The following is a 144,179-nucleotide window of genomic DNA, read 5'->3' on the forward strand; positions in this document are numbered from 1 at the left end:
CGCAAAGCTTTCCTGTAAATGCCAGCCATCGTGAGTCACAATCACAAACGACGATAACAAGAAAGTAAGAATCCAATTTTCTAAAATCTTTCTTTCAAGTAACTAATGAAGTTGATAATTGGATGAACAATCGCTAATTGAATGCAAATAAGCCGCGGCACGGTATTACGTCTGTCTGATTGCACCCCGGAGGCGGAGGACCGACAGCCATCTCACTTTCGTTCCGCTCGTCTATTCTTAGAGAATTCCCACAATTTGCTCGATTCGATCGCCGAGATAAATAACTGTTTCTGTTTTAGTGGCTCACACACATTGAATATAATTAGTTTAGAATATCACCCGGTTCTTGTTGAGTCGTTTATAAAACGCTGACTCGGTAACACGTTTTCCTGCTGAAGTATTTGTCTTGCGCAACCAGCCTAACCTACTAGCCAGTTATTTTTTGTCCTTCTCCTCTTTTTTGACGACTGACGTTAATGTTTTGTGTTATATTTACAGCGTATTGATGCACGCGACTATCAAAAACTATGATTGTTCATGTCAGTTGCAACACGCGCGCAGTTGTTGTCGATTATTTAACGAGAAACAATGCAGAGTCGCACGCGCACCGCGCCGATGCTTCTCACGGCTGCCGAAGGTCGCGGATAACTCTGTTCTTACAACACGCTTTAAATTATTTGATTTCATAATTTTTGGCGCACCAGTGTGTGCCCCCAAACGATGGGCCATAGTGTAAACATTTGCGGTATGACCAATTCGATACATTTACCCAGATCGTAACGCGTATCGAATCGATTGGTCATATGCATTAATATCTTTCGAAACTTTTGCAAACTTGTTCGTAGGCTGTGCAAGAATCTAGATAAATAATTGCTGAAATTCTAGCGTAAACTCAGACGTGCCAACATGTTATGGAATGAAGTCAATTGTGAGGAATGTCGTCCTAGATTTCTTAACTAATAACCTCTTCCTGTTAAATCACCGTACACGCATGGGTGCAATCGATTCTGCAAGAGAGATGTATGCTCCTTAGCCTCCTCCGTGTCCTTAGCTAAAAAAACTACTCTGCTCATTTTGTATTGATAATAAGCTTAATTTCAAGCCTATTGCAAACCGACCGTATAAGCAAAAAAAAAACTACCAACTGCAAATTATATTGGTGTAATCAAATGAAGAACTTTAAAATAGCCTTAAGCATTCAAACTGAAAATAGCTTGATATCGTGCGAGTAATAATGGCAGTAGCTCATTGTAGGCGTATTGTATTGTCTAACTACCTGTAAATATGATAGATAGTGCTGAGTGAACCACGCATGTTACGCCCCGATGATTAAATACCCCTTTAGGCAATTTGAAAAGGTTATGATATCTCACAGCCAGGATCTGAAAAACAAATAATATTTATAAAACGACAAAATACTTATGTATATATTTTTAAAAGAAATGTCTCCACAGTAATTGAGATTCAGATCAAAAGTCAAACTAATATTATCTAGACTTCGATTATGTCGCGACCAACCTATTAAACTTAATCTAATAGTGCTCATCAGTTATATTACATAACCCATATTTGTATTACTATGTAGGAAAGGCCTTAATTGCCTGCTTATCTAATATCCTCGTAGCATATTACAACACTTCTAACAACTAACATGTCGATTAGTATTAATTACATCTGCTGATTAGCTTCATTCAATGTTGTCAATATTGTGATCTATTGTGAAAGATAATTAGACTGTGATTGATTGATCTGTTATTGGCTACCTTACACTTTGATGAATGATCCTTAAAAACAGAGGATCCGTTTTCTATTCACATATTTTCAGTACCTACCCATAGGATACTATTTAGTCTAACCTTACTATAGAATTGCAAAGGTCGATCTTATCCTCAAAGGTAAAGTACAGCATACTTCCACAAATGTTCCCGGCAGACCCTAAAGGAGAGGTTAGATAACCGAACTGTTGCGCTTTCACCTACGGTATATCACGAGCTAGCGACCTCCTCCCCTCTCCGCCGCCCCGTGTCGCCCGCTTCCGTGACGCTCAGACCTCGAGCCATGAGGGCGCATCGCGACCCGCACCTGACCTCTTGTTAGGGCTGTCCGAAGGAGAATAGACAAATAAGGAATTTTCATTATCACATTATGGTTTGCTTTCAAGTCTTTTCGTTAAAAGCAAACAGTATGAAATACCTATTGTGACCTTTTTACATTGTTTGTATATGACTGTTTCAGGATAGATATTTTTTTTCTGACTACATACTACCTTTAAATAGTTTTTAAGGAGTTTCCAATTCAGTAAGTGAATTGCTTGCAAAAAAATATGAGGTAAAACTTTCAGGATGCAGCCCTACCCGTGGTTAAAGAGGTGTATCATGTTCTGGCGCCACGCGAAACGAATGTTAGCTAATTCAATTTCCTTGAGTTCCATTTATACTAGATCAATCGATGCATTTAATAAATATAATCACATATAATATATTTATATAATACATTTTTCCAAAAACGCAATACCAGATACTTAATAGATTGTTTTTAATGTTTAACAGATTTATTTTAAGCTTTGAACGCAAACATAGTAAGCAAGTTTTATCAGTGTGTAGGTATATATTATTAGGTCAGTTTTCCATTCAGTTTATCAATGTTGGTTCACAATAAATCTGTTTGTGAGCAGACGTCAAAATAATATTTCTAATGAAGATTTATTATAAACCGAACACCTGGTATTTGATGATATTTCGATGACTAAAAGGGCAGTCTAAATGTAGAATATTTCTAACATCTCCATATAAAGACGACTGCAGCTGCGAATTCTGTATCAAAGCGAGCAAATCCGTAAACATGTTTTATGGCATCTGTAAAGAGCAATCTCTCTGTTTGTAGTATATTTGGTAGGACTAAGTCCTTTAAGGGAGTTGTAAACTTTTGAGCATGATGGTATTTTAATTTTCATGACGAAATTGCACGAAGTTTAAAGTTAGTGCAGATCATTCTGAAATCAAGAGTGCAGTGATGATAACAATCAGCAAAGTAATCTGAAAACAAAAAACATGATGATCCACGCTGAAATTTCACCATCAAGATCCGATCATCATAAATGTAATATCGATATTAGAGGTCAAAAGGTTGAAGATGGTATCTCTCAAAATGTCAAGAGTAGTACCCGACACGCAAATTCTAATGTCGATAATGCGTTCAATTTCAACAATGTTGTAATAGACGTTGTTGTATGTACTACAATTGAGGTCGACATTTTTATTGGTACAACGCAATGATATGAGGCTTCGGAGGCAAAATACGCCGTGTGAAATATTAACGGCTGTGACATTATCGGAACACTCGGGTGACGCTAATTCAGGTTATGAAGCTAAGCTGCAATTTAGTGCAAGTGACTTGTCAAGTGATCTTAATTAAGAAATAGTTAGTAGAAAATTCTCACTAGTGATATGTGGTGGTTTTGGATTCAGTATTAGATAAAATGGCGTACTTAAGCCACCGAAAGTTATCTTCTTTTAATTTATACAAACTGCGTTACACGATATAAAGCACGATAGCCTATCTGCCGCCAATCAAATATATGATCTTAAATATTTGATATAAAAACATAAATATTTTATAACACCATATCCCTCGTATGTTTATTACTTATTATTATTACTTGTACAAAAATAGATACCACTTCAATGGGCAATAAATTTATCAGTTGCCGTGAAGTATCTTTAATTTCCTGCGATGATAAAAAGATAATAATTTCTTGGATAGTTGCATCGGGGACTTGGCGTGTTAGTGACGCGCACGCTACATTGGTATGCATTACATTACATGTACTGAAGACGACTTCCCTTTAAAAATAAATAATACGAAAGCATGTTGTTTCAAAGGCAGTGATCTCAAAAACATGTTATTTACTTTTCCGATAACCTACGATTCAAGAAGACAACAAACATTTTTATCGTGAAATTAATGCTCCATAGAAATAGCCTAAAATAGAAAATCTCCGTTTCGACTATAATTTCTAAGTTTTATTATTTCCTATATTACTTCACCATGACCCAACGGACCACCATTACATTTTACAACGCCCATGTGCAATGAAACGAATCAAATTGAAGCTACAGAATTTAGCAATACACAAAGATTGAGTAACATCCACAAACTTAGTTCCCAATTATATACGGCGATCTTAACGAAACTCTTCGTTTCCGTTACATCCATATTTGCATGAACCGCGTCAATTTACGACTGACGGAATGCAATCCACTATATCCACTCTATATTTGAGTAAAACTCTTCTACTCTAATTACCACGTAAGCTGGCTACCAAGATACAACTTCTAATGAGACATTGTTATAATTTTTATACTGAAACATATCGCGATTTCCGGAAAATGAATAAGAAAATTCAATAGTTTGATAGCTGTGCCTAAACATTTTCTTTTGTAAGTTACGAGGGATCTGTAAATCAGCAACAGGTATCGATTGATAGAAAAATAATGAAATAATGTGCTATACCAACTTTCAGCTCGAACTGACATCCATAAAGAGCATCTTACTCAAACATTTTAATTCATTGCCATGCAGAAGAGAACCAAAGTGTTAGTAACATTCGATATCGCTAGTGGAACACGAACACCGCATTCTCACAGACTTATGATGACTCCGTTGAGTTATAAACGGTTGTTGCGTAATGAGGATCGAATGTGAATGGATACTTTAATTCAATAACGTAGATAGAGCGTCAGCCAGGATTGTTACTCATGAAGTCGTGCCTTATTTAGAAGTAACGGTTTTACCATGAAGGTAAGTGATTTCAATTATTTTGGAGTTCCGAAATATGCTCATCTGATATAATACCGTTCAAATCTTGGTATTAGGACATTGCATTGTCTTGAGACAATAAATAGGAAGGTACTAAAACATATTGCTAAATTGAATGCAATATATTCTGAGTTATTAAAATCGAAAGTTTTATGATGCCAAGTTGTAAGAGTTAGCAAGGTTTATAATGTGACCTACGACCATAAATTAAGAACTTGGCGTAAGAGGTCATCCAAAGGGTTTTATTAACGTTGATTGGATTACTTAATAGACACCCACAATAGTTTCTAATGAACAAATATGGCGTTGCGTAGTAAAAGGTTGCGTTATTGGTATTGCTTTTAGCATCACTTTCTCATACTCCTACGTGTTCTTTGGATTAATTAATCAGTTAAATGAAGACAGGTGGCGTAAGGATCTCCTCGGTATTAATGGTGAAATAAGTTAACATATAGAAGGTTTGTTTACCTACGGGTACCTACCTAAGTATCATGAAGAAACTCAAAATGATATTGAATTAGAATGCCAAAAAGGCCATCGTACAGTTTAGATAATAAACAAATATAGCTCACCAAACGAAATTCACGGAAATATCAGCGACCATTTACAGCGCCATAATCCCATAGATTAAAGTAACAGCTTCACTTCGATTGCTATCGTCAAGAGTTATTTTATGGCGTTTAATTGCTAAAGTTGGAAGAACAATAGCATCTATGATACGGCAACTTATCATCTATCTTGCAAATCAATCAGAGTCACAATAGAATTGCGCGAGCGCTTTCACTGCGCCCGAGCCTCACCTATTGAACATCATTTGTCTGTGATTTTGACCCCATCAATTTAACCGTGCGAGACTGGTATTGTGAAGAACCACGGTGCGGATCGCCATATCGAAACTATTTTGTTAGAACATCTTGAATAAAGCGGATGAACAGATATTCTCATAGCCTTTTGAACTGTCAGTCACCCGATTTCAGATATGTAAGTCGGTAATGACAAACAAACGGTAATGAAAAACAAACATAGAACAAACAGACAGCTGCAAACCCTATTTCCAAAAACACAAAATACTCACATTACCATGCATCTACATATTAGAAATATGTAAATTCGTTAGGAGATACTCAAAGTTCTTTACCAAACGCGGAGACAAACACACCAATAGATCACTGAGACACAAAAATATGCTGATGCTACCTACCTCCAACATGACACTACACTCCAACAGCCCCTACGTGATGTGCATCAAAATATACAATAAATTGCCCAACAAAATCAAGGACGAAACAAGTGACACAAAATTCCTTAACATCCTAAAACAAATTTTAATAAAAAAAGCATACTATACAATCAACGAGTATATTACCGATAAAGAAATAACTGAAAATTAAATAAAAGCAACATATAAAGAAAAATAACCATAAAATGTAGTTGTGCTACACAAAAATATACGCAATATTATAATATAAATAAATACTTGAATAATATACTACATACTACCTAATTTATTACATTAAACGCCTTCCTCTCTTCTAACTCTTTGCTGTGCCCATCAGGGTCCATAATTGTGACTACCTCTATTATTTATATTTTCCACCAAATGTACATTATGGAATGCAATAAATGATATGATATGATATGATAATGATCTAGTGTAGGTAATGACATCAGTGGAATAGGTCATCAATGGCTTTAACAATAAGATATCGTGAATTGTTTCGAAGCTTAGCAACATCCACGAGGGTGGAATGACTAATGATGCAACGGTTAACGTGATATAGTCTACAAATAGGCAACCATTTCAATCGCAACATTGCGTATCAGGAAATAATGAGCTTTCCCATAACGATCGGATCAGAGAAAACGGTAGATATTCTAGTTCATTTCATATCCGGTTTAACTGAAATCCAGTACAGCTATTTTTTTCTCACGATGGTCTTCGCATAAATAGGTATAGGTACTTACCTACTAGGTAAAAGTTTGAAAGAGCTTTTCTGTTATTGCCCAGTTTATTGCTCCAATAGAAACTGTCAAGAAATCAATTTTCCCATTATTGTACCGTGGCAAGTTCCGCATACCTCGCCGCTGGCATTTATTTGACCTCTGCAGTCAAAACGGGCTGGGAAATAAGTACCATTTGAAAGATGACACAATCCCATGGGTACTACTAACTGTTAGAACAGGTTATATTACCAAACAAAATATTCAATGGAAAAAGTCACCTGCCAATAACTATGTACCTACATATAGTCTTACAAAAGATAACGGAATTATCACCTAAAGGTTGTTCACATAAGTTTGATGTTTTGATGCTTGTATTGTATGATTCATATTTATTTTGGAGAAGCGTGAGAAAAGCGGGCCATTCACACTTATATTTTCTTTCTTATTAAACCGGAAACATAATTATATCCTACTCTATAGGTAATTTGTTAACGTAATCAGTTTATTCAAACCAAACATATTATGCAAACTTTCAGCCAGGTTTATATAAACTAATCTAAATAAAAACAATTAGCCTATTAGGGGCAAGGTCCGAAATGAGACTATGAGACTGTTCTGTTATTCTTTTAAATTGTTTCTGAATGCAGTCGCATTTTCCCGTGTTTATTGCACAGAAGGTCAACGGCTCAAATGATTATCGTCTTAAAATGTGATGTGAAAATAGTGTCAATGTTAAAATATCCTAAAAGCACGCTCACAATGCGTTGTGTTAATGTCGTTGCCACGGCAACACATTTTTGAAGATAATTAAGAATAGTGATAAAATTGATAAAATTAACAGTAGGTGTAAGTAACCATTAGGTACATAGATACCATAGCTGAGGAAGCTACAATAATTTAGTTCCAAGGAATACCTACCTATAATATAAAAGTTAACATAGATTTTTTTACCTAGAGATTCGTTAAAATATTAATGTTAGCATGCATATTGCTTTCAGGATTTCAGAGGACATAGGTATAAGGCTCATAGGTACCAAGCATGTATCGTTAAAAGGGCACCACACATAATTCAAGCAAATAAATATTTTAATGAATGATCAAAATTACCTATGCATCATCCTATTAAAACTACGATGCAGTCATAGGTGCGAGAAACATGTTTATCTATTCACATTTGTGCACTTTAGTTAGCCCTATGACAATGTCTGTACACTATTTCAAGGACTAAAGCGACTAGCTGGCATCCTCGGCACATCCTTTCACGACCTCTAAGGCATTTATGAATGGGCGCAAACAAGCGATTGCCTACTCACCACGCAGGTAAGGATTTTATTGAATACTCGTTAGACTTGTGTTTGATTAGGTACTTGCAAGATCAGTTACGTGTAATTGGATACGTAGGTATCTAGTTAATATGTAGGTAGTTGAGACCCACTACACAAATTCCTAGGTTGTTATTTATTCTCACAACCCAGGCAGATCAGTATCTTACATATGGAAATGATTAAAAATTATATTATATATATCCAGTGATATAGAGATCACCACAAAATAAGATACATAAATGTACTACATTCATAATCACTACTAGTGAAGGATATGAAGCATTCAACATTGCCAGGCGGTATTCGACAGTGACGTGGAAGACAGAGCCAAATGGAGAATAAAAATCCGGAAAGCTTACCCACAGCACTATGTGGGATACATAGCAGAGAAGAGAGAATACGCTGTCCAGGCTTCTGTGAAATGGCACGATGGTTAATATTTCCCTAAATATACAATTATAATTGAAGTAAACACTTATAGTGAGACTAGCAGCATAATTGGTATAGGAATGGGTTAGTGTGAGAATGGTAAATGCATCTATCAAGAACCATAAGAGCTTCACATTAAAGACTGTTAGGAAGTTTGATTCGATTAACCTATAAAAAATGCACCTTGAACTTTATGAACTGACAATGAGAAAAACGATAATGACCATCTTCGGCAACCCTTCACTTCGTTTGTAATGAAGTGTTGATGACACCATTCCTCCGTACGCAACGCTTACCAACAACTTTGACGCATTGTAAATGCTCATTTAACGCATTGGTACATAGGTAGTATTCGTAATAGACATGTATTTAGAACCCTTTCATGATAGGTATGTCAAATAGAAATAGCGACCACACAATTGATAAGCATGAACCCAGAACCTGTCCCCTTATTTTTCACATTACGATTTTCCGCTCTAATGTAGGTGACACAGGTACCTAGACTAAGTACCTGGTCGGGTAGGCAACCACTTATCGGAACTGGTGTCATCGATTACTTAAGTATTTCCAAGCCTCTTCTAGAAACCCGATCAAACCGCCGTATTAAGCGATGTTTAACATTCTTTTACAGAGTGTAGAAACATACTGCAGGAACATCGGTTAGGAAATGTTACTTGAGTAACGAAATCAATATTGTCCTTATACCTACCTGCTTAATGTTGTAACGTACAATCTATGTAATAAATTCGTAGATGGCGACAACGAGTAGCAAAAGGTCAGTACATACATCCTACATTGTAGGTAGGTACTTAGGGTGAACAGGTGCTGTGGGACAGGTGATTTTACCTACCGTGAGGAATAGAGTAGGACGCAGGCATAGGCGGTTCATATCGTTAATCTTGAAACTCATTAGCGAAACTGCAGGAAAAATTAGTACAGATAAGCAAATTATTAAATAGGTAGGTACAAAATTAACCTCAACCGAAGGAACCTGTTCAAATAAACCCAGTGCTCCAATTAACTGGCACCTGATATGGCGGAAGGCGCCGCGACCGTTGAGGCAACGCACCGGGCACTTCCGCGCATTGTGGCTGCGAATCGGGTCGCGGGTGCGCGGGCGCATGGGCCCCATGCTTACGACCACAGATATAGAATAGGAAATAGATTTACCCGAGTGATTTTAGTGAAGCCAAAACTAAAGTGTAGGTACATCATTTGTATTTTTTTTATGTGTGAACTAGGTGTAGTGTTTCTTGATTTTGATCACAGAAAATTCAAAGCATGGTCGACTTTAGTGTTTACTGCGTTTGTTTCTGGACTCATACCACATACACCTACCTACATAGTTATCTGTCACTCATTGACAATCTATCAAATGGTATTGGGATAAGAAACCTTTACCCACAAATATCAACACCGAAGTTGAGGAAAGTAGCACATCATCAAGCCACTCAACTGACGTATTTCAGTTGTCTTCACTAAAATCACCCTAGATTGCCGATCTATCTATACTATTGTATATCTATGCCTACTACACAAGTTTTTCACACCATACAGGCACCCATGAGCGAGCTCTCGGGACAGTAATTGCTTGACGTTGAGTAGTTAGGCGAGCGATTACGTGTTCAGTCTAGTACAGTTTGTATTATGTAAAATGTTTAACCAACTGAGGTAATGTTTATCTCATTCATGCGCCTTGTATAAAGTAGAAATACTTTGCTTACCACCTAGGTTTGTGAAAATTTGTTACAGTGGTAAGTTTAACCCTAACATAGGGTTAATTGTGTAGAAGATAAGGCACCAAATTGGGCACGTCTGTTTGGACAAAAATTTATATGTACAATTAGATTTCCATTGAGATAACTTACATAAAGAAAATGTAATAATAGTTGTAATAATAGGTTTAAAAAATGAAGAACATAATACACATTACTTTGACTTTTTATTTACAATATATTAATATTCTCTTTAATTTTTTTCAGTTTTTTACGTTATTTTTCATTTCAGGCACTAAACATACATCCTTTCATTTTATTTAAGCGTAAACACACGTTTTAACAGTAATATGTAAGACCTCACTTTTCAAAATACAAGTGCAACATAAGTGGACACAAACTATTACAGTTAAATTAAATACTTTTAGCAAAATCCGCCTTTGGCGTGAAGAGATCACCTGCGCAATAATCTCATTACAATATGGCTTAAGTAAGCTTTAACCTAAACTACGAACTACAACGGCATTCCATCAAGTTATAACAGTTATTGCACAACTAAATAACATTAAGTGAACAAACAATTTAGCGCAGAAGTAAATAGTGAAATATTCGCATCATTTACCAAACGTATATAAAACGTCGGTCCAATATACAAATGATGCACTAACAACAATCCAAAATAGAAGTACAGAAAATCATGCGTTTGTTTACCTAATAATACCTAAATACTAAAGTAATTTACATTCATTACAAATAAGTTACAAAAAGTGAGGTCCGTCAGAGGTGTTGAGATGGGAAAAGAGATTATCAAGAAGTAGGTACACAACACGGTGAAGTGTGTACAAGCAGTGTCCCTTTATAATTTCCAAACCATGCAGCAATTTGTTCGCATCCCATAACATTCTTCTTTTTATAAATTCCAATCAATGGCTTTAAAGTTTCAACGATATTACACAAACATTTTTTTTAATGTATAATAATCGCCATAATAACTTGTACTTTACATCTAACAACTAAAATAATAAGAAATTCGAACATACCCAAAACCATTCAAACAAATATTGCAAGCTAGTTACTTGTCACAGTCAGGAACGCATTTGTCCGTCGATCGAACCAGTGAGAAGCGTGGGCGCAGACGACCAGTGCAATCACAATTTCTGCTGATCGATAATATCATGCACCACAATGCAACAAAAAAAAGAAAATCAAAACTAAAAATGATAATATAATCGGTTCCCTCTTGGCAAGAACTCTATTATAATTTGGTTTTATAGCGATATTTTTTATAAAAATATTATCTTTTTATTGCCACGTTAAAATTTGAGATCTACTAATTATTACTCTAAATACAAATTCACTGTACATCATACACCATGAAAGACAAATCAAACAGGTACTATTTAACATCCTTGATATATTTTTGTTTTGTCATCGCATGAACTCCTTGCTTATTCAATATCATAAATATGTCTATGGTAATATTAGCTCTAATAGAAGTATGTGACTGAATATCATATAAGAAAATTTACTAAAATAATTGGTCTCTCAACATACGCATTCAAACACATATTTCGTATAAAGCTCTAATTGCATTACTATTTAGAGGAGTATATAGAAAACTACTCGTAACAACCATATATACGAACAAATAAATAGCAACATTAAGTATTCCAAAGCCAATTTTGTTCGGAGCATATGCTTAACACAAAACGAACATAAATTATTTCTAGGGTGTTTAATTTTGACAGGAAAAGGGGGAGTGTAACACGCGATAAGTACAGTTCAAGTCTTACAACTTTGCCGCTCTGAAGTTAGGTGTTTTTTCTAGGGCATGCGCAGTTGGTACATTTGGATTTTGTTCGTACGTTTTGAGTGCGCAGTGACTAGTGGCTAGCTTCGGGACGGCAAAGTGGTTTGGGGTGAGGTGTATGGGGGTTGTAGAGTGACATCAGGTGAGGCGGCAGGAGGGCAGGCGACCGCACGACGAGTGCCAGCGCCGCTTGCGCCGGCTCGACTCCGCGTCCGACAGCTCGGCAGTCGATAACGTACGCGAACCGCCGTCGCCCAGCTCTGGAACACGACCTTAACTTGGATACCAGTCTTTTGACAGATCGCAGATTATACATTACCTACTTAGATACTTCGTTACTTCTCGAATAAGCCCTTTCGCAGACGGTAGCTTATCGTACTACAAGAAAGGATGAGACCAGATTGCAGAGTTTAGGATGTACGAAGGGGCTTAATAACTTGAACCTTTAACAAACCCATTCACAAAAATAATATAAATAAATCAATCTGAAGCGAAGTATCTAAATAGCATGTATTAAGGGTATTTCTACAAATTGTCACTCCCATGTAAATTATTATTCATCAAATTAGTCAAAGAACGCAAACATACAGTATGTATATAGAAATATATATTTTATACTGTACTTATTACGGTTTTTAATCGCATCATAATTATTTATTTTTTTTGGTAGGTATATAAATTAGTGTTTGTATTATAAGCCTGATATTGTTATAGCGAGTATATTGCTATAGATAGATAAGGTCTGGGTAAAGGCTGGAAGCTCGTTAGATGGGGTGTCGGTCACTCTCATGCCACGAACCTAACTCAAGGAACAAATGCGAGCTCGCACGTGACCCGCTATGCGCACATCATCAGGCTCTGAAAATTGTACACTATATTTTACCCATGTGTATTTGCCGCCGAAGAAAAAAAGAAGAGCAGAGATGTCATAATGCAGTTAGGTAGGGCGCCTTCTTCTTGCGCAAGTCAAATAGGCACAATCCGTTACGTGTGAACTTAAGAGGCATTCGGGTTATTTGACACATCTGAAGATCTTTAGTTTTACAAAAATTGGGCGGTTTCTGAAGTAGGAGTATGGTAAAATTCCGTTCAGTAAAATTCCTCGTCCCCCGAACTACATTTTGGTGACGCTAGTTTCTTAGGAGAATTTGCGTTATAACATCTCCGCTAGTCATTTTGTTCTCTATGGTATTTACAGAGATCAAGTATAATAAACGTGAAACTACAATGTCTGACAGTGCATGCCGTGAATAATGAAAACATTCGATACTGTTAACAGTTGCAACATAATTAAAAACTGTTGTAACAAAATATTATGATAAAGTGAACAATGTACTCGTGAGTGATAACTCAGACAGTATAACTATGGCCTATATATTATTACGTAGAGAGACATAAAGATAATGGCGATTGTTTAAAAGTGCACGTAATGCAGTCATTTATTCGAATACAAATCGGTTGCAGTTACAAAATCAGCAGGACGCACGTATAAAGTGCAGCTTATCGATCATTGAGTTATCTACACTTATTTCAACACCGCAGTTGTCTCCGATATTTCCCTAGCTACAGTGCAAAATATGCTGCATTTCGAAAAAATCTGAATATAGCAACTAGGAGTCAATGGAATTGGGAAGCAGAGCCTTTTTACAATTAAAACATTAGAGAGTTAAACAAGAACATTGACGTAAAATAAAAAATAACAGCGGGATTTTATTCTCTGATATATTATTTACAGATAGACAAGAAAATTCTGTCTATAAAGTGAAGCCTTTTTGAGCGATACAGGAATTATTTCCAATACGGTTAACCCGCGAGAAAAGTGCGAAATGAATGCTTAGCCCTAATTACAAAGTGATACTATATACATACTATTCACAGCCTGTAACAGACCATAAAAGCCCAAATTCACCGATAACATAAACAGTTGCTTTTTAAAAGATCGTTTATGTTGTCAGTGAATTGGGGGCTAAACAATGACAACTAATCTACCCTTCAATTACTCAAATGTACAGCAAGAAAAGAACCATAATATTAACTTTTTTTATTTATAACTCACCATGCCTATAATCCCGTTCAGTAAAATACTCCTGCGCGGAGGGGTAGTGTCGTTCCACCAGGTACGGGATGACGGTAGAGGTGTGAAGTTCGTCCGAGCGACGCGACCGCGGCGTCACCAGCCGCTCCCCGGCTTCTAGCGGCGGACGAGCTTGCACCCAACTGGAACATGAAAAAAAAACCTTAAAATACAATATATGCGCTAAACTAAAAACTCTTCTTGGCTGACGGGCAAAAAACTGAAAAGGAAACAGTGATTTTTTTTAAACATAATTTTATACTAGTTGTTCTACACGATTTCACCAGCGTCAAGGGGAAACTTCTTCCCGTACCCGGATAAAATACAGCTTATTTTACTCGGGGATAGTGTAGAAACCAGTGAAATTTTAAAAAATTCAGAGCAAAAAAAAATTTGCCCATATATTATGTTATACTACGCGCGGCGAATCATGATCCCTATGACGTTTCAACTGACAGTTGTAATAGTGATGCGAAACTGCTACAAAATACTGTTAGGCAAAGATCATATCAGTCAGCCAGGTCATTCAACGGCCAATTATATTGTATTTTACTATACATTGTTTTTTATTAAAATTGCATAATTTAAAGAGTTTAGAATTGTTTTTGAATTTCATTTTAAAGAATTCATAATTTCCAGCTTAATGGAAAAATATTGGCTAAAAATACTGGCAACAGACCTACCGTATTTTTTTGATTCAGTCATGTCAGATTCAGATTGATTAAATAAAATACAAATATACTGTGTTTTATTTTTACTCAAAGCATTATATTGTTAATTTTTTCCTACAAATTATCGATATTTTGTTTATAATGTGTCCTTTTTTTTCGATAACAGCTTGACGACGTAACTGTTGCAGCACGTATCATGTACATTTGCACTAAGTTTTTTTCCATTATTTCCGAACATTACGTAATAATTTCTTAATATTCATTTTTATAATTTAAAAATGTACACCTTTATGAGTTTTTCGAATTTTTAATGGGCCTGTAAAGGATTTGTTGTGACAGGCCGTCACTACAATGTTAAGCGCTAACGAACTGTCATAGGGATCATCATTCGCCGCGCGTAGTATAGTATGGAGTATAAAGCGGAGCAGTGTTTAAAAAAAATCTTTATCCTAATCCGGGATCGCGTTGGAAAATCCAATACCTAAAATCAATCTGACGAAGTTGCTGGCAAAATGCCAGTTACCTACTTACTTCGCAAGATGGAATTCCCATACTGCATAATTTATTAATCACTCATAAAGGATACAAAACTTAAATAAAAATAATAATAAAAAAAAACATTATTACAAAGTTACGGAGGAAAAGAAACCTTCGTTGACGAGGTTATCGTAATAAGTAACATGTTAGGCCCGACGTCGGATATATCGATAAATTGTTTCATTGTTTACTTTTCTGTAAGGAAACGGCCTGTGTAATTAGTAGCCAAATACATTTATAAACAGCCAAAGATACTGAATCTACACATAAATACATATTCATACGATCAAGGAATGACAGGAATGGAAGAATCTAGGTTCCCCTTTTTAGCACAGGAATCTAGGCCATTTAAATATAACTAAATAAGGCCAATTCTCTACCTGGCCCTTCAGGGCACAGAGTCGTGATGAGTTATAAATAAACGTTCAGATAAGAGGGCTATCAGCAACTTATTATATTATTGAACAAACAAAGTACTTACTTTGTTAGTAACAATAATACAAGGCCATTTTCCCGCTGTAAGTGACTACTCATACCTACTTATATTTATGTCAGTGAATCACTGGGATACATGTTTTACCTCCTTGGAATGTTCCAATGAGGTTGAACCAAAAAGGATGCATGTGCACTTATTGCAATCAGCCGGTCAGAAATTATGAATATTTATGATAGAAGAATATCTAGACAGTTTTCAAGGGGTGAGGATATTATGGTATCTGAGCAGGAATATTTTCGTAACTGGACCAATGAGCTAGTACCTATATTCATAAATGACTGTATGCATATCCTGACAATAGCACGATAAGGATTTTGAAGATGCAAAACAATCTATTATATCGTACCTACTTGAAATTTAGTGAAAACAATTTAATTCAATGAGCCATTATTTAAAGCGACAAGTACCAAAAGTGCACTCAGGTCATATTATCATTATTTACAGTTTCGCGCATTATCCTTGATGCGAACATTTTCTTTACCTAAGCGCAAAGTCGAATGAATGGTTATTTATGCGTAAACAACATAATCTCGACAATCGCTAAGTGGAAACTATTAAAACGTTCACCTTTAACATAACCTCCTTAACAGACGTTTTACATGTTATTTTGTAAACAACCTAGGTATATAAAATCCTATTTTATTATTTGCTAAAACGCATGAAGTGAAGTTCAAATATATTATGCTTGTAGCAGCAAAATACTATTCTACTCAAGTGTCATAGATATTTCCTGTACATAGTAATGTGAGCAAGCAGTATTTGTAAAACAAATAAATGGCATTAAAAATATCCTACCAATGCAGTTTTCTTTTTGTCAATATCAAGGTCAATGTAAATGTCTCAATCAAAAACAACTTGCTTATAGAAGTTTAACTTATACCTACGTACGAGTGTTGAGAAACTTGTTTGAATCCTAATCTGCATCACCGAATCGTCATAATGTTATGTAAAAAAGCAAAAAACTTCAGGTTTGTCCAAAAACACGTGCAATGACAAGGTTGAAATCCTCTAAAATAACTTTACAAATAAATATAAACTAAACAATACATTGTAAGGTAAGAATAACTCAAAAACGGCTGAGCTTATTTACGTCCGAAGCTAAAGGGTACCTGACAGGTATTCGGATGTACGAAGCATCTACAAATGGGAAACCAAATAAAGCTGACATACTTAAATTATATTCAGAACCTCACCTCGTGTTATAAAGAGAATCTTAGGCATGAATCAATGAAAAGCTTTGGAAAATCTTTCAGTACTTATTGGCAAGCTAGACTATCCCCGAGTAACATACGCCGCATTTTACCCAGATAAGGGAATGATTCTCATGGTACGCGAGAGAAACCGCGAGAAAACAACAAAATCAGGTTACAACTTTTTTAAAGCAGACTACTCCCAAATCAAACTCTATCTTAAGAACACAAACTGGCAGGATGCTTTTCATGGATGTATGGATGCTAACGAAAGGGTTAATGCTTTCTACAGTATACTACGCAGCGCTATCGACAATTTTGTACCCAAATATGTAAAAAAAAAAATCAAAATATCCCTTTTGGTATTCGGACTCACTTATTAGAACCCTCTCTGAAAAGGAGAAATTCAGGCAAAAATTCCGTAAATATAATAATCCCCGAGATAAACTTACCTTTGACTTACTACGTAGTCGTTGTCACACTCTAATTAACGATTGTTATAATAAATATAAAAGTAAAATTGAAAACGATATTCCCAAAAACCCTAAAGCTTTTTGGCGATTCATTAAAGATAAACGTCGTGGAGAGTCCTGCATACCGGCTCAAATGTTTATGAATGATAAGGTGGCTAACAATGGGCCAGATATTGCTAACCTCTTTGCTGATCAATTTGTCTCTGTTTTTAATCGGAATCCAGCCACTTCTCATGACGCTACCAATGGATCTTCTTGTACTGACTCAATCTTATGCACTATCAAATTGACTGAAAAACAAATTTTGAACAAGCTCAAACTCATAGATGCTTCCAAAGGTGCTGGCCCTGATTGTATACCACCTCTGTTTATAAAACGCTGCTACCAAGAACTCGCCCTACCGTTGCACATTATTTTTAATTCTTCTCTTGCTGAGGGCATATTTCCTGATATCTGGAAAAATGCAAGAATTGTCCCGGTTTTTAAAAAGGGGGACCCTGCCAATGTTCAAAACTATCGCCCTATTTCAATATTGTCATGTTTCTCTAAGATATTCGAGTCTCTTGTTTGTCCAGTAATTACTCGCCACATTGACAGAATTATTTCACCAAGTCAGCATGGATTCAAAGCTGGTCGCAGCGTAGAAACAAACCTCGTTGAGTTTGTGTCGGATGTCACTCAAGCTCTTGACAAAAGACTAGAAGTAGATGCCGTGTACACGGACTTCAGCAGTGCGTTTGACAAAGTTGACCATTCTCTGTTACTGTCCAAGTTAGAGTATAATGGCATACATGGTTCACTTCTCAACTGGTTCAAATCTTATTTGTCACAAAGGTCGCAAACTCTTGTAGTTAATGGTTACGAATCTTATGCATATTACGCCGACTCAGGGGTTCCCCAGGGCTCCCACCTTGCACCGGTTTTGTTTTTATTGTTTATCAACGACATAGGTGCCGAAATCCGTCACTGCAAATATCTAATGTTTGCTGATGACCTCAAAATATATAAAGTTGTTACTTCAAATGAAGACACTACCCTAATTCAGGAGGATTTAAATAGAATAGAACACTGGTGCAAACTCAATCACATGAAACTTAACGTACATAAATGTAGCCATATACGGTTCACAAGGAAAAAGCAGTCTAATATTGTATCATATAATATAAATGGAGCCCTATTAGAAACTGTAAATGAGGTTCGCGATCTCGGAATCACTATGGACAGAAAAGTCAACTTTATAAGCCATATCGACAATATCGTTACGAAATCGGCACGGCTACTAGGATTTCTTAAAAGAAGCACTAAAGGATTCAAGCTAGTAAGAACGAAAATTGTGTTGTATAACGCCTTAGTCCGCAGCCAACTTGAATTTGCCAGCGTAGTGTGGAATCCGCACTACGCAGTACATTCGCAAAGACTAGAGAGTATTCAAAGGGCCTTCACAAAACACCTGGCGTATACCTTCGGTGGTGTATCTCCACGGTGTCCATACGAACAACGAATACGTCACTACAAAATGATCACACTGCGCGACCGTCGACTAGTACAGGATCTTATGTTTTTCTACAAATTAATCAACAATAAATTAGATTGCATAAAGTTAATTGAACGAATAGGATTAAATGTCCCCTATAGAATACCCAGATATCCCATTACCAATTTATTCCACACTAAAACTTCCAACACAAATTTAGGAGAAAATTCACCTCTCAATAGGCTCAGTAAAGTGATGAATAGCTATGCAAAATCAAACCCGGATGTTGACATATACCAGAACTCTATGACAATCTTTAAAGCCCAGATTATAAATCATAAAACCCCAAAAGATTAATTGTATCTGTACTGTGTTACACATATATACCATTTAACCACTTTGTCTGTAATTTTGCTAGTTTTTAAGATTAAGTAAAAAATGTTGATCTCATATTATTTTTTTTTTTTTTTTGCCATGTTTATTAGTTTTTTTTTCTCATATTTAAGATTGATTCTGTTTTATTTTTGTATTTTTTAAGTTTGATTCTGTTTTATTTATAGTTTGTTTCACTCAATTTAAGTAGATTTATCTAGTTTAAGTTACCACATATGTTCGTGAATGTTGGTTCACCTGTAATTGGCGACTGTGTAAGCCCTTTACTACCTAAAACCTCTTATTTTGTTAATTTGTACACATAAGCTGTTGGTGTTCCTTTCTTAAATAAATAAATAAATAAAAAAAACGACTAATAATTAATAAATATACGGGTGAAAAATACATACGAGTGCCTCCTAATTTCGTGCACAGTGGGCCTGAGATCTGGGTCCCTCTTGAGCATGTTGGTTAGAAGCAAGCCGAGCGTGGGGCCCAGCGAGGGAGGCGGCGGCGCCGGCTCGCCGCGACCGATCGACTCCAGCAATCGGTATACGTTGTCACCCTCGAACGGGTACCGGCCCGTCGTCATGTTGTACCTGAGAAAAAATATAGGTGTAAGTATGTTATGATACATACATTTTGGAATAAAACATGTCTGATTACAGTTTTCGCAACACTCGAAGGCGGTAAGTAGGTAACTAAATTAGTAGTCGGTACGCGCATGTCACCGAGAAGTATAGTAGAACACTGATGATTCTATCAACTGTGCCCATATTGTGATATCTGTACATGTTATGATTTATGTTATATCTAGGAGATAAAAAAAATATATCTATCTATGTAAAAACAATTAACTTGTGGGACAACCAATAAACATTACAGCTTAACGACTGGTTATTTACGATGCTGAGAAAATACTATGCTAATAAAGTATTATTAAAATAAAAAGTTGCAATTTATTACTGTGAGAATATTAAGCAATAAATTGATATTACTTATTATTTTGCTAGTCAAAACAGGTAAATCTGAGATTATTTGTTCTCACCAAACAATGCAGTGTATTTGCCCAGAAGCTATAATACTTAGGCACTTAATAAATCAATGACTTAATGAAAATAATTTATTTATGTATACAGAGTGACAAACAAGTGAACACATATAGTAGTTAGCATGATTAATAGTTTTTAATTAATCATGAGTCACAATGTTTACTAACAAAATAATGTGCAATAGGTGTGTAATTGAACTTTGAAGTATTACACCCTAATTTTTCGCAATTGTCACCCTTGGCAGCAATGAAAGTTTTAATATTTTTGTAATTTCATATTTTAGGAAAAAAGTATAATTAAATTAGAGACCCAAAATTAAAAAGTATTTACATAATGTATTTAAAACTTAACATAAACTGTCATCTGAAATCATAATGAGACCCACACAATCCTGAGTCACGCAGATAATGCGCCCTTTGTGAAAGGAAACAATGCTGAAGCAAAAGGTCAGTGTTACTGGGTAATGTTCTATTTTCGTGGACTTACAATGTAACTCCACTGCTCCAGATATCAACTTTGACGCCGGAGAATTGTTCGGCGCCGTTTGCGATCTCTGGCGGCTGAAATGCTGGCGACCCCTGACCCGTGTAACATGTGTCCTCGGGCGAAAACATGTCTAAAGCCTGGAATATCAAAAATTCGCTTACAAGACATTGTATAGGGAACAAAATGTTTTTGTGTAAAAGAGTACTATGTATGTATCTTGAGATTACAATTTAAATTGATAATTTTATATGAAGCAGGATGTGGCAAGGCCAGAATTGTGTTCTTGGTTATTTTTTATTTGAATTATACTTTGTTTGGAAAAGCCTCAGGAAGATTAAATCTATGCTTATTTGACTTTATTCTTTGATATCCTATTTAAATTAAAATAACGTCACATGGTATCAGTAGGTACTCTGAAACATTGAAAATCATATATAATCTGCCAACAGCTACATAAGCATTTAATTGAGTGGGAAAATGCCATATGGTATCTGCAAGCACGTCAATTTACAATACTGAGGGGCTTAACATTACAGTAGTAAATGATTGCTTGCTTTATTTACAACAGTAACAAAGCCACATTCAACTCTCTTGTAAAGTGTATAAGCACTTGTATACTGCTATCAATTGAATTATCTAGCCAGATTAACAGTAGGCCGTTAATTAGATGACAGAGTACATACTACATACTCTGCACTTTATATGCCTCTCTTGATACTATAGGTAGGTACCTACTCTTGATATTTACTGACATGACATTTTCTATTGCTTTAATATTTTCAGATACCTTTACAACTAATTTGGTCTTAATCATATCATGCTTTCAATGAGAGATACTGTGGAATTTCATGAGAATTTATACAGCTGTTACAAATATATTTACTTTGGAAAATTCTGCTGTTAGAAGTTTATTTACTTTGAAAAATAAGTAAAAGATGGATATTAGACTAATTTACCTCAGCAACCCCAAAATCAGTGATTTTCAGTGTATGGTCTAGAGTCAGCAACAGGTTTCCTGGCTTGATATCCTTGTGAACAACCCCCTGACCATGCAAGTACTCTAAGCCGTCCAGGAGCTGTGTGAAGTAGTCATGGGCTTGCCGCTGAGGAAACTTTTTGCCTGGACTTCCTTCCAACATATCCTAGACAAGAGGATTAAAATTATTGGTAAATATGATGATGATAAATTGATTGGTTGAAAATTAAATTGATTTGTAGGTAATTTATTAATAAAAGATATAGTTCATAAAGAAATAATATGCCAAATTGATTGTTAAATACAATGTTCATTGTTACAAATGGTTGCAACAACAAAATAAGCAACAATATGAATAACCTGAGCGGTCTAGACCTTGAGGGGTCACACTCAGTAATCTTGCTAAATTATCTAGTTGAGTAAAGTTTACGGTCCAATAAAATGAGATAGTGCAAGTATATTTCTGTGTAATTCTGAGTATCCTGGCTTGATAGAAATGGAAAAGTAATCTCCGCAAGTAAAAATTGAAAGTACATATTAATGATTTACTTCATAGGTGTTAGGATAACTACAATTTATTGTACTATAAAATAAAACATATACATACCTGGAGTACACCAACACAGAATTCCATCACAAGGTACATTTTCTGCTTCTCATCATTATACATAACATCGACTAGTTCTATCACATTTTTGTGTCTAAGTATTCTCAGCAGTTGTATTTCTCTCTGTACATTCTGTTCACCATTCGGTATTCTTCTCAGTTTCCTCTTTTTCAATATTTTAACAGCTCGTCTACACAACGTCTCAGAGTCCAGCATCTCTTTAACTTTGCCATACGAACCCTCCCCCAACACATCTCCCATTACATACTTTCCTACCATTTTGCATTTTTTCTTCTTGCTTCTATAAATTATATCTGCGCTATCAACTCTATGAAAACATAAATTAGTTTGGTCTAAATTAAGATCTAATTCATCTATTTGATCGTTGTCTAGCCATGTCACAGAGTGAGGCTCGGGACTTCCATCCAGCATGAAATTGTCGTCGCTCTCTTGCGGTGCAATGATGTTTGATACCTCATATTCCACATTGTCCGCATCTGGAAGACTTTCGCTACTACTGATTTTTCTACACATTCTTGGATCCATTATCTACCAAAACAACACATTTGTAAATCTATGCGTACTGCAAGGCCTTTTGTCATGAGATCATGAAGGCTATATCAAAATAAATTTACTTAGTTAAATTACACATATCTCAAAATTTACACCATTGATGTGGACGAATAACCATATAAAAATTATACTCTTTTTAGTTGTGTGTAATAAAATATGATGGTAAATAAAATTATGAACGATCGCGCAAATGCTCCATTAGACAAGAACCACAGATAACAAAAATATTTATCTGAAATTGTTTTTGGATTTTGAAGTTCTTCTGTCAATGTTGCTCATAGATATAATATTACTAAACAAGATTGCGCACGCTCAAAATATATATTTACGAAAATGAACTCTATTCTAACGCAATAAGGTACTAAATTGGTTGCATAATACACAGAGGCAAATCCGAGCCGAGAGGGATAGTTCGAACGGAGGCTGTTTGTCTCTTTCTAACACCTTGCCAGCATAAAAAAATGTTGTGATCAAAAGTTTTGTCTTTCCAAAAACAATTGAATCACTTATATTTTTATCTTATTTTAACAATTGTAAGTCAACAAATTAATAACAATCGCATTATAATTTATTCGTATTTATTATTAAAACATAAACAACATAAATTTTTATTTTGCTTTTTTTATTTTCTAGCGGTAACCCTGAACATTCTTGGCGCGTAATCAGCATTTAAAATTTTGTTTATATTTTTTTGTATTAAATCAATTTAAACTATTAAAATGGTGAAAAAGTGTTGCGTTTCTACTTGCAAAAGTGAATCCTATGGTGGTTGCAATATATCGTTCCACAGGTTAGCTAATAATAACATTTTCGTAAACCAAACAACTAGGGTGCCCATGAATTCTTGTAACGAGTCAAAATATGGGTGATGGATTTTAAAACTGTTGTACTATTGTTATAGCTTCCCAAAAAATGAAGAAAGGCGACATAAATGGCTCAGCAGTCTATATATGAAGTAGAAATACAAAAAAAAACAGTCTTCACTTCGAATCTTCCTGCTTTTATACTGCTAATTTCCGTTAATTATTAAAAGCCTTTATTAGTATCTTAAGGTCACAAACTGCGTAAGTTAAAACTTCAATACTAATCCGTGTTTAATAATCTTAGCAAATTCGGATTTGTCTCACATAGCTTAATCTCATAGTCACCCTATTAGAAAGGGACAGACAGCCTCCGTACTAACTGTTTCACTCGGCTCGTTTTTTGGGTTTATATGCGCAGTCCTGTTTACTAATATTATGTCTATGATGTTGCTACTGTAAAATCGTCTAAATGACTACATTTAGTCGATTCTTTCAAATTCTAGTAAAAAAGAAAAAGTAAATTAGATATAATTTAATCAATGGTTCAATAATGTAAGCTATAATTCGGTCATTAGAATCTTTTACTAAAGTTTTTATCTCTATTTCATTTTATAAATATAAAGTTCTTTGCTGAGAGTTTTTAATCAGGAACTTGTAAAAGTACCAGGCGGTATTTCACTTTCTTGTCACTCGTCCAAAGTGACGGTGAGGTGAACAGGGACGTTACGCATCGGATCAATACTGGATGGATGAAGTGGCGACAGGTAACTAGCGCTATTTGTGACCCGCGGATGCCCCTCAAACTGAAGGGCAAAATTTACAAATCCGTCATTAGACCTGTCGTCCTGTATGGATCGGAGTGTTGGGCATTGAAAAAGAGGGACGAGAAGAGAGTGCATGTAACAGAAATGAGAATGCTGAGATGGATGTGTGGTGTTACAAGAATGGATAAAGTGAGGAATGATTACATTAGAGGAAGTCTGAAAGTAGCGCCAGTTACAGAAAAGATGAGAAGTAGAAGATTGTCGTGGTATGGACATGTAATGAGGAGGGATGATACGCATGCAACAAAGTGTGTGCTAAGTATGAATGTAGATGGATGGAGAGGAAGAGGAAGACCTAAGAAAAGATGGATGGATTGCCTGAAAGATGATATGAATAGGAAGGGAGTGAGTGTCAGTATGACGAGTGACAGGGGAAAATGGAAGAAAATGACATATTGCGCCGACCCCAAGTAATATTTGGGAACAGGGCAGGAGAAAGAAGAAAAAGAAGAAGAATGTTGACGACCCTCTTTCTCAAATTCTCTTTATATTCTAGCAGCTAAGCAGCCTTAACATAGGTAACTCAGTTTTAAGGCCTGGAGCGGGTAGCACAGGCGTGTTTTATACGACGACCGACGGAAACCATTCCATAGTTTTAGTAAACTATGTCCAAGCTCTTGGTCATGAATGTATTTTAGTTATAAGGTAGGCATTGGGTTGAAAAGAAAGCATTACAAGTTTAGATAACATGTAATATATTCATATGTAAAATATAAACTCTTTTACAATACAAGTTACAAACTGTAAAAGATTAACAAAATATGTATTTTAGTAGGTGTCCCTACGTAATAAACATAACCGATCACACATTCTTGTGGTCAAAATTTAATTGACCTTATGTACATTTTGTTTAAATATTTTAGGCTTTAAAATCAGATACTTTAGTTATATTTATGTTTGAGTGTGTTCATCTCGTTCTTGAGAACAGCCAGGCGTGTGAGGCAGGCATCACGCCATGCGCGCCTCTCCTGCAGTTTGTCCAAAGGTACCATGCGGTTCAGCTGTTCACAAATCGTGGCGGCACTTGGGCTGGTGGTCATTCGTGGAATCTCTCCCATTGTCTGGCTGACGCTATGGATTGTGTCTCCGTATCTGAAACACAAATATGAGTTAATTTTATTTTTAAATTTTGATATCTTGTGCCGGTAAAGGATACCATGTTTGTGCATACTTGAATTACCTTCGTAAAATCGTAACATAGGTCTACAAATAACTAGCCCTAGTAGGTAGCAAGTAAGTAGGAACAATTACTGTGCCGTCTGGAAATTGAATCCGGGACAGGACTAACATCAACTCTCACACCGGCCGCTGCTTCACATATACTGAATCCTGATTCGCTAGGAAGTTCAGTTTGGTATAAATGGTCATCTACTTTAAAGTTTAACGAACCTTTCAATGTAAGACTTCATGCCCTCCGCGTTCAAATGTGCAGTTTCCAGAGATCCGAGGAAAGCGTATCTCATTCCAAGGCCTTCAGAGATTACTTTATCGATGTCTTCTACGTTGACGATCTTAGCGTCGACCAATCTCCACACCTCATCCAAAATAGCGTACCTAGAAGAAAAAAACATGTTAAAGATTATTCTTTAATTTTTTTACCTATTTAGTTTGTGGACGAAAAAATCTTTAGTAGGTACTCAAACAAAGTCGTTTTAATCTGATATCACCTTAACCTACTTAGGCTCATGCCTTCGCGTAACTGTCCTTGTTGGACCTTGCTTTCAGAACAGACTGTTTTGAAAGCAAGTTCGCATTCTTGTTTTGTGATTTTGATAGATAACAATTCAAAAAACAAGACTTCCCCTGAAGGCTCTAAGCATTGTCAGCAAAAGCCTTCCTGCCCCTTAACCTCGATAGTTACGCATTGAAATGTTTTTCGATATTTGGGGTTCTAGGCATGTTTTGCTCATCATATAGGATTCTGATTCTGACGTCTCGAGGAATTCTGACGTCGGTCGTGGAAGTAATATCGAATACTTACTGAATACGGTTGAGCACGAATCCATCAATCTCGCGAGTTAGAACAACTGGTTCTTGACCAATCTCAAGCATGATAGCCTTTGTCTTCTCGCAGACTTCTTTTTTAGTCCACGGTGCGGGGACGATCTCCACAAGGGGAACGTAGTACGGTGGGTTCACTGGGTGAGACACGATAACCTGGAAATAGTTGTTTGCCATTTATATTATTTGAAGAGGAAATACCTATGTGATTTTTTTTTTCGAAATTCCTTTTATGGAGTACCTAAGTAAATCTACGGTACCTAAGAGTACGATATAGGTAAGTACATATATTTATAATACCTCAGTACCTATATGTAGGTATTTCCAACATAAGGAAAACACCGTCGTCTCAACATTTTGCTAGGAATGCAGTGCAAGTATGTATCTATAAGTACATAAAGTTTGTAGGTACTATGTGGGAGTTGTATGCACTTGTTTACGAATAATCCAGTCTACTTTCCTTCTTATGGGAAAATTATGGTAACCGCAGTTTGTATGTAAATTGTTTAAAACTGTAGGTAGTGAATGGCTGATTTTAAATTCAATCGTATTGTTTTTTGGAATTAGTTTATAAATGCCTAATTACCTAGTTCCTTATTTATAAGGTAGATAGGTACCTACTTAGATAGTTATACTTTAGTTATTTACCTGTGCCTTATGTTTCAAGTTCTCAGAGAACTTGGATGGTAAAGTAGTGCTGGTAGAACTGGACAGGATAGTCTTGTCATCGACAACTTTGTCCAGATCTGCGAAAACCTTCTTCTTCAATTCGAGACTTTCGGGAACACATTCCTGGATGAAGATAGCCCCTTTGGCTAGAGACGCCAAATCCGAAGTTCCTGAAATTGTGAATAAAAAATAAGGATTAGAAATCCACCAATACAAAATGAAATAGGTCCTACTACCATTTCTGTTTTAAAACACGCTTAAGATTTTTGAGTACCTAAGTCTTACTTTAAAATAATATTAAATGAAAAAGTACCCAACAGAACAGGATTCTTAAAACCTTTTTTCTATCATTACTTAGCTTATTTGTTCTATCTTCCCACTTGCTAAGTAAAAACCACTGAAAAATATTATCCCTTGCTATACTAATGTTTAAGTACCTGCCTAGGTTAGTGTCTGTTGCGAATATTATATAAAATATTAGGTAAATGTACAATCAAATCAAAATGATAGGAACAATACATAAGTACTTATTTATGGATCGATAACTGCACTTATTGCGCTATCAGATACTTCATGAACCATAAACGTACAACACTCATTATTATCGATTGTCTTACTGTTACTGTTACAGCCTTTTTATCGTCCCACTGCTGGGCACAGGCCTCCTCTCACATGGAGAAGGATTGAGCATTAATCACCACGCTTGCTCAATGCGGGTTGGTGATTTCAGACTTTATAGTCCAGGTTTCCTCAAGATGTTTTCCTTCACCTTTTTATCAGCCATTGGTGTCTAAGTATACTTAGAAAGTACATACAAACTTAGAAAAGTTGCATTGGTACTTGCCTGACCCTGGAATCGAACCCACACCCTCATACTCGAAAGGTTGGTTGTTTACCCACTAGGCCACCACGACTTACATCGATTGTCTTAATTAGGGAAAATATTCATTATCATTTCCGCATACTTAAGGACAAATAGAACAGAGTCCCATAGATGTTTTAACAAAGCTTCCAAAGAAATGTTATCAGTCTTCTGTTACATAATTTGTCTGCGTATCTGCATTGTTTGTCGGCTAAACAAACAAGGCTGGTATTTGTCTATTTGATTCGTGTGTAAACTAGATACCTATCACACTGTTGTTTGTGTTAAAATATGAAATAGCGCAAGCAGTATTTATTTCAATTAGGTACCTAAGTATTTATTTTCAGGCGATGAAGATGTGGAAGAATTTTTCGTCTACCCAGTTCATATCTCTACTTATAAGTAATTAATTTAACAGTGTTGTTAAGTAATTATATCTACCCAATATAATACCATCAAATATAGGTAGGTATCAGCACTGATAAACGCTTCTTAAACAAAACATAATTTACATAATAAATCACGCCACTGGTAATTTTTATTATCTTATAACATAAAATTTTATCAAGTCGCTGTTACTCGAAAGTACTGGTCTAAAGCTTGTAAATGAGTAAATTAATCAATTCATAAACAATTGACAGCTAGTACCTATAGCTGATGTAAATAGATGTCCCTAAAAGCATCAGCCATGAGCCTGAATTCTCTTCGGAGATCATTATTTAAGATTATTTCTTAGTCAGAAGTTGTGTATGTGTTTCTTAGTCTCCTGCCTCATTATAAAACGAAACTCTTGAAAAAATATCGGCTGAAGCACTAGGTTTAAACTGTCGTCTCAAACAAAGTTAATTCTCTAAACCTAGCATTAAAGCAGAAATTTTTCACGCTATGTCAAGCTAGACAATGTCTTAAATGATTCGTAAATAATAATAAATGATTTTATCAACAATCTCACCTTTAATACACTTGAACTGTGCATCAGCATCCAATTTGCCGCGGAGGAGACCGTCTCTCTCTAAGGTCTTCAACTGGATCTTAATATCGGCTAGGGCATCGGTGACCTGCTGCGGGATGATGTCGAAGATCGTCACCTGGTAGCCCACGGACGCGAACAGCATCGCCCAGGAACGACCGATGAGGCCACTGGAAATGATAAATGGGAGACATTAAGCAAAACTTTCATATGTACTTAATTGCTATGGTAACCAACATCATAATCTACCTAAGTTTTTCATTATGTTGTGGTCGTCTTTGAGACTATTTGATCAGATGCACCTGGGATCCAGTCTTTTACACAAAGCGACCGCTTAAAGTGATCTCCTTAAACCTGGTCAACCTGATAAGTACATCTCTGTAAGACATAAACACTAGTAACCGTGAAGCTTCTTGGAAAAGAAAAGGTCAATGTCAGTAGGTCATTGCTCCCAAATACTGCAGGAATGTGTGCAGTCACTGCAGTCACGGCATTTAAGGCACCTAATTGAGATGGATTTCGGCATCACTGTCTTTAATATAGGTAGGTATTGGAGTCATATAATTGTGTGAACTGATTTCAATGCGATTCGATTCATGACGGTGGGAAATAATGCAGTATCACGATATTTCAATTAGCCGAAACCCAAGAAAGAACATAACGTAGAATAGGTACGACACACGAACATAACGTAGAATTCCACGTTCTGTGGAAACTACTCGACGAATTCAGATAAAAAATAGGTATATATAGCCTTCCCTTATAAATAAGCTATTTAACACTGATAGATTTTTAAAATCGGGACCTCTAGTTCCTGAGATCAGTGTGTAAAAACGAACAAGCACATTAGGCTTGAAATATTTTCTTATTTTTCAGTTACAGTTTATCTACAGTTCGTCTTTTTTTTGTACAACAACCAGAATTTTAATTATTGGCTTTATTCAATATCATCTGAAACAACAAATTAACCCCTTATGAACTTTACGATAACGTTTCTTATCATTCATAAACCTATCGTAATTGAGAATCAGAGCTTGAAGTTTATACGTCGAATCGTCGATATTATTAATGTACAATAATAAATAATAACAATTTACAACTGACGTTGGCCTTTCAGAATAGATAAATTCTGTAGCATTGAAATTATATTAGGTACTAACCTATTATAAGTGTTTGGTATTAATTAGTGTTCTTTTTGTAAATTTTTATTGTTTGATTATTATTCTATTGTTATTATGGTAATTAAGTTATTATTATTTAAATTAAGGCTATTTGAGAAGGCAATTATTTAATAGTCAACCAAACAGTCCTAAACCTTTTTTCTGTGTCCTTCTTCCTAAAAACGTGTAAATGTTTTAAAAATGTTATGTTTTGTTTTTGGAAAATAGGGAAGGAAAATACAGCATTAGGTACTTACATTACAGTTTTAAAAACGTTAACCGGCTTCGCCTAAAGTGCAACTTAATAAGCCGAACAACTAAAATGTAAATATACCTACCGGCAACATACATGAACTACTTACCTATGTATGATTGTAGATACCAAAATGAAAAAAAGACTACTTATAGATATTACATAGCATGAAAAACTATTTACAATTTAACAAAGACCTCCCATAAATTAACTAAGTAAGTAATTTAGATTTTAGAAAAAGGAAACTTGTAAATTAGTCTCGGAAAACTGCTATTCTTAATTACATCCTGCCTATTACAAACACTTAGTAGCTACTTTAACCAATACAGGGTCACTCATTAAAGAAAAAAATCATTCAGAAATGACCGAACGAATATAAGAATAATTGATCGATTCTTACCTGCCAACGATGCCGACTTTTTCAGTTTTGACGGAGGCCATGGCGAGTTCGTTGCAACACGACCGAGTCTCGACTAGCAAATGACAGGGACAAGCGGCGCGCGCCGATTAATACCCCCCCAGCTAAACAAACTAGCTATCGCCAGCTGATACAAGGTTGACTCTCAATTTCGCGACACGAGAAGAATGTACACAACATGACATAGTAAAATAAATTAAAAAAAAAAAAAAAAAAAAAAAAACGAGCCTTTATTTCATTACCCTTAATTTACATTTTAAATGTTGGTGTTAGGTATGTTTTGCTTATTGATGAATTGAAGAGACTTATTGAGACATGAATTAGTACGTACTTTAAATAAATAGGTATTTTCAACTTTGAAATAAGCATGCACTAAACGTAGCTCATCCTGGATCGATTTTAGGGCTAAGTTGTCTGAATCGCAGGCGATATTGAACCTTCTTCGCTCAGCCCAGATGCTATCCTTTATTTAAGTTGGTGTGACTAATTTTAGAAATGTACTTACCTTTCTTTCAATAACCATTTCAGGAGAAAAGTCATACGAATTAAATTCCTTTAAGAAATGTTCTGAAAATCGTAACGTTTTCCGGAACTACTGGGATTTCATAATTAGGTAATTACTTGTTCCAATTTTCTTTCACATTTTTTACTTACTTGTTTTGTTGGTCGCGGGAGTTTCCTTATACGGACAAAAATATTTAAGTAATCCGTGTGAATTTGGATTTGGCTGCTATGCCTAAAACATGATATTCCCATCCCAGACAATAACTTATTGTTTAATAAATTACTAATCACAACACATACCTACCTACAAGTACACCTGCCACTTCTTCAGCTCTCGTACCTATAGGGAAAATTACTTAGGTACAACTCGCAAAAACATCTTAGGATGCCATTTAAAATAGGTAGTAAGTACCTAAGTAGGTAATAATTTCATCATCCCATCACTTGGGTATAGGTAGTATGTCTACACTCTGTTCATTTAAAATTAAGTTGAATATCTCTAATGGTCAGTGAACCCATTAGATCGATGATACACATCTGTGTGTTTATCGTTCAAGTGCCTTACGGACGCTTCCTATATTCTATCTATCTTTGGTTTTGCTTATTAGAGATAGGAATACATAGAATGTTGGGAACGAGCGTTAATAACTATTATTATTTACAGGTAAGCATATGGTTTGCTCTTTGCTAATAGCATTTCTTGCCATATTATGTTGTGTTAGATAAGGTTATGAGGCATTAGGAGTAAATCGATCATACTACTATTACCTAGTAATTACTTATGGCCTTACTACAAAAACTTTAACCACTGTTTTACACTTGTCTAAAAAAATGTGGCTCCAAAATGAACCATATGTCAACGTCATAATTTGTCATTTTTTTAGACAAGTCTTAAACTGACGTTAAAAAGTTTTTGTGGTAAGACGGCTAATGTTTACACACACATGATCGGTATTTCGAATGCATATGAAGTGCATAGACATCATTATGCAGTGCTTAATGATGTCTATGTAATATCTAGATACTTAGTAAGGCACTCACTGTAATATCAAACATGTTCCAAGTTTTATGTGTAAGTCCATAATTGAAGGAACGATTCCAATTGATTCAATTGGTAAGTAATTAAATATATCGTACTTTATTATCCCATATGAATCAGTTTACATTACCCGTAATTTAATTTGTCTATCTTCATAAAGCAGTAAATTAAACTATTGTGATTAATCAAAATACGTGACAAACTTTTGACCTGTGTTAACACTTTTTGAACCAAAATTATAGAACTGTAAATTCATTATTGAAACACTCCTTCATATATTTAATTTGTTTATTACTAATGACCTTATGAGTTACATAATTTGTACTCTTATCTTACTAGAACTAATATAAACAATACAAAAAAGATAAACATATTATATACAGCGTGTCTGTTACTAAGTCCATTCAATCGAGATACAATAATGATGACAAGGGACGGAATATTTTCTTTTCAGTGTCTTGAAATTAGTAAGATTGTAAAGGCTTCGAGAACACATAGACAGCAAAATTTGAGATAAACCAGCGAACATTTACATGGGCGTCGTAAGCTTAAAAGTTGTCAAACTTATCAGATTGCTTGTTTCCAAATAAAACACCTTGTATAACGTCTGACGTCATAATGTCAAGTTGCTAGATATTATTGTTATAAAAGTTTATATCACTTTATTAATTGGCTGCAATAGCGTTATTCTTTTGTTTATTACTGCTGAGATCAACATCAATATAAACAAGTAACCAATAGAACATTTAGATAGAACAACGTTAGTAGTAGGAGTATAGTGAATACAAATTCTTCAACCTTCTAAGTGAAAAGTGATATAAGTGCTTAAAACGATATCAGTAACAAACGTTGCAATTAGTAAAATATGAGTACATTGCAGTAAACAATAAGTAAGTACTTAGGTACTTTTACAGTACGATAACAGTCATTCTCAAAATATACTCGAAAGTAACTTGAAGGAGTTACATATAAAACAACAATCTATCAACACATACGGAGTGTACACTGCGAATAAAGATAAATAACTGTTGATTGTTCGAAGAATATCAGGCGAAGAAACTCTGTTTCCAAGACGTATCTAGAAAACGCATCTAAAAGAAGAACTTTCTTTGTAATAATTTACAGTTATACGTATCTTTTCAAAATTCAACAAAATATGAATTTCATAAAAAAGTTAATAATGTATAATTTATAAGTGCAACAACATTAATAGGATCGTAATTAGTCACTTGGGTTTGATCACAAAATATGTATATTTAAGAAATAAATAAGCCTTATACTTAGGCTACATAAACTACAAACACAAAGAGTCACAGAACTTCAAAGCTATATTGTTGTAAAGTTACTGACAAGCAGTTCCTTCGACAGCCTCAGTGGTGTTGATGCTGAATATTCTGTAGTTGATCTCGTTGGGGTCCATGGTTCTGTAGAGGAAGCGCGCCAGTTTGTCTGAGAGAACCCACAGGATACCTTCGTCGTCCACCTGAATTTCAAGAAAGAAAATAATTACTTATTAAGACTATCCGTCGTACAACAAAAACATTTGAACGTCTGTTGCACACTTGTCTAAAAAATGACAGATTATGACGTTGAAGTGTTCAACAGATGTTTAAGTTTTTGTAGTAAGGCTGTGATTTTTTTTAATTTATCAGAATTTTCTTCTTTGAATTGAATAGGTGCATCTTTTGATAATCCTGATAATGACTGGAAGCTCGTGGTTGCGAGAATTAAAACTCAAACTCAAAATCATTTGAAAGAAGCACTTTTTGAACAAATAAGTACTTTTTGAAAGTTAAAAGCTCCTATGTTGACGTTTATCAACATGATGTTTAAAAGGAAATGTTTGCTCACCTTCAAGTCGTTAGGGAACTCGAATAACTTCGGATCGTTGATGATAAGTGGATTGTTATCAGGTGTGTAAGGCTTGTTGGAGTTCCAGCACGCCACTCCATCACGGTTCACCTGATGAAAAAAAATAATAAGGCTCTATATTTACTCATTTATATTATGAAAGTTAGTCAATCATGTAGTACCTATATGCTGCTTCAGCATATGTATAGATTCCAAACTTAAATTACTTAACACACGATACTTTTATCCGAGTAAAAAAAAAAACTTTATGTCATTCGCATGGTCAAAATTGTTGGGAAACCCCAAAATTCAAAGACGGACTTTTTGAAAAAAAAAGAACCCTCACTGTGAACATTTAGACGACACAATGAACATGATCAAAATTGCACATTAGTTGAAGTTGAATACATATAGCTAGATAGATAGGTAGTGTAGTGTAATAAATCAATAAATCTATGAACACAGGTAGGTGTTACACCTATAGGCTGCGGTATTCTATAGATTTTTTTACAAACAAATTCCATTGTTAATGTGAACGTTGGGTGAAGGTTGCGGCCACCAGTCCTTATTGTATCCCAAGATAACTTAAACATTGAAAGAATGTCAACCGTGGTGAAGGTTTAACCATTCGATATTATTGTATAACGAAGGTTAGTATCGAATGCATTCTGTAATAAGCTTGTAATCTTCATAAATGTATATTGAAGCATATACATTCTCCATTTTATGTCTTATTTGGCTTGTGTAACTGTTCCATTGATATTACCTGTGTGTAGAATAGCACGTGTGTCTTCGGGTCGTAGTAACTGGCAGCTGATTGGGTACGCTCGCCTCTGTCACCCAAAAGCTGTAAAGATTAGAAAATATTGGTTAACAGAAAAAAATGAATACATATAGATCTAACATAGCTCATTCATTATTCTACTAGCGATTTAATTAGGTATCAACTTGCTTCAAGTTTTGTTATTGAATTTTACTAAACATAGATTGGTTTAAAAATAATATTTTCCAGGCAGAGAAATGTTCATGTGAACTAACCAACACGTAATCAAACAGTTGATCCAACGTGATTGAATTGTTTCGCTATCTCACTAATAAATAATTCAACGTAAGCGTGGGACGGTAATAAGTTTGCATTCAAACCTTGAAGTCGTGGAATGCCTCGATCTTGTCGATGCTCTTGTAATTGCGTAGCAACTCCGTGGAGACACAAAACTCCTTGGTACTGGAGAATGCGTGGAAGAACATTGTCCTATACCTGCGATAATTAAAACAATCCACTATTGTACAATAAAATTCGACAGAGAACGCATTAAGAATCATAATTAGACACTAGATCTATTAACAGTACAGTCATCTGACCTCGGTTTTGAGTGCTTTTATTTACTTTTTGGGTCATTGTCAAACGTCGTATGTATGAATGTGTAGTTAGATATATTGCTAAAATTATAAGCATGGCTTTTAACGATATTAAGTACTTGGGATAATTGTAGATGTTTTGCAACAAGATTGTAAAAAAAAAACTTACGCAACCAGTTAATTTTGTCTCGATCTTTTCAAAGTTCAATTAGATCGGTGCATAAAAAGCCAGTCTTTTGAATATATTAAACATACAAGGATAACATGTATAAACATGAGAAAATTACTTATAATTATAGGCCATTGTATCCACAACAGAAAAGATGCAATTCAGTGATCTTTGCCGACTTTTTAATTATTTTACGTCTAGGCCTACGCCGCTACGCAGCGTAGCAAATAATGACTACGCCAACTTATTTTTATTTTTTGCGTAACCGGTATAATTATTTGTGGTATGTTTTGATACTAACCCGTCATCTCTAGGTTCAGATAAAGCCAATCCGAACACGCCGTCGGTCCACTGGAACTCGATACCGCTTACATTGTAGGAGCCAGCCAGAGGTTCGAAATGGAAGTAGTGATGGGAAATGCGCCAAGAGTCGTCTTGTTTGAGACTGTACACCACTACTCCGTAGCCTCCCAAGTCAGGTATATACGCGTATGCGTCATCGCACGTGTCTTTGTTAACGTCCACTATCTGAAAGGAATATCAAAAAGGATGTGTAACAAACATCGCAGACTAAAATATTTTTTGAATGCAGACTCGTCCAACTAGTATTAAAATTTATATTATTTAGAAAAAAAAGCAAAATCGTTTCCTATTTAATAAATATGTATACCATCCTATTAAGTCAGAATCCAAAATGCAAAACATTAAATAACTTACGATGTTAGCGAAGAAGGAGTCTTCCTTCATGTCGCCAGCCTTGCATTGGTATCGATGAATCAGTTGATCAGTCTTCAAATCGAATATCACAATCGATGGGCCATTGATTTGGTTTCCAGCTCCTGTAGTTGCAAAAAACCGAATAAATAAGACAGCAGAATCCTTTAATATAAACCCTCAAGTATGAAAACCTGACCCAATGTTATTTGACCTGACTCAATAAAAAGGGAAAAACATCGATTATTGATCATCGCGATTTTCCGTCTGCAACTTATCCTCATGACTACACTTTATCGTGATTAATGGCAGCGAAAACTGGACTGTATTTGTATCAACTTTGAACTTCTCTTAACTCTGTACGATCCAATAGTTTTTATGGATCCCTTTGCAAGTATTTCGAAAGATATTACATTTATGTATCAACCTATATACCTACCCATAACTACGTGTAGTGAAGGCATAACAATAGCCAAGCACTAGCCAAGTGGCTATAAATAGAGTATACTTACTTATAAATTACAATTGTGAATTCATTAATTGTTTACCTTTATTAATATGTAGATAATTGAATGTTGTTTTGTAACCATGGTAATTGATCACGATTTGATCTAGATCATTGTATGGGTAATTAATTTATGAATTATTATTTGTTTATATTGTAAATTCGACATACAATACTTATGCCTAGCATGTTTCCAAGCGTAACTAAAAATGTAAATCCTTTCTTTGTGTATGACTTTAGGCGCATAGGCAGTATAAAAGTACGTCGCTGTAACCCTCACCTCACCGGTGCTTAGACAGGAACTGACTTTGTCGTTGTTTATAAATCTTACCGTGTCACAACATCCTACACTATAAAGGCTGTAGCTATATGTTTTTTATTATATCAAGACTCAACCAACAGTATATCAGTTATACATGGCAAGATAATTGGACAGAGCATGAATTTTTATTTAATCAAAATTCTAAAATGTATCTCATTTTTGCAGCAAGTTCAGATAACTAGAAAAATATCTAAATACATCTTTATATTTCAAATAAGGCCACTTTTAGTCAGCCTTTAGATCCGTGTTTATGAGTCGCGTTAATAAACATGCATGGTCCCTACCCACGCGTCTATTTTTTTTACCTTTTATTTAATACCTGACTGAATTTAAAACGGCTAAGTAATACATGTGGTTAATGTAGATGTGAAAGCTGGAAAAAATAGAGACAAAATCTACAGTTGTTAATTTAAAATCTATGCATGATTACAACACCTAAGCCTCCCAACAGCGTTGGGTCTACTAACATAACTTACATTATCGAACTCAGTATTTTAAAACTCACCAAAAATATCGGCCATTCCCGAATCGATGACCCAGAGCCTGTCACACTCGTCCACAAACACACGGAATACTGATATCAATGAGCTGTTTGAAGGCAATTCCTTTGCATCATCAGGTACAAAATTGTCTTTGAACGATGGATAAGGTTTCAGCAGTTGATCTTGTGGCCCATCGATATCAACGTAGTTAAGTGTAGAAGCAACGCCCGCCTTCCATCTTGGCACGGTAACAAAAACTTTGTTCTTCCAACGTGCTAACCCTAGAGGCAGGTTATTCTCAGGTATAAACCTTTTTTCGGCGATGGCATTTGCTCGGATTTCTGGCGACTCCCAAGTAAAATCCATCTGTTTCCATGCAAACCGCAATTGTGGTGTCGCGGCTTGACACAAAGTCACAACCGCAAGGGCTGCGACAACTACGGCTGCCCTCATGCTTTATCTGGAATTAAAACTACAACTTGTAAATAACTATCAGTATTAATATGAGCTTCATATACTAAATACTTAAATACCAAGGTACATACTAAAAGTGGCGATTGCACATTACCTCATTAAAATTCATAACTGACAATTAAAATAAATGTGATTTATTATAAACACTTGCAAAACGTATGACAGTTTGATCGGGGCTGTTAAGGGTTATTAAGCCAGGTTATACCTAGGCGCGATCGAACTTGTTTCGAAAGTTGCAATATGAAGTGAAAAACTTCCTGCGTACTTTCATACACTATTAAAATTAATTATGCGTAGGTACATACCTAAGTTATCTACTTAGCAAAAATTTCATAATGGGAAAATATTTCACTGTAGCTTTTGTAATTAAAATTCGAGCCCTGGTATTTTTGAATGGTGACAACTGTATTCATCTCAGCTAGATGTTGTAACTTGGTAATGATAGCATTGTGAAGCGGAGCATCTCAAACTCCATCATAACAGTTGGCTCACGTTTTTGCAGACGACTTGATCTTATTATTGAGAAACGACAAGTTAGCTGTATTCTTCCTTATCGACTACATCGAGCTTGTTATGCATTCGGATAGCATGGGTGGGAACTGTGACGAAGTTACGTAAAACCAAATAAAAGGAACATCGCGTTTGTTAAAGCGGTACTAAATTGTACCGGTGGTGGAGGTTTTGTTGGGAACCACGCACTGATACTATTATTATCATGAAGGAGCAACATGCATGTTCACTTCCGATACAATGATACGCGAGATACAGGAACAACTCGTAAGGTGAGAGAACGTGGCGAGTCACTCGTTTTTGCGAGCTCGTTCAAGGTTTACCGGCAGCCGTGGTCAATTAATATACCGATTTGCAGTCATAAGAAAACCATTTATGTAGAATCATCAAATGTAAACAAATCTGTGATCATGTTTGTTTTAATGGTTTCTATGTAATTGCCTGTACCTAGGTAGTAGGTAATAAATTTATGTAAACGCTATAACTGTTTTACTTTGTCGTCCATTGTTGTGAGATACTTCCTGTATGCAAGTTACGTATCTATTTGAATTTTATATGAAAAAATATCCATTCACATAATTTATATCTACGAAGAATCATTATTTTTGCAACACCATAAAGATATCTCAACCTATGAGATACCTACTCAGATATCCATGGATTGAATATTCTGATTACTGGTTGAAAATTACTGTTTTTAAAGGAATGATAAATACTGAAAAAAGGACCACATGCAACGAAGTTGGTATGAAAATAAATATCGCAATTAAAGATAATTTTCAAGTCGTGATTTACGTGGGTAGAGGTTCCCAGAAAAACCCAAGATAATACGAAACCACAAACTTAGCGGCACAATCACTTAACAAGAATAAAGGGCAAAAAACAACCAACAGTTTATTTTCTAAATCACAAAAAGCGTTGTCATCTGAGACAGGTTTATTTATAACTGTGCCTAGTTAGGTATGTTTACCTCTTTCCCTATCGATCAATTATTATGTGACTCAAAATTACGCTGACCGATTTTCCCATATAAATACAAAAAACTGATCATCTCTTAGATACCAAAACAAAATATGTATCTACATATGCTATTAGTTACAATTCATGGATGAAACAAAATTTAAAACAAAAACGATACATTTTTTAAAATCCTAATATGGATACAGAAATGTTGAAGAACTCTTTTCCTTAAGTGACGAATTATATTAAAGCATGGGATGAAATGATTTGCATTAAATTCAAGTTACCCTGTTTGGGCAGCAAAATACTGGCCACGAAAGTTTATTTTAGAAACACTAACTACCTGCTCAATAAAACCTCTTATTCATCATTTTTTTATTAGTAATAAAGCTTTTTAATTACAAATTTTTGTAATTTCACAGATCCGAAAAAAATGTCTTTGTCAACAATGGAAAAATAAAGAATGCATTCTCAAAAAGGCGTGAGACACTGCAGTCTATCAAAAACAAGCAATTAAAATAACAAAAACTGCTTTTGAATCTAGAGCATGCACTAAATAGATTATAATATGTTGATAAACTTACGTGTGATAAAGGTGAGAAGTGGTGGAGTACAGCGGCCAAAGGTAGTGGGGGTCAATCAGGCCGCGACCGGTTCAACGGGACCGCGTAGACAGACTAAACAGTTCGAGGTCTCGCAAGCCTTTATATATTCATAACAACTTCTCAATACAATGGCTTCTTTTCATTCTTTTAGCATTTCAATTTTCATACTGCAGGAAAATGAGATGCAAGCGTGATATCCGTAGCTTTAAGCTCTTTTTGGGAGGTTATTGGGCTTAATTAAATAGCAGCTTGAGTGTCAACGTAAAAAGTTTGAAGCACACATGTTTACGCTTAACGGATCGGTGTACAGCACCTATTACTATGTCATGTTTAAACACTCGGCGATTGCGAGAGCGCAATGTTGTGAATTCGACTCGGATAGGTAAATTCAAGGCCCATCCCCGTGACCAACACATCCGCTGACTATTCATACAGACCAATTACCTACATTTTTGCCTGTGATTGATACACTTGTACCTTTTTTGCAAAAAGTCACATGAGCGTTGCTGGACAATTTACCATCAAAAGCGTGAAATGTGACAAGTGCCGACAGCCAAATTACGACATTTATTTAGGGTACCTAGGGACCTATTATGTATTAAGTACTATCCAAATCAGCCTGACATAAATATAAAAGACAAAAACTATAGCGAACTTAATAAGCAAATCTGTGATTTTCATAGCAAAAAGATTCATATTTTGGACTTAGTAGTCTTTTCTGAGAGCAACCTCCTTCCAGGCAGTAATGAAAAACTATCCGAATTAGGGACCTTCTGCGAAATGGCTTGCAGACCGAAATAATAGCTCTACTGTTTTTCCAAAGCTAGTGGCAGTTGCAATAATAATTAACGATTACAGACAGACTTTTTATAATCCATTAATAAAAGAAGTTACGGTAAACAACTAGACACCAAGCCGTACCATCCCGAGAGCAAGGTTGGAAAAACCAAACAAAAAACATTGTTTTCCATCGATCAGACGGTCCATTAATAAAGTAATAGCAATTTAATAACTTGGCCAAATTATGAAGAGTAAAGACCATACCAATTCCTTTTTCGAATCATCGATTTGGCCGAAGTATATAATCAGTTTATCTACAAGGACTAATGCTAGATTGAGAGACGGGTCTAGCTAAGTTTTTAAAAGTAGGTTAGCAGTTATTTACTAGAAAGGCTTGGCTTGATGAGTAGTAATGACGTCAGTAAGGGCCGGTGGCATCATCTAACCATTACTTATCGGCAATCATCAAAAATTGCTTCCAGTATGACATTACAATAAGAAATTAACTATAGCCCACTGCGTCATCTTCATCTGATATTGACGTCTAAAAAAATTACTACACAAAGCCAGATCATTTATTTCATTTAAAGACTTTTTATAGGAACAGTTTAAACTGTTTTCAATTGTCAAGACAAATTATGTTCAGTTAATTGTAACAGTAACAGTTGCATTCATTTGCGCCTTTGAATCTAAACTATACTATAATTCGTTTTGAATTAAAGCAATTTACTATTTTCCTCTTAGCCTTAATAACAGTAGTCGATTGAATCATTGTAAGAAAATATGGGAAACCTAGTTGGATTCTGCCAAAATAATGTACCTGGAGGTACCTACAGTCACATAGCACCTATGGTAGAATACCAAGAACGACTTAACGGAGGAAAAATCTCTTTCAGAAAAAGGCAATCTGTAGTAAGTACGGCCTTCAATTTAGGTACCTATTTTTTTAATTGGCTTGTGGCAGCCATATTATATAGGAGAACATGGAAAATTACAAGACAATAATTAATCAAAATCATTTGCCTTATAATTTCAAACTTTAGTCTCAATATCGATAATGCTTAACCATAGTGATTGATTCTAAAACCTGTTAACCTAATAAGTGCAAATTGTTTAAAAACGTTACCGCGTTTATCTTTACTAGTATTTATATTAATTTGTGGCGTTACGTTATATAGTCAGTGTACTATATACAAAACATACCTATATAATAAGAACATCGATTAGGCGTCAGGGTACCACATTTTTATAATATCCGTAGACTGACTAAAAATTAACCAAAGTTAATTGAGACGATACCAAGAATAAGATGTTGTGCTTCACAAATTTCGTTAGTGTTAGTTAGCAAATGGAGAGAGTTTTTACTTCAAACATAAACTTACATAATAATATGTTTTATGTTTGTCTATAGTTACCACAAAACAGTACATATGAGATGATCATCTCGGATTATCGCAAAACGCACCTTTCGGCACCCACAAAACTTTCCCAAGTTACGTTTAAGTATGTCATACTTACCTTCCGTAATATAGCAATAATATACCCATATACCTGAATGCAACTAGGTACCTAAAATCCTATCCGTTCTTCAAGCTTCAATGCAGTTGAGAAATTGTGTTGAAATTAAATAAAAATATTGAACAATTAATTATCATTAATCAACTATTGTCTTGATTGCGAATAGATGTCATAGTTCAAAGATAATTAGGTAACATAACTTCATACCTACCATTGTTTTAAGTACATAAAAGCTTCTATGAAAGGTCCGACTTAATAACAAAAGCATAACAATACATCTGAGCTATTTATTAAAACAATTCTAGTCGTGACGACCAACCGCTGTCCCTGAAAAGTGCGGTGTTGAATGTTATTAAGAATACTTACTTTATCCAAATCAAGCTAACTTTACGTTACCTCCTACAGTAATTATGAGAGCAATTACACCTGAGCGCCATTTTATTGCCAGGAAAGGCAGCTTAAACAAATTTTCCCACACGCAAAGACTACAACTACAATAAAGGCGCAGCTTTGTACATTTTTTGCAGGCCCGCCGCTAGCTGTTTGTTCGCCCGCGTGCAAAACTGATTATGCCGCCCTACGACTACATACGTTTTGTCAAAAAATATATAAGGGGGGGGGGCGGATCCAGGTGGTCCGGACCCCCCCCGCCCATTCATATCCATCTTACTTGTCCAACAGAAAAAAATATGTACATGCACCGCTCTGATTGCAGAAAACCCACCTACTTTTGGATAAATAACTATTGCAATACATAACATACATTACACATAACTTTTTATTTACTTGAAATGTTCAGAGTAACCTAAGCCCTAAGCAGTCCTGGGTTAGCCCATAAGCAAACTAAGCAATTGCTTAGGGCATCAATGCAGTGCAATCATTACCCAAGTGGCCCCTATGTATTGAAAGATTGTGATTAACTTAAACTAACGCACTTAAATATCTATAACAATGTTTAAAGTCAGTAAAATACGTTATTTGGTGGGTTTTCCTTTGAAAAATTATAAGCCACTTTCCATATGTAAGCAAGCGCGAGCGGAGCGAGCGCGAAATTTTTATTTTTAAAGGTCACAAAACAAATAAAAATCACTGTAAATTAACAAAGCAAAGTCAAAAAGTAAGATATGCACAGAAGTGAAGTGCAAAAGCCGCGAGCGAAGCGAGCGCGATTTTTTCCTTAGAGTTTTCATGAAGTGAACATATCATAAAAAGCCATAACGGACGTGCGCGAAAAATTTTTATTCGGAATTGAATGCCTCAACAATTAAACAAAGATAAAATGCGATATCTGACATGGAGCCGCGAGCGCAGCGAGCGCGAATTTTTTTGGGGATGCAAAGGGTGAAACAGTCAAAATTGATAGGAGACGACCAAAGCTAGGGCGGCTTTTTCCGAAATTTTATTGGTTTAATTTTGCCGCCCCCTAAATAGCATTTGCCCCACGCTACGCCACTGGTTGATCTTAAATCGTTTTTAAGAATCTTTAATTTTGAAAATGTCCTTTCAACATATGTACCTAACTGAAACCGGCAGTATAAGTAATATTCTTAGCGCTATTGCTGAGTTCGGAAATATTGAAATCAAATCATTAGTAAAAAGATATTGTATTTTTTAAATATTACGTGATAACTCGCTAGATTTGCCGCCCCCTAGGACGTGCCGCCCGCGTGCTGTGCACGCGATGCACGCCCGCTTACGGCGGGCCTGATTTTTTGCTGTATATTATATAGATCTAATACTCTGTCTTTTAGGTAGGTAGGTATCTTTCTCAGAAAATAACAGGAATATGTATTCTGAAAATCTAGTTGAACCTTCAATCTTTAGGTACTTTGTTAAGCATTTAATCAAAATACTTATTGCCTCTGAATAATTTAGCGGTACTGTTTTTTTGCACCTACATAATTCTTGAATGCAAAAATTTCGTTCTGTATTTTCCAACTGTAGATATTGATCCTGGCCGATTTCGGCCACAGCGACTTGGATCTGCGCTTAATTTTGAGAGCTTCGCTGGTGTGCTCTCCAGTGACTGACAAAGCCAATTTTTGCAGTGAATGTCCGTCCACATTCACTGCAAGTCAGCACTCCTCCGATATAGGTGTATTGGATGGCCGCGGGTGGTCGGGCCTTTAGCTCATCTCGCCTAGCGTCGAGCTGTTCTCTCCGCCGGCTAATAGTCCGCCTCCATTTGGTCCTATCTGCCGCCATAGCCTCCCAGTGTGACGGATCTAAGTCACATCTCTTCATGTGGCGTTTCAGCACATCTTTGTACCGCAGACGTTGACCACCCTGCTTACGCTTGCCAGTCTCCAGTTCTGAGTAGAAGACGCGCTTTGCTACTCTGGCATCTGACATCCGGGAGACATGACCAGCCCAGCGCAGCTGTCGACGCATTAGATAGGCCTCAATACCGCTGACATTAGCGCGTCTAAGTACTTCCAACTGTAAATAGTTTGGCGAAGATTTTTTTTCATTTCGTTTCATTTCATATATTCGTCAAGACTTTTTCTTTAAATTTACCTTGTACTGGGCAAGGTCGATTGTTAATAAATTCTTTTAGTTACTTACAACAGGATATAGGTAGGTAGCTGCATTTATGTAAATAGATCGAAAGATCTCACCGTCGAAGAACAGACAAGATCAAATGTAAACACATACTCATTGCACACTCCAGTTCGCAATAAGCACGTTTATTTGTTGAGAAATGATCCGTGGAAATATTAGAACCATGGGAAGATTAATCTTTGAATTTTCACGTAGAACTCCAAGATTATATTTTATTCCAATAACATTAAATTCTCAAGAGTTTAGTGTTTGATTTCTGCTGTGTTCCTACTGCCAAAACATTCTTGATTGAAAGAAGATATGGAAAATTCTTATATTACACTCCTAAACAGATTTAAGAAATAATATTTTAGGAAATACAGTTATCCATGAGATCTCTACACATATCTAGATCTATGTATAATTTAGTTGAATTTTCGAATAAGTGCTACGGCACATAATTGGTGGTACCAAACAGTTCTGACTCATTGTTTGCGTAGTAAAAACTCATCTCCCCGGTATGCTAAATCATATTTATGTACTTCGGTAACGTTTAATTTTACCTATAGGCGCATTGGGAATCCCAGTTACTACTTGAACAACCAGTTACCAGTGGGATAACCCCATCAGCACATTTTTAAGTTTCAAAAAAAACGTTTCGTTTTTCAATTGCAACTCTATTCCTCCCTATCATTATACATTCTTGAGTCAATTCTTCATTACGCTTTCAGCTGTAACAGATATACAGATTGAGATTAAGAATGCTGAAGACGATTAAGTATATACCTGAAAATGAGGATAAAATAATATGACCCACAAGCTGCACTACTTACTGCTCCCGGATAAAAAGTGGCCTAAGTTACTCCTTGTAATATCAGTTTGCCTGTTCAGCGATGACCCGAAACAAAGGGACAAACTGTCAAAAATTGAAAACATCTTATATATCTACGCTTTTTCCAGACATGTTGCGGCATGTAATGTAGCCGGATATTGCTCAGTACTTGTGCTTCATGGCGCTAATGCTTATCTGACCTCTCCTTCTTCCTTGCAAAAACAAGTGATGCGTTTCCAGTGACTTAAAACAGTGCTAATTTACAGCCTAGTTTGTGTAACTGAATTTCAGGTAAGATAATAGAGCAATATATCATAACATAGCAATTTTCAACATAATAGATATAGATAGATAGATCTAATTGAAAGATAACAGGAAAAACCCTGCTTCAAAAAATAATTTCTACATCGAGGCAAGTGCAGTTTTTTTCGCCTCAAGAATTCGTGGTGATATCTCCGTTCAAACAGCATCCTAACTAAGTAAGTTCGCTGCCCTACTAGGATGGGAATGATTGATGAACACCCCTAGAAAGTCTTCATTAAACTTGAGTAAATTATACAGTACGTTAACGACGATAGAGGTGGTAAATATCTGATATGCGCGGACAATAAACTGTGAGCCAGGAACGTTTGCCGTCGCATTATTTCTCTTTGTGAGCGCGTAAGGCGCATTCTGCTTATCGAAGCGTTGGTAAAAGCGGGCGCCCATGCGAAACTGACTGATCTCCTCAACTAAACACGTATTCCACATAAATACATTGAAACAATTACTTCTAATTGCCGCTTGTTGAAACTATCATTATAGTATCCGTAACCATCGGTTTCTAGGAGAAGATTGTATTTGCGTTAACATCAACGCGGTCAAAAAAACAAGCATCGTTTCGAAATCCATTTACTGACTAATCGATAAATAATTAAATCTACTATACAAAAAATAAGACGAGATAACAATATTCTTAAACTACAAGTACAAACATAATAAAATAAAAAGATATAAAATTAACATATAAGAACAATTCGAAGTTTTTGGCACAGTGGCTTGAACACCAATAGAAATACTTACGCTACAAAACCTTAAATAAAGACAACTATTCAACAAGTATACACAAATTAAATACTTTGACACGATGCCCCGAACTACGGAACATGAAATGCAAAATATGAGAAACGATCTACAAATGCATTGGTTAGGGCTTAATTGTAATGATGGAGTTATGAACACGTAAGCAGTCTTTCATCACTAGTTGAGTTTGATCAACAGTTGCCTGTTCTCCTGCAATAGAGGGCATAGTCACTGTGTTCGTCCTCATCCTCAGGTTCGTAGTTATGATGCTTGTACGGCGGGGAGTAGTACTCCGAGGGCCTGGAGTGGTGTCTGTGCTCGCTGTTGGAGGAAGGCCGGCGGCGCTCGGGCCACCTCCTCCTGTTGCGTTCCTGGTAGCTGGAGCGAGACGGCCTTCGCGATCTGTTACGGGAACTGCAACAGGAAAACTTATTTTAATTTATATTTCCTTCCAAAATAGAGGCTTGCTGTTACCTGTAAAGTTGCATGAAATGGTTTTGGCAACTACATCCATGTGTGGGTGTGAATACTTGCAAATGTAGGGAATAGGAAATAACTAATAGGGAAGAACTTTGTCAGGAAGTTTTAACAATAAATTTGATTAACCGATAAAATAATGATAAAGCAAAAGAGTTCTACGCCTTGTAAAAGAACAATGTTAGCTGAAGTAATCTTCCTTGTTGTAATTATATTTAAACACTTATGTTGTATACCTACAAATAATTTGCGTCAGACACTCAATAAATTACGAATATTGTGTGAATTAAAATACCTTCGTGTAGTAATGTCATTAAAAAAAAACATTGTGCAAGCAGTTACACTCTATAAATGTGATGAATGCGATGTTTATAGCATTCAATAAAGTCTATGAACTTGAATCGCCCCTTTCGTGCATTACCGACACGCGTTACTGCATACAAGTTTGAATAATTATGTAAAATGTTATCGTTATGCGTGGTAATTTTTTTTTGGGTTTGAATTTGAACGAAATCACAAATTTTATCACACAACAGTATAAAACTGCAGTCAAAATATAACTGCAGTGTCGCATCTCTTTGGTAAGCCTTTTTATTTTAAATGGTAACTATTTATAGCAATTTTATGAACTGAAAATATACATATTCTTTTTACCCATAAGGTCTCTTCTTATACTGAGAAGGCTTCTTCACTTCAGGACGGCGCATGTAGTCATCCTCTTCTAAATTCTCAGGGTCCTCATGAACCGGCTTCGTGTGATGGAATACTGGTCGCACGTAGGGAATATGAACTGGGTAAGGCTTTTCCACCGGCACTGTCACCTAAATCACACATTTGAAGTACAATATCATTCTATTTAAACACGAAAATAACTCGCAACCAAATCACACACTCTAGTTCAAGGTGTAAAACATTCCAATTTGCTTGACTAATGCCATGTAATTTGCATGCTCTGCGCTATTATTACGTAGGAAATAATTAAACAGTATTCATGCAACAAGCTGTATGTGGGAAAATTAATATTCAGTAACCGTGTAAAGAAACAATTTTCATAGATTTCCAGCAAAGATCAGTAAGATTAATAAGTTTTACATGCAAGTTAACACAACGTAAGTAACTTGTAGGCGCCCTGCCTAATAAATAAGTTTCAAATTTACTCCACGGTCCAAATCCACGTAGTCAGTTCTGCATGTCAAAAAGTGGAAAACGGTGGCCGCGAAATGGTAGCGCGCTTTTGCGTAAACTCGCTATGTACAATCCCATTGGCACGTACTGGTCGATACGTGTATTGCCCTTACAACACCGCGGCTTACGAGGACACTAACCTCTTTTTCAACAGGCACAGGGACTAGCTTCTCTACTGGGTAGGGAACCTTTTTGTAGACGGGGTAAGGCACCGGCTTCACGATAGGGACGGTGATCTCCCGCAGCACGGGCACCGCGACCGGCCTAGACACCGGCACCCGCACCGGGAACGGACGCGGCACCGGGACTATAACCGGGTGAGGGACTTCGATCTGCAAGTTCATGTTTACTCTACAGATCCCACTAAGTATCTAATTATTCTAGATTACTTTATTTATTACAACTTAATCTAGCGCCTTGTAGGTGATCATCAAATGCCATTACTTCCATTGCCATTAGTCGACCGCGAGGAGCTTACAAGAAACTCAACTGACCGGGGTCGGGACCAATTTTGTATACAAGTCTATTAATAGAAACCTACCAGACACTGATGACCAAGTAGAAAGTAACATTACGCGTGAACACTTCAATCATATTCAATTAAAAATGTTTTCCTAGTCCCTGTCAACGTAACTATTTTATCAATGTTCCAATCAAAGAAGTGTTTATTTAGATTTATTGAACATGCGTTGCTTAGTAAAAGTAACATCATATTTAATGTATTACGGATACTAACACTTTCTTCTGTCCTTCTAACAATGCATACCAACTATCTGTTACTGCTCTACTTGCACCGAAATCGAAGGAATGGTAAAAAGTGAAACTGTGAGTACTACGCATAACGCATGCCATGCAACAGCTACAAGGTAAAGTACGATGTTTAGTGAATGACCACATGCTACGGTGTAAATAGTATACGCTTACATAAGCCGGGAACTAAGGCTTGAAGTTCAATCAATACATACCGAACTCTGTATATGTTTTGCAACCATGAAAATAGCCAAACGGTCTAGCACGCGTACAATATTTGTTATGGTTAATCTTTATCATAGAGCTGTTCTACAAAACCCTCAGCAGCAATGTGATGCGCGGTTGCTTGCCTTTTCATTAACAAGTTCAACGCAGCGTGCACGCAGATAAACCAATGTTTTGACTTTCATGTGAGATCTGATATGAGCACTTTCATGATGGCACCCCGCCTTACTTTGATACGAGTATTTACCATAATCATATTCATTTTAAAAGAAAATTCAATCATCATAATTTTGAGTTAGGATAGAACTTTACAAGGAAAGGTACCGCTTTCACTTCTTACAATAGCAACTAATGTAGCGTGACTCCAGGGAGGTCGTCGAGCTTATTACTGACGCCTAACTACTCGTTAAACCCTCGATCTAACTGCACTTGCACAATTTCCATAATAATTTTCTTTTTCTTTTACATAACTGTCACTTTCCCTGCGTATTTCTTATGTTTTAACGAACACACACAAGACCCTGCTTCTATTTTATGTTAGTTTATAATCCCGATGAAGTATTGTATTACATGATTTCTCCCGGGCGCACGAGCGCGCATCATTTTACTGGCCGAGGAAATTAGTGCGCGACGTTAGTTGTCTGCTTTTCCGATCCGCATTCCATCATATGATAGGTTTTTGCTGAATTATCAACACAAATAACCACATAGGCATTGTTAGCTACAAGATGACTTACATCAAATCTACGAAACAAAACATGTCACTTACCGGGTATGGTTTCGGTATTGGCACATGTGTAGGCTTGACTTCAGACCCGTAACTTTCATAATCACGCACAGGTACATCTTTATATTTCGTCTTCAAATATGACTGACGCCACTTTTCAACCAGGTTTTTAAATTCATTATCATTGTCATAAATACTGCTACTCGGCTTGAATGTCGGCAAATATGTCGGATGAGAGGTATCGTGCGTTCTGAGACCCAATAAATCTTCTTCGGACTTGAATCTGGTGTCCAAGTTAAGTGTCCAGTCGTTTGGTTGTTTGTTATGTTTATGAGGTCTGCTATGTTGGTGTGGCCAGTCTCCTACTTTACCCTCCGTCGGTTTTGGATAGCTTAACTTATGTGGTCTTTTTGGAATGTTAACCACAGAATCGGTATTAATATCTCCATAGTGAGTTTTTTTCGGGTGATCCCTAAGGGATGAGTAATCTGATGATTTAAATGCATTTCCCCAGTAAGATGTTGTAGTTGGAACAGTACTGAACGAGTGTTTAAATTGATTCAGGTATTCATTTGTTTTAAATTTATCTTTCAATGATACGCTGTTGTAATCATCGTCTTCATTAAATTCAGGCATTTTTTTGAAATTTGAATAATCCGATTCCGGAAATTGGTAACTTGTTAAATCAACTAAATTGCTGCCTGCTGGTTCTATTTCATCATGATTAAAAGGTTTTTTGGGCTCACTTACATCGTATCTGAAGTTCATATTACTGAAATTTGTAGAATATCCATAGCCTTTTATGGACGATGAATCCTTCCAATCTTTAAAATCATTACTGTAATTTCCAGAAGACCATGGTTTATGCTTGATTTTCTTCTTTTGTTCAGATGATTTTGTTGTATGTGCACTATTCTTATGACGTGTGTTAACATGATTATCAGTTCCACCATGTTCAAAAAATGCATTTTGTTTAACGACAGACTTATCAGCAGAGTCTTCGTTATTTTTCATATTGTAATTGTCTACCAATTTTGGTGAGGAATCGATAAATTTATTGTTGTTATTATTGTTGTAATTAAAGGAATTTGAAAAAGTATTATCCATTTGAGTGCTTCCCATGGAATTTTGAGGATTCAGAGGCTGATAAGAGTCCGCTGTCAAAATCTTAGAAGTATCTAATTCATTAGGATAGTATGGGTGTAATTTCGTAAAATCAACTACTTTTGGAAACTTAATTACATTATGGACATTGGAAGAGAATGGTTTCCGAAAGTCCTCATTTTCTGTCGGTTCATAATTTTGGACAAAACTGTTAGTATTTTGAAAACTTCCACTAGACTCAATGAACGCAGGCTTTTTATCATGTGTGGAATCTGCTTCAGGAAAGTGTAAATACTTATCGTCTGATAAATTTGAATAACCACTGTTAAAGGCATTGACTTCAGAATTATTGAACTGATTGATGGCTCTGTATTTATGTCGAGAATTTATTTTAGTGCCATAAACTGGTGCATCTGAATCATCTGTATTTTGCCCATTAGTGTCTTCAGACTCAGTATTTTTATTTTGTTCGGCGGTTGTGCCATAATTAGGGCTATTGAAAATGTTCATTGAATTAGGTGCATAGTGAAACATACCGGCTTGCCCTGCGTTGTCCTCGTTCACGCTGTAGGAGTGGCCGTCGAATGCTTGAGGACCATAATTTCCACTATATCCTGTAGAGTCTATGGAGCTGGGGAATGCAGGAGCGTATAATCTTGTTGTAGATTCTTGATTGACACCACTTAGGAAGTTGGCATAATCCGGGGACGTGGGTATAAACCCATCGTATGCACCAACATCGTTAAATCCGAAAGTTGAATAGGCGACTACATTAGGTTGTATGGTTGTTTGCTCCTCTTGATCCTTAGGCCGTTTATTTTTCTTAGATTTTTTCCCGCAGACAACATTACTTATAACTAATAATGCTATTAACGCGAAGTAAAGTTTCTTGTTAAACATATTGAGTTAATCACTATTACTGGTAACAACGTGCTACGCACTATTTACATTGTACGAGAACGTGAGCCACGCAAGGAGTTCGATTGTCGACTGAACGAGGGCGCATCACGGCACGCTGATGAAGGCGCGAGGCAGCAGGGTGCAGTCGCCACTCGCTGACCGCCGCCGCCGCCGCGCCGGTGGACGTGTCTCCCGTGTCCTAAGAAAACGAAAGCGTTTCACGCTTCAACAACTCTACAAATTTCCCCAACTAATTATTCGCTAATAATACGTTCGATGCATTCAATAATAGCTGAAGATATTAATGTAACGCAGGTAATTGGCTGCTCGTGTCATTTGAAAAGTCGTCTTCCGTCATAGTCGGTAACATAATTTTTCAGAGCCGTATGCACATTAATGTCATAATCGTCCATGGTTCCGCTACGAATAAATTTCAATAAAACCATACGTTTTATTGATCAGGGAACCAAACTGATTTTGAATGACAAAAACCACACCACAGTCAACAGATATGAGACAGTTCTAGTAGACAAAGTCTCTTACATAAACCTATAAAGTTACCAATGTAAGTAAGTATATCGTGCATTAAATCTATACTAATATTATAAAGCTGAAGAGTTTGTTTGTTTGTTTGTTTGAACGCACTAATCTCAGGAACTACTGGTCCGATTTGAAAATTTCTTTCAGTGTTAGATAGCCCATTTATCGAGGAAGGCTATAGGCTACTTCTTGTCCCGGTACGGGAAGTAGTTCGCACGGGATGCGGTTGAAACCGCTGGCAGAAGCTAGTAGTTAATATGGTATACAAGGTTTCCATCGTTAAATAGACACCATCAATATTGTATTGACATTCTGTAAGCACCACGCGCTATAGATATATAGATTTCTATGAACTACATAGTTGCATTTTCTCCACACGTTGACGAAACAGTTAAGTACCAACATATTCGACTGTTAAACAAAAGGCTCACATATGTTATTAAAATTAACTTTCAATTGGTCCAAAAATGTCACTTAGTTGCATCTGATGATGCTACCAAAATTAAGTTTAGAAGAAGAAAAATAATAACATGTGATGTGTCTGGCGCGTGCATATCTACGGACCTTTCTATCTTTTATTTTGCTTACCAGAGATAGGAATTTCACATTACTTGTACGGGGCTAATGTCAAAATGATATCCACCTTTAACAAATCAACTGGAACTGATGGATAAACTATTGAGAACAGCCATAAGTTTCTGCTAAAAGTACGTTTTATTCCGTTATTGTTTCATTGTACAGTGTGACCACAGCCTAACAGCAGTTGTTAGATAATAATGTAAAACAAAATGCAAAGCTTTGTACGCTAGCACTATTATGTCGAAAATTATTGTGCACGCAATTGGCGCCTCCGTTTAATTAGGGTGAAGTGTTACCTGATTACGATCTAATCGATTTAGTTCGATTGTTAATTGTTCATCGAATAAACGTTAATTCGATTTAGGTATTTAGATTATAATGTTTTGGCGGTTAAACGACATTGCTTTCCGTGTGTTTCTTTCATTGATTACGATTTACAATCATGTAGGTAATTATTGTATCTACGTATGTTGTTGGATACCTATATAATTTTTAAAGTCAGTGGTAATTTCTGAATTTCTGAGCCATGTCGGAGTAACAAATCCACACAGAGTCATTCACAAGTGCAAGATCGGTACCATAACGATGCAGGTACAATTTGATCCAGAATGGAATGTAATACTTTGACTTTTCATATAAGTACCTATGTAGATAGGAAAATGCTTCAGGATTGTTGCAAAGTAAACACAAATGATATTCTAAAACATTTTTATTTGACTATGCAAATTATCTTCATACATGTTCCATGTCATACTATCAATACAAAGAGTAAGTAACTTATACAGTACTTTTTCAATAATGTCGCACTTAAGATGGCCACGATGCAGCTTCGGAAGCCTATAACTAGCCCTCATGTTATGAAGGAGCCATTTTGTACTAAGTTACAATAACTTAACGATAATCTTAACAGAAAAGAAAACATTTTGACAAAGAAATTATCGCACGTGAAAGAATAACAAGTGGAATGATAGCTAATTACATTTGTTTTTGCAATTTTGGTATCTTTGTGAGAATCGTCATCCTATCATATTCTAAACTTATAACGATAAATAATTAATACTCTGAAAGGAAATAACAAGTACATATAATTAGGCACACCGAACATAATACAATCTATATAAAGTTTACGCAGCCAAATCCCAAGAATTGCCGGCGGATTGATGATAAATTGCAATAAAAATAACTAGCTGGGCAAACAATACTCAAGAGATTCATCAAAATGTATAAATAGCAAGTTTCAAATCATTCCGCAGATGGTGACGCACTACTAAGTTCTAGGCATTATTAAAATAACTCTATCTTAGCAACGAAGTAAATGTTACACGTATTATTGTTTACTGTTTAACATCTACTAGGAGTAGTGAATAATTTAATGTATCTTCGGGGTTTACTACGAATATCGATTAAACTTTGAAAACCCGCGGTCGAGCCCGCAGGCATCTCAAATATATAAAAATACTTTTCTATCACTTTGTTGAACACTTCAAATTCTAATACACTGGTCAACTATTAATTGGAGTCATTAAGAAAGGCCGATAAGGTGCAAGGATCTGTAGAAAATTAGACATTTAAATATATCGTAAAGTGCCCATAAAGCTATTTGTTAAATTCACAATTATTGGTTAACTATTCATGTAATGTATGTGAATATAATTTCCAACTTTAATATTTATGTAAGTACGGGTAATATCTATTTAGGATCCACTCTACTTTTCATAAGACTTCTACTCTGACAATAAAATATGTATTATATTTTAATATTTCTAAACCATACATCTGTAAATTGCAAACATCTATCTACTCTCTATAATAATTAATGTCATAAAATAGTTATTACAATTATTACTTTGACAGTTATCCCTAAACCATACAGCGACAGATAAGTTAAGAGTACAACGAGAACAGTAAATGCTTACGAATGAACGCTACGAATTGTTAAGATTTGTGACGTCAAAAAGTTTAGAAAAATATTTATAATCTCTTGTTTGAAGTCGACATTACCCCTATTATTATTATTACAACACACGCAGTCGATTCCTCAGTCATATAGTTGTTCGATATATTACGTATTAGCAAAATTAAATAATCGTGTGCATAAATAAAATCAAATGTTCGAATCAAACAAGTGTTCAGTTACAGTGCATTCTAACACTCGTCATAATGTTAATCATAGTACAATAACAAACAAATCGTTATTTTGTGACACTTTTAGTGACCTTTTTCGTTGAAAAAAAGTTTAAAGCATGGCTGTCCGACTTATTCAATAAAATAACCGATTAATTAATATCAATCAAGCTTTGGCAATCAAAGCGTATCACTCACACCAGCACACCACCAGCGACGCACACACGCTCAATGCTTATAATTACAGCGCACTTCCATTTCCTCAATCCCTTCATAATTATTAATTAACCCTTGAAATGTTTCACTTCAATATAGTTCCACCTAGGCCCCACACCGAGTTCCTCTACGCTGTATCCACTGCCCCGACCACTGATATCATGTTAGTAAGAGTTATCTACTAATACACAAAGATGGCGCTAATAGACAACATTCATGGACTACTTCAACTAACAAAGATTTTGAAAATTCTCATAATGTTGTTTCAGGGTACGAAGAGACATTAATATATACCAAAATATTACGCGTTTTAAACTACCCAATCTTATAGGTTGAGTACTTTAATAACATCCTACAGGCAGAACTATGCGGTTTGGAGGAACGGAGTACAATTTATGAGAACTTCGGACAAATATTGAATTTGGTATGCCTATGAGGTGAAGAGGGTACACTACTCGATCAAAACAAGAAAAAGATCGGCCTTGAACGAAGTCGATTCGACTTCGCATTTGGACGTGACGCAACTGAAGTAACTTTAGACTCATGACGTCACAATATGGCTAGGATGTCGATCCTTTTCTTATTTTGTTCGTACATGAATAGAGCTGCCGTCCATAAGTTACAATGCCGTTACATGCAAAAATCACTATTTAGCTACTGAAGAAAAAAAATTCAAAAGATCTTTAAAGATTGAATGTAAAAGATGTTCAAGATTTAAATGTGTGACAGTGATTTTTGCAACCATCCTTCTTCGGGTGGATATTCAACTCACGACATATAAATTTCCCCCTTAACACTGCTGACTTTGAGGGGAAAATATGACGTGAAATTTAGGATATAGGCATTATACCTTATGGGCGTTGAAGGGTTAGGGGTACGTTCAGTGCGCGGAGGCGGCGGACGCGGGCGCGGCGTGCCGCAGCCGCGCGCGAATCTGCTGCAGCGTGGGGTTGGCTCCCGTCTCTGGTTCCTCAGAACTCTGTTCTGCTTGCTCTAGCCTACGAGCTCGCTCTGCTATCGCGCGTTCTAATTCTGAAATGAGAAGAGGATTTTTTTTATATGCTGAATTGAAACCTCAACTTCAAAGTCCTGGCTTCAGATTTTTTTCTTTTGGTCCAAACGACTCTCATGATTAATATTTTGAAATAATATGAAATAAAAATATATTTGCAATTAATGTAGCTACAAAAATATGGTTTTATAATAAGTAAAAGTGGAATCCGATACATTCTACCGTGAGGCACGCAAAATTTGATACAGCTAATTAAACCTTACATCAAATAATTAAACCAGTCCAAAAACACACATTCAATTTTTTAATCAAAACGACAGTTTTTAGTCAATAATAAGTTAATAAAATGATTGGTCAACGAATACAATGTCAGTACCTAACTGTAATTTTTGATGGACTATGTAAGCCTATAGGCTGACAAAGGTCTAGTCTTTCTGATTTGTTAAAAAGGCTTACTTCCTTACATTACATACACGTTGTTGCCGTTTATACAAGTACGCAACCAACTTGATTTGAGCAGTCTAATCGAAGTGGTCAATTAAAATCAAATGACTGATGCTTTCGGCATTTCAAACAATATAGGAAGTCTATAACATAAGTTTATTAATACATCATCACTAGCAGTTTAATCACCCATTGATAAAAAACGATCTAACGTTCACATCGATTATTACAACTGTCTAACGTTAAGTACTCGATGTTAGATACGAATAGTAATTCTATTATCATAGTGACGACTGCTTGATAACATTCCTAGTAAAGTCAGAAATATCCAGTCATTTTATTGTGTTTGTTCTTCTAATCATTGAACACATTGAAACGCAAAAGCTAGTGTACATATTTTGATAGAATGCTAACACGTGGTACATACACATATACATATTTTTAACATTATGAAATGAGACAATTTAAAACGAGGAATATAAATTTATCAGTATTGGCAAATTCTCAGATCGGCTCTTGATGACCGCAACTATAAACACATTAATGTCACTTTAATTAAATGCGGCATAATCGGAACTTAATAGGTACATAAGGAAACCGCAGCAAAGTTGCGAACTTTTATCTATTGCAGTAATTTCTCCCACGCTCGACCAATCGGACAGACGGGAACTAACCAGATGCAGTTTCACTTTCATCCAACCTTGGTCATCGACATCCGACAAAGCCAATTACAGAAAATTGTTATAAATCTACATAAGTACGCGTTTTCATGGAGTCAGGATTCATTTACATTGTATGTTTACAAGGAATGTGTCCACAATTATTGGCTGTCGGGGTGAACGGCCGCTGAGTGCACCTGCGGTGCTCATATCGAACTGCACCGGATAAAGAGCCTGCGTCCAAATATGCGAGCAAAAAACACTAAACGCCATACGAGTTTTGTGGAATTTCAATCGTCGACGAATATTTGAGAGTAAAAGTTAACAACGCATCGCTCTGAATATTGTATCTACGTACATATTTTATTTAACTACTGTATATATGCTATACCACATAATTGTCTGTTAAGCAACGTCGATCAATCGCATTGGTTTATACAGGTAGTAAGATTTTATTAAAACGATCGAGATACGTAACCATACGGCACCGGATACAGCACGTGCTTGACGATCAGTTTAATGATAGTTCAGTTACCCAATGTTATATCAAACACTTGATAATGCTCTGATGTAATGAGTTACTTGCGCTTTTGTGCCTGACCCGTCCGGCTGACACCGTTGCCTACATAATTCATCAAACTTTTACGACGTAAACCTCCTTAGATCTTAATTACTATTAGTGCGTTGACTAATCCGCCGGTTGAACTCTGACTGTATTGGTATTTGGTATCGGCTATTAATTAGCAAACATTGGCCGGATGTTGGCGATAACAACAGTTATCACAAAGGTCTAGTAGCTTTGAACTATTGTTATAAACTGGGCTAACTAACCACATTCATAATACGCGATGGCTGAAAAAGTCACTCTGTATTGCCTTTTGTTGTAATGCGAGTAAGCCTCGAGGATTAACTTTGTTGAAAAAATATATTAGTTTATCATTATCAGAAGACACTTTATCTACCTATCTATCACATGACATGTTTGAACTCATAGTATGTACTGCCTTAACATCAGACTGATCTAAATGCAACATATTTTTGTTGAATAGGTAATAAAATAATAACCATAGTTAAAGTAGTATTTTTACCTGGCGTCTCCCTGTGTTCCTTTACTTGATTCATGATTTGCTTCTCTTTGTGCTTCGACAGGGCCTTTTCTAGTTCACTTTTTTGGTTCAAGACATTTTTTCCACTGAAACAGACAAAAGCAAAAAGTTTGAAACAATTAATCAATAATATCAATTTTTATGAGGATTAATTCTTGTTGCTAAGAAAAATTCAACGTAGCGTAGTGTGATACGATATCGTAACGTAAGTATACCGAAGATAGCATATAATCTTATCGTATATGACAAAGCCGAAGCTCAATTCATTACCATATATGGTCACATGAACGCAAAATTCGAGCCGATATGCAGTGTTACGTAGGAATTAGTGATAAGCAATCGCCTGTAAACAATAGTCGGAGGATTATACCGTATCGAAATGTATTACTACACAATACACATAATATAGGTGAACAGTTGATAAGAATTATCAAATAAATGGTTTTCCTTAGAAATACAAAATGTTTGAAATTAAGGAAAAACCTTTTACACGCCACTAATATAATTCTTGATTTGGCAATTGAATAGAAGAAATATCCGCACCAAAAGTAATAAAAATGTATCAATGATTTTAAAATCGAAATTTTTTGAGAAAATTTCGAAAACTCATGCAATTTATGCTGCACATTAAGAATGTTGAAATATCCTTGAATGCAATTTCAACATTAATTCAACAACTACGTTACATAGTAAAATAATAGACAATACAAAGTATCTTAGGCTGAATAGCTTCTGTTCTTTATTGAGACAGTTCCCTTGCGGCTTTCCCACGCACAATACCTGCATGTGTGGACTATTTTGTACGTATGACGTCACAAGTTACTGCATTGCTTTGTTTGTTTTACTGCACATCTGTGTCGAAATACACCAACTTTATTGTATTAGACTGCTCTTAGCTTGTCTGCTTACTTCTATCTAGATCGCACTTTATCAATTCAATTTTGTAAATCATTTTTGTTCATAAAAGCTATCTCAGTTTACAATCTACGATAATGCGGATAACATTTGGAAATACATTTCATCAGACTTTACTTCAGTCTATGTGCAAAATGTAAACACAGATGCAATCATCGAGCTATTTGGAGCATTAATATTTAGAATTAGTTTAAAGCTGCCGAGGCGTTACCAGGAGCTCGTCAGCTTGATTTAATCCCGACTAATTACTGGCGCCTGCATAGGATATTGACTTAAAATTGACGTGGATACTACCTCTTAGAGACCAGCAGACTGAAGTCTCCACGAATTTATCCCTGTTTGTTTTGTATCTTCAATGAAACTAGCATGATCAAGGATTTTATGAAAAAAATATATACCTATGTGAAAAAAATGCAGTTTCCTACATAGGTACATATAAAAATTAATTTGATAAGAATCAGCTGTCAAACGGCATTGATTGGGTTTTTCTGAACGATAACATTCCACGAAGGAATTGAAATTATGTGAGACAAATTATTTCTGATTACGATCGACATTGGTATAATCGATTTGAAAATCAAGTAGGTAAATATTATTTGATTTTTGCTAGAGTTATTTCAATGTTTGTATATAGCTCTAGATTCTATAACATTGTAGTTTGCAGACATAGAATTCCCGTTAGGAGCGAGCTGGGAATTGCTTCCTTCCGTCAAGCGGCACTCGCAGCCATGCACGGAAATAACAGGACGAGACTGCTCCGACAATCATATTGACGGGGAAATGGACTGAATCAACAGGTCTCAACATTTGTAAAGCTATTCTCTCTTCAACATAATGCCTTCAACATTTTGCACGCTCAATAATGTGCCGACAGTACCGACTGATTTCGTTTAGGTTTGTAATGTTTTTCGAAAACATATTCATCTTGTCTCCGGCTTTTTAAAGCACCACATAGCTGAACAATATCTTTCTCTTTTACCCTTATTCGAAATGTACACTGACAAAAACATGGACATTAGCGAATTCCCCAAAAGGTGTTTTACAAAGTTAGGTCAGTGTATTATTGAGCATGCGCTTTGTTCACTTTACAAAGATGGTATGACCCTCATTCAGCTACACAATGCGAGAAGCGAGGTTCGGGCGACAGATGTTCAATAATTATAGCGGGTGCATAACACTCGGCAGGATGCGCCGCACCTGTGCGCTGAAGACGAACCAAACTTAGACTTAGCAAAAACTAAACATGTTGCACTAAATAGTTTGCGCTCCCACTCCACGCATTCGACGCTAAATACTGTTTCTACGCATTGTAATCAATCATGATGTTGAATCTTCAAAACAATTTAGAAATATAAGAACATTACACAAAATATTCTACCACGTACAGACCAGTCGAAATGTCTTTTCTATTATACCTTGATATCTTATCTGAGAGTCTTAATAGCATAAGCATGTCAAATGTTCTATTGCGAATTAACATGCTTCAAATGGCCGCAAGATTAAAATTCTTTAGAAAAATGCTACGTAATAGTGGATTATTTTGTTATTTAGCTGATTATTATGATGTATAGGAAGGAGTACGTAGTTTCGGGAATTGGTTATCAGTTGGTTTGTTTTTCTTTGTCCATATAACATGAGTGCCGAACAAGGGTTTACAATGAATTTCACCTGAGAGGCACCTGGTAGTGTATACCTCTGCCAAAAAAAATGGTAGAAAACAGAAACTAAATTTTGATTTCGTTTTTATTATTATATTTTTAAGAAAGCAACACTATAGTACCTACTACGTCGGTATTTCATTAAAAATCACAAAAAGATCCAACCACTGACCAGCATTTGTCCCTGGCACAAAACTTATCGGAAGAGTCTCTTGTCGCTCCCACAAAGTGCTTTTAAGAGCATCCTCTATTATAATAACGAACAAAGGTTGAAGAAAGGCGATGTGACCGCAAGCTCGAGAAAAGAACACCTTACAATGAAAAGGTAATTTTCCGTACCTACAAAACAATATTTCAACATACCTCAAGCGTCTCTTTTTCTTTGAATAAAATTACCAAATACATCTGACTCAGATCCGCTATAAACATTTTTAAGAAGTGACCAATAAATCCGATTGGTTACGCAAATACACATGGGTAAATCGAGCAGCTATGACGTAGATACTTGAACTGGAATGTATTCGATATCTTGCATAGGAAACCAACCGGAACCCTGGATACGAAACCGTTGTAACTGTAGGACAATTTTATTGCTCAGATGACATGAATGTGCAAACATTCTCCAGTTGTTCAAAGTCAAAGGTTTTCATTTTATAGATGTGCATATAGGTGCGCGGTTCCAAAAGGTGGCTTTTATGGATGAAAACGGTAAGGGTGCGTCCACATCTGGCGAATGCGCCGCGAATGCGCAGCACGCGAGCCGATCGCGAGCTGTTCGCGAGCTGCGCGCGTGCATTTTTGTTCGTGCGCCGCTTCTGCGCCGCCCGCGCGCAGCTCGCGCGCGACCTAAGCGCCGCACGCGAGCGGCGCGCAGGCGGCGCGCGAGCTGCGCGCGGGCGGCGCGCGACGTCTGCCATCTTCGATAGTACTGAGCCAATATACGGAACTGTAAGGGCGAGAACTGATTGCGCGCAGATCGCGCGCCGCTCGCGCGCCGCTCGCGCGCTCTATACGAGCCTTGCGTGAGTTGCGCTAAAGAGGCGCACCGAACTATTGCAGTGACTGCACGCGCGCAGCTCGCGGACAGCTCGCGATCGGCTCGCGTGCTGCGCATTCGCGGCGCATTCGCCAGATGTGGACGCACCCTAAGAAACTCCCTTAGATACTCTTTTACCTCGATACCTATGGGTTCGAACGATTGAACATTACAGGTTATGACTGAAGGCGGTGAACACTTACATCTTTTGGTTAAAGAGGAGCTCCCGATGCAAGTCCATGCGTTGGGGGCTCTCCAGACAGGGGTTGGGCACGCGGCGCGGCGCGATGAGGCCCTCGGCCGCACCGACGCCTTCCTGCACCATTTCCACCTCCGTTCCAAGAGTACACGGAGACACCAGCGTGGGGACTGGGCCCACGCCGCCGCCCGCGCTCAACGCGCTCACTGATAACACTGCAATCAAACAACAAACCCGTCAACCTTACTATTCTATTATATTCATCGGATGTTACGTAGTAACCCTCGAGACTGACTAATTAAAATATGAATAGCATTTCCATTGACGTGAATCACGAGTACTTTGTGTCTTAGAAATACTACGTCTTATCTGGATGACCATAGTCTGTGTACATAATAAATCTATGTTTATACTATGATTTATAAAATCAATTTCGAGTGGCTGTAAACACGTCAGGTACCCACACATGTTTTTATAGGAGATAATTACCCAAGCCAAGAGTCAAGAACACATACTTGGGTACACTATACAAATCTCATGAATCACTGATGGTGATGTCATTATATTCTCATAATTATACATTAAGCATACTAATACAAAAACGTTACCATAAGCGTAATTTGTAAAAAAAAAATATTAGCATCCATCAGTGGGCAGCACATTGAAATGTTAGTTACATTGCCTAATAATTATTACAAATATGAATTAGCACGTTCGTTTATAAAATGTTTCTTTTATGAACGAGATCAAAGGTTGTTTTATATTTTTTTCGCTCCGATTGCTTCATATGTGTCATACTTTTCATTAGTTTGTCTTTTAAAGTAAGAAGCAGTCACGTTTGCAAAATTCTTAAATGTTAACAAACATGAAATATTATGCATATTCTACAACCGGGGTCATATTTGTCTAACCACGCATAAATTAGCTTCTGACAAAATATATTTCGCGACAGCAGTGATTATTGCACATATACAAACTTGTGATAAATCCTTTGAATTAATGCTAATCAGGTAACTTATTAAGAATTCTGCAAAAATATCTCGTAATGTATAAAAACCAAATGCTTGAGAATATTTTACGGATCGTTGATCCTCATTTGAGAGCCCGGCTGTTAGATTTTTTTATCTAGCTGTTAGTCAAAATATGTTTCTTATTCATTTTATTATTTCATCATAATAGAGTCGACCAAATTGGAAAAAGGCTAGAAGATATGGCATGTACGATATTGTGCGGATCTGGAACCGTATTGGTATATGGCTGTGACCTGGTTTACGTGAATCCGTCTGAGGCATGATTGCGATCCCTGAACTCAGGTTAATAAGAGCTCAGAGTGCCAAGCCGTTACTTCCTTCTCGAGGAAATAACAGAGCATTACATGATGAATTTTTCTGCGGGAGCGCAATACCGGCTCGACTTTTAAAAACGTTCCAACTCTCATTCCTGCTCGTTATCTCACGCCACGGCCTCATTTCAGGCACTTTAGACAAACGGAAACTGTATAGTTATCTTTATGACTTTATGCGTTATCCTGCTTTTTTAATTTTGCGGAGTTTTTAATTCAATAAGGATAAAAGCTGAATGGCCACGCCTTATTACCAGCGCTATTAACGAAATACATTTTCTGTTACAGCTAAAACTGTGGCTCCTTCCATTCTCTAACGACGTGGTTCAAAATAGAACACTTGTAAGAGTTATTGGGCGTATGTTTGTGTTCCAAAGACCTGGATGTGTTTATCGGCGCTGGTATTCACATAAATAACAAGAAAGCATAATGGAAAACTCACTTCCAGCGGTTCATTTCTAGGCGGAATAGTTTAGGAATTTATTGTAATTTACTGTTGTGCGTATAAATTCTGCACTTGCACTGCATTTGTAATTTAAGTACATTTCTAATTACTTGTCTAGAGATATTTATGTTTTAAGTTCTTTGCATCATTTTTGAGCGACGCTATCCTAATTAATTAAACCATAACATCACAAGGTCTCAGTCTACACTATACCTAAGCACTAATAAAAAAAACAATGAATAACTACCGTTTCATTGAATGATTTAATAAAAACATGTTTATAAAATGCTATGTTGATAACTCCGAGTGTAGAGCATTTGCTGCCTCAACGGTATTCATAAATGAAACATATTCTCGTATTGATTCACTGGTCTATGAATTGGCAATCGTCCTACATAGCATGAATGCCAAAACATCAAAATATTGATGAGCCAGCAACTCTTCGGCAAAAAACAAAAGAATAATATATGTATAAATAATGATGGATTCCAATATAAAGCAAGACAATAGCAGCTCGTTCTCGCAAAACATTACAATTAGTTATTTATACAAATTCAATATTTTCATAATAGACGTCGAATGAGCAATAAATTACTAAACATATGTGCTAGAATTGCTATCTATACACAATATTTAACACTCAACAGTGAGCATTAATAAACTGTCGATTATGATATTCAGTGTTGACTGATTACTGTTTATCAGGTACCTATAATGTTGACAATGCCAAACACAGCCAATTAAGCAGGTGACATTACAAGGTGATTTGAAAAATGTAAAACATGTTTGTTTTGAAATCTCATCCAATAATCTGTCTGTTTTAATATTTATAAATTATGATTGGTACGATTGTGAAAAACTACTGCGCAAGATTTTTATCATATTTCTCAGGTCTTTTGCCCGATAGCGTGATTTGCATTGTGAGAAATGCAATATATTGCTTAGCTGAGAACTGTGTAGCGGCAAGAATATTTTGACCGTTTTTTATGGGATATCGTCAAATGAATCCTCCCGCTGTGGGTTAGCTGCGTGAAGGAGTGTCCGACTCTTACCGATTAAAACCCATCATGTTCCTTTGTAAGCCTTTTATGCACCAGGGTCACGGTAACTCTTTCGAAAAATCCCGCAACCCCGGGGAATATTTTGACGTTAAAATGAAAAATGCGCTTCTTCTTTCATATACTACTATAATATGCATCCAGGCAATAATTACCATGCCCTTAGATACGCGTTAATGCTACCAATTAGCACTAGTAGAACAACTACGTCAAATGTGGAAAACAATTACGATAACTGTAGTAATTATTTTTTTTATTTTCTGTCGAAATAATGGTAGGAAACTGAAGCAATAACAGAGAACGTTAACCACTTATAGATAACCGTTATCGAGGTGCACGTTTAATAAAAGATCCACTAGAATTTCGGAAAGAGATAATATAACCATTGTACCTGTCGAAAACTGTTTTTTTACTTTTTGTTATCTATGAAACTGCAACCTACGAAAAATATAAAATGCAATAAATTATATCTAAAAGAAGAGAACTATATACTTATATTAAAATTTATTTATTTAATCACCGTCTTAAAAATAAATCGTAGTATCATAATCACAATAGGTACCAATATAATTTGCTATCATAATGGCCACGTGCGGTAATTTTGCGTATATTACTTTATGTATCTCCTTCCTTATTGTCGCGGAACAAATGCAGTGTCTATGCAAACTACATATTGCTACTTAACTACACATAGTATGTCTAAGAACCTGACCAGACTTACTTGCGCACTTCTACTTCCACACGTAAAAGAAAGCTGTGACATAAGTTTAGATCGCGGACACCATGAATTATGATAAGTATTTATTTTACAAAATGTCTAGATTTAATTTGTATCAAAAAATTTAACTTGAACATGACTGGAGTCCTATTGATATTATGTATTTTGACGTGACTGTCTGACCTCAGACTCAAGATGATCAATAATGATGAAGAAATTATGATCATTGCCGCATTGTAAATGTAGAGCATCAGCAAGACTATTCAGCTTCCTGTATTTATAAACAATTAACAACAAATAACTCATACATAAACATAAACAGAGTAAACCATTCGTAATTCCTAAACATCAGTTGAAAGGTCGTGACTGTTTCAAATCTTTTACAATTTACTCTATCCGGACTGTTACGTATAAGACGCGACGCCTCTAAGGTTTATGTTTTTCTCGTAGCAGGTGTCACCATGACTGGCACTATGTTGTAATTACCTACAAAGTTTATTGTAGAAGAATTATCTGTACTCACTTTTTTAAACAAAATAAAAATTAATAATGAATATTACGAAGATTAAATAGACCCTCGTCTAAAGAAATAGAGCTCTGGCAATTTCTAGAACCCACAGTTTTTTTTTGTAATGGGGGTTTGATGTCTTCAAAAAAGTAATGCACGCAGTAGCGTGCTTTCACTATGTTATAATTTAACACCTCATTAACTAGTGTGTTGCATTATAAAGTAGAAGTCGTTAGCACGCAGCGCAACGCAATAATCCGGGAAATGTCATACTGACGCGGACCCGGACGTCAGCGGATACACCAAATAACTAAATAATTATACTTAATACTCCATAGAGCAATCAAGCTAAATATTTACAGCAATAAAAGTATTTTCACTTTATAACATCTTTGCTACCACAAACTGCGGTGCGGCACGGACTAAATGTAAACAAACTGGCTTTGCACTGGTTGTTGGCTATTTGTAGCGGGAGCAATAATTACCACTAAAAGTAAGAGTGGCTAGTATAGTAAGATTAAGGTTGGGCTGTAAAATAATATCTGTAGCTATACTACCAATATACCAGCCCGGAGGGAGTGCCCTTGAAAAGGATATCTGCTGCCTACAAGTCGGAGTCGGTGTATCGAACCAACCGTCTGTGAAGGCCAAACATAGCCAAAGTTAACGCTACGAATGTTTCAAGGTTATTCATGAAACTGAAAAATCTTGGTAATATGCTCTTCTTTTTAAATCCACGAACCGGTTATCTTGTTTATATACAAAAGATAAATAAGTGGATTAACTATATTAAAATGGTAGAGGCTCTTCTGTAAAGAAATCATTATTTACAAATTAAAACATGTTTAAAACATGATGTTGTATTCATGAATAGTAAAAGCTTCGATATAATCTCGACACATGTATTTAGCATAACGTTTTGCAATGTCAAGGTGGGTTTTGATAATCGTGGAAATGTGTCCGTGTAAATCAATATTTCGTTAGCAATATCGTTCACTATGCAAAGGTCACTCGCACACCATTAACTGACCCCTGACCCAGTGGCGTAGCGTGGGTATCTGCCGCCCGGGGCAGTTGTCGATTTTGCCGCCCCTTCCCGTGTATTTTTTTTAACAAGTGTTACTGGCCGTTTGTTATTTTTTACCGACTTCAAAAAAAGGGATTTTTTTTTGTATCGACGTTAAAAATCATGAAATGACCATTCCCGCTGTGGGTTAGCAGCGGTGAGGGAGTGTCAGACTCTTACTGACTAAAAACCGTCGTGTTCCGTCGAAGGCCTTTTATGTTCCAGAGCCGCGGTAATCTTTCGAACATCCCGCAGCCCCGGCAGAAGGGCAAGTAGACTATTTTATATCTTTGTTACTTGATTTCTTGAAGGTTTTAAAATTCTTTTAGGTACGCAGGCTAGCGAAGTAGGTACCTATAAGTATATATGAAATTGAAATAATTTAAAAGCGGGGCTATTTTAAACTGTTTAACTAATTAATTTAATTTACGGACTTAAACTAGTTTCCATGGAACTATACCTAAGCGTGAAATTTGGCCTGTATCTAGGTAGGTATTGCTTACCTATAGCATTCAAGTTTATCTAAACCAGTGGTTCTTAACCTTTTAGTCATGAGGGACCACCTCATTGGTTTACCTAAATTAGCACTCTGCTAAACGCATGTCGGCAGTTGTGTAGGTAAGTGCGCGAGCGAAGCGAGCGCGAAATTTTTATCGGACTTAAACCAAATATTACGTAAAATGTAGCCCAAACGTACTTAACTTTTTGTTTGTTGACAGATGCAAAAATAAGGGCATATCGTTTTTAAATAGGCGAGCGAAGCGAGCGCGAAATTTTAATCGGACTTAAAACAAAAATTACGTAAAATTTAGCCCAAACGTACTTAACTTTTTGTTTGTTGACAAATGCAAACATAAGTGCATATCGTTTTTGAATACGCGAGCGAAGCGAGCGCGAAATTTTTATCGGACTTAAAACAAAAATTACGTAAAATTTAGCCCAAACGTACTTAACTTTTTGTTTGTTGACAGATGCAAAAATAAGCGTACACTGTTTCTGAATACGCGAGCGAAGCGAGCGCGAAATTTTAATTATTTTTTATTTAAGGCTCAAAACCAAAATTACGTAAAATGTAGTGTCACGTTTGTTTTAAGTACCAAATTTTAACAATAATTAATTTTAAGTTTAAAAAGTTTCAACTTTCTTGTTTAATGTTTTGTTATTGTTAGACAGTTTTATGTAGCGGCGCAGATACTAGTTGCGAACAATTTTTTTTTAATTGGTTAAATTTTGCCGCCCCCTAAAAGCTGCCGCCCGGGGAATTTGCCCCCCCTGCCCCCCCCACGCTACGCCACTGCCCTGACCGATGGTTATTTTTAGCCTTCCTAGCCATGCTGTACAAGGTTCTTTCAGCACTTATTTGCTGAAGCAATTGACGTCACTACGTCTGAAGGTTGCCACTGTTCATTTTACTTCGTTAAACAGATAATAAGACATTCGCGGAAACTACATTTGCTTTGAGACTAATTAATTACTAAAAATGTGTGGATAGACTGACTGAAGGTTACTCGTACATATGTGCAATATGCAGTTGAAAATATTTCCATTAGAACGCTCGACGTTCTTCAAATGTCTTTGACTACGTTTTCCCCTTTAGAGTTTAGTCCTTGCCTTCAGTTTGTCAGTTTCTACGCCGACATTTTACATAATTGCGTTTCATAGGAAAATATTCTCATTATCAGACATAGGCGATTATGATTTTCAAAATACGACCATTTTCAAAGAATTTGTTTCAGGTTTGTGTATTACGCATAAGAGTAACAAGCTATTTCCTACATGCGCAATAATTCAAGTAGGTACATATGTATGTATATTATTGCCTTACAGGAATAGGTTTAACAATATTACAACGTGTAAGTATGTGTGTTGTTGCACTACGGGAAGAGGATTAAAATTGGATCATTTGTAAGTTGTTACTCGATTTGTATGCATTTCATAAGACTTGCATTACAGCAGTGATATTTTTTTTAGAATAATGGTATAGATACGTGAGATAACAACAATGAACAATGAGTATTACGCGTACCATATGATTATGCTGAACTATTATTTACACGTCTGCTTTACAAAACATTTCACACATTTACAAACGAATAATGGCTAATAAATCGATTTGAGAAACTTGATTGATGATCTGGAAATAAAATCAAATGTGTCCTATTTACAGTAGGCACCTAGGTATCTAACTACGACGTACAAATGAGTATCGAGCATAACTGGTGCAGTACCTATTAGAGCGACGTTAATGATTCATTTGTAAGTTGCGATGTCTAATAGACGTACCTACCTACATTAGGATCCTCCTTGTAGGTCAGGTTACACTGTTAGCAAACCATATTTGCTCGTTACGAACTGAAGTTTATAACGTATAATGTGTTTTACATAGATTATTATAGTTACATGTAGCTACGGAGCTAATTAATCAAATTGCAGTGCCACCAGCTCGCTTCCGAGCCGAGTGAAGTTAAATGACTGTAAACTTGTAGCAATTACTGTAACCAACTAAATGGCAAAACTGACGTTGCAAAATTTTTAACCCAGTTTCAATTTTATGAAGTATTTTCAAAATATGTTTTAAAATAATGAATTTGAAAATATTTTACTTTTCTTGTTGTGAAGTAAGCTATTCATATATATATAATGATAATTTAGAATGGGTGATAATAGATTTCCAATAATGAGTATGACGCATAACAGTGGGACCGTCTAATGCGTCTAATGAATACTATCCATATAGGCACACATGCTAACTGTGTCAATAAACTGGGTTTACAACTACATCGCAGTTAGGCGCAGGTACACAGTGACTTGAACAACATAAACTGGCTTTGTTCAATAGATAAATGAACGGGTCTACTGGTATTTGTAAAAACACCTCTTCTTTCTTAATAAAAAAAAACGTTCTTAAGTTTATTTAAGCAACGAAGCTATCAAATATTTAAAAAAATATATTTGAGTGAATCATTTTTCCTATCAGAGTTACTACATCGATCTGGCAAAAATTCAAACGAATCCAAAAAGGGGTCAAACTTCAATCGCATACTGCACGTTTTATTGCGCCATTTTTAATGGGAATTCTTGTATCTAGTTTATGATTTGGGTAATCATTATGAAACAGGCGTGACCATTATACAATAAAGCAGGGGGTTATTTTTGCCAGCGGTAATAGTACGGAAGATATTACTGCTTCAGATATACGATTCCCAAGACACGTGCACTGGTGGGGCGGCGCGTTTACAACCCATAAATTATAAAGTGCTAGCACACTTTGGGTAGCACGCAGGATGTTTAATTTAGACTATTTCTATTGAATACCAGGCACGCCGATCAAGGTAAAACACATCAAATAAAAAAGATAGCTTATGTTTGATACGTCGGAAACACCAGCCATCTAAACAAATATCCATACGCAGCTGCTGCTACATCGCAAGCGAGTGTAATAAAGGTGAGTAAAAATAAACAATTCACCGCGTCGATTTACATTGATCTAACACAAATATGAAGACCAACGCGGTCGCGGTCAGCATACGTTGAGTATTTAAAATCTCTTAACTGTCGTGATGACGTGCACCAATCAACAACGGACGAATGATCCCTCCGTGACACGATCAATAAGCCACTTCCTCATGCGGGCGCACACGAATCGGTTATTACAGTTGATGACAGTTATAACTACTACACAAAGTTTTCCCGTGTGCCTCAATGGGAGAGGTTAACTGATTCGACCAAAGAAGATGCAGCACACATGTGCGCATACTCTTAATAGGACCAATGAAACTAAATAGAACTTCATTGTTTTAATAGGTGACCATTGTAAACTATTTTAGGAGACTTTAGAACGAATAGAAAGTGATCTACTAGTTTGTTTACGACTGAATATTTGATGGTGCGTCAATCCTTTATGGCATGCAAATTGCACAACTGACCATTTTGTCAGTACAAATTATAGCTTGTCAGTACAGATTAACGTTCGTTTTAAATAAAGGGTGTGAATAGGAAAGGGTTAACTTAGATTTAGGGGACGACCCCATGTTTGATCGCAAGGACACTATTTGGTCATTACTGAATAATAATGATATACCACACATAACACCGCTAAATTCTAAAATGTATGTGGCAGAGTTTTGAAACATTTCATCATTAGCTATTTACAAATAACTTAGATCATGTGTCCCAGTGTTTTTGCAAAATAGATGTTTGACAATATGTGTAGCAATATGAATTAATTAAGCAAACACCAGGAAGTGCCTAACATGTTTGGATATTACGTAAACAAAACCACGAATCACCAAGAAATACCAAAGCATTATAAAAAAACAATAAGGTAATAAAACAAAATCCATAAATGAGCTACTCTAAGCAGTGAAGTGCTTGTTAAAGCAGTGTAAATCTATGTCAGCCATGCCACGATAACCACGTTATCAATACCAACATGCCAACCATTTATTTCGAAAATTTATCACGCTCAGCAGTTACCTTGACCGCTCCCATACCATTATTTATCAAGACCTTCGTTCCAACACGAAAACACTTGAGATTTTATAGGAACTACTGAATTATCAGTTTACTTACGGCCGTTTCCAATATTCTATATTTTCTTACTATAGAGGTATATACCGGGTGTGTCGTTCACAATCACTTTAAATGAAATGCGTTCATATAAGTACTTACTGGTGAATATATGTCGATTAACACTAAGAAAAATACGTAAAAATAAAAAAAAGAAATTTTCAAACAAAGTGAATAGAATAAACATGTGCGAAAATTAGAACACCATATAAAAGTCAGTCATTACAAACAACTGAAATTCTCCCTTGAAAACTGACAGCTGTCAACTGATCAAAACATTCGATACTCCTAACTTTATTTCTGCTTTACACATGATGTTGTAAATTATAAACATGAAAAATTACTCCTGTGGTTAAACCACTAAATGGATTAAGTTAATTTTTAAAAAAATCGCCATAGAATATCATAAAATATATGCGATAGGATTTAATGTGATAGTGAACGACACACTCTGTATACAGGTATTATTAAAGGTCTTTGACATCACTTGTACATATGGGGCTAATGTCAAAACTATATCTCTAGTAGCAAATCATCGGATAGATAAAATATTGGGAACGTCCGTTAATGTACGTGATAACTATAACTGCTGTCTATCGAAGCACTTTGCAAATTAAACTGAAATAGCAAGTGATGGCACAAAGCGAAAAGATGCTACGTCATACGGACAATATTTTGTCTTCAAGTTTCCGACTGCATAACCTACCAGCTTCAGTTATTGTGAAACTAACTGTGACTGTGTGCATTCATTCCTTATATTGCTACTTTGCGCACCGTAATGTCACGAGGGACTAGGAGTCTTATTCTGCGTAGTAAGAGTATTTTCTTTATTTAACTAAGCTATCAGTAATAAAATAATGAGTTATGTAGTCTTCTATATAATTGAAGATTTTGATTAACAAGATAGTGCAAAGTAATAACTTCGATAACGTATTAGGTACTTCGACGTTTGGGCATTTATCCTCAAAAGCGAATTTTAATAACGATAATGACCTGCTCACTAAATGTCAAATAAATATGAGAGTTAATATTTATTTTCAGCAAACAGTATCGATAACAATAGTAGAGGGCATCCCTTGCTATTGCGTTCATGGGCAGGGCTCTGGGGGCGATGACCTCTAGAAGCAGACGGAGCTTTTCGCGTCTCGCCCTACTTGCCGCCCGCCCAACACAATTTTACATATACGTGCCAGCTTTTTTTAAGAAAAACCTTCAATATTACGCCTTAATAATATTAAATATTCATACAATGTAGGCTTCTATCTGTTGAGTTGACAAAAATCGTGCTCAAGTGATTCCCAAATGAATACACACTCGAATTTGAGTGTAGCTAGGTTGTTACACCCACTTATAAATTCAGAAAATGCTTATGAGAATTTTTGGAGTGACGACAAAAAATATAACAATGAGGAAGGTATTTAGAGACTCTTAAACATCCTCATTCTGATGATAAAACAATTTTTAAATTACTTAATTATTTTCGTTTTGACCATTTTCTTCATTAAGACACTTAATTAACTCCTCTTTGAATCAAAATCCTATCGGAAAGGGCCTTGCATCACAATTCTAGAGGCATTGTTGTAAGGCTGCGATTCCATTGTTAGTGTAAAACAGAGGCAGCGTCGGACTTCCTTTGTCCTTTAAAGCGTTGCCAGTAGATGCACTAGTTGGAGTCACCGGCACGCCAAGCGCCGCACTTGATTGCACTTTCGCTTTCAATGCATCGACCAGGCAGCTTGTAGCAACTGTTTGATGTCAGCGTTTCTACACTACTTGGTCTTATGACATTCAAGCAGTCTGTCATACAGAGCTACTATCATCGGCTACCAACGGAAGAGACTGAGCAGATTTTAAAGAGCATATTGTGAAATAACAGGCAACAGCTTCATCATACGGAATGCGATGTGTCATTTTTGCTAAATAACAAGTTAACATGTTGCTGACAATATTATAAAAATGTATTATCATCAGCAGAATCTAGGCTCTTTGTCAGATTCGCATGTTTAAGAATGTAATGAAGTCGAAAGTCAAAGTACAACAACTATTTACATTTAACATAATTAAGCAATTGCATAAGTAACCGTCATAAACAACATAAAACTAAAAAGTGAAAAAAGCGTTTACCTCAAACAGTGGGTTCGCTTCGCTCTCGTAAGAAATTACGACTAATGCGTAATGGCCGTGTCGTAAGTCGACAATTCCGCCACTTTCTTATGAAGACACTATTTGCGGATACTGTCTTCTATGACAAATAATATAATGTAGTTAGCTTTCAAATAACAACTAGCTCTTTAACGATGCTATAAATTAAATTAACGATCAATTAATCGAGGCTAATCCAATGTTACCCGGACTGTAGTATTTTATTCGGCCGTTTCGAAAATAAATATACATACACAAAATACGCGCGAAAAACATAACCCATCTGAGTATTCAAAGACAAATGATGATCATACACTTCAACAGCATCATGCAATTCCCTTTAATTCCAATTAGACTGCTGGTATTCATTAAACCTAATCCGTTAATATATAAGTAGCACATTGCTAAGACGCAATAGTTTATTTATTTCGACTGTCAGCTCCTTCATTGTTTGAGAGTGTTTGTTTATTACGATTCAGATGGCATGCGTAGGTACATTGCATAGGGTATTGTTTGTTTGTTTAGTTTATATCCTATGCCTAATATTTAATTTCACCATTCCAGTCTCACTTTTTTAAACAAACATTACTTTCAATGGATACATTTCGTATTAAATTTTTACTGAAGCTTGTTTAACAGTGGTGTGAAAAATTTATCTGAACGTGACTGCATTTTATTACCAATTTCTTTTAGATTAAGCGCAATAACTCTGGTGATATTTTCAACACTTTATTAATATGGAAGATAATACAGAAGCGCCACCAATTGCGTTGTTCCTTATCCAGAATTCCCAGTCCCCCTTATCCTGCTCCCGTGCCAAATGTCCCACGCTTGCTGCATACATAATGTTAATGCAACCACCCACACAATACTAACCTACTTGAACATGCGATGCACAAAAATCTAACTGTGTCCATTCTGTCCGCATTCCATATCACGAACAGCCACATCACGTCCCAATTATACAAGGTGTTGATTTGCATTTGTGCCATAGCTCAGGAGGAGGACATACAATACGTAAATAATCGATTGGAATTACAGTAGATGGGAAATAACTAATATGTACTGCTTTTTTTGTAATTGTAATGTCGTGGTATTTCCGAAGTAATCCAATTTTATGAATGAAATTTATGAGTGATCGTTGCGTATGCTTTGTGTTTGAGTTTGTGTGAGGGTGCAGCACGGTTTTAACGCCAGTAACATACGCGCCAAGTTTAAATAAGGCTAGATGACATTTACGGAATTCCGAAAAAAAAAATAAAGAAAAAAAAAATACGTACCAATTTTTTTATTGATTTGGGTCGAGAATCATTAGCATAATTACCTCCTTGAATATGGCACGGATGCAAATCAACAGCTTGTATAGATGACCATTATATTCCGTCAAATATTTGCAATTTTGGTCAAAGCTGGTATTTTGCTTACGAATTACAAGTGCTAATTTCTCATTATTTAAATAAATCTTTACCACCAGGGAATGTATTTGGCTCGCTTTATCTGGTGCTCCAGTCTATATGGCTTTTTTAATATGGCCGTTATCGTTACACGTTAAATCTTTGCTTCATGACATCATTTCACACAAAATAAACCTGCTTGCTTTACTACTTATGGAAATGTTTGGTACATCATAATAGTAAAGTATCTCGAACACGTGCGTTCTTTGAATGATAAACGGTTCCAAGATAAAGCAGTCGGTCGCCTCTGAAGTTACTGTATCATAGCGAGGCTAATCTCTGGTTCATATTCATATGAGGACGTGTCAACAAAGTGTTATTGTCCTCTGCATGACTGACGGCATATGAAATTACGGATCATGAATTATGACGCAGTTCACGCAATGTCGACTATGGCCGTGGCCGTAGCGGTTCGGAAGCGATAAGAACCACAAAGGAGCACTATTTTATTTCCTGAGTTAATCAGTAAAACACGAACAAATGCACGAATTAAAACTTTTATCGCAGTTTAACACAAAAACGTAACGAAACGAGACCGAATTTAAAATTAAGAGCTTATAGCGAAATAAGAACTGCGTAAGAGCCCAGTTAATGAATCAACTGGATGTTGTAAACAACATTATGAAAGGATGAATAGAACAAAGAGTATTAGGTGACCGAGCACTGGTGCAGTATGTCACTGTGGTCAGATATCATAACCAGACGGCGTGAAAGCGCTGGACATGTGCTTTTGTTTAGCCCGCGCATATTAGTACGTGTGCCAAATAACAACTAGCCGTGTTGAAACACTACCTTGTCCAAATGTAAATGCAACGACGTAGTAGAAACAGGACAGGGTTATGATACTTTCGATCGTAAATTGTAAGCCAAGCCTAATCGGGAGCCTACAATGAGATATGGATATGATATGTATACCGTTTTCATAGATGGCGAGTTTCTCTTGTATGGCAGGTGCAGTTTTACGTGGTCTGGCATCGCACATTGCGACGACGGATGCGGGCCGAGCAGCGACGACTAAATGCCTCAATACAGAAGCCGGGCAACGTGTCACGGCCACCTAACAGGATTAACTTACCTGCCCTACTACTACGCAGGTAAAATGAACTGAACTACTCGTACTAACCACAATATCTTATAACTTAACCGGCTTATGACTATTGGTTTGATTTTGAACAGAGCCGACTACCGTTTACATTTAAACAAGATTAAGTTGAATGTGACAGCAGTAAAACATGGGATTTTATAGCTCCTCTACACGTAGCTGCAGCTCTGCTAATTTTCGCAGTAAATATCTGTTTTCTGTTTGGAACACCCATTTTGTTGGAAATACACAATCAAATGTTTATAAGACAGTTTTCAGACGCTGTATTTCTGTTGTACCTACGTCATTTTTTTGCTTGATACAACAGGCAAAAAGGCCTGATATATTCAGAGAAGTATACTTGGAGAGTTAACAATTAAATATAAATCAAAACAATATTTATGGGAGATCCCATACAAGAGTCATGACTTTTTAGCCGTTTTGTAGAAAATGTAAATATCGCAAAGAGGAGACCACCAGACTACATCTCCCCAAATCATCGCCCCAAAACTAAATGGAGGGATTTACTGGCGAAAGTAATAAAAGAGTGCCAGATGTCCGAAGGCGTTGTCGTAGATGGAGCAAAGTGGAGAAGAAAAATTAGGAAAGCTGAACCTACCACCATCGGGGATATAGCAAGAAAAAGAGAGCAGAAAATGGCATGGAACCTACGTGCGTGAACCGATTCGCACTTGGCCGGTTTTTAAATTCATTCACTAAGAGGATTAGGTAACGAGTAAGCACCTAGTACTCAAACAGTAGAATTTTGTGGAATGTAATTTAGAAGTCATTAGGTAATCCTAATCACTTTCAGTATTTAAACTTCGACTTGTGCTAATAGGATAGGCAGGTACGTACCTAATTAATATTTTGCGCGCGTTAAGTAAACCTTGAAGTTAAGAAATATTTCTTCTTGTGCTAGATACCTAGGTAGATCTACTTAAGATACAGGTTTTGCATTAGTTAGGTAACCTGAACCTTTTTGCTCGATGAATAACGTGAGTACAGATATGTGAGAATTGTGCTTGTTTCATGAACTACATTCCATAGGTACATGTACCTTAACGAACTAGGTAGGTACCTGAACTAACGGCAACTTTGAGACAAGTGCAAGAGGATCTCCCTTGACTGAGTGACTGAAAGATCTTTGAGTTCCGTCTATAGCATAATTATTTAGATAGGTAGGTATCTATTTAGGTATGGTGCCCTCATAGGGCAATATTAACCTTTAAGTATGGACGTGTTTTTTTCTTAACACTACTGCGGACGTGGAGTCTCACAGGCTCCTATTTGCACATACTCTTTTTTTTGAGAATTTGATATAAGGTTGCTTTAAAACTGATTGGATATTGAAGTTAAGGGATTTAGCAATAAAATAACGTGCTTATGTAATCAACTTTTATTTAAAAAAATATAGAAATGTAAAAAATCAAAAATTATGGCACTTTTAAGTCTAAATTTACTTATGCTACATTTTTAGATATTAAAAACAGCCAAACTTATTACTGTAACAAAATGAGTCTTTTTTTCTTAAAATATAATTCATAAGGAACCAAAAACACAAAACACCTACTTCAGGTAACTAATACAAAAAATATTGACAACAGTCTAATAACGCAAATTTATTGACAGTCAGTGCACAAACGTCTAGAACATTGGAGACACACAGGTTTCTTGCATCCAACACAAACATAGGTATATCGATTTTGGTCCTGATCTTCATCACTGTCACTCTCATGATTTTGTATTATTATAAAACAAAAGCTACTGAGCCGCTCAATCGCGGGGAGCAGGGGGAAATAGGCGAAACTATGAAAACGTAAACATTAAGTAGCCTGTGAGACTCCACGTCCATACTTAAAGGTTAAACAAAAGTCTCGTGCTATCTGCGTAGGTACTGGCCACTAAAGACGTTATTTTTACGGTTCCAGCAAAGGCCAGTCCAGCAACTGCCAGAAACGGCTCACTTCTTAGGTATTTCATTTTAGGTATTCATAATATTTTTTTCAAAAAGATTCGTTTATTACCTATGCCAATATGAGAAGAAGCTTAGGTGGCAAGAAGAAAGAAGTTACGGCCGTCTTGGCAATGAATTGGAGAAACCGTGGAAAAGCAAACTGGACAACATGCGTAGGTACCAAAATTAATATTATGTTATGCCAGAATTAAAGTTAGTACTTGCCCTTAAAAAATAAGAGAATAAAGCCTTCAAACTTTAACATCGGTACCGGTACTTAATTTCTACGCCGTTATCCTTCTTCGTGTCTCCAAAACATACTTAACATGTTTAGAAAAAAACATTATTTTATTAATTCATAGCATGATTTGCGTAAAGTAATAAAGTTAGCTATGATACAATATTATCAAAAAGACAATAGGTATGTATCCAAATAAATATTTTACGGTAAAAAACAAAAAACAATACGCTAGTAGATACAATAACCATCCGAAGCGAAACATTAAAATTGATAAGAAAAAATCTTACCTTAGTTAAAAAAAACTGCACTCCACTAAATTGTGTATTTATATTTTTTTAATATTCACGTGAAACTTGATTACAAATAGTGTAAAAATATAGCAAACGTTTTCTAAAATCGATTTACGTAAGACACGCTCCCCTTTACAGAACAGACACCACCAGACACCGTCCTTCGCTTGATTTGATTGATAAACAAACTTCGCATTCTAGCAGCGCGCGCATTTCAGTATTACTACATTGAAAAAGTTTTTAATTTTGTTATTGATACATTTACAATATAATTTTAGAATGTGTCATTTGTTTATATCTCTAGAATGAAAACTATTTCTCGCAACTCTGCTACTGCCTGTTAGTAACAGAGGTTCGTTTATTTTTTGAGATTTCGTATTTGGAACTTTGGAAGTTACATTCAAGTGGCAACTATAGCAACACTCAAAATGAAATGTCGTTTCAATTTCAACGATTGTGATTTTTAGCATTCTTCTTCTCTCGTTCTTTCCACCAAAGAGGTAGAATCTGTACATTTAGTGCGAGTAAGAGAGATGTGTATCTTTCTGCTTAATATTCGATTATAGCCGTAGCAGGAATTCTGGCACTTCATTTATTATTTGACGTTTGCTCGTTCTGTTCCATCGGTCGCCAGGGTTCCGATTTTTCTTTATATCTAGAAATCCTATTAATAAATTAGGAAATCACCAGTAATGGTCTACATATTTCTTAGAATTGCCTCATCGGCGTACAGGGTAAGTATGGAAAATTATCTAAATCTTAACTTTGATTCCTGGAAAAAAATTCAAAACGCTGTCAAATGTTATGCAATGATTCGAATACAAATCCAATATTCCTCCACGGTAAACTTCATCATAATTATAAAACACCGGCAATAATACAAGTTGTAGCCATTTTTCTGAAAATTGTATGTTTTATTTACGATATATTAGTTTTTTTAGGTCCTCTAGAATGCATTGACCTTCAAGCATGTGACCGACTGTCACATAAATATTTTCTTATCAAACAGAAAAACAAGAAATCTTGATTTGTTTGACTTTGATTTGTAGTGTTATCTAACTGCAATATCATAAAATACAATAAGTAGCCTATCAATTTAACTAGGTTATTATAATCCGGCTAATCCAGTCGCAGTATTAAGTACACGCGGTTTTGCCCACATGACAAACTGTTGAATTGCCATATTTTTGGTTTTCTAGAAAGCATTCGGTTTTTGACCCTTTCACATGAAATGCATACAATTTTAGGTTTATTATTATACTGCCAGTAAACCCTGGCAAAGACAGTCATCTGAGCTTCCATCTGGTTTAAGTGCCCAATCACAACTCTTTCATGTGGTTCATAAGTCAAAGAAACCTTAGGTATTAATGACATCATAGTAAAATAAAATTGCTGAATCATGTTTGTCTAGTACCAAATTTTGTAACCGATCTCAGTCCATAGCATTCTGTCTTTTGTAATGAATGTAATGAATTTTAACATTTATTTTGATAGAAAAGAATCTAAACAAACAAATACCCATTTGTGGTGTATGTTGTAAATTACAGACCGAGGTATTGTAGATTAGACCTTGAACCTCTTTCTGGGGCTCTCATGATTGCTGTAATGTCTCAAAATTTCTTTGCATTTTAGTACATATCTTTATAGCATCTAAAAGTCAGCAAACCTTAAATAGCTATTAATTTTAAAGTGCTATAAATTAAAATGAAGATGCAACATCAGAAGATTTTCTTCCTAAAGCAATATTTATCTTTTAATGACTGCATATTTTCATGAGATTTAACATTAGGGTAGTGAAACTACCTAAAGGAACTCTTGCTGAAACATATGAAAAATCCAAAATATTTATAAAATCTGTAACCTTATTATATTGAATGCCTTTAGACTATACCTTTGCCTGTAATTATTGACAATAATTAATGTCAATTACAGAAAGGAGGCCCTGTAAAGAATGCAAGTCGAGCATACGCAACCACCCATGATGCCGACTTAGTGGTGATTGGTTCGGGCCCTGGCGGCTATGTTGCCGCTATTAAAGCAGCGCAACTGGGATTTAAGGTAACAAAGAATTAAAACCTTCACCTATTTTATACTTATCAAACTGGGTCACAAATATACAATGATTTGTTTCAATTTACCATTTTAGACAGTGTCAGTTGAAAAGGACCCTACTCTCGGTGGTACCTGCCTTAATGTTGGCTGCATTCCATCAAAGGCTTTGCTCCATAATTCTCACTTATACCATATGGCCAAACATGACTTCAAACAACGAGGCATTGAGACTGGCCCAGTCTCCTACAACTTTGATAAAATGATGGAATACAAAAGAAATGCTGTTAAGGCTCTGACAGGAGGGATTGCCATGCTATTCAACAAGAACAAGGTAATAATTTTTAAGAGTTTTAGTTTCTGTTCTTAAATGGTTCTTGAGATGCTTCTAACATCTATCTATATCTTATTATATCTATTCAACTGACCACCCTTATGTATTTAGCTCTCCTGGATCTAATGTACATGTTACCCCTCAACAAAACCATAAAATCCTAAAAAAACAATCATGTAAATCTAAATCATGTAGGACTAATTTAAAAACTTTGCGATTTAAATTAATCTTTTTAAGAATACCCGACTCAGTGAACCATTACAGACACATAAAAAGGCAGTGCTTATAATGGTCTACATGTAACTATATAACTTGTCCTGCTTCTTTTGTGTTATTGGCAGCACATTGTATTAGTTGCAATTGTATCTGCATAAGGGAAATTAAATTTGGGGAATAATACATAATAAAACATTCATTTGAATTTTAATAAGTATACCTTTTTCAGGTGAAACTTGTCCGAGGAGTAGGAACCATTATTGACCCTAAGAAGGTGCAAGTGAAGGGAGAAAAGGGAGTAGAAACAATTAACACAAAACACATTTTAATCGCGACTGGCTCTGAGGTGACGCCATTCCCTGGTGTAACGGTTAGTAAAGGAGTTCACTGCACAACTTCAACCAATAAAAAACCCGTTGTCACAGTACATTAATCGAATTTTGTATATTGTATCAACAGTTCGATGAAGACCAAATAATTGACTCTTCCGGAGCGCTTTCTCTTAAATCTGTTCCTAAAAAAATGTTAGTCATTGGCGCCGGCGTCATTGGTTTGGAGCTTGGATCTGTGTACCAAAGACTAGGTGCTGAAGTAACAGCCATCGAGTTCCTTGGTACAATTGGAGGTATAAAATAAAACATTTATTTTGTATTTCTGATTTGTAATAATAATTTTGCATTCAACCACTTTTTATGTATCTTGTAGGTGTCGGAATTGATTTTGAAGTTGCTAAAACTTTGCAAAAGATTCTTGCAAAGGAGGGAATGAAGTTCAAGCTCAACACGAAAGTAACTGGAGTTAAGAAAAGTGGTGGCAAGGTTATAGTAGATATTGAAGCTGCCAAAGGTGGATCTAAGGAAACTGTAAGCCATTTACTTTTAAAATAAAACAAATTAAATGAACCTACAGTGGCTAATGGAAATTAATGTTTTTAGTTGGACTGTGATGTTGTTCTGATCTCCATTGGCCGTCGGCCATACACCACGGACCTGGGTCTCAAGAACGTTGGTATTGCCCTGGATGACCGTGGCCGTGTGCCTGTCAACAACAAATTCCAAACCACTGTGCCTGGGTAAATATTGTAACATAATAATCTATATAGATATTGTTGTGTAATGAGTTTTTATATGAATAAATCAGTTGTTGTCAAGCACTGACGTCTATTACTACATGGTGACAGCGGTGATGAAAATTTTTTCAAAATTTATTATAAAATACGTATTTTGGTGCAATTTTATCGACAAAAATAATGGAACACGCTCGCCCACCATCCGAGTTGAGTTTGGACGGCGGTCCTGCAAGCCGCGCAGAGGCGTGGAAACGGGGGGAAACATACAGGGAAGTGTATGTGTGTTATGTTCTTAAAAGGGGAGTTGTTGTGTAATGAGTTTTTATATGAATAAATCAGTTGTTGTCAAGCACTGACGTCTATTACTACAGATATCTATGTTGGTATATAGAGTCTGCACAACGAAAGAAGTCCTGTAAATGCAGTATGCAAATTGACCATGCAATGAGGAATGCATTGCAGTACTAAAATAAAGTGTGGCGCGCAATCTAATAACAATACTTAATATAGAATTGTACATTTCAGAATTTACGCCATTGGTGATTGCATTCATGGACCCATGTTGGCCCATAAGGCTGAAGATGAAGGAATTGTATGCGTGGAGGGAATTAAGGTAAACTAAATTCATATATTTTTAGATTAGATTTCGTGATGTTTGTCTTGAATGTCTTATTTTATCACTTATCAGTAGAAATCTTATCATACGTCTGTATATGGTTTCTTTCTAAACGCAAATGTAATTTAAACAATCGTAAATTCTTTTATTTCTCAGGGTATGTCAGTACACTTCAACTATGACGCGATACCATCTGTAATTTACACGACACCCGAAGTCGGCTGGGTCGGCAAATCGGAGGAGGATCTCAAGAAAGAGGTATGTTTTCATTTCACTAAATAACACAAAATAAATATAGGTACATGTATTCTTTAAACAGTTATTTAACCCATACAATTTGTGTCTTACAGGGCAGGGCATACAAGGTGGGCAAGTTCCCGTTCCTGGCTAACTCAAGAGCGAAGACTAACGGCGAGCCAGAAGGCTTCGTCAAAGTCTTGTCTGACAAGACGACAGATGTAATCCTCGGCACCCACATCATTGGACCCGTAAGTTTTGGTGCTAGTAACATACCAGTAAAATCAATCAGAATCACATTGAAAATGTACTTATTCAGTTTATGATTAAAATAGTTGGATTACAGGATGATTTGTTATTAGGGCATAATCGAAAAGTTTTTGTGTTGATAGGTAGTCATCCTTACGAGAATTATAAATCACCCTTATGTGTTTTATATACAGCAAATACGTACGATAATAAGTCGACCTTATAAGATGCGCATGATGTTTCACACCACACATACCATACAAAAGAATTTGCTCATTTGGTTTCCACTTCTTTGTGAGAAAATATAATGAAAGCAATATTGTATCAGGGCGGCGGTGAGCTGATCAACGAGGCAGTGTTGGCGCAAGAGTACGGAGCGGCCGCTGAGGACGTCGCCCGTGTATGCCACGCACATCCCGTCAGTATTCTTATAATTATCATTCTTTTACTGTCCGACTCATGAATGACTAGTGGACATTTTATTACCTATATCGAGATAAGGAGATGTCATTATATCGAGATCAAGATATCATTGTTTTTATAGTTCGGCCATTCAGAGAATGCGTTCCTGACACGTCGCGATTGAACTGACGACGTAACTTTGCAATGGCGTTGCAGTTACGATAAAAATATTTTTGCTGGTTGTTTACCGTTTTAACAATTGAGGAGCATTAAAACAACATTATTATATCAATAATCAATGAATGTTATTACGTCGTCAGTTCAATCGCGACGTGTCAGGAACGCATTCTCTGAATGGCCGAACTATAATCACCAATCAATCAAGACCAATTTGTTAACAGATGTGTCGAGACACCAGCAATGCTTTAACCACTGGTCCACCACAAAATTCTTTAATTTAGCCTTTATCATTTGATTTACCCAAGAAAATGCCAATGGCTATTTTTATGTATGTTTAATATATTTTACATGTTTATTTCAGACATGCGCGGAAGCTCTACGTGAAGCGAACATGGCTGCATACTTTGGAAAAGCAATCAATTTCTAGTTTTAGAAATAGTGTCTGATCATTAATTTGACCCACTCAAACACCAGGGCTTCTTTGTTAATAAGTTAGCTAATATAGATTCGCTCGTAAGTAATCGTGTGTGAATCAGATTTGAATGTACTTTGGGTATATCTGTATGTCATTGATTCAATCCCCGTACATGTCCCATAATTCGCTAATCTCAGTGCAATGTCTAAAGAACGAGTCACGGCATATTTATATAATTTGTTTTTTATGTGTTTACTATTTATTTCTGAATACTTATTTTATATTAGCGTTATTTTCATTCCGATTTATTTATATTTACTTTTTGAAGACCGTTGACTTGCTTCTTGCATTTTAAAGTCAATGATTTACCTTGTATTTATTTTGTAAATATAGTTTTACAAAAATAAACATTCTATACTCAATAGGATTTTCATTTCGGAGGAGAGATAAGGCTTAGGCCCAAGTTGTCGACAGCATAAGCGTCAGCCCGCACACTGACCGCGTGTCGCAGTGTTGATCGCTGGCCGCGTAGTACCCGCGTATATTATATACTAGCCGTTTTCCCGCGGTTTCACCCGCGTCCCGTGGGAGCTACTGCCCGCACCGGAATAAAATATAGCCTATGTTACTCGCAGATAATATAGCTTTCTAATGGTGAAAGAATAAAATCGGTCAAGTAGTTTTTGAGTTTATCCATTTCAACCAAACAAAGTTTTCCTCTTTATAATATTAGTATAGATTAGAATTACTTCGAAGAGGGAGCAAGCTGTTTAGGAGAATTGCCGTGACAAACATGCAAATTAAATCAGGGTCATACAACAGTGCATAAAATTACGTTATCATAAAAATTAATACTTCTTCAATAACAAAATTTTTTCATATAAGAAAGGTTTTATTGTTTTATTATTCGAGAATAGGCGAGACATGTTTCTAGTAACATCGTATACTAACGGTACCTAACACACGATACAGTGCATTTTTCTACTTGAAACTATTTAATTTTATTATAAAAACTCATTCCTATGTCAACTAATTAGCAATAGCAGTAATTAACATATCATTAATGACTAGAGTAACACAACATTTTAGACAGGCCGGATACAATTGAGAGACAACCATTAAAAAAAAACACTAAAAAGTAAAAAATAAATTCGAGTTCGACAGAAAGTAATTTCGACAATAATTTCATTTCGTTCACAAATTCAGTCACTGTGGTTTTTATAACAACTAATACATTATACAAACCATCAAAAACATAATATAATAATACACTATAAATACCAGTATAAACTTTAAAATTCAAATTTAACAGATTCAATTATTTGAAATGATAGTTAATATAAATATCGACTGCAAGCAAGCAATACCTCCTATCTGACTCCGGGTGGATTTTAAAGGGGAACAATAAAACTTAATAAAATCCTTATTCCGAGGAAGGTATAATGAGATACTGAAAATCCAAGTTTTCTTTTTCTAAGCATAGTATTGATTAATAAAGTTTTTTGTTTTTATTTTGAATCTAACGGTAGTTTATGGTAGATACAAGTTTTTTGGTTTTTTGAAACAAAAATGTCAGATAGGAGGTATTGCTTGCTTGCAGTCGATATGTCTAAAAAATCAACCATGAGGAATAAAAAAACTATACAACAATAGGTATAATGTAAATACATTGGGAACTATAATCTGTACTAAGAGTACTTCCATTTAAATAGGGTAGGTAACTACTATTTGAATACGGATTGATAAAAATTGGATATACATAGACACTATGAAGATATAGTTGAGTACATTGATTAATTTTTATTTCATATTAGATTGTTTTTTTTTATGAGATGCTATCAAGTTAGCTATTTTTCAATTACACGCAGCTGCCAAGTCGAATCAAGTCGCATATCGATTAATCGATACGATCCCGAGTTTGTCTGAAATTATCCCCAAGTATCTAACACATTACTACACATATTTAAGTAAAATTTCGGAGAAAGTATCTTGCTATACTGAGCGCAATCATTCGAGTACATAATAGCTGCCGCCATCGTCGCAGAATCAGTTTCCATATATTTGCGCAACACTATTTCCAGTTTTGGTATAGACAAATTATTTTCTAAGAAGAAATTCTTTGAAAGACGGAAGCACAATTCCCATAATTCTGTGTCTACAGGGAATATGCTCATACATTGATCTATTATTTGAGCCGCTTTGAGGGAGATATCGCATTCCATTTCATCGATCGTCGATTTTATAGATTCTCCTGTTTTACAATACTTCAATTCATCACAGCAGCAAGGCAAAGCTTTGTACGTAGCTGGATCCACTGGCGGATATGGTTCCGAATTCAGACTGGCCATAGACACATCTTTGATGCGTTTAGACATGATGTTTTTAATTATCAAGTTTAGTTCTTCTTTCTTCGAAGAATCTCCTTCCTCAGAACTTGGATTTTCTTCTTTGGAAGTGTGTGTTACGTATGTTTGATCGCCTTGTAGTTCGTATTTCAAATTGTTCAACAACAATCTTAGGCATTCGGAGTACATTTTGTTGTGATATGCGAACTTAGCAGCCATGTTACAGTTTCCTTTAAAGTTTTCCTCGTTTAGCCACGGTTTTAGTATGAGAATAATATCATCCGCCCATGATTTGTTTGAGAAATCTTGAATTGAAGTTAATGGATTTAATCTGCCTTCGATTGGTTTTCTTTGTGCTTCTATGTCGAATGGAAACATAATATCAATTCTGTCAACAGGTTGGAATAAGAATTTATTGTTTCGACTTGCTGGTATTTTAATGACACGTTTTGTTGTTTTCATCATTATGACGCGGTTGCCACCTTTGTCCTTTTCACTGTTGAGCTAAAAAAGTTCATTTCATATATTAGTTAAATTGACTTCAAAACATTAAAAATAAAAAAATCTTATTTGATAGTTTACCTGTTGATGAATATTGCCGGTGGCGTATATTCTTCCATCGTTGTCTATATAAACCGTGAAGTCTCCTCCACATGCCACGAGAGCCCTGGTTTTAAAGTCCTTCTTATCAGCTTCTGGCGTTTTAGCGTTATTATTTTTAACAATGTCCGGCTGAGCATCCGTCGCCATCTTGACTTCAGTCGGAATCGTAATTTGCTTTCGATCCCCACTTCCTGTGATTGAATACAAAGATGCGACGATAATTTAAAATGAAGTATATTTTAATAGTTAGTGGTCTATTATGACAAACATTAAAATGTATACCGACCTAGCTGTCCGTCAAAGTTGAGGCCCCAAGAGTAAAGTGTGCCTGCGTTGTTCAGTAGGCAAGAGTGATGCCAACCTGCTGCTAACTAAAAATAATAAAGTATGATAATTACCTTTGTATGATAATTGAATAATAAAACTTTTTCCAATAAAATAATAATATACCTAGTGGGTGTTAGAAAGCATTTTGATTCTCATAATAACCAAGCTTACCTGTACGATGTCCCCGGTGACATTGCATGTATTGAGTCGCTGCGGCACGAGGTGCGGGTCGGGCGCGGGCGGCGAGGAGACCGGCTCGGCCGGGCCGCGGGCGGGTGGCACAGCTGGGCCGCGGGCGGGTATCTCGTCCGGGCTGCGGGCGAGCAACTCGGCCGGGCGTCTTGCGGCCGACTCGCCCGCCGACTCGGCCGAGCGTCGTGCATCAGCCGCCCGCACCTGCTGCGGACTAGCACCCCATACGTACACCGCTCCCGAGTTCGTTAAAGCCAGCTGCAATGGACGTATTGAAAATTCACTTGAATAAGTTCAAAAACTATCCATCATCATCATCCTCCTGCCCTTATCCCAATTTTATTTTGGGTCGGCGCAGCATGTTTCCTCCTGCCATACTTTTCTATCTGCCGTAATCTCACCAGGTACATTATTCTTTCTTACCATATCTACTGTCACACAATCCATCCATTTTTATTTAAAAACAAAAAATAAATAAAGGTGTACCCTGGCCGAGTGAATTCACTGGCTACGGTCAAACAAATAAGGCTATGCGTTAAACAATATCAACGTAATCCGTAACTATGAACTGCTCGTGTGTTGGGCACAAGCAGTTTCGAACTCCCCATTGATTTTTAACCTTATTTTCACAGCTTTTAAGATCAAAATGCTACATTCATATTGCACGGAAGACATTGAACCTTATCCCTACAGTATTAAAGATCAAAACGCCACATTACATTATGAAAGTACCCCACAGCGATGGCCCGCACAGGCTCGGGCAGCACAACTCGTCGCGGTATAGACGCCTTCTGTCTTGACGCACTGCCGAGTTGGCCGAACACTCCCGCGCCGCTCGCCCACACCTCGCCGTTCTGAGTCAGCACTACCGAGTGACAAGCGCCGCAACCTATGCTTAGAACCTGAGGAAAAAAGCAATAGTATTTTGATTACAAACTAATTTTACGTCATTTTCATAGATTTTCACGATGGCTAAAATTAGTTTGATCGGAACAATGAGGAGATTCAATTAAACCTAATAACCTTTACAATATATTTTTCAAAAAAATCTTCATTAACATTTTTGACTGAAGTGTCAACAAAAAGAATTTAGTAAATTGAATTGAAAATCGTTTATGATGTTTGAGGTTTTGCGTATTTAACATTACACGTTGTATATTGGACTGGGACGCTCTTGGCAGCCATCTTACACTTGAGGGTCTACTGGATGGCTCGTTTGCGCACACAAGATTTTTTTTTGAGTACCTAGGTATTAGTGAGGTATAGAAAATCTTAAAATATTCACCTTTCTGCCTTGGAACTTTGTGACCAGTTTGGGTGAAAATTCATCATCTATGCTACCGTGACATAGCTGACCGTGGACACCCCATCTAGAAACAAGATATACCAATAAATCATTTATATTCCAATTTTAATTATTGATATACTTTACAAATCCTTAGAGGCAACCTAGACAATCAATAAAATTGAGGAATATTACTAATTCTGGTAACTTATGGATCGCGTTTTAATAATAAAGATTGTCCAATAAGTTATAGAGTCTACAATTTTTATTGGACAACATCTTTTTCAATATTGCGCAATTTTATTGATGTTTAAGGTGCCGTCTTATGTCCACACCATAACATACAATGTACAATGAACTTGTTAAATTTAGCCTCACCCCCAAGTATAAAGCCGTCCGCCAACATCAACGGCCGCAGAATGGTAGTGTCCGGCAGCTATGATGGCGATGGGGGCACTGGCTTGGTGCGGCAGTGCGACGGGCAGCAGGGCCCCGGCGGGCCGCGCGTCGTCGCCGACGCCGCCGCGCCACGCAGCGCCAACGCCCAGCTGACCGAACGAGTTGTCGCCTGCCGCGTATATCTGTGTAATGTGTATGTTTATTTTTTAGGACTTGACAGATTAAGCAACGTAATATATTAAGATTTTTTTTTTCACATAAACCTTTATGTAATAGTGTTTTTCATGATCATAGATGAAATTCTTAGGAGAGTTGTTATTTAGTACGAAAATTGATTCTGTAAATAAAGCAATGTTGTCACTACAATATTTATAGCGTATAATATAATTAATTAAATACCATTATATGACTTAGACTTATATTCACCAACAACATAAGCGATTTTTCTTAAAACTATTGTTTACTGAGAATTTTCACATCTAATCATCAAAGTAAACAGTAATTAAAAAAAAACTCATGTTTATGATTTTGTAAACTTGGGCCTTAGTAGTAAAATCAAACCATTATTAGTAAAAATAACCAGAGCAATAAAATAAAATATAACATATAACTTACCCCATTCTCAGTCAAAACCAAAGTATGATGTCTTCCACACGCTACATCAACTACTCTCCCAATCACTTTAGGATTAATAGGTGTATTAGTCATCATAACTTTCGCGTTTCCTTCATCGACCACCGCCCAATGCGACAAGCCACAACTAAGTGCTCTCTTAGGCGTAAACTGATTCTTCCAAGTGTCCGGACATAGTTTGAGTTGCAAATGTATCTCTGGACATGGCTCTCTAGAGTCAATGACACAAGCAATCTGCGTGAATGTTGATATTAAAAGCTGCAGTCGTGTTGTCTGAAACGATAAATAAACGGTGGATTTCTGTAACTTATCTATCGATTTTTTCTAATTGCATAACAATGGATTGGTATAGAATAGTTACACAACAACATCATTTATTTAGGTTATTCCGATATTATTTAGTACTCACATAAACAGATGTAATGCCTTGCTTCAAATCACGCATTACAGGGCGTAGTAAGTCTTGCATGGGGTTCAACCATAGACACAAGCACTGAAAAAGGTTATACATAATTAATTCAATTCTCTTAACATAATATGTACGTTTTTTAAACACATTGTAATTATGTAGCTCTTTCTGATAAATAAAATAATAATAAATAATTAAGAGTATGTAATTTAGACAAATTACCTTCAAAATGTCAGTATCGAATTTATTACAATTCTCGATGATGTAATCAAATAACCATTGTCCATTTTCTTCTAACAAAAGCGGCACTATGCAGCTTTGTTCTAAAAGACAATGGATGGCGCCGCGACATAAATCCTTTCTGGATTTTAATGCTGATAGCAACAAACTGGGGTGCCCAGAATGAATGCTGAATACAGGTGCCAGTTCCCAGAGACCCACAGCCGCAGAGAACGAACATAGCTCCAACAATTCAACCGGCTTCAGTGTTATTAGGTCGCTCTCCCTAAAATAACCAAAAAATATTATATATTATTCTACAATGTACATTTACTTAAACGAAAGAAATAGGGTACGAATACGAAGAAGGTAAGTATGTAAAAGATATGAGTGTTCCACACTTCTGTCAAAATTAGATTGCTAGGTTTGGTAGTTGATCACCAAGCAGTGAAATACACACCTTATTTCTAATACATAAGAACTAAATTCAACTGATCGGAATACGAGGTCATTTACAAGGCAGGGTTATAAATAAATTCATACTTACATATTAAACTTATCCAAGGTCCCATTGCTTATGTTGACCAAGGTAGCTAACATTTGCAACGTTGTAGAAACGTCGCCGATATTGCCAGATTTTTTATACGAAGACATCTCGTTTAGTCGGCCAAAGACGCCCAGACGCGTCACCCAGCCATCTAATTGAAACTGGAAAATATATAAGAGAATTTAAAAAAATATTTAAACAATGAAAAAATTGCACTTCATCTCACACACAGAGGGATTGAGTGTTTATCACCATACTTGCTCATGAGGTGATTTCAAACTACCTATTGTCCAGGTTTCCTCGATATATTTTCTTTCATCTTAAATCAGTCAATGACTGATCTGTGTCTGAGATATACTTATAAAGTACATACAAACTTGGAAACGTTGCGTGGTGGCCTCGTGGGTAAAGAACCAAACCCTCAAGTATGGGTGTGTAGGTTCGATTTCAGGTTTGGCTAGTACCAAACTGCCACGACGCCACCACAAATTCAAGAAAAAGGTATCGTACTTCTTTTTTACAATTATGTAACGATAAAGTCCCGGTTATGTACATCTAAATATTCCTTTGCAGATATCCAATATTTGAACCTGATAGGTAAAAAACTTACCTCATCGCTGTTAGCGAAGCGCTGCGACATAGAGTACAGATAGTCGGCTAGAGGCAGCTTCCCCCGCGCCAGCAGCATGTCGGCGGCGGCGCGCAGCAGCGCGGGCAGCGCCGCGCCCAGCGCCGCGCACGTGTCAGAACTTACCTCATCGCTGTTAGCGAAGCGCTGCGACATAGAGTACAGATAGTCGGCTAGAGGCAGCTTCCCCCGCGCCAGCAGCATGTCGGCGGCGGCGCGCAGCAGCGCGGGCAGCGCCGCGCCCAGCGCCGCGCACGTGTCAGAACTTACCTCATCGCTGTTAGCGAAGCGCTGCGACATAGAGTACAGATAGTCGGCTAGAGGCAGCTTCCCCCGCGCCAGCAGCATGTCGGCGGCGGCGCGCAGCAGCGCGGGCAGCGCCGCGCCCAGCGCCGCGCACGTGTCAGAACTTACCTCATCGCTGTTAGCGAAGCGCTGCGACATAGAGTACAGATAGTCGGCTAGAGGCAGCTTCCCCCGCGCCAGCAGCATGTCGGCGGCGGCGCGCAGCAGCGCGGGCAGCGCCGCGCCCAGCGCCGCGCACGTGTCAGAACTTACCTCATCGCTGTTAGCGAAGCGCTGCGACATAGAGTACAGATAGTCGGCTAGAGGCAGCTTCCCCCGCGCCAGCAGCATGTCGGCGGCGGCGCGCAGCAGCGCGGGCAGCGCCGCGCCCAGCGCCGCGCACGTGTCAGAACTTACCTCATCGCTGTTAGCGAAGCGCTGCGACATAGAGTACAGATAGTCGGCTAGAGGCAGCTTCCCCCGCGCCAGCAGCATGTCGGCGGCGGCGCGCAGCAGCGCGGGCAGCGCCGCGCCCAGCGCCGCGCACGTGTCAGAACTTACCTCATCGCTGTTAGCGAAGCGCTGCGACATAGAGTACAGATAGTCGGCTAGAGGCAGCTTCCCCCGCGCCAGCAGCATGTCGGCGGCGGCGCGCAGCAGCGCGGGCAGCGCCGCGCCCAGCGCCGCGCACGTGTCAGAACTTACCTCATCGCTGTTAGCGAAGCGCTGCGACATAGAGTACAGATAGTCGGCTAGAGGCAGCTTCCCCCGCGCCAGCAGCATGTCGGCGGCGGCGCGCAGCAGCGCGGGCAGCGCCGCGCCCAGCGCCGCGCACGTGTCAGAACTTACCTCATCGCTGTTAGCGAAGCGCTGCGACATAGAGTACAGATAGTCGGCTAGAGGCAGCTTCCCCCGCGCCAGCAGCATGTCGGCGGCGGCGCGCAGCAGCGCGGGCAGCGCCGCGCCCAGCGCCGCGCACGTGTCAGAACTTACCTCATCGCTGTTAGCGAAGCGCTGCGACATAGAGTACAGATAGTCGGCTAGAGGCAGCTTCCCCCGCGCCAGCAGCATGTCGGCGGCGGCGCGCAGCAGCGCGGGCAGCGCCGCGCCCAGCGCCGCGCACGTGTCAGAACTTACCTCATCGCTGTTAGCGAAGCGCTGCGACATAGAGTACAGATAGTCGGCTAGAGGCAGCTTCCCCCGCGCCAGCAGCATGTCGGCGGCGGCGCGCAGCAGCGCGGGCAGCGCCGCGCCCAGCGCCGCGCACGTGTCAGAACTTACCTCATCGCTGTTAGCGAAGCGCTGCGACATAGAGTACAGATAGTCGGCTAGAGGCAGCTTCCCCCGCGCCAGCAGCATGTCGGCGGCGGCGCGCAGCAGCGCGGGCAGCGCCGCGCCCAGCGCCGCGCACGTGTCAGAACTTACCTCATCGCTGTTAGCGAAGCGCTGCGACATAGAGTACAGATAGTCGGCTAGAGGCAGCTTCCCCCGCGCCAGCAGCATGTCGGCGGCGGCGCGCAGCAGCGCGGGCAGCGCCGCGCCCAGCGCCGCGCACGTGTCAGAACTTACCTCATCGCTGTTAGCGAAGCGCTGCGACATAGAGTACAGATAGTCGGCTAGAGGCAGCTTCCCCCGCGCCAGCAGCATGTCGGCGGCGGCGCGCAGCAGCGCGGGCAGCGCCGCGCCCAGCGCCGCGCACGTGTCAGAACTTACCTCATCGCTGTTAGCGAAGCGCTGCGACATAGAGTACAGATAGTCGGCTAGAGGCAGCTTCCCCCGCGCCAGCAGCATGTCGGCGGCGGCGCGCAGCAGCGCGGGCAGCGCCGCGCCCAGCGCCGCGCACGTGTCAGAACTTACCTCATCGCTGTTAGCGAAGCGCTGCGACATAGAGTACAGATAGTCGGCTAGAGGCAGCTTCCCCCGCGCCAGCAGCATGTCGGCGGCGGCGCGCAGCAGCGCGGGCAGCGCCGCGCCCAGCGCCGCGCACGTGTCAGAACTTACCTCATCGCTGTTAGCGAAGCGCTGCGACATAGAGTACAGATAGTCGGCTAGAGGCAGCTTCCCCCGCGCCAGCAGCATGTCGGCGGCGGCGCGCAGCAGCGCGGGCAGCGCCGCGCCCAGCGCCGCGCACGTGTCAGAACTTACCTCATCGCTGTTAGCGAAGCGCTGCGACATAGAGTACAGATAGTCGGCTAGAGGCAGCTTCCCCCGCGCCAGCAGCATGTCGGCGGCGGCGCGCAGCAGCGCGGGCAGCGCCGCGCCCAGCGCCGCGCACGTGTCAGAACTTACCTCATCGCTGTTAGCGAAGCGCTGCGACATAGAGTACAGATAGTCGGCTAGAGGCAGCTTCCCCCGCGCCAGCAGCATGTCGGCGGCGGCGCGCAGCAGCGCGGGCAGCGCCGCGCCCAGCGCCGCGCACGTGTCAGAACTTACCTCATCGCTGTTAGCGAAGCGCTGCGACATAGAGTACAGATAGTCGGCTAGAGGCAGCTTCCCCCGCGCCAGCAGCATGTCGGCGGCGGCGCGCAGCAGCGCGGGCAGCGCCGCGCCCAGCGCCGCGCACGTGTCAGAACTTACCTCATCGCTGTTAGCGAAGCGCTGCGACATAGAGTACAGATAGTCGGCTAGAGGCAGCTTCCCCCGCGCCAGCAGCATGTCGGCGGCGGCGCGCAGCAGCGCGGGCAGCGCCGCGCCCAGCGCCGCGCACGTGTCAGAACTTACCTCATCGCTGTTAGCGAAGCGCTGCGACATAGAGTACAGATAGTCGGCTAGAGGCAGCTTCCCCCGCGCCAGCAGCATGTCGGCGGCGGCGCGCAGCAGCGCGGGCAGCGCCGCGCCCAGCGCCGCGCACGTGTCAGAACTTACCTCATCGCTGTTAGCGAAGCGCTGCGACATAGAGTACAGATAGTCGGCTAGAGGCAGCTTCCCCCGCGCCAGCAGCATGTCGGCGGCGGCGCGCAGCAGCGCGGGCAGCGCCGCGCCCAGCGCCGCGCACGTGTCAGAACTTACCTCATCGCTGTTAGCGAAGCGCTGCGACATAGAGTACAGATAGTCGGCTAGAGGCAGCTTCCCCCGCGCCAGCAGCATGTCGGCGGCGGCGCGCAGCAGCGCGGGCAGCGCCGCGCCCAGCGCCGCGCACGTGTCAGAACTTACCTCATCGCTGTTAGCGAAGCGCTGCGACATAGAGTACAGATAGTCGGCTAGAGGCAGCTTCCCCCGCGCCAGCAGCATGTCGGCGGCGGCGCGCAGCAGCGCGGGCAGCGCCGCGCCCAGCGCCGCGCACGTGTCAGAACTTACCTCATCGCTGTTAGCGAAGCGCTGCGACATAGAGTACAGATAGTCGGCTAGAGGCAGCTTCCCCCGCGCCAGCAGCATGTCGGCGGCGGCGCGCAGCAGCGCGGGCAGCGCCGCGCCCAGCGCCGCGCACGTGTCAGAACTTACCTCATCGCTGTTAGCGAAGCGCTGCGACATAGAGTACAGATAGTCGGCTAGAGGCAGCTTCCCCCGCGCCAGCAGCATGTCGGCGGCGGCGCGCAGCAGCGCGGGCAGCGCCGCGCCCAGCGCCGCGCACGTGTCAGAACTTACCTCATCGCTGTTAGCGAAGCGCTGCGACATAGAGTACAGATAGTCGGCTAGAGGCAGCTTCCCCCGCGCCAGCAGCATGTCGGCGGCGGCGCGCAGCAGCGCGGGCAGCGCCGCGCCCAGCGCCGCGCACGTGTCAGAACTTACCTCATCGCTGTTAGCGAAGCGCTGCGACATAGAGTACAGATAGTCGGCTAGAGGCAGCTTCCCCCGCGCCAGCAGCATGTCGGCGGCGGCGCGCAGCAGCGCGGGCAGCGCCGCGCCCAGCGCCGCGCACGTGTCAGAACTTACCTCATCGCTGTTAGCGAAGCGCTGCGACATAGAGTACAGATAGTCGGCTAGAGGCAGCTTCCCCCGCGCCAGCAGCATGTCGGCGGCGGCGCGCAGCAGCGCGGGCAGCGCCGCGCCCAGCGCCGCGCACGTGTCAGAACTTACCTCATCGCTGTTAGCGAAGCGCTGCGACATAGAGTACAGATAGTCGGCTAGAGGCAGCTTCCCCCGCGCCAGCAGCATGTCGGCGGCGGCGCGCAGCAGCGCGGGCAGCGCCGCGCCCAGCGCCGCGCACGTGTCAGAACTTACCTCATCGCTGTTAGCGAAGCGCTGCGACATAGAGTACAGATAGTCGGCTAGAGGCAGCTTCCCCCGCGCCAGCAGCATGTCGGCGGCGGCGCGCAGCAGCGCGGGCAGCGCCGCGCCCAGCGCCGCGCACGTGTCAGAACTTACCTCATCGCTGTTAGCGAAGCGCTGCGACATAGAGTACAGATAGTCGGCTAGAGGCAGCTTCCCCCGCGCCAGCAGCATGTCGGCGGCGGCGCGCAGCAGCGCGGGCAGCGCCGCGCCCAGCGCCGCGCACGTGTCAGAACTTACCTCATCGCTGTTAGCGAAGCGCTGCGACATAGAGTACAGATAGTCGGCTAGAGGCAGCTTCCCCCGCGCCAGCAGCATGTCGGCGGCGGCGCGCAGCAGCGCGGGCAGCGCCGCGCCCAGCGCCGCGCACGTGTCAGAACTTACCTCATCGCTGTTAGCGAAGCGCTGCGACATAGAGTACAGATAGTCGGCTAGAGGCAGCTTCCCCCGCGCCAGCAGCATGTCGGCGGCGGCGCGCAGCAGCGCGGGCAGCGCCGCGCCCAGCGCCGCGCACGTGTCAGAACTTACCTCATCGCTGTTAGCGAAGCGCTGCGACATAGAGTACAGATAGTCGGCTAGAGGCAGCTTCCCCCGCGCCAGCAGCATGTCGGCGGCGGCGCGCAGCAGCGCGGGCAGCGCCGCGCCCAGCGCCGCGCACGTGTCAGAACTTACCTCATCGCTGTTAGCGAAGCGCTGCGACATAGAGTACAGATAGTCGGCTAGAGGCAGCTTCCCCCGCGCCAGCAGCATGTCGGCGGCGGCGCGCAGCAGCGCGGGCAGCGCCGCGCCCAGCGCCGCGCACGTGTCAGAACTTACCTCATCGCTGTTAGCGAAGCGCTGCGACATAGAGTACAGATAGTCGGCTAGAGGCAGCTTCCCCCGCGCCAGCAGCATGTCGGCGGCGGCGCGCAGCAGCGCGGGCAGCGCCGCGCCCAGCGCCGCGCACGTGTCAGAACTTACCTCATCGCTGTTAGCGAAGCGCTGCGACATAGAGTACAGATAGTCGGCTAGAGGCAGCTTCCCCCGCGCCAGCAGCATGTCGGCGGCGGCGCGCAGCAGCGCGGGCAGCGCCGCGCCCAGCGCCGCGCACGTGTCGGCGCCGCACGAGCCGCGCATTACGCCGCCCACCACCCACTCGCACGCGTCAGAACTACAACACCAAATAACACACGATTATTATCTGCCTAACCTTTTCCCAACTATGTTGGGGTCGTCTTCCAGTCTAACCGGATGCACGGCTTTGACTTAGTGTCGCCACACACGGGCCACTCGCGACAGCCACAAACGCCGCCACAAGAGTCAAGAAACTGCCACAAAAGCAGCTGAAGCGCGCGACAGCCGTATAGTGGCCGGTGCGGGTCACAAGAAGCATGCTGCGACAATTTGTAGCGTATGGCCGCCACCAGCGCCAACCGTGTGCGGCGAGTCCATATAAAATGAATGAAAGTTACAGGAAATATGCCAGTGGCGGCGTTTTGTGGTTGTGGCCCGTGGCCCGTGTGCCCTCGTGTGCCCCAGTGTGCCCCCGTGTGCCCTTGACCACGAGCTCTTGACATGACTCAATCAATATCTCAACATTGACCACGATTTTTTTTCACTAATATAACACACTAGTCCATACTTCCATACTAATACAATAAAGAGGAAACATTTTGTTGTTTGTTCTACCTCAAACTCTTCGAAACTACTGAATCGATTTGAAAAATTATTCAGAGCTCTTTCCGAGTAACAATGACTATATTTTATCCCGATACATTCCCGATGCTAAGAAGAACGAAAAGCAATAAATAGGTATGACGTTTCATGGGTTTCATCCCCTGCATTACCGAAAGTTTATTGAATTGATCACAATAAAAATTAAGTGTATACTTTCTAGATAATATTAGTTACATGCCAAAATTTACAAGTCCACGTGAAGTTAAAAAAGAAAAAATGATTAAGAAAAGCTTTGCTATAACTACACTTACACAGTGTTGAGAATATAAGCTCCCTTATTGGTGACAATAAGGCAGGACTCCAAGCTAAACCGGGGCAGTTGAAGATCGCACATAAAGGTAGGTTCCCGCCACCCGCCGGGCATCGCTGGCGGCTCTCGCGACGACATCAAGTGACCTCGACGAACATCTCCTATTAGCTCTGCACGCCAAAGCTCTGAAGACTTGCTTTTACTGCCGACTAATGTCTCGAAACGACCCTAAAATCAATTAACATTGAAAACATTGCTTGGTTTATCGTTGTATAAGGAATGGTACAACAAAATATTTTCCCATTCTAAGATAAAATGTCATCATCATCTCAGCCATAGGACGTCCACTGCTGAACATAGGCCTCCCCCTTTGGTCTCCACAGATACCTGTTGGAAGCGACCTGCATCCAGCAGATAAAATGTATTAAGTATTATTTAAGTAATGTATGTATTTATATTCATAAGATGCTTATGGAATCCTTTGTGAATGGAGTGACTGAATTATGCACACAAACAATTGAATTAATACAATTTCATTATCAGCATAGAAATCACTTACTTCAATAACAGAAAAGCTTGAAGAGTGCACTTCAACTTCCTTCTTTCTCAAAAGATATATAAGCCTTTGAGACCACAACCCTTGGACATATAAACCATCCTTCCTTATATGAGGCCTTAGTGTTCTAGTTGGAGTATCTTCTTCAGGACTTTCCAACTGAAACATTCATCAGAAGACATGTACATAATAAATGTATTTCTTTTTAAACTAAAAAAAATGAGATTGAAGTCCTCATTTAGAAAAAAATGAGAACTTCAAGTCTTCATGATAAAGTCCTTTAGAGTAAAAGAAACAGAGCTGTTACATTATAGATTAAAATAATCAGAAAGCAAATAATTCAAGGATAATTTTGCATATTGGTAAACATAATAATGATAAGCTTTCTTATTTGAATATTTATTCTTTTTTTGACGTTACTTACAATCAAAGTTCCTTCATTTAACTCGAAAGCAGTTAGGAAATGTCTTCCATTCACATATTGTGCTGTCAAAGCCCAGTTATTGGAACCTTTTCTAAACAATGGCAAATATTCTGTTGGCTTCAAAACATACTCAACTGTTTGAGATTTTCCTTCATCTGAAATTTTTAAGTTACAATTTAGTTTAATTTGTAAAAATAGTAAATTTATACAAAAAAAAAATATAGAGGAAATATTTTTTTATTGTTTTAAATAATGGCTCAAAAACTACTGAACCAATATGAAGAATTCTTTCACTGTTTAAAAGCAACACTATTCCTGAACAACATGGGCTACATTTTATTCAGGTATGGGCAGAAGTTTATACAGGATACAGGTAGAACCATGGGAACGCAGCTATTATTAAATATCAAGATACACTATGGGAATAATGATCAATCGTTTTAATAATAAAAAATAAGCAATATTACATTTTACCTTTAGAACCAGCCTGTATAAAGAATGTAATCTTATCCTTTGACAACTGTTTGATATAAGACATGAAACTGTCCTTTTTGTCTCTGTCATTTTGTGCTCTTGTCTGCTGCAGCCAGTTGTAGCCATATGAACGGTGTTCCAACACTAGCTTGCATTGTTGTGATTGGCTGATAGATATCTAGAAACAGTATGATGCAGCTTAATACAACTGTCAACTATTTATAGTATTTATGCAATAATAAAGTAAAGGCTGAGTGACAAATGTTACGTGAACAGCACAGTATTTTATTCAGATTACAGGTCTCATAGTTTTATATACTAACAGTGTTTGTATAATATAATATTATGTATGTTAGTCTTTAAGGTATATATCTATGCCAATGCAGCCTGAAAATAAAGACATTTGATTTGATAGTTTATTACTCTGATTTACTGTTTGTCTCAAAGCCAATTCAAATGTTCCTCGTGCATACCATTGCAGCACATTTAGTAAGGAATATTTTATGTACCTAATGTATTATGTTGGGGTTCCTTTATCTAATAAATAAATATTATAATCTTAAGGTCAAGATGTTAGTTTAAAAAACTTTGTAGCTGAACACAAGGGACATAGAAGCTTCAAAGTTTTTTTTATAAAGAATTACTTGAATAACTTCTACTATCATACTCACCAGAAGAGTCAGCAGATCCAATGAGTCATCAAAACAGATTTGTAAGTCAGTTATTTCTCCAGGCACCTTGCACTCTCCCACAATACTTTGTGTATCCAGAGAATAAAATGCAATTGATCCTGTCTGAAAAATAAATGCACTGGAATTACTACTATTCAAACTTATAAACTATTTATTTATTTAAGTACAACATAACTACCACGGTTGAACACAAATTCCAGGAAAGTATATAGAAAAACATGTGAAAGTCTAGTTCCTATGGCATGCATAATATGACACTCAGAAATATTTACCTTTGAGCCAATAATTAACACACTCTCCGACTCCTTTGTCAACCAACAAACTAAAGATGTTGGCTTTGATATTACTCCCAGAGGTAAGACTGTTACCCTCGAAAGTGACCACTTTTGATCAAAAGCATTCTTTGGGCTGAACAGCGGTAAAAATGGCACCAAGAGAACCTTCTGCTCACTAACAATAATCACCCATGTACCACTTGGCTCAAAGCACATACAATATATTGGATTATCCAGGAAGTCCCAATCATAATTATATTCAAATCTTTCAGACTGGGGATCAATGTATATAAAAATTAACTCTTTATCGCTAGTAAAGGCAAAAAACTTCTTATGCCCGACTTCGTAAAAACTGTACGTAGTAATATCAAGGTGTAATAATACGTCTAATTTAAATAAACCAGAAAAATCTAAGTTTTCACGTCGCTTCGGCATTTTATGCCAATCAAATTAGAACTATCAAATGGATTACAGATATTGGATTTTTATTAAGCTCTCGTGCTTGAAAATATTAGCTTTTGAGCAGTCAATATCAGACAGAAAAATTACAAATACAAAAAGAAATAGACCACTGTCAAGTGTCAATGTCATTTCTGATTTTTTTTTTTTTAATTTTTAATGTGTCATTTCTGACTTCTGACATACACCAAGAATTCGTGGTTCTTAATGGATTTCAAACTATGAGTAGCAAAAGCGTAATCAATTTTTAAACCGCAAATGAGCAATTTTTACTGCACAAACTTCTACTTCTACTTAATTTTAGTAAAAAGTACTTTTAGTAAAAAGTAATAGGCGACACAATTTCTCAGTGCTAGAGGAGGTTTATATTTTTTCGAAAATTGTTACAGACATCCGCACATAACTTTATTTATCATTCATCATTTATTTAACATATATGTGTCGGTGCAGCTGCTGCAGCCGCGGAAAACCTCAAACGGCACAAATATGTAAACCTCACCGGCAATTGCATTTTTGAGCCGTTTGGGGTTGAAACCTTGGGACCATGGGGCCCAAGTGCCCACAGACTCTTTCGAGAAATCAGTAAGCGATTAGTGGAGTCCACTCGTGACCAAAGGGCTGGCCTATGCTTCGGTCAAAGGATATGCATTGCCATCCAGCGTGGCAATGTAGCCAGCTTTTTGGGCACGATCCCAGCTGACAGCGATGCGGATGAATATTTTGATACTTAGTTTTAATATTTCCCTATCATAAGATCATTTGTAAAACTATTGAATAAAATACAATATTAGTAAAACCAACTGATTAAACTTGTGTTATGAATAAACATTTATCATTTACATTGCAAAAAATTCTAATTGAGAAATGTTTCTACACGGTCGATGAGTTCCTAAATGACTAATTTAGATTTTGATATAATTTGATTCTAGATGTAATCGTAAAAATTTCTTATTTTACGTAGTACGTAGTCCAAACTATATTTGTACGTCTCACCATAGACAGAACAGAGCGCACTATTTTATTTAATTTTAAGATCTACATTTTATGTTTGACTTTGACTTTATCTTATTTTGCCTTTAAGTTCGCTCTAAATTGCGCGCGTACCGGCAATAATTGTTTGTTTTTGATGTTCCTTTCTGCTGGCTCGGCTCGGCTCCAGTATGAATCTATTCTTCTGGGTTTGAGTCAGACAACAACTGTCAAAAATGTCAACAACGTCAATGGATGGAATTTCCATTCAGGGAATAAGTTCATTCACGTTCACTCATTTTCCGCTTTTCTTTCAGTATTAGGTCATTTTCACGTTTTCAGCGGATGGAGAGCTGATGCAATGAAAGAGATGTGCATTATGCGCGCAGTATTAAATTTAAATTCATACATCCCTCGTGTCTTTTTATGATTATGATTACAAGGTAAACCAGATATTTTTTAAGTGTGAAAATAAATAGAACAAAGTACATTACTTATATTTCTTTTTCAGGTTGTAATAATGTTTTCAGCCCGTCGTGCGTTCATTGGAATAAAACAAGTCACCCCGCTAAAATTTCAAACAAGAAAGGAATCAATATTTCGGCGCGGTGTAACATTTTTTTTTAAGAAAAATTTACTTTTTACGAATAGCATAACTTCTGGAGTATGCATGGTTTTTGGTGATTTGGTGCAGCAGGAATTTGAATACCAATCAAAAGTTTTACCAAACAGATATGACTGGGGAAGAGCAGGTATTTATATTTGAATTGCATATTTTTAAAATAATATATGCTAGATTATCAATTTGAATTTAAATTATCAGTGTTTTATAGTAGGTATCACATAATCCATAGATTCAAGTATATTTAACTTCTGTTATATACAAATAGATATTATTCTATTCTTGCCTATACTTAATTACTTTTAGGCTTGTTGTTTGCAATTATTAATAGTTTCTGCTCGTTGTACATTCTGTAGAAACTACTCCATACATATTACATGTTACATGTAAAAACTTCCTCAATAAATAAAATTGACTATCTAACACTGAAAGAATTGTTCAAATCTCAAGCATTCAAACAAACTCTAGCTTTATAATATTAGAATCTGTAAGATAATAATACAGACTGTTATTTTTTCAGCTAGAATGTTTATTGTGGGGACAGCGATGGGGCCTTTACATCACTACTACTATGTTTACTTAGACAAAATACTACCAAAAGTAGATTTAAAAACAGTATTCATAAAGATCTTCTGGGATCAAGCACTTGCATCACCAGTAACATTAGTAACATTTTACTATGGAATGGGGCTTTTAGAAACAAAAACATGGAAGGAATGTACAGCAGAAATTAAAACGAAATTCTTATTTTCATATTTGGTAAGTAATTTGATTTATTTATGCAGATTTTGATCAATTTTCTTTGTAAAACTAAAAGATTTTTTTTTTTTCAGGGAGATTGTCTCTATTGGCCACCTGTGCAGTTCATAAATTTTTATTTCCTGCCTACACAATATAGAGTTTTTTATATAAATGTAGCAACCATGGTGTTTAACGTGTTTCTGTCATTCATGAAGCATTATGATCAACAATGACCTCAAATGTGACTGTGAAAATATTATGTAAATAGTTTAGTTATGGAATAATATTTAATAAAGAGTATTATATTATTATAATATATCGTAGAACAATTTAAATCTTGTGTTATTATTTATGACTGTGATTTAAAACATTTACTCAAAAAAGGGTCAGCAGCTGTAATCTTTTAAGGAGTTCTCTGAACTGTACTACCTCCCCATTATAAGAATCGCAATGGCAGTCAAACCCATCTCAGTGTTAAGTGTTTGACAATAGCAAAGAGATTTTATAAATCTCTGGCCAAAACAACCAAAATAGGTAAGGCAGTTGGTACCACCATACCACTAAGGAGGTCCTTCGTCTACCAAAATAGTGATCTTCTTTGCAGGTAGTATTGCGTAATTTAATTGATCATACAGGGAATGCCCCATTTGATTCTGGGAACACCAACAGAGATATATTTATTGCTCTTATCTTCAGCTGTTAAAAAAATCTTAGTAAAACAAGCACAGGGAATTTTGGTTTTATCTTATTTCAATATTCATAATTATTATATGACTAGATAACTCCTTATCTGTTTTACATGAGTAGGTATTATTTTGTTTTTATCATGCATACGATGATATTCATCAAAGCTATATCAAGGGTTATTTTCATGCCCAGGCTGAATCACTGTATGTGTGTGATAATGTTCTCTGTGCATTGAAGTAGACATTTCATAAATTCATTAATCTACATATTGAAATTAGATTTTATGGCCCAGATGTGCCAAATAATGCCAGCCCGCTTATGTGTATAACAACCCTAAGGGAATACCTAAAATGTGTGTGATGTCATGAATACCTAAATAAGGGTTGTGATCATACAGCCTGTAGTGCCCACTACTGCAAATATCCGCCACAGGGTTAGGAGCTGACAGAAATCGGAAATATAAAACATCTGTTTTTATTTACCTTTTTTATTAATCTATAACGTACAAGCTAGACTATACATAAAATAAAATCAGTTATTCATATATTACTTGTAGTGAGTTATTAACCCCAACACATAGTCCAATCATCCTTTCTCGTTTGTAATTTGACTATGATACGATATAGTGCCAAGGCTGGCCCTAGAGGCAGCCCCAAACCTTTGACAATATCCGCTCGCCGCGCCATGCTCAATGCTTGACCGTCAAATTCCTGAAAGTGGGAAAATAATTAGTAGCTATATTATACTACTAGCACATGCCAGGATCCATTAACTAAGTCTTATTAGAACTATTTACAGACAGCATTACTTTATCAATACCAATTCCGCCTTAAAGCTTATGAATGGTTCATCATCATCATCATCATCATCTCAGCCATAGGACGTCCACTGCTGAACATAGGCCTCCCCCTTTGATCTCCACAGATACCTGTTGGAAGCGACCTGCACCTTATGAATGGTTATTATCAAATAATAGACCCTTAACAGTTGCTCTGATACAAAAAACAATATTTGCCAAAATTGGGAAATTCGATTCTTCCTAATTTCCTATTATGCTATGATATTCGCGTCACCATCTTTATCACCGTACCATTTTTAAAATCGGTCAGGGCATTACGTCTAAACAGCGCCACAAAGGTACCACCCACAAAATAAGTGTTTTTTTTACCTGTTCCTTAAGAATTGGAGCAGCTTCGGGCAAGTATTTTGAAAAATATTCAAATGCATCATCCGTTGTCCAATTCGTTATGTCTGGGATACTTGGATCAATCGGCAAGTCTTCAACCAATTTTGAAGGTGCTCTGTCAAGTTCATGTGGTTTCAGGAATGGATCAACAGTAGGGGAATTTTGTGCATTGTACTCCATACTTCTGCGAATTGCAGGTGACCCAACTACCGTTGGACGAGATTCTAAGCAATTGTTGCACTCCCATTGATCCCAAGCTTTCAGTCTCTCCGGAATGCGTGGATTATGACAGAGAGCATGATAAGCATCAGAACAAATACTGCAAACTGTTAAAATGCCCTGCAACAAAAACACAACTTAATAATGTGTTTACCATTATTTGAAATTCATTTTTAAAACAACAATTAAAAACTTACAGCATCATTAGTCTCACAGCAGACTACACAAGTTTTACAATGAGGGCACTGCCAGGTATTATCAGGTCTAGGTTTTAAAATGCCAGATCCTGATTGAAGACAGCTCAAATGAGCTTTATTGTTACAGTCTCGACATTCAACAAGTCTGTCATTAGAACCCCGTGGTTTCTGTACAAGACAAACAGAACAGACTCCAGATGTCTCATGTGGTAATGACTCTTCCTGTTCCATTTCATCACCACTTCCGTCTAGAGACACTTGGCTTTCTGACAATTGGGGTCCTTCCATGTCTGATTTTTGAAGTCCAGCAGAAATAAGTCTCTTTTTGATTGTACTTTTATTGAGTGAACCCACAGGGCGACCTCTCTTGCGTTTGCTTGGTACATTGTTATCAGATGGATCAAACACCTTTTTAGCCATCTTACGTCTTTCGCCAACACGTACACCTGCATTTCGAGAAGTGCTACTGCTAAGACCATTGCTGGATGAGGCACCACCTCGCTTTTTAGGCCTTCCTCGCATTCTTTGAGGTGAAGACCTGCATGAAGAATTAGCTGAAGAAGTCATCTGGAAATCAACAAAAATATCAAGTTTAAATCATAAACTGTGAACTTTCAATAGCAAAAAATTACTGTCATATAAATGTCACATTTTAAAAAAGATTTTTTAATTATAAATTCTTTTTGGACCAAAAAGTTACAAGCAAAAAGAAGGTTGTTTATAAATCCAAATATTAAAGGTGCAACAGATTAATTTTAATGTCTTTTTTGGTACTAAGAAAATACCATCTATACTAATATTATAAAGCTGAAGAGTTTGTTTGTTTGAACGCGCTAATCTCTCTCAGGAACTACTGGTCCGATTTGAAAATTTCTTTCAGTGTTAGATAGCCCATTTATCGAGGAAGGCTATAGGCTACTTTTTATCCCGGTACGGGAAGTAGTTCCCACGGGATGCGGGTGAAACCGCTGGCAGAAGCTAGTACATAATATAGCAACATAATCTCACCTTTGTATTGTTGTAATCAGCATTGTAATCAAATTTGAAACTATCAGAACTATCACCATCGTGATCAGCAGGACCCAATGCCAGGTTACCATTCTGTAATTTTACCAAACTCCCTGATGACAGCTCCTTGTTCACAATAGTTTCTAGTTGCTTCTTTGAATATTTAGACCCTTGTGACGCAGCTGCTGACACAAGATCATCAAAAGCAATACCATTTTCTAAATAGCTTTGATCCTGATAAATTAGTGTGGCTATTGCAGAAGTTATAACCCTTCGCTCACTCGATGCAATTGATGAAGACATTTCTAAAAACAATAGAAATCATATGTGAATATTTAGATTAAAAATTCAAATTTTATGCTTTTGGCAATGGCCAGAAGTGAATAGACACTTCATGGGATTTCCTCATAGGAAAGTATGAGAACAATAATTTACAAGCTGAATACTCATGCAAGTTCAACTCACTGTGGTTTTGGTTTGATTTTTTTCGCCACTTAGCAGCGTTTCTATAGCTTACATTATCTTTATAATCAACTTTAAAAATACTTTTCTCCTTCAAGCAACGTTTAAGATCTGCTTTAGTATCTTTGGGTACAACTTTGAAACACTTAAGCATAAAGTTGCAAATCCTATTTATATCGGGGCGCGATTTACGTGAACGCAAGTGATCTATAGCAGCCAATATTTGAGTTTTATACTTTATCTCTGACATTTCTGGAAAATAAAAATAAAATAAGTAGTAAGGAAAAGTGAGATGCGAGACATGTAAGAAATAAAGTAAAAGAAAAATATAATTAGAGGGCCATGTAACAAAAAACATAAAAACAAGTTAATTATATTCAAATCGTGCAATAAAGGGGTATAAAAATACTTTCTAGAGACATATTTATTTGAAAAGTTTACCTGATCAAAATCATGCCGGCGATTTTCGAAGCAAGCATGCAATGTATTCTTAAATCAACATTTATACTTAGTTCAGCCACTCATCATCGGCTATATTTTATTAGATTTTCGTTACAAGTTGATTGAATGATTATTATAAGTACCGTATCCATATTTTTTTATTTACAACGTTATCCACCTGCACCACTGACTGTTAAATAAATTATACAAAATTTTAATATCGTTGATAGAGACAGAATCGCAATGAGCTATTTACTTAATAATTAATATAATTTTAATTACACAAAAAATTAAGTTTATGCGTAAAGTTGAAGTTGACTTGGTTCTCTCTCTTTCACAAACACCCGAAATTCAACAAGCGAATAAGCCATAAGCAAAAGGCTAAAAATGGAACTAAAATTCATTTTTTTTTTTTTTTTTTAATTTATTCTTGGCCATAGATACAAGTCTTTCAGCCGAAAACATGGATAATTTTTAAAATATTTCTAAATTACAAAGAAAAAATAATCTTATACCTACTTATTTGCAATACAATACTCTTAACTTAACACATTTTTATATTTTTTCTACCGTGTTACATATATATTTATACAATGTCTTATAAAACTTCTTGTTGGCAAGTAGTTCCTGAACTTGGCGGGGAACACTTTGTTGAATTTCTTCACATTCACATAATTCAGTTACTAAAATTAAACGTTGGATATTAAAATTTGCACATTTCAGAACAATATGATCCAGATCAGCAACATCAGCATCACAGTATTTACATCGGCTATCGTTATATACATTTATTCTGTTCAAGTGAGCTGGCGTTAAGCAGTGTCCTAATCGCATGCGTGTTATAGTTGTTATAAATCTTCTATTAATATATTCACAATTATTAAACCATGGTTTTCTTCGTAATTCTTTTTGGATATCTGCATACCACTTGCCTTTATTTTCTAGGGTTAGTGTCCAGTAGTCATTCCACAATTTACGGTTGATCTCTTTGATGTGGCTGTGGTAATCTGAAAATGGAACCTTCACAAGCTCTGTCTGGTCATCATAATGTTCCCAATGTGTTGCAGCGTCAGCAATTTCATTTCCGGTTATGCCACTGTGCGAAGGCACCCATACGAACTCTACATTAATAAACTTATCCAGTAACTGTTTGGTCTTAACTCTAATTGCATATAATATATAATTAAGCTTAAAAGACATATTTACATTGTTTAAAGCAGATAGTACACTCTTAGAATCCGAAACTATGAGAATTGTATGTACATTATTTACAGAAATTGCATGTTGTAATGCACAATAAATAGCATAGCTTTCTGCAGTGAAAACGCTACATGCTGCATTTAATTTTATACATTTAGTAAAGTCCAGTTGTGGATCATAAAATGCTGCTCTTACATTATGATCTGTTTTAGAGCCATCTGTGTATATAATATAATTATCTGGTTTATTATCAATAAACATTGAGAAATCAAATTTATTGTGCACTACATCTAAATGAACTGTAAAATTGTTAATTAAACTAGGAAAAGGAATTTTATACATAGGCCAAATATCATGAACAGCAATATCTTTTGAATTCTTATTTACATAGTAAAATATTGTTGTAATTCCAGGTAGACTTCCACCTATCAAGGAAGAAGCAGAAATATTACATGAAATTGACTGAGAGACCCTGTGATCTACTACCAGTTTCTTATGTAAATGACTATTTGATGAAATGATCTTCAAGAAAAATCTCTCAGCCAACATCAACCTACGTAACATCAAGGGTGGTATGCATGTCTCAACTTCCAATGAGTTAATTGGTGTGGAACGCATGGCTCCACAAATAAGTCTCAGTCCCATATTTTGGATTACATCCAATTTTCTTAGTAAGGTGGTACTGGCATTCATATAAGCTAAACTGCTGTAATCAAAATGACTTCTTACTATACTTTTGTATAACATACTCATAACTTTGGGGTCAGATCCCCAAAAACTACCTGCTAAATAGCGCAATATGTTTATGCCATTCAGTGCTTTGCTGCATATATGTTTGATATGATCATCAAACTTTAATTGATCATCAATAATAATCCCTAGGAATTTATGTTGTTTAACAATAGGAATTTCTACATTGTTGTACAAAATTTTCACATTAAAATTTGTGTTTCGATTTTTACTAACAATTAGAACTGAACTTTTTCCAGGACTTATTTCTAACTTAAGTTTATTGTGGTAATAGTAATACAATTGATTCAAAGCAGTATTTATTTTGACCTTAGCTATTTCTATATTTTGATGTATGCTATACAAAAGTAAGTCATCTGCAAATTGTAATATTTTAACATCTGGTACATTTACAAATTTTAATATTTCAGACGTGTATAAATTATAAAGTAAAGGAGACAGAGTGGCTCCTTGCATTGTGCCCTTATTAACAGTCTTAGGGCCATGTAATTTATTGTTGTATTTTACAAACACAGTTCTATTGTTCAAAAAGTTGTAAAGCCATTTAAGTATATGACCTGGGATACCAATATCATGGGATATTTGAATAAGTTCCTCTATATTTACATTGTCAAAAGCCCCTTTTATGTCTAAAAATACACAAATTGCATTGGAGTGACTTAATTTAACCTGACCTATATCTGATAATAAAGAAACAAAGCTTTCAGAGCAACTTTTACCTTTTCTGAAGCCAAACTGAATAGAAGGGATTAAATTTTGTGATTCAACAAAATAATCTAGTCTTGTCTTTAACATATTTTCAAAAAGCTTACCTAAACAAGATGATAAAGAAATAGGTCTATAAGAAGATGCATCGTTTAAAGGCTTATTCGGTTTTAAAATTGGAATGACACATTGTGTCTTCCAAGGCTCTGGTATAGTTAATTCAAGCCATAATTTATTATAAATATTAAGTAACGTAGTCTGTGCATTTAAATGTAACTGTTTGATTAAAATATAAGGTATATCATCCAATCCGGGTGTAGTATCTCTCCTAGACTTTAAAGATGTTTGTAATTCCTCCATAGTAAAATTGTTCTTGAGAAAAATATTTAAACTGTTATCTGTAGCATGTTTAAACAAATATTCAAGCCTACTCTCATCTGTTTCAGTAGAATCTGCTAAGTTATTTAAAAAACTGGGAACCCACTCATCATTAAAGTTTCGATTTCGATCAGTACCTATTTTTTTAAATCTTTTGATGTATCCCCATATTCTAGACACTGGTGTTAACCTATTAAAGCTACTGCATAAATTGTGCCAAGAAGAATTTCTTTCCTCCTGCAAAATTCTCTTTTTATTTGCATCTAACTTCTTGTACATAATCCAATTTTCTATATTTGGGTTAGAAAAATAATATTTTAGTGCATCTTTTGATTTTTCTACAGCTTCACTACATTTTTTATTCCACCATGGTACTGGCTTTCGTATAACTGTATTTGAAGCTAATTTTCGTTTCGGAATAGTTTTATCCTTTAAATCATGTAAAGTTTCTACAAACTTATTATATGAGTTGATAGGGGAATCTTTAATTAAATCAATATGAGAGAAACAAGTCTCTGATAAACTGTTATATTTGGACCAATCTGCTTTACTGTAAATATATTTTTCTTGGTCCACAGGAGGAGACACGTCATATGCTGATGGTTTGATGTTAACGTCAAGCAATGTTGGAAGATGATAGCTACCCATAGGGTCATCATGAACATACCAGTTACATAAATGAGCGATTGAAGAGCTAACAAGGGCAAGATCTATAGCTGAGGCTTGTCTATTGGGATAAGGAACAGTTGTCGGTGATCCATCATTTAAAATACATAAGTCAAATTCATCAATAATATTAAGCAAACATCTACCTCTATTGTTATCACTCTGGCATCCAAAAGCTATGTTATGAGCATTAAAATCACCCATGATAATACAAGGTTTGGGTATATTATTGATTAGTTCCCTTAACTTTACTAAATCGAATCTGATACTTGGTGGACTATATACACAAAGTATTGCCATAGACCCATATTGTGTTTCAATAGTAATACATACATTTTGTATAGATTCTGAGAAGTGTGTGTGAATGACTTGGTACTTTAAACGATGACTAACCAAAATAGCTACTCCGTTATGGGAATTCTGTGAATTTTTGTGAATTAAATTATATGAGGGAAAGTGGGGAATTATGGAAGTAGATTTGAACCACGTTTCGTTAAGTAGACAGACATCTATATTTTTTTCAATAAGTAAATTTTGTAAAAGGCTCTTTTTACTCTGCAAACTTTGTATATTGTACTGTAAAATATGAATGTAATTATCCATAAATTAAATTAAATTAGATAAAAATATTTCTTTTATTCTCTTATGTGTGAGAGGCCCATCAGAGTCACTCTTATTTCCTAAGGCTACCAACGATTTTACAATTGCGTTTATAATTATATCATTATTTGCTATTTTGTTCATATCCAGGGCGTCATTTACTTTCGGTTTATCTGCGACTTTAGGTAAAGAAGGGAATGACTTATTAGTAAAGGTAGGGGGTGTGTTCACAACAGTGGCATATGATTGCTGCATTTGCTGTCTAAGGTATTTGGCTTTTCTTTCTTCTATTTTTTGTTTTTTAATGGGACATTCTCGAGAAATGGCAAGGTGATTACCTGAACAGTTTATGCATACAACTTCTTCGACGTCACAATCTCGGTAGGAGTGGCGACCAGCACACGAAGAGCAGTGCTGTTCACCTCTGCAGACTTTTGCTGAGTGGTTAAATTTTAGGCATTTGTAACATTGTAGTAATGGTGGTATATAAGTTTTAACTTCATATCTGAACAGTTTAATATAGGCATACTGTGGTAGAGTTGTAGAGGCGAAAGTTACTGAAATGGTGCTTAGAGGCACGAGTTTACCTTCTACTTTCCTCATAAATCTTTTGATAGATACGACTTCGGCGTCGCACACCATACTTTTGTAAATTTCTTCGTTGGATAAGTCCTTCGGTACATACCTCAACACACCAACTCTTTCAGTGAGGTTTGATGGGATAAATGCTTTCATCTTATGTATCCATAAAAAGTCCTCCATTTTCAGGAAATTATTTGCTGCTGCAGCTTTTCGAAATGTGATTCCTATTTTATGCGCATTAATTCTATGAACCCCTATAACATCTTTCACCTGATCTGTGATCAAGTTGGTGAGTGTTATGGGGTTCTTGTTCCCTAACTTTTCATCTTCTGTGGATTGTACGTAAACTGTGAACTCGGTGTTATTGTTTTCTATGAATAAACGCTTATAGTTAGGCTTCGTAAATAGTTTATACTTATGCGAATCGGCATTCCCGCCTGAAGTGTGTATTCTTCTTCGCTTTTCTCCGGGTTCCGGCGGCGGTTCTTCACCGCCACTATGCACACTCATTCTTGGTTGTTTTAACTACTTACTATGCTGACTTTTAAGGTATTTTATCAATAGTTTTTTATTAATTCAGAAACTTATAAAACAAATTTGCCGCCTTGTTTGACTTCCCGCCAAAAAGTCTAAAATTCATTATTTTTTTTGGGGATACCAGTAAATGGAAATTGGTGAACCAAAAACCAATATTAGGTTACTGAAGAGGAAAAGATCAGTAAAGCTAAATTACGCAATATTAAGAATTTTGCAAAGTTATTGTAGTCCTAATACAAAAGATTTCGTTATGACAATTTTATTTTTTTAATTTCGTGCCATTTAAATGATCGTTCGATCTTTCTTGATTAAAATATTTTTTTTGCGACTACTTTTGCACGTATTCATTTTACATCAACGATGATGATGATGTCCTATTCTCTATTATATGATGATGGTGGCTATTATCATGTAAGGAGATTAGCGCAGGACATATTATAGTGCACAAGCATTTGCGCAGACACAAGTGTACCTATTCTCTACATATTCCTCCATGCTCATAGCCCGATGGGACGGTAAGCCGACAACAGGACTGGAAGGAGACCAGGCGCAGGACCGACATGTACGTGCTCTCCGATGCACGGGTGTATCAATCACCAGCTTTCAGGCTCCGGGCTGGTTTGTGAAAGTTTCTAAAACCCACAAAGCGATTTCGGCCCGACTCGGGAATCGAACCCGGGACCTTGTGTTCAGCAGTTGCGCTAGCGACAGCTAGACCAAGGAGGCTGTTATAGTTATAGGGACCGCCTTAACTTAGCTGTCCGTCCGTTCATCTATCTCCAGAATGTATCCTAAAACATTACTAACAGAACACACAAAATATTGACAAATCAGATGTTCGAGCTTAGGGGTTGAAAAATTGAAATCATAAAGCTGAGTATGATTCGGTGATTCTTTCCCTACCATTTCCCTACATCCACGAGTCCCTCCTCCAAAAGAAAAGAGTTTACCCTTGTCAAGTTGTCAGTTGTCAGGACTGGTTAGCTTGTCACTGTCACTATCACGTTTGGAATTTGGATTTATTTTGCAAGTTTGTGGATGGAATGGAAAACTCGGCACCATAATTTCCATGGGTTGGAAATGTTCGAATAAACACAATTTTTCTAAACTAAGTTTGTGAAGTTATATTTCAATATAATTTTCTTTAAAATGACGACGTTTGTTCTGTCTGCCTTGCGCCTAACACACAGAAAACATACTTTCAAAGCCTTATTTTATTCTACACAACCTGAACGTGCAAATGAAAGAAATCTGGGCAAAATTGTAAATGTAGCTATAATTGGTGCCCCGAATTCTGGGAAGAGTACATTGATTAATAAAGTCACAGAAAGAAAGGTATGGTTTTCACTGATCATAACCTAAACAAACGTATGGAAACCTTTACCGTAGCCAATAAATCAATTTCGTATTTCAGATTTGTGCAGCTTCCAATAAAGTACATACAACAACGAAGTTAGTGAGAGCTATGTGCTTCTATAATGACACACAGATTGTATTCTTAGACACTCCTGGAGTTGTTACTGAAAGGGAACAAAAGAAGTAAGTTGTAAAATTCCTTGTGGCAATCCGACTATTGGTGGTTTCAGTATCAAGGCTACTTTCCAAATCATGGGAACCTTAGGCTAATATGGCATTTGAGTTGATGATGCTTATGCCTAAAATGATTGATCTTTCATTTAAATTATTTGTTTATATTTATTTCTTTGGGCTTACCCGAAACATGTCAAGTAATGTTAACTTTATGATTCCAGATACAATTTACCTGAATCCATGATTAAAGCTTGTCACAAGAGTTTGAGGTGTGCAGATGTTGTTGGCGTGGTACATGATGTCTCTAACAAATACACAAAGGATTATCTTCACTCAGACGTCATCAATATGTTGAATTTTATTGCTGAAACACCAAGTTTTTTAATAATAAACAAAGTAAGTTGAGGTTGCTTGTATTACCGTGGCCTCTCCTATGTTCTGTGGGAACTACTACTAACCTATGTTCTCAGGGTTAGCTTACCAAGAGAAAAAGTAATTTTCAAATTGGTCAAGTAGTTTTGGAGCCCTTAGAATACAAATAAACAGAAATATATATATATATATATATATATATCCCTCTTTATTATAATTTTTTTTTGTCAACAGATTGATAAATTTAAATCCAAAGCACAGTTGCTATCTACAATAAGTAGTCTGACTAATGGATTCATAGCTGGAAACCCCATCCCTGGAAGTGGCAAAAGTAAATCTAAAGATAAAGGAGAAAAGAAACCTGAGAAGGGATACAGTAAATTCTCTGATGTTTTTCTCATATCAGCTCTAAATGGTGATGGAGTTCAAGACATTAAGGTAAATATAGGTCTAGTGACTATATTGACGACAAGGATGTATGGCGTTAGTCCTACATTGCACGAGTGGCTTCCCTGGCGACTAGCAGGCTGTCTAGGGATATCTCTGTTCTCATTAATGTTCTTGCTCTTATCATGTTGTTATTATTATTATTTCTTTTTTCTTTTGCCAAAACTTCTTAAAATAGTTTGTATAATAATATTGTCTTATAACTTCCTAGTTCAACTTGCATTGTATAACTTTCTCAGAGTCAACCCAAAAAATATTGTAAGCATTCCTTTTTCACGTTATTATCGTATGTATCAATACATACAAATTGTAACTTATGTTTTTAAAAAGAGTAACCATGGAGTTTCTTGCCCGTTCTTCTCCATAGGTAGCTACTTTTGGAATGGGCAACTAGAATCAAACTTATTTATAATTTTGACGTTCATAAGTGCTCGTAAAGGCCTACATGAAATAAATGATTTGATTTGACTTCAATTCCCTGATTTACTAGGAATTACCTAGTTATTGATTAAAAATGATTATTATTTTTCATTTTCAGAATTACCTAGTAAGCAATGCAAAAACTGCCAACTTCCAATATTCTCCTAGTCAATGGACTGACCAGAGACCAGAGTCTCTCATAGAAGAAGCTGTTAGGGCGAAGTTCCTAGACTTTTTGGCACAAGAGATTCCATATAAACTGAATGTACAGTTGGAATATTACGAAGAGATTGAGGAACAAGACAAGATTTTGTGTTCAGTGGCTGTGGAGTGCCCCAATGAGAGATTAGTCAGGTTAATAGCGGGTGCCGGAGGGGGGAGGCTACAGCAAATCAAGACACATATCCGAAATGATCTAGTAGACTTATTCAAGAAAACAGTAGTATTATCCCTTAGTTTAAAAATAAAAAGCAAAAATGAAGCAGCAATTGTGAATTAAGAGCCAGTTGTTATTAAATGTGTAAATATGCCTCATTATGTATAGTATGTTTTATACTGTTAGTTACTCACAGAGTAAGTTAATAAAAAATGAAATGTATTGACCATTGTTGTTTTTGTCAAGATCTTCCTTGTTTCATAATAAGCAGAGTTTAGGGTATTTTCTTTAGACTTCATTTAGTAGTGGAGATTTTTGACCAGCTTTAGTAGAATCTTAAAAAATAGATGAATAGTCTCCCTAATCAGTGGTGGTCCGCTGTAGAAGGATGCGCATATAGAAGAGACTTACTGTATTGAAGTCCAAATCGGGGTAGGTAGGCCGCTTAGAATAGTGCAACACTTTTTTTGTAACTACAAGATTTCAGGACTACGACTTCCTATGAACTTTCGAATTGCATAAATAAATTACTAGGTACGCAATTCGTCCTTGCTTCAATACTATTTAAAATAGACCACATTCATAGATTAGGTACTTGAGATTATTAATAGTTTTAGAACTAATTCTATTGATTAAATCTTGAATGTTTGAGATCCGTTGAATCAAACCTTTGATGGCTTTAGGCCCAGGTAGCTGTTCCATCAGAACCTTGTTGGCCTAAATGTTTCTGACATGATCGGCTACGAGAGACCCTTGGTTCGGTTCCCAAATATCTAGTGGTAGTCAGTCAAGTAGCTGATAGCAAAAACAAAGTTAAGGTAGGTACCTGTATCTGAATACCGACGAGTATATTATCTAGGTGGCAATATATAGATAGGTAACAAACCTACCTAGACAAATGCAAAATGAAATGAAACTATGTTTATTGAAACGTTGCCGTGGTGTTAAATTCTATCAAGCAAGTGGATACCAAATGAAGTTGGAACGTTAATAGCCAATAAATAACGGCGGCCACATTATCTTCCCGCTTAGTTATTCATACTAAACAATAGAATTGTACGAAACACTAAGAGACCGTACAACTTAACCACGAAACTTTGTTAAGACTTGTTTACAGTTACAGTTCAGTTTATGTGATGGTGGTGCCTAACTTGCTATGTAGTATACACTTACTTCACACATACACGATTTAAACGATCTTAGTTCCAAACAAAACTAGTTTAATTGAGATTACCTACCTATTCGCATGTAATAAATTGGATATCGTTCTTCTGAAGTTACGTTGTGTACGCAACTAAAGAACTATGTAATCCCAACAGTTCAAAGTTTAAGCTGGAATTCACGTTAGTAGGTACGTGCCAATGTTAATTGAATTAAGAATATCTACTTACGTAGGTTTACCTTCAGACTCTTGCTGAAAAAGGTACTTATAGATACGTATATAGTGTTAGTTTACTTAGTGTGTGGTTTGGTCCATACTTCATACTTAGGTAGGTTGGAATCTAGTGTAGGTAGGTACCTAATCGGTTTGGATCTAAGCTGTAGCTTACACTTAAGCTTAAGATTCCTGTACCTATGGTTTAGAGTAGACAGTAATATAGTTATCCAGGTATTTCTGCCTTATTAAGAGGACGAATTGGAATTTTTGGCGCCAAGGATCTCAATTTTCTCAGTAAATACAAAACGGATCAAAATACAACTTGGTTACCTGAAAGTTCATGATATAAACCTTATTTTATTAGACGTAGAAACATGATTAGGTAACTTTTATAACAGAGAAAAATATATCAAACATACCTACCTCTTTTTAAAAAGAGATTCACATATTATGGGCAAACGGGACCGATTTAAGCCTCTTAACTTTTTTAGTAGTTGAGTATATACATACTCTTTAAAATTGTAGAAGGAATTTTTATTAAATTATCATTTCTAAATAATAAAATTACAAAACCATTTTGTCGCTTACGACTTTTATTTATAAGCTAGCGCGCCTATTGTAATCCTCGCCCCGCTCAGACGCTCCGACCCCTTTTGGCGCCTTAGATGCGCGTGCCGGTTATGGAATTATTGTTGACCAATTCGTCGTCTTAATGAAATTATGCTAGGACTAGGTCGGTTTGTAAAGGTTTAATTCAGGAGATCTTTTCATTTTTTGACCAGCACGGCAGAATAACGCGGCGTTTCAAAGCTTCCTAATTCAGTAGGTTAACACCGAATACCACACACATCTGTGGCTGATATCACGCGCCGTCGCCACCAAAGGGGTATTTACCCTCTATCTACTAATAGAGCTCTCCTATTACCTAGGTACTACTGGTAACTGGTACTATGATTAAGCAATTATAGGTAGGTAGGTACCTACCTATTGAATTTAGAGGATAGCAATTAAGAACATGAGCCTGCCTGCTAATAACCATTGTAGAATGTGGTTTAGTGCTTGCTGTTTGTTTGTTTCTACCTACCTATCTGCAAAGATCTTGCGACAGCGGAAACCAGCGTCTACTATTTATGAGCTATCGGAACTATAGAAATCTTATCAAGTAGGTACGCTTGCCATAAAGAGCACTGGCTTAACGGATCCATATATTTTATAAATAGTCGTCCGATCAATCCGTTTTGTTTAAGTTCGGTTCACGCCCTGTAAAGGAAAACGTTTCGCTAGTGAGGGGCGTGTCGACAACAATGCCGACACGATTCGATAGCTCTCACAGTGCGATTGAATTGTAAGTGTTAGTGCCCATCAACAAAGAGACCCCTGAATACTCAACGGGCCGGTATTTGTAGAGGCTTCAAACTTTTACCTATTAAAATAAGTAAAGTTTCACGTAGGTGGTTGACTAGCCATAGGTGCCTACAACCGCATTGAAAATAGACTTTTGTACCTACCTGTCTTAAATACCAGACTCAATCTAAACATAGACTTAAAATCAACAGGGTATAATTTTATTAGAATGTTTTAAGTAAGTATAAACCTACTATAAGGACAAATTGTAGTAGTCCCCTGACACCGCGCAGCTCCGAGGATAGGGAGTCAAATAGAACAATTTTTAAATTAATTTCTTCAGATCATGTTTATCTCCCAGAACCCATTTTTCTAGAGGTGGGGTAGTGATCCCAGGAGAAATTCACTGTTTCGTTGTAAACTGCATAATTCCATACTCTGTTTCCAACAGCGTTTGAAAATTACATTACGAAAACTGCAAATGTTCATTCGTGAGCTTTTAATTAATTAACCAAAGGTTGTTCTTATTTACAGCAAAATGCATTTACCGAATGATTAATTTGCTATTTTCATGTAAAATAGGCCTCAAAATTTTTAGGTTGGTAACCTTCAATGGAAAGTCGAAGTTACATTTTTCCGGACGTGTCGAGATTTTTTCCAAGAAAAGCTTTTAACCACTCGAACTGGAATCGCAATTACAACAGAGTTCTTCTAAAAATTCGCGCCGACCGCATTTTGGTAGGATGGACTTCAATCGAACAAAAGTTTCAACGATGTATGTAAATGAGGCACCACGCCGACCTGAGGTACTCGATTGGAAAATGGAAAATGGCTTTGTATTTTTAGAAGAGAGAAGGTGTATTCATTTTCCTTGGATCACAACATAAGTGTAAAGGAAACTTTATTATGAGAGTTTCCAACTAGCATGGAAAATGAGACCTCCTTTTCCATATTCAAACTTGTAGCTTACCTGCCTTGCTACCTACCTGGACACTGAGAATCGGTGTGCTACAAAACATGGTATATGTGCAAATAATTAGGAAAGTTGGCAACAGCTTTCAAATCTTAAACTTTCATCATCATCATCCTCCTGCCCTTATCCTAATTTTATTTGGAGTATTTTCCTTCCCTACTCTTTTATCTTACGTCATCTCACATGAAACTTTGTTTATAATTAATAATTAGGTCCGTGTTACTTTTTTAAATAGCCTGAAGCGACACAAATGCGTACAATCCAATATAAATACTTTAAACATGACGATAAAAAGAGTCTGGCTATAAGACTTTATAAGGCTTTAATTGTTTCGTTCACAAACTATTTTCCAAACGCTAGCCAACTTTAATTGAAATCAACATAACACATACCTAGATACAATTGACAACGTTAGAACAATGGTTGAATAGCGAACACCCGGGGCGTTGCAACTAGTCAACTAAACACGAACTTTGCCGTGGTAGCGCATATGTGTTAGATTGCTAGAAAGTGGAGGTAAGACGATACTGCTCGTAGGTAGGTGCCGAGTTTCTATGCATTGCACTTAGGCAAGCGCGACGAAAATTCGGCCACATGTGCGCAAGCACGCCTCCCAACTTGCGATGTGCTTAGTTTCATGCTAAAACGCTACTCAACTTTATATCGTTTCTCGGTAAATGTGTATCTTCGCTTGTTTTGCTCTCTCTGCATTCGTGTGAATGGGGTTCTGCTTACTGCGAAAGTATAATTATAGAGTGGTTTCTAATTTAAAATGTTTATATTGGCTTAATCAAATTCTTTTATATCGACACTTTGACCACTGTTAAATTTCCGTAGAGACACATGTTGCGCATTTTATCGATAACCGGGCTTGTTCATAGGCTATTTTAGAATTTTATTTTTTGAAGGGGAGTTTTACTCAATCCACAGGAACCTAGTGGCTTTTAAATCCTAGGGAGTTCAAATCGGGCGGTTATAAACTTTGTGCCGTTGTATTGGCATCAGGTGTACAATGTACCTACATGTTAAAGTATGTGTATGTATAGTCACTTGTTATACAAGTAGGTATGGACATTGTTCATAGCTTAGCTCAGATAGGTAACATTATTATAGAGTGCAAAAAGATACTTAGCTTTGTTTTAAATGACTTTTTCGATATTTTAGAGGCTGGAATACAAATAGGTCCCTATACGTGGATTACTTACATAATCAGGAAATTGAAAATATTATTTTCAATTTTCATAATATTAATTTCGCTGTTTTATAGATTCGCATCTGACTGAAAATTTGGTATCAGGATTGTGTCAATTGACTAGAAAACTTCATTTTATGTTATCAAAACTTTGGTTTTAATCGTCGCGAATAAAAACTTGCGGCGACAATAAAAACTGTACTACAATAGTAATCATAAAATTCGAAATAGAAGCGAAGCGCGGAGAAAATAATAATCGCTCGTCGTCTTCAAAGTTCAGAAGTTACATAAAACCAAGACGAGTGTAATTTGTACTCGAAACTTCTACCACTTTTACAGGGACTGTTAAGACCCTGAGATGAAACACTAAATAACTAACTGTTATTAATCAGGTCTAAAAATATGTATTTTTATTAAGCGAAGAAAAAGAAATAGATTAAAATCAAAGGAACCGATGATTTAAATATATATAGGTAGATGTCACAGAATGTGAATTATATATTTTCTTTGACTTTCAGAAACAAATGAGAAATTAAAAAAGTTGCTCCTGTTTTTGACACTGGCCATTAAAACAATTACGTACATCTTAAATGTTGGGTACTTATTCAAAATGTTCTAACTTAATATCTTTTGTAACCCAAATGCCTAATTTTACACAAAGCGTCATAAACGTTAATTCTGTAATTATGTAGACGTGAACAATGGCAAGGTATTAATTAAGAACATGAATGTTTTGTAAATGTCGAGCTGCGTTGTACGGGGCCCAATTTTCTTGGGAATGACAATTGATATCTCACTAGCGATAAATAACGTTTCCCGGCTCAAACACACGAGTTCATTTTCGCCATCACCCGACGATATTTTCACATAATGTGCTCGAGGGTCGCTATCTTATAGATTTATCTAGATGGCGAAGGAAGTTCTGGAAAAATGTTGTTGCAATTTCGACTGGAATTCTCGAACTAACATTTGTCTTGGATACGTTTTATTATTGACTTACGGCGGGAATCCCCGGATATAGGCAAATAATTTGTGACAACTTTACCTAACTGGTCACACATAAGTGCAGCTAAGCCTTGAGCGTACCTATTGCTAGCCAATTTTATTTGTCCTAATGTTCATTGAGACAATTATATAGGTAGTCCATGAGTGTTGTAAGTAAAGTGAGTTTTCTAGGTAGGTAATCTATTGTGAAGCCACGGTAGGCTCGAGTTTATAAGTAACTTGAACGATAGCTATGTATTTAGAATTTTCTTCAGCAGGTATTTTCCTAAGGTTCACCTACGTTTTAAATTCATATTTTATTGTAGTTGTGTATTTAGTCAAAGAGCCTATAGTGTTAATTAGCAGTATACTATATTTTTATGGTTCGTATAGATTTGACGAAAACGTGTCGTAGATATGTTTACTTCACGAAATGAAGCCAGCATCAGCCTCTATGATATGTTAAAACACACAGATGCATAAATTTAATATATCTAGTACCTCAGTACACAGCATTATAGTGATTATAATGCATTATAGCGATGATCGCCGGTAGCAATATAATAACGCAACAATGGGCGGCTCGGAGCATTGATTGACGCGAGGAAAGCCTGCTCCGATGAGCATAAACTAATGTAGTACAACTATTATGAGTGTACCAAGTTTATCCAAAGCGGTATTATAAACATCCTTATATTTCCTTTGTGTTGCGGACAAGATAACATTTTTTATTCAACCCACGATTAATTTCCGTGAGATTAAATGAACATTTTTTTGAGTTGTTTGTTAATTTTCAGGTATCTGTAAAAATATGTTGATTCTATTCTTTGATTATTCATGAGGAGTATTCGTGTGTTTAAAGTTTAGTCAAAGTTCAGATGAAACTTTTATATTGGTGTGGGAGAAGAACCGAACATGTAACTTTTACTAATACTTTTAGTAACATTATATTAGAACTAAGATTTTTGACCCGTGGTAAACATCGGTTCTGTAGATCCCGACCCTATTTTATTCGACACAAACCAGCTTTCTTTCCTCTATATAAATTATCGAACCGTAGTATAGTGTAAATCTGCGTACAGACGGGGAGTACTAACGTAGGTAAAGGTACCTATGCGCACCTATACCTATACACATTTCGAATGCGCCTTGAAGTGTTCAAATTGACGCAGGCTGTAAATACGTAACTATCATTCGCTTTGTATGCGTACTGTGATCGCTTAGTGTGTACCTAGCTTAACAGAAACAATCTTTAGTGTATTTTTAAAGACGCTTACGTGGCTTAACTTACATTTTCCAAGAGAGTAAAGAACAGGTGTCTGCCTTTATTCGTCAGTCAAAGTTTGCGCTTACAATTTGAAGGCTCTGCATATTCATACAATTTTGGAAAGTTTCTGCGGTGCACCGCTGTGTGAGTTTCATTGGCGTTAAGTACGTACCTAAGTATATGAAATTGTTAAATATGAGCGTGAGCTAAACTTAAGTACATTATGTAAGTTGTTAAAGACTACCAGGAAATCCGTTGCTTTTGAAATAGCTTAACTGCTTTCGTTGTTTATCTCTGTGTTAGTAACTCTTGCCAAAATCATATTGGATATGTTTTTTTTTAATTTCGCTTCGCACGTTTTACGGAAGTACTTATGAAGTAACTTTTTTGATATTTATTATGTGAAAGCTTCCATTTCTATCTTCCTAGGAACACCTTATATTAAAGCCACCTGGTTTATCAGATTGTGTTTAAGAAGGGGGTCAATCAAGTTTTGACTGAAGTCAGGGTAAGCTGCAGGGAAAAAGCTAGATTGACTTGCTCCATTTGGAACAAAAATAAATATGTGGAGAACATGTTACAGCCATCCAATATTGCTTCGGCGCAATGCGGCCTCTGTCACGAGGCTAAAACTTAAGAACAAATGGATACGCGAAAGTTTAAGCATGAGTAAAGGGTATTCAATTTCTTTAACGACTATCATTTTTGCCGGGTCTTGCCATGAATCTTCAAGATAAGCGTTTAATGGAAATAACAGCTCGGCGAAGAACATTATGGTCATACGCGAACTATCGCCAGGCCATAACCCTAAAAGGGTAATATTTCTGCATAAACAAACTATTTGTTTCTTGTACGTGTTTTTACGAAATCCATTATGACTATGTGTCTTTGTGCGTAAAATGTAATGTTCATGGCGTAGAGATAAACATGGCGATTCTGGGAAATGTTAGAAAAGGTCTGATTTAGGATGTAATAAACTTGTAACATAGTGATACTCAATCATAGCACACAACGGACGTGGACAATTTATTCCTATAAAGAACCTTACTTTTGGGAAATTTTAAGCTACCTAATATTTTTAAGTAAGTAAACTTAATTATTAAGTCAGAGTATTTACCAGTGTATTTTTGATGTGATTGTAAATAAAATGTTCGATGCCGAAATGGCCGGGTCGAAAATTCATAACTTACGCGAGCAACGTTCCAAGTCAAAAATATTTCGAAGTAGGATTTGCTAATGGATAACGAAATATTAAAAATGTTGTTCCAATAAAATTGATCCATAGCCGAAAAATATGTTTCAGTATAAAATATATGTTGATTCAAATAAATATTATAAAGCGGACTTTTAAAAAAACACATAGTATGTAAAACTGGAATACAGTATTTTGTAATTTCTGAAATCTGAATCGATGTAAAAAGTTTTTTGTTAATTTATATATTTTTTGTGTAATGTACATAAAACATATTCATGTTTCCAATATCAATATTTTAAGTATTTTTATGTTGTATCATAAAAAAAAAACAAAACAAAGTTCAAACGCATCTAAAAGGATTCCAGTGTAAACAATGTCGAATCAACACGATGAATTTATCTAAAGGGAAATCTCTTCAGCGAAAAGCAAACACGTCTCGAGCAAAAGACTACGGAGGGATGAGTGATTCACTGGGCTAGAAAATGTTAGTTGATTTTTGAATTTCACACTTCAATACCCGCTTTAACGTGGGGACGGCGCGATTGTGTTTACGTGTTTTCGAGTGATCATCCACAATAAAAAATGTTCAGCGAATATATATTTTTAACAAAACATCGAAACAACCCTTTTATTCAGGTAAATGCGTTCGAATGTGAAGATATACGAAACAAATGTTGGGACGATCAAACGTTGGTGAGCAACTGAAGCTCACATAATAATACCTTTACTGTTTACCTTCAAATAAGTAGCCAAATGTAAGTACTCAGACGGAATTTTATTTAAATCTGCCAATTCTTGCAAAAACAATGTGTTCAGTGCGTTTAGTCTTTAAAGCATTTGTTTTATAAAGTTAGATTCAGATTAGAAATATTTTAAAGCTAGTTTAAAGCTGCCATAAATTTCGCATGGTTCGCATTCGTAATCCGACAAATACAGACGTGCTCAACAAAGCAACTTAAAATAGCATAATTAACAATTTTTTATTGTGACCTAGTACTAGAAACAACGTTTTTGTTGTGAAATTATACAGTTTTTGTTACAAATATGGTCAAAAAGTGATTATCTACAATTATGGATAGCAGCCCATCTCATCGTGGCGGACTGCCGCATCAAAATCAAAATCAAAATCAAAATCAAAATCAAAAGTCATTTATTCAAACTTGGCTGCAAAACAGCACTTTTCGAACGTCAAAAAAAAAAATTTACAAAAGACAGCCCCCAAAACGCCCACCCTTCACCACTTCCTATGTGTTTTTGCTGGGAAGAAGAAGTGGCGCAACAAACTCCCCAGCAACACATGTCTGTCTGTTCGGTTAGAAGAACCTTAAACATTGTTTGATATGTACATTTGTATACAATTTAATTTGTATATTACAAAAGAGGACAATACAGTAAAAATAATGTATACACCACATGCTAGCTAGCACTCACCCTACATACCTTAACTAACTCAAGCATTGAATATGTTTGATGAACAGAAAATTATAGCCTCCAAATATTTACACTTAATAGAATATCAGGGAGTGCCCACCTACATGTGCTATTCTTTTGTAAACTAGTAAATTAGACCGCTCAGCCAGAACATATGTAAAATAAAAAGAGTTTACAAATAAAAACAAAAAAACTAATAGATAGTCAGTAAGACGACCTGGCACCACAAGCAGCACCCGTTCACGAGCATAACGCGAGGATCAGCCATCGCCCCCCTCGCACATTTTTGAGGGAGGGAGGCAACCCGACCGCCGACGCTACCGCAAGCAGTGCCGTCTAAGGGAGCATGACGTACTCACTGCTACACAACTCAATATCAAGATTAAATTATCAGTTCCCGCTAGGTAGTATTATTTACTAAAATCCAAAACAGAAAATTAATACAAAGAATGTATCTTGTCAATAATGTAAAAACATTAAAAAATAATAATTAAATAATAAATCAAAATAAAATAAATGTCATTGAGTCAAGAGATTGAATGGGAGAAATTTAAATTATCTAAATAATATAGCTAATATAGCTGTCTTGCGTTCATCATGGCGACCAACTATTTTTATCATTCAAATAATCATTGATGGTGTAATATGCCTTTTTTATAAGAACAGCCTTAATTTGTTCTTTGAATTTATTAAACGGCAGTTCTTGTAAGGTCAAAGGAAGCTTATTATAAAAACGAATACCTAAACCCAGAAATGTGTCATGCACTTTATGAAGCCGGTGATAGGGTACACACAGTTTATGCTTATTTCTAGTATTAATGCTATGGACTTCACTTTTTTTGGTATATAAATGTAGGTTCTGTCTAATATACATAATGTTGGCAAAGATGAACTGTGATGCAACAGTGAGAATACCAATTTCTTTAAACAACTCTCTGAGGGAAGTTCTGGTACCTAATTTGTATATAGCACGAATAGCACGTTTTTGTATAATAAATATATTCTCTATATCAGCGGCTTTGCCCCACAACAAAATACCGTAGGACATGACGCAGTGAAAATAGCTGAAATACACTAATCGCGCAGTGTCGACGTCAGTGAACTGTCTAACTTTTCTGACGGCATAGGCAGCAGAACTAAGCCTTCCCGCGAGGCTAGAAATATGTGAACCCCACTGAAGTTTTGTATCAACTGTTATACCCAAAAACACGGTAGATGCAACGGTTTGAAGAACCTCGTTGTTTAGGATAACATTAGGACCTAGGTTTTTTACATTAGGCAAAGTGAACTTAATGCATTTTGTTTTTTTAGCATTTAGTACTAAATTGTTTGTTGTAAACCAGTGCGTAACTGTTGAGAGTGCACTGTTTACGTCGTCAAATTGCTCTCTATTTCTGTCAACTTTGAAGATAAGAGATGTGTCATCTGCAAATAATACAACATCGCAGATATTTTTGAGGTGGTAAGGTAAATCATTAATGTACACTAAGAATAAGAATGGACCTAATATTGAGCCTTGTGGCACACCTAGCTGAACTGGAAGGCCCGATGATTTAGCACCATTTACATCTACACATTGCAATCTATGTTGGAGATAAGATTCTATTACGTTTAGAGCTCCGTTTTGGACTCCGTAACAGCGTAATTTGCGTAAAAGTGTATCGTGATGGACGCAATCAAAAGCTTTGGAAAGGTCACAGAAGACCCCAATAGCATTTTGAGAATTTTCCCATGCTTCACTCTTCATCACCAGCAGTAGCATCATCCAATAGTCGAGCACAGAATGAAACAGTTGAAGTTCTTTCTACCCCTGAAATTCAATCCTGGATGTCTAGCATTGAACAGTGCCTGAATGAGGTATCGATAACGGTTTCGGAAGGCAAGATGAATTCCGAACAAAAACAAAGAGTTACTAGCCTTTGTCGCAAAGTGGAACACGGAGTTTCTCAAATGGCTGTGCAATATCAGTCATTAAAACATAAAGCCATACAGAACTACACCACCCTGCAAACGTTTAAGGAAAATCAAGACCTCGCCATTAGTTTGACTGAGATCAAGCAGAAACTACAAGAGACTCATCAAACCAAAATCGGAAAGCACTTCCTTCGCAGACATGGTAAAGGGTACAAAAAGCCTTATTCGGCCTCAAGCAACTAGCTCAGTTGCGATATATCCTAGTGACCATACCAAGACTAGTGAAGAGACCAAAAGTTTTGTCCAAAAAATTGTATGCCCTGAGGAAATGAAATTGAAGGTACATGGACTTCGGAAAATAAGAAATGGAGGTGTTATCATAAGCACGGAGACCAAGGATGACATTCTAAAATTGAAGCAGACTGTCGAGCGCTCCACGTCTGCATTTACTGTGAGTGCGAACCTCAGAAGCGGAAGCCCAGTATTATAATTATTGGGGTACCTACTGATATGGCAGAGAAAGAAGTATTTAGATGTATTTACGAACAAAATATCGTCGACAAACTTCCAACATTGACAAAGGATACATTTTTGACCTCATGTAAATTAAGCCATAAGTCAGGAAAAAGGGATGCTGACAGCTGCAACTACATCGTTGAAGTACCAGCCAGCGTCCGGAAAGCACTAGTGACTCAGAATAGACTTTACATAAACTGGACGTCGTGCCCGGTACATGATTTCACCCTTGTGACTCGGTGCTTCAAGTGTCAGCAGTATGGTCATGCATCCAAGACTTGCAAATCTGCTACCTCTACTTGTGGCCACTGTGGAGGAGAAGGACACGCGACTCAAGAGTGCTCTTCAAAGGAAGAACCGCCAAAATGTGCAACCTGTAAGCGCTATAAAAAACCCCACAATCACAAGACGGGAGATTCCGAATGCCCTGCTAGAAAAGCCGCTGAGTATAGGTACATCAACTCCGTAGACTATAAAGGCGTCTGATAGCGTCAAACTCTATATAATATTTAGCTATAATCATTTTTACACATTATATAATTTCATATTTTACTTAGGGTTAATGGATTACTGATTATTTTTAGGCCCGCATATTTACACTCAAATATTGTAGGTACTCAATATGTATATTTTAATTAGTATGTAAGCATTATAACAAACATGTGTAACACTGTATTTGTCACATTGACCTAGTTTTTAAATCTAAACAATTTAATATAACATGTGATATTTTGTTTCTCTAACCATGGCTAGTGTAACGCTAGCATGTAACAAATCTTTCTGCACTTTGGCACGACACCAAAAAACTTAGTATTTTGTGTTAAAGACGGCGTATTATTACCGAGAGCTCATAAACATAACGTGCAAAGTGGAGTTTTAACAAAAGCTAAATGCCTACATTGTTGTTACAGTTAGCACCCGCTATTAAAGGCGTCGAGAAAAAAAGCGGATAATTGGAGTAAAGCCAATTTCTGTAGATGACAGGAAACTTTGTTAAATGTTATAACAGCGGAATTTATGATTAGAAGTTGGAGTAGTGCAGCAGCCTTCCAACAGTTCCAACTTCAGAATTCAATTAGGTACCGACGATTATGGAATCTCTTTTTTTATACAGACATTGTTCTCAAACTTTGTTCCTGTCGAGTCTTTATCTGACGACTTCCTCCAGCCTTTAGCATTTTTATTGTTGAAATTAATTGGTTGTTTCCTTTGATACTGGACTCAAAGACAGGATAACTATGGATTCAATATTGAAAGTATTTGAGTGGATTAGATTACCTGTTGATTTGTAGATTATTGATGAAATTAAAATAATGTATTACAAGACACGCTTGTTGTTAGTCCGTGGGCATGGCCGACCAATGTGGACTCAAGATTCTGGGTTTAGAATTACGCCGTAACGGCAAAGCTTAATCACATATTGTTTGATCCGGGGATGAACAGACGGTTTCAAACTCGGTATTACTGGAGCAAGTGACTGACCACTTGACCTATTTAGAGTATAAAAACTTCCATACCGTTATACTTAGTTTGATTATATTGGTTTACATAACAATGCCGATACGTAGGCGATTGCTTTGTTGTTAGAAAATTTTGCATATTTTAGGAGTTCGAAGGAAAATATAATGGAAAATATGCCGCTTTTCTAAATGTAAAAAAGTCCTAACAAGTTATTTAGAGTGCAATCAACATGCCCATTAGGATATTTGGTAGCGGTCAAGTGCTCGACTTGACCGCTGCCGAATATATCCTAAAGATTGAGGTAGGAAACCCTAAATTGAAGTGAAGTTTTCTCATTAATTTGATTACGTCGATCCCAGGGCCCGACCCGTGTCACAAGTAACTTCATTAGTTACGCAACTTGCTGAAAGTAATCCTACCGAATTAGGTTTTGTAAGACACGAATCATCAAAATTATACCGACATTACAATACTTTATATGTGCCATATAATTGTAACGAGCGCTCCCCGTGCCCCGAGCACACATGCGAGCTTTGTTTATTATAAATTAGCAACCATTAATAAGGGAGGGGCTACACATTCGAGTCGTTTTAACCGAAATATGCTGCGATATGCAAACTAGACGATTCATAAAATTAGAATTTAAAATCAAAGCTCCGTTTCAGAGGTGTTTTTGTCTGTGAACAGCGCGACACTGCGCACATAAGTTACGCCGAATATTTATGTTGGGTGATGCCACCTCCAGGCCCACGCTCATATTTACCGCCAAGATCTCGTTTACTGCACTCCCATATTTGCATTGTACATGTATTATTTTTGTTTCCGCATATATTAAATTAAATTTATGTTTCAACCAGTTCTAGTGAAATATCTTCTTAGTTAGCTTTATGGGATTAATGTCGTTCTTGTTAAATATGCGGATTATGTTAAATAAACAAAAGAAAACGTCTTCTGTGAGATACAAATGCTGCGGTTCTTTCAGAGCAAAGACAAGTAGGTAATTTTAAAAAGCGTATCTACTCGTGATTTATATGCCTATAATAGTTAATTACTGTCCGAAGCGTCGTACAATGCGATGAAGATTGCATTAGACGTCTTATCCTCGTGTAGGGAACATTACGTGGCGGACCAAGCCCGGGTTTAATTGATCTAGGCAGGATGATGGATTGTAGCCAGTAGATGTGGTGGGCTACGGGTGGTTTGCGGAGGATAAAGACGAATCTGAGTGCCGCTTCCGCAAGAAGCTTTCGGTTTACACAACTCCCTTATATATGCTGGTATAAACCAGTTGAAATATATTGCAGTGAAATGGAGTACGATACAAGTCAATTCTGTTGTTCTTAACCCTATTATGTTTACACCTAATTAGTTTAAAGGGGTTAACAAGCTCGTCTCAGTATAATAGCAATTAGAGATGTTCACGTGCCTACTTGTCGTCGGCTACTCGACATGCCCATTGTCTACTTCGTTTGTGGAAACAATGAATGTCTCATGTAATTTATTACTGAAATCTAGAGTTCAGACACCTACTTTTGAATGGAACAAAAAGTATCAAAACTCCTTAGAGCCCCATATTTAACCACATAAAAGATAACATACAAAAACGCTACAGGTCTTGCCATTAATTTTCCTTAGGCACTTCTTCATTCATAAAATATTGTCTCTCAACTTAATTACTGTTAATAACTGGCCCCGGGTTTTTACTGAATCGCCATTAATTAAATTTGAAGTAAGCCGTCTAAAAGAGCTCGTTAAGAGGATATATACAGTGTAGTGTTGTAGTTTGCGTTTTAAGAGCTTAAAGTATTAAGCAACGAGGCTGCGTCGCCGGTGACAAGCGACTTAATTAACTGAGTGCAAACATAATAAAATAGTGTCAAAAAGTTGTCGCAGTCCGCACAGCGCGGACGAGCAACACTGCTCACTACTGTCAACATATCTGTCGCTAATGCTTGTTAATTACACTTGATCCTCGTCTAATCAGCCCTCTTTGTCAACGAAAACATTATGCACTTTTAATTACATCATCTCGAAATGTTTAATATTTAGCCTCGCCTATAATTTTATAATGAAGCCTTTGATACAAAAAGCGACCAAATTAAAAGTTTGACGTGTATTCAGTAAATTAGTTTTTAAATTTGTACCTACCAACCAACGTCGTTTGCAGGGTTGGGAAGCTAGTCGATAATAAAAGGTTGCTCTACAATTTAGTTTCAGCCGTCGCTTCGCTGCAACGTCTAAGGAATTTAAATTTTTCCTTTGCGCTCCATCGAAGATAATCAAACAGCTGGCGGCCACTCCATGTTTTGAATATTAATGACATTAATCACGCTTCGTTTATTATTATTGTGCTACCACAAACACTGCATAATAAAGATTTCTTAAATCCGTTTATCCGCATTCCTGGTCCAACTTTGCTAGTTTAAATTCTATCTCTTAAGTGTATTGAGTTATTCAAATTTGATTTTCTTTAACTTCAGTGTCGCTGAATTAGCACTTACATTTTGTTATTTCGTGGTTGGTAGCGTATCCTACATAAGAACGTTGGTTAACATAAACATCACTTTGTATTTACCACGAAATTGCACAGTTGAACCGCTAACACTGAACTACCCCTGTAATAAATTAGTTGTTTTAGAGGAAATGGCATCGTCTTAGCGGGGGCCATAAAGACATTTAGGATTGAGTTCTACTGCGGCTGTGAGCGGGTCGTAGGTACGTAAACCGTTATAATAATGCGCATAAAATTCTCCGGCGAGAGCAGTGAGCGAGCGAAGTTGCCGGTATTACAGCTGTGAGTTATTCAACGTCACGTACCCCGGGACTGGTCGCAGTTGCGCCGCGGCCCGCTTCTCTGTGTGAAGTCAGGCGCTCCAGCGAAACCAACACAACCTACAACTCGCTGCCATTCCGAAACTTATGACAGAAACAATCGAATGTCGACAACAGTTTCACTGACTTGTTTTTCCGACTGGCCTAGGTACTATATAATAAGAATTATCACGGTGTAATCAAGTGCTTGATGTTATTCATTCTGCCTTTGATTTTTTATTATATAACTAGCTTCTGCCCGCGACTTCGTACGCGGATCCTGTCCCTTATACCAGCGACTACGGGGTTAGCAAAATCAAAGATCTGAATCGTCTGATGTTGAATTTAAAGGGCCCGTTGACGGGAAAACAACGGAATACGCAAAATCATTCGAAACGTTCTATATATTTAACTTTTGTACGTCAACGGCAAAAGCACAGCAGACTAAACAAAACGCTAAGAACTAAAGCGCAATAGGCGTGACCATAGGGATAAAAGTAGTGATTCTAATTAGTCCGCATTTAAGTGGTTTTTCTGAACGGACCCTTAAATAACAAAGTAGTGGTGACCTAGTGTTTAGAGAACCAATCTCTCAAGTATGAGTGTGTGACTGCGATTACAGGTCTGGCAAGTACTTGCTAATGCAACTTTTCTTAGTTCGTATGTACTTTCTTAGAATATTTTGGACACCAATGACCGGTTTTTGGAGGAGCTGTCATTTCTAGTGTGTCCCGGCTGTCAATGAACATCCTCGGCAGTCGTTATGGGCAGTCAGAAGCCAGTAAGTGTGACCAGTTTTACCAAGAGGTATTGGGTTGAGCGGGTAACCGGGTTGTGGAGGTCCGATAGGCAGTCGTTTCTTGTCAAACACTGGTACTCAGTTGCATCGAAGCCGACCTTAACATAGTTGGGGAAAAGGCTCTTGAAGTAATAACAATAATAACAATGAGATTTAACGCAACAAAGTCGGAGAGCTCGTGATGTCACGTCTATGTAAAATTTGTGCTAAGAAGTGACTTAATACAAAATTCAAGCGTTTTGTATCTTCCTTGTTCTTTGTTTGTGAAAGAAAAAAAAACAATACTTGTCCATTATTTTAGGGTTATCTAAAAGACGGACTATTACTTTCTTTGATTCACCATGCTTATTTTGTATAATTTGTATCAGTAAACGTGTCCGACTCGCGAGACAATGAGTAGCATATTCTTTACTTGAGAAGTTCTCTAGACATATGGATGTAGATGCGTAAATATGCCAATGACGGAAGCGCGCTTCGCGATCCGATGAGATTTCCTCGGAGCAAGTAGCAGACTGATGTTCTCGAACAGCATCAAGTCCTTCCAAACGCTCTTCGGTATATCTTTGGGATCTTATGATTCTCTCCCTAAGAACATTGGAAAAGATTCGACCCATGGTAATAGTTTTATTGTGAAGAAGATACCTGATCAATTAAAATCTAGCTGACTGCCCCCTCGCCCCCCGCGGTACTGAGTAGGCTACCCTGTCACGAAGATAAATGAAAAAGAATACAACACTCAAATAGCATTAAAACTCGAACATTCATTCTATAAAGTTTTGTAGTAAAAGAGTAAAATTGACGATGATATACCATCACCATTGAAAGTCTGTCCTAAACTATTACCGCCTTCACTGCTTGGAGGTACTTCCAGCTTATTATATCACTATACAGTGAAATTAGAGATAGCTTTCATTTCCACATCAGTTATTTCTGATCTTCGATTCTCATAAGTCAACAGAAAATATACATCAGATCGAACAACTTTTGCTAAAACGTCATTTCAAGTGTAGTAGGGCACTTGGAGTTCAACTTGAGATGTTTTAGATCTTCGATTTTTGTAAGTCAACAGAGAGTGCTCATCAGATTGAACAACTTTTGCTAAAACGGTATTCCTATGTATGCTATTGTGTAACTGGGCTCTTGAAGTTCCACATCAGGTGTTCCAGATCTTCAATTTTTATAAGTCAATAGAGAGTGCTTATCAGATAGAACAACTTTTGCTAAAACGTCATACCCGTATATGCTACAGAGTAGCTGGGCTCTTGGGGTTCCACACCAGGTGTTTTAGATCTTCATTTTTTATAAGTCAACAGAGAGTGCTTATCAGATAGAACAACTTTTGCTAAAACGTCATACCCGTATATGCTACAGTGTAGCTGGGCTCTTGGGGTTCCACATCAGGTGTTCCAGATCTTCAAATTTATTCTCTCAACCGAGAATGCTCATCACGTGGAACAATTTTTGCCATGGCACCATTTTTGTATCTCTTATAGTTTTGTTGATCTGTTGCAGTTCTGCACCAGGTCTTCAAGTTTTGAAGATAAATTATAGCCTATATGTTGCCCAGACATTATACCGATACAACAAAGAAAAAATCATTGAAATCCGTCCAGTAGTTCCGAAGATTAGCGTGTACAAACAAACAGACATACAGACATACAGACATACAGACAAACAGACAGATTTTTTTTTTGGATTTGTGCTCGATTACTGTTTCTGAACTCCACTCAATTATAATTTTTTTATTATATTCAATGTACAGACAAAGTTTTTTTACAGATTTATTATATGTATAGATATGTATAAGAATCTATTGTTTTCACTAGTCTTGTAAAGCCGTAGAAGGGTTTCAGACACAGTTGGTGTATGTGTTCAAATGTGGTCTGAGGTGACGATTATTACCAGGAATAATTTGTTTAAGTATTTGATTGCACTTTAATCGCTTTACTTAACAACTAAGTGACAATTTAGTAGGTAAAAAAAGTAAAACATGCGAGTTAAGAATCTCCTTTTTTTTGGGAAGATTAAGAAAGAAATAAAGCGTATTCTAATATCTGTTATTTGTGTTTGAACGGCTGAGTCACGGCGCGCTAAAGCGGCATGCTCGATATTTCAGTAGCAGCACTAGTATGCGTAGACACGTACTTACACATTGTTCTCGTTGCAGTTATAAGCCAGTTGACACAGAGGATTCACTCCCTCGCTCTTCTTTAATTTCTGCGACACGCAAACATTGCTTTAATTGTAGGTAGTCGTTTTTCAGACGAGCTTAACGTGGAAGTTTGTGTCGTACATGAAATTGGAGTCGGGTTTTCCTTTTGAAACGAAGTAAGGAAATATGATGACTACAGTATTGTAAGTAGGAAAAAATCGAAAATACATGCTTGAGTACGAATATGACAAGGAAAGAGGTAGGATGTTGAAATACTCTTGCGGCGACCCAGAGGGAAGTGCGAAACATCCAGCTTTGGCACACGTCAATTACCTTTGCCGTTAGTCGCCAAGCGTCAACCCCACTCTCACCCTACGCTCACGGGCCACTGCCTAACACGGATAAAAGGATAAAACATACAAAAGAGATTCCATAAAAAATTAAAGAACCTACATTTCATGACACGAAAAGGGGCCACAATACGTCACCAAAGAGCTGATCCCATGTCCAATCCATCCTTTATTCTCTGAAAAACGCCTTGCACCGGTCGATGAGGTGATAGTTGGAACTGATACTGACGTCAACCGTATAGAATATCATACTTGTGTCTTTAGGACACAAATAAATTGCTTTGAGTGACACAATACAGATACGCTTAATTAAATTGCCAAAATACTTTAATAAGAGTACTGGATATAAAAAAGAAAAAATACAAAAGAGCCAGATAATCATATGCTTACGTCTCAAACAGAATAAGCACAAACATAAGAAAGGGCTCAAAACAAAATAGCATCAATAAATGTAGACATCTATATACCAGTCATGTATGGTGGGCGTCTCCACAAAGCCATACTCTGTTTGAATGCGTCGTTTGTTTTACTCTACGAGGAAAGTTTAAATGTGCCACATCTTCTAATTACGTCCGATCATTTCTGAACCCTTGTGGGTAAGGCGAGGCTTAAAAGTTGTGTTTGTTATATATACGACCCGAATTGCTGCGACATTGACGTTAAGGCGCTACCACACTTGTTACTACCGAACTTTGTAACGTTAATTTTATATAGTGAAACTTCAGTTTATGAAATTAACATACTAAACTTTAGCCGTGAAATTATTGTATGAACAGGAATTCAATATACATATGTATCTTCGAAGTTATATAGATATACCATAGTGGGAAATGTTGTGAATTTATTTCGAGCTTTATATTCGGAAGAGCAGTTTGCAGGAAGAATATCTAGTAGTTTCATCATTTTGTAAGCGTAAAAGAACTTCTGCGGGTTGGAGCCGAACGTGTTCGAGTAAACATTTCAATTGAATCTTATTATTTAACTTTATATTGCCTATTTATTTTAGTTGCCCTTTTAAGTTGTATTTTTGTTTTAAGGCAGTTTTATTTTGTGAGTATCGCCTGATACAAACTTTAGTACTGGACAAATTGATGGATGCTACTGACGATGATTATATTAATTGTTAATTTGTTCGGATCTGCACAGATGACTCAGACATTTCTAGGTTGTAACCTAATAAAGTTTTAAAGTGTTAAATTATATGCAAATGTACATAGTTTCTTTCAGTAACGATTGTCACCACAATCTCGTACTCTGCTTATTCCGCTGGGAGGCGTGAGCGCGAACGCAAGTACTTGTGGGTTATACAAATCCTCAGCCATTATCATCTTTATAGTACTTGATCCTATGGGATCGTAATGTTTAATAATGGCTGTAATATCGCGTCTATATCCTGGCACATATCCGCACTTAGTTATGAACGTGTTACGTTGCCTGGCTTTGCTTACAATATTTTTTTATCATTGGCACAAATAATACAGGAAAACATATATTTTTTATAAACATACATATATCATGCGAATAAATTGGTTTTGTTTTTAGTAAGTAAATATAGACTAGGTTTATTTAATTATATGCAAATATAACAAATTTTGATACAGGAATACAACAGAAAATATGTAGGTACCTTACAGTTCAATAGGTAGGAATTAAAGCTAAAGCAGTTAATGCATTCCAATTATTGAGAAATAAATATAATTAACAATATTATAAATGTACTTGTTAAGCTGAATAAATGGTAAAAAATAGAACTACATTTAAATAAATAATACTCAGAAATAGTAGGTAGGCTAATTTAGGTCACGGTAAACAAGAAAATAAAATATAATCCATGTATTTAGTTCCAACTAAAATTGATTTCATTTCATATAATAATAGCGTATCTATTTGTGATGTTACAAACAATTGTGTAACGTTTGAATATAAATTAATAATAAACAACAATACATTGGAAATTCCCGGTTTTCTAATTTGTTTGTTTTTGTCAGTTGGTATATTAGTTAGGTGAAGTTGTGGGCGAACTCTTTAGTTGTTAGTTATTGAACAAACATTTGTAGGTGACTGTAGTTTGTATATAATTATGCCGCTGTGTGCCTAGGCCAGACCTTTCTGACGTCATCGAGTACATCATTATTTCTATAAGAAATTATAGTTTAATAGGAGTGTAAATAAAAGAATTAGTTACCCTGAATGTTAAAAAAAAATCAGCTGTCGATGTTTTAGTTATTCATATCTTGAATAATTTGTACAACTAACCCGGATTTATTTTTCCCGATCGTATCAATGTTGCAGCGAGTGAGTTACAGTATTTACAAACTCGTCACATGAAACAGTCCATCAGAAGTAAATTGCGTTGTGTATCGTCCCAGTTATGTTCCACATCGTTGTTATCGAAGCGTCGAGAGAATGTAATTGAATGAAAGTGCGACTTGTATTCGATTCCATAATCGATTTCAGCTTAATGGCTGCGATAATCGAATGTATTTTAAAATGTGATTTTATAATACGAGTCTGTTTGGGCCATAAAATCTTTTGAGATGTCAGTATCAAAAGTTATTTCTGATAGGCTGACTAATAATAATTAAGTTAGTAACCGAGAGCCTGTTCATTTACCTAACCAATAGACAATCTAGTATTTGACAGGAGCAGTTGCCGTATAATCGCAGAAATTGATACAATTCAATGAATAGATCCTCATCTTGAAATTCGATGATAGCCGAGAGTACAGCGAATGTAATTGAATCGAAGTACGAGTTGAATTCGTGTTTAAACTCGATAATCCAGTTAAAGTTGATGAAGCGGTCACGTCGGCTAATTCTTCGAAATATTAATGTAGTTCACGTGGGTGTAATCTGGAGTCGCGGCACGTTGCGGGCATTCCGCCTTTGAAATCACTTCCCGGCCCCACTCTCCTCTCTGACAGTGACGTATTGTTGCTCTTCTTTAACATTAATGTAATGGATTTTGTTTCATGTTGCGGAAGTTATCGCATATTTTACGATCTGCTTAATTTATCCATTAAATTTTTGTTGTTCTTTCTCGGGGTTAGACGGTTTGTTTTTGATGGGCCGCGAAGTGATCGTGCATATAGAATGAGTAATCAACTGACCTTTCTGCTTTCGTGAAGTTAATTTATTGGATGTAAATTTTTTAAATTGCTTAAGGAACATCAGGTAATAAGCTGGTAATAAATATTTTTCAGAATGAATCATCACAGATGGTCTGATGTATCCCAGTTTCCCCGATTTTATAGAGGTAATTCAAATACATTGTAATGATTAAGTCGGTTCAAGTAGCAGTCCGTCGCATAGCTATAGAATACCTCAGTGTGGCCGCAAACAGTGTAGAAGGCAATAAAGCGCTTAATATTACCGGCTACTACGTCGCACTTGACGTAACAGCGCTACGCCGTAGCACATTCGTAGCACGCTGCCGGTAATGTGGCAATTTCGTTTCTAGAAATAACATAATCATTTGCATAGTCGGGTTCTATAGAGTTACTGATTGAAATCTATGAACAAATAATTAAATATTCCAGGCATATTCCAGGTACACACGCTGCAGAAATAATAACATTCATTTTGATAAAATGGAATTTTCTAGAAAAGTCGAGGTCGAGGTGTGTATAAACACAAAGCTTCAGCGTAAAACTTTAAATTCACGTGTTTCCTGAAACATCTCAACATAATAGCTCGGGTGCTTGAGCAGTAATTCCATTGTGAAGTTACCTACGTTGTGTGCAGGTGGACGTCAGAATGCGTCTTGCTTTGTGTAACACACCACCTGAAAATCTTTAACGGAGTGTTGCTAAGAGGTGCCTTGTGAATATACTGGCTAATACCTAATATCCATGTATGGCCTTTCATATACTCAAAGGCTTATGCATGCCTTCACTTGCATATTTTACATAGTCGTGCCATCCGAGAGTGACCTCTTAAGGTAAATTTTAAATTGCTTTTAAAGAAAAGCTTTCTTAACGTTTCTTTGTCTTATTAAAGATAAATATACTGTTTTTCTAATAATACGCCGCTCAAAGCTAATTTATGTTCCTAAAATAGGTGTAATCAAGTCCAACACGCCGTAACAACAATGTAGGAAGCTTTCATCACAATTCACTGTAATAAGCTAGGGAGGCAAATTACACTTCTTGAACGTGTGTACAAATTGTGCGGAGGCGAAATGAGAGGCAAATCCGTTTTAAACCGCAGTAGACGGGCCAGGACGCGCAGAGCTCTCGATCCGTCACGCGTCGCGCAAACTTAATCCCTCATCAAATCCAGATTAATTAAACTGGAGCCGACCACGATCCCAGCCAAGCCACTCACGCATATTGTAACACATGTGTAAACCGAGCCCCGCCACCACATTCTTACCGTTCACCTTATCTACTCGTACAATTACATTGTCTTGTTAACGCACTCCTCAACAAATAATGCTTCTAACCAGGAAACAAATTGTTTCCTCGAACCGTGTTTGCGTGTAAACCCAGACAAAATGTGACAACTTCATTCATACATATTTTATGAGAGGATTTTGGTTTTTTAAATATTTCTTAAAAGTTCCATCAAGTTGGTTAAGCGGCTGTCACGTCAAGAGTTTCTTAAAAAAAAGGATACAGCAAAAGCGGCGCCGAAAGATTAACAAGCATTCGGAGCGGAGTGTACGTAATACAATCAAAAGTTTTGATGAATTTCTCGAAAACTGTCTTTGTTTCCCCTTTCTGTCCAAGTTAAATAATAAAATCCACGGACTCTCCATCTGAGTCTTGTAAGAACTTAGTCTAGAAAAGTTACGCGAACAAAAAGTTATATTTTAAACACCTAACCAGGTACGAACGACGTGTAACTTGATCCCTACACCGATTTTTACTTAGCTCATACTTTTTACACTTGTCCAGACTGTCGGAGATCTTTATATCTATTGTCATAAAGAATCGTAACGTACCGCAAAAATACAACTTATTTGACTTAGCACTTTTTCTAAACTATGCAAGTATGGAATACTTCCAATTTGAAAGTTGACATGTGTAAGAATTCAAAAGCTTACAATAAATCGAAACCTGTCAGCTAATGTCACGCCAATGTTGTATTGAATTCTACTTTGTAAATATCCTGCAAGAAACATACCCTTAAAAACTTTACAGAACTTCTCATTATTTATATTCAATTTATTGGTAAATAAAGGAAAGAGCAAACATACTTCTGAAGTCGTTTGTTCAAAGATTGATGCGAGTTATTTTTTAAGGTTGCTATAAAATGAAGTTCATGTCTGGTGATTTATGTGATGGCAGTGAGCGATGCGGTGGCCATCTGCGGAGACAGCGGGCGCGACGACGAGCGCCGGCCGCCACCGGCCGGTGCCACCGCCCGGCGAGAACGAATCACGGAGCCTTCCCAAACACACGACAGGTACTCTTACCCCCTATTTTCATACGAACAAGGGTTCATCCACGGATCAACGTGAAGAATTTATTGAGACTGTTTACGCAAGAAAGGAAATAAGCGATGTTAGGTTTCCTTTCTATATTTCATTTTTAAATTCACCTCGTGTTACATGGGATTTTTGTGACAGTATATCGCTTTGGTGCGGATTGTCATTGGCTTCACAGGTTTAATTAATTTCAATGTTGACTTTTTTCATTTGATGCTTGTTGACCTTTACCTTTTCCTTGGGCTTTTAATTTTATGCTCATCACTTCTGCTTCTAAGCGATAATAAATAAAGTTAAATATAGTTCACAAAAGTATGTAGTCACAGAGCTACAGTAAACCATTAATTAAACATTTACTTACATATTTCAACAAGCAGTACATCGAAGTCTAATACAGATACAGTTATAAACATAGAAAAGTTATTACAATAACTAATATCAATCTACATAATATGTTGATATCTACCTCACTGATCGTGCAATCAAAGCTTATGGAAGATTCCCCATAAAATTTTACGAGAAGCATTATAGAGCTGGAATAAGCTGAATGGTACGTATGTAACAAACCATAATATCTGTAATTCGAGCTATGTACTCGCGTTGTGTATACATATGAATAATAATACCGATACTGAGTATTTTGTCGTAACAGTAAAGATTTTAGTGCTAGCGTATGTAGAATTACGAATAGTGTAATCGAATCAATCCGAACTCAATTAAGAGTTTTAACAGAGCAAACCAAGATAATTGCGGTAAGTTTTGGTTGAAGTCAGGAGTAGACTAACGTAATCTTAGAAGTTGTGTGGAGCGTTCTCGTGAAAGTGTAGTATCAGCTGAATGGCGGCCAGCGGGGATCCTTCTGGGGAACAAATTAAACCCTATTCAGTCGCTCGCCTGCTTACGTACAGATGTGAGATACGATCGTATCTAGTACCTAATAACCGACCGCGGTATCCGCCATGTCATGGAATGTTTTCTGCGTGATCACTATATTTTCATGTCCATTTCTATTAAATAAAATCAATCTATAGATTAGATTTTTCACGTTGAAATTATACCGTCTTTTTTGAAATTGTTTTTCTATTCTACTATGTTTTTACTCTTTGTTAAAATTATGATTTCGGCACACTAGTATTTTACATACATAAATAATTTTTAGACTTCTATTACCTTTGTTTAGATTTTTGAGTTTATTTCTTTGTATTTGGTTATAATATAATATGTATTATAATATGTATCATGTGTATGGCCCACTTT

The 144,179-nt window shown here is 37.2% G+C and overlaps 10 protein-coding genes across 14 annotated transcripts; 3 read left to right on the plus strand and 7 right to left on the minus strand.

The window, feature by feature from the left end:
* Positions 1-10,439: 10,439 nt before the first annotated feature.
* LOC124630320 (serine/threonine-protein kinase STK11) lies at positions 10,440-23,238 on the minus strand. The gene is made up of 6 exons (XM_047164173.1): positions 22,450-23,238; positions 21,823-22,008; positions 20,867-21,003; positions 19,739-19,927; positions 14,098-14,258; positions 10,440-12,301 (listed from the first exon to the last, which is right to left on the minus strand). Exons 1-6 carry the CDS (start codon positions 22,993-22,995, stop codon positions 12,180-12,182), a joined length of 1,341 nt encoding a protein of 446 aa, XP_047020129.1. The 5' UTR covers positions 22,996-23,238; the 3' UTR covers positions 10,440-12,179.
* Positions 23,239-25,327: 2,089 nt separating this feature from the next.
* On the minus strand, positions 25,328-31,089 carry LOC124630756 (lambda-crystallin homolog). Its single transcript, XM_047164737.1, has 6 exons — positions 30,965-31,089; positions 29,134-29,321; positions 27,299-27,489; positions 26,631-26,806; positions 26,039-26,203; positions 25,328-25,741 (listed from the first exon to the last, which is right to left on the minus strand). Exons 1-6 carry the CDS (start codon positions 31,003-31,005, stop codon positions 25,531-25,533), a joined length of 972 nt encoding a protein of 323 aa, XP_047020693.1. The 5' UTR covers positions 31,006-31,089; the 3' UTR covers positions 25,328-25,530.
* Positions 31,090-32,776: 1,687 nt separating this feature from the next.
* On the minus strand, positions 32,777-40,570 carry LOC124630216 (protein yellow-like). Its single transcript, XM_047163982.1, has 8 exons — positions 40,456-40,570; positions 37,951-38,387; positions 36,622-36,743; positions 36,206-36,432; positions 35,520-35,634; positions 35,143-35,223; positions 34,377-34,487; positions 32,777-34,008 (listed from the first exon to the last, which is right to left on the minus strand). The coding sequence occupies exons 2-8, from the start codon at positions 38,378-38,380 to the stop codon at positions 33,868-33,870; spliced, it is 1,227 nt and encodes a 408-aa protein (XP_047019938.1). The 5' UTR covers positions 38,381-38,387; positions 40,456-40,570; the 3' UTR covers positions 32,777-33,867.
* A 6,454-nt stretch (positions 40,571-47,024) lies between these two features.
* On the minus strand, positions 47,025-52,979 carry LOC124630212 (GATA zinc finger domain-containing protein 14-like). 2 transcript variants are annotated; one of them, XM_047163976.1, is made up of 4 exons: positions 50,616-52,979; positions 49,012-49,203; positions 48,341-48,507; positions 47,025-47,623 (listed from the first exon to the last, which is right to left on the minus strand). In XM_047163976.1, the coding sequence occupies exons 1-4, from the start codon at positions 52,575-52,577 to the stop codon at positions 47,401-47,403; spliced, it is 2,544 nt and encodes an 847-aa protein (XP_047019932.1). In that variant the 5' UTR covers positions 52,578-52,979; the 3' UTR covers positions 47,025-47,400. The 2 variants fall into 2 exon arrangements, with proteins under 2 accessions (XP_047019932.1, XP_047019933.1); XM_047163977.1 differs by lacking the exon at positions 49,012-49,203.
* Positions 52,980-54,390: 1,411 nt separating this feature from the next.
* Positions 54,391-77,380, minus strand: LOC124630218 (protein FAM107B). Its single transcript, XM_047163985.1, has 4 exons — positions 77,283-77,380; positions 63,070-63,280; positions 59,240-59,343; positions 54,391-57,068 (listed from the first exon to the last, which is right to left on the minus strand). Exons 1-4 carry the CDS (start codon positions 77,347-77,349, stop codon positions 56,917-56,919), a joined length of 534 nt encoding a protein of 177 aa, XP_047019941.1. The 5' UTR covers positions 77,350-77,380; the 3' UTR covers positions 54,391-56,916.
* A 3,124-nt stretch (positions 77,381-80,504) lies between these two features.
* On the plus strand, positions 80,505-86,125 carry LOC124630215 (dihydrolipoyl dehydrogenase). Of its 2 annotated transcripts, none has more exons than XR_006984398.1 (12): positions 80,505-80,670; positions 81,869-81,994; positions 82,083-82,319; positions 82,765-82,905; positions 82,995-83,160; positions 83,241-83,398; positions 83,471-83,607; positions 84,130-84,217; positions 84,377-84,478; positions 84,571-84,708; positions 85,035-85,246; positions 85,476-85,756. XR_006984398.1 is itself a non-coding variant. In XM_047163981.1 (12 exons), the coding sequence occupies exons 1-12, from the start codon at positions 80,629-80,631 to the stop codon at positions 85,713-85,715; spliced, it is 1,491 nt and encodes a 496-aa protein (XP_047019937.1). In that variant the 5' UTR covers positions 80,505-80,628; the 3' UTR covers positions 85,716-86,125. The 2 variants fall into 2 exon arrangements, 1 of the variants encoding a protein (XP_047019937.1); XM_047163981.1 differs by having other exon boundaries at positions 85,035-85,124; positions 85,650-86,125.
* A 1,232-nt stretch (positions 86,126-87,357) lies between these two features.
* LOC124630219 lies at positions 87,358-102,706 on the minus strand. The gene is made up of 18 exons (XM_047163986.1): positions 102,169-102,706; positions 101,876-101,998; positions 101,205-101,382; positions 100,731-100,885; positions 100,310-100,465; positions 99,752-99,978; positions 98,745-98,934; positions 92,663-92,823; positions 92,119-92,401; positions 91,897-91,980; positions 91,470-91,760; positions 90,834-91,036; positions 90,456-90,540; positions 89,890-90,072; positions 89,150-89,428; positions 88,938-89,022; positions 88,631-88,842; positions 87,358-88,552 (listed from the first exon to the last, which is right to left on the minus strand). The coding sequence occupies exons 1-18, from the start codon at positions 102,604-102,606 to the stop codon at positions 87,632-87,634; spliced, it is 4,254 nt and encodes a 1,417-aa protein (XP_047019942.1). The 5' UTR covers positions 102,607-102,706; the 3' UTR covers positions 87,358-87,631.
* Positions 102,707-103,855: 1,149 nt separating this feature from the next.
* Positions 103,856-105,297, plus strand: LOC124630217 (mpv17-like protein 2). The gene is made up of 4 exons (XM_047163983.1): positions 103,856-104,042; positions 104,111-104,351; positions 104,742-104,980; positions 105,055-105,297. Exons 2-4 carry the CDS (start codon positions 104,120-104,122, stop codon positions 105,193-105,195), a joined length of 612 nt encoding a protein of 203 aa, XP_047019939.1. The 5' UTR covers positions 103,856-104,042; positions 104,111-104,119; the 3' UTR covers positions 105,196-105,297.
* An 823-nt stretch (positions 105,298-106,120) lies between these two features.
* Positions 106,121-109,567, minus strand: LOC124630213 (histone-lysine N-methyltransferase 2C-like). 3 transcript variants are annotated; one of them, XM_047163979.1, is made up of 7 exons: positions 109,445-109,567; positions 109,163-109,352; positions 108,725-108,973; positions 108,260-108,564; positions 107,252-107,818; positions 106,818-107,174; positions 106,121-106,359 (listed from the first exon to the last, which is right to left on the minus strand). In XM_047163979.1, the coding sequence occupies exons 3-7, from the start codon at positions 108,969-108,971 to the stop codon at positions 106,213-106,215; spliced, it is 1,623 nt and encodes a 540-aa protein (XP_047019935.1). In that variant the 5' UTR covers positions 108,972-108,973; positions 109,163-109,352; positions 109,445-109,567; the 3' UTR covers positions 106,121-106,212. The 3 variants fall into 3 exon arrangements, with proteins under 3 accessions (XP_047019935.1, XP_047019934.1, XP_047019936.1); XM_047163978.1 differs by having other exon boundaries at positions 109,163-109,558; XM_047163980.1 differs by lacking the exon at positions 108,725-108,973 and having other exon boundaries at positions 109,163-109,557.
* A 5,993-nt stretch (positions 109,568-115,560) lies between these two features.
* LOC124630745 (GTPase Era, mitochondrial) lies at positions 115,561-117,952 on the plus strand. The gene is made up of 5 exons (XM_047164724.1): positions 115,561-115,915; positions 115,995-116,119; positions 116,332-116,506; positions 116,717-116,920; positions 117,468-117,952. Exons 1-5 carry the CDS (start codon positions 115,730-115,732, stop codon positions 117,846-117,848), a joined length of 1,071 nt encoding a protein of 356 aa, XP_047020680.1. The 5' UTR covers positions 115,561-115,729; the 3' UTR covers positions 117,849-117,952.
* Positions 117,953-144,179: the final 26,227 nt, after the last annotated feature.

The sequence above is a fragment of the Helicoverpa zea genome, chromosome 5 (assembly GCF_022581195.2).
Source record: "Helicoverpa zea isolate HzStark_Cry1AcR chromosome 5, ilHelZeax1.1, whole genome shotgun sequence".
NCBI classification, from domain to species: domain Eukaryota; kingdom Metazoa; phylum Arthropoda; class Insecta; order Lepidoptera; family Noctuidae; genus Helicoverpa; species Helicoverpa zea.

Excerpts from the sequence above, each read along its gene's own strand:
- LOC124630320 (XM_047164173.1), bottom strand. The coding sequence starts at position 22,995 with ATGGATCCAAGAATGTGTAGAAAAATCAGTAGTAGCGAAAGTCTTCCA. Across the intron at positions 22,009-22,449 it reads TCTGTGTTGGTGTACTCCAG|GATATGTTGGAAGGAAGTCC; the intron begins GTATGTATATGT and ends CCTCTTGTCTAG. Across the intron at positions 12,302-14,097 it reads TGAACGGGATTATAGGCATG|AGCTGGGCGACGGCGGTTCG; the intron begins GTGAGTTATAAA and ends GTCGTGTTCCAG.
- LOC124630219 (XM_047163986.1), bottom strand. The coding sequence starts at position 102,606 with ATGCCGAAGCGACGTGAAAACTTAGATTTTTCTGGTTTATTTAAATTA. Across the intron at positions 91,761-91,896 it reads AAGGCATTACATCTGTTTAT|ACAACACGACTGCAGCTTTT; the intron begins GTGAGTACTAAA and ends TTATCGTTTCAG. Across the intron at positions 89,023-89,149 it reads TCACCGGGGACATCGTACAG|TTAGCAGCAGGTTGGCATCA; the intron begins GTAAGCTTGGTT and ends TATTATTTTTAG.
- LOC124630217 (XM_047163983.1), top strand. The coding sequence starts at position 104,120 with ATGTTTTCAGCCCGTCGTGCGTTCATTGGAATAAAACAAGTCACCCCG. Across the intron at positions 104,352-104,741 it reads ATATGACTGGGGAAGAGCAG|CTAGAATGTTTATTGTGGGG; the intron begins GTATTTATATTT and ends TTATTTTTTCAG. Across the intron at positions 104,981-105,054 it reads AATTCTTATTTTCATATTTG|GGAGATTGTCTCTATTGGCC; the intron begins GTAAGTAATTTG and ends TTTTTTTTTCAG.
- LOC124630218 (XM_047163985.1), bottom strand. The coding sequence starts at position 77,349 with ATGTGCGATGCCAGACCACGTAAAACTGCACCTGCCATACAAGAGAAA. Across the intron at positions 59,344-63,069 it reads CTCCTCTTTAACCAAAAGAT|TGGAAAAAATGTCTTGAACC; the intron begins GTAAGTGTTCAC and ends TGTCTGTTTCAG. Across the intron at positions 57,069-59,239 it reads GGAACACAGGGAGACGCCAG|AATTAGAACGCGCGATAGCA; the intron begins GTAAAAATACTA and ends TTCTCATTTCAG.
- LOC124630213 (XM_047163979.1), bottom strand. The coding sequence starts at position 108,971 with ATGTCAGAGATAAAGTATAAAACTCAAATATTGGCTGCTATAGATCAC. Across the intron at positions 108,565-108,724 it reads AAAATCAAACCAAAACCACA|AAATGTCTTCATCAATTGCA; the intron begins GTGAGTTGAACT and ends TATTGTTTTTAG. Across the intron at positions 107,175-107,251 it reads GCTGTGAGACTAATGATGCT|GGCATTTTAACAGTTTGCAG; the intron begins GTAAGTTTTTAA and ends TTTTTGTTGCAG.
- LOC124630212 (XM_047163976.1), bottom strand. The coding sequence starts at position 52,577 with ATGTTTAACAAGAAACTTTACTTCGCGTTAATAGCATTATTAGTTATA. Across the intron at positions 49,204-50,615 it reads CAATACCGAAACCATACCCG|ATCGAAGTCCCTCACCCGGT; the intron begins GTAAGTGACATG and ends ATGAACTTGCAG. Across the intron at positions 47,624-48,340 it reads TATAAGAAGAGACCTTATGG|TTCCCGTAACAGATCGCGAA; the intron begins GTAAAAAGAATA and ends TTCCTGTTGCAG.
- LOC124630215 (XM_047163981.1), top strand. The coding sequence starts at position 80,629 with ATGGTCTACATATTTCTTAGAATTGCCTCATCGGCGTACAGG. Across the intron at positions 84,218-84,376 it reads TATGCGTGGAGGGAATTAAG|GGTATGTCAGTACACTTCAA; the intron begins GTAAACTAAATT and ends TTTATTTCTCAG. Across the intron at positions 84,479-84,570 it reads AGGAGGATCTCAAGAAAGAG|GGCAGGGCATACAAGGTGGG; the intron begins GTATGTTTTCAT and ends TGTGTCTTACAG.
- LOC124630756 (XM_047164737.1), bottom strand. The coding sequence starts at position 31,005 with ATGGCCTCCGTCAAAACTGAAAAAGTCGGCATCGTTGGCAG. Across the intron at positions 27,490-29,133 it reads ACAGTTCAAGTGTATTAAAG|GAACTTCGGATTTGGCGTCT; the intron begins GTGAGATTGTTG and ends TCACAATTTCAG. Across the intron at positions 25,742-26,038 it reads ATGAAGTCTTACATTGAAAG|ATACGGAGACACAATCCATA; the intron begins GTTCGTTAAACT and ends TTTGTGTTTCAG.
- LOC124630745 (XM_047164724.1), top strand. The coding sequence starts at position 115,730 with ATGACGACGTTTGTTCTGTCTGCCTTGCGCCTAACACACAGAAAACAT. Across the intron at positions 116,120-116,331 it reads ACTGAAAGGGAACAAAAGAA|ATACAATTTACCTGAATCCA; the intron begins GTAAGTTGTAAA and ends TTATGATTCCAG. Across the intron at positions 116,507-116,716 it reads GTTTTTTAATAATAAACAAA|ATTGATAAATTTAAATCCAA; the intron begins GTAAGTTGAGGT and ends TTTTGTCAACAG.
- LOC124630216 (XM_047163982.1), bottom strand. The coding sequence starts at position 38,380 with ATGAGGGCAGCCGTAGTTGTCGCAGCCCTTGCGGTTGTGACTTTGTGT. Across the intron at positions 36,433-36,621 it reads ACTCCTTCTTCGCTAACATC|ATAGTGGACGTTAACAAAGA; the intron begins GTAAGTTATTTA and ends TATTCCTTTCAG. Across the intron at positions 34,488-35,142 it reads ACGTGCTATTCTACACACAG|GTGAACCGTGATGGAGTGGC; the intron begins GTAATATCAATG and ends TTTTTTCATCAG.